This window comes from Monodelphis domestica, chromosome 1 (genome assembly GCF_027887165.1).
Source record: "Monodelphis domestica isolate mMonDom1 chromosome 1, mMonDom1.pri, whole genome shotgun sequence".
NCBI classification, from domain to species: domain Eukaryota; kingdom Metazoa; phylum Chordata; class Mammalia; order Didelphimorphia; family Didelphidae; genus Monodelphis; species Monodelphis domestica.
This window is the reverse complement of record NC_077227.1, coordinates 493,653,619-493,797,797: the sequence shown is the minus strand read 5'-3', so window position 1 is coordinate 493,797,797 and position 144,179 is coordinate 493,653,619. Positions and strand designations below refer to the sequence as shown.

Below are 144,179 nucleotides of genomic sequence, written 5' to 3'. Positions count from 1 at the left end.
GACACCCTGCCTCCCCCTTCCTCTAACCACAGGTGAAGTTTGCTCAGCTGTCAGTGTTTACAAATCAGGACAGTGTTTTACTCTGCACCTCCAGGTTCATTAACAAATTCCTGACTTCTCTGTTGTTGTTCTGTTGTATCTGACTCTTTATGACCCCATTTGGGGTTTTCCTTGGCAAAGATACTAAAGCAGTTTGCAATCTCTTTTCCAGCTCATTTTTACTGATGAGGAAACTGAGGCAAACAGGGTTAAGAGATTGGCTCAGTCATATAGATAATAAGTTTCTGAGGCCAGATTTAAACTCTTTCAGGTCTTTCTGACTACAGGTCCAGAGCTCTATCCATTGTGCCATATAGCTACCCTGTCTTCCTTACTACCAACCAAAGTAGGAAATTAAAAAAAATTGCTTTGACTGAAGTCAGACTTCTAGTCAAAATTTGACTCTTTGCATGATACTTGCCCATTTGCTTCATTAGCCTCTCTGTAGTACTCAGTAAATTTTGGCACCAAATGGCTGATTGGCCATCAGAATGGAGTCATGTAAGCACATCTGGCTTTAGTTCCTGGATCCACCTCAAGGACATGTAAAAGGAAAATTGAGAGACAGGAAGAAACTTTCAGAGGTAGTAGAGTCCAGGTACCAGGCCATGACAACAAGAGCAGAGCAGGAGCAACCTGCAGGACTCAGACATAGTCCTAGACTTGGGACCCAGCACATAGCCCAACAAGCAGCCCTATACCAGATGTTACCTGACTAGATTTGCCAAGATGGTGGAGTAAGAAACACTAGAGCCTGCCTACCACCGTCCAAATGAACACAGAAGAATTAAAAATGTCTTGAAATCAATCCTGGAGAGGTCGAACCAATAGAAGAAGAGGTGAAGCAGTGCTCTGGCCCAGAACTATGTAGAGAGACAATAAGTAGGACTTGCCAGGTTATCAGGAGAGAGGGTTGAACAAGCCTCAGTGGAACTCAGACATGCCACAGTGCAACTAGCATGAGAAAGAGAAGAGTTGGCTTAGTCCAGCCTCAACAGGGAGAAAATGGAAACTAATGCAGTACAGAACAGGCAGCAGTGGGAGGAAAGTGGCCCTACATAGTCTGGCCAAATCAGAGGCCAAGTATGACCTAGTATGGGCAGCAGTGGGAGGGAGTCAACCCAAAAATGTCTAGCCTTGGCAAGATTGGCATAACCCAATTCAGCCCAGCTGAACTGAATAGCTACAAACCTCTGCACAGCAAGCTAACCAAACCTCCTCTTCAGAGTGTTCAATCTGGAACTGAGATAGCTGAGTTGGCCCTAAGCACAAGTGTGGGACAGTACTCCCTCCACCCCACAAATGGAACTATGCTTCAGCTAATAGACAACATCAAGGGAGAAAATAACCCACAGATGAGCAAAATACAGAGAAAAAGTCTGACACTAGAAAAATATTTCAACAAGAGAGACAAAAATGTAAGAGGACAGCAATACAAAAATAAAAACATAAAGCCTCAAAGGAAAAAAATGAAAGGATATCAAGCCCAAAATGAACCCTTGGAAGAGCTCCAAAAGAGATTAGAAAAAACAAATAATCAGAGACTTAGAAGAAAAATTAGAAAAGAAAAATGACAGCCAAAGCCAACAGTTTAGAACAAAAACTTACTGGAAAAAAAGACTTCCCTAAAAAAAGGAAATACAATACTGCAAATGAAAAAATTAGTACTCTAAAAAAATATAATGTTCAAAGAAGAAAATATCTTCTTAAAAATTAAAGTTAGACAAATGTAAGCTAATGTCTTCATAAGATAGCAGGAAACAATAAAACAAATTCAAAAGGATGAAAAAAAAATAGAAGAAAATCTGAAATCCCTCGCTGGGAAAAACAACTAAACTAGAAAATAGATCTTAAAGAGATCATCTAAGTGTCACTGGATTTCCTAAAAGCCATGATCAGAAAAAGAACCTAGACAACATATTGCAAGAAATTATCAGGGAAAACTTTCTGATGTTTTGAACAGGAAGGAAAAATAGAAATGGAAAGAATCTACCAATCACCTCCTGAAAGAAATCCCAAATTTTAAAATCCCAGGACTACTATAGTACAATTCCAGAACTGCCAATTCAAGGAGAAAATACTACAAGCAACCAGAAAAAACAACAACAAAAAAAACCCACACACACACAATTTAAACATTGTGGAATCACAGTCATGATTACACAGGACCTAATAGCTTATATTAAAGGATCAGAAGGCAAAGGCAAAAGATCTAGGCCTATAACCAAAAATCATGTACTCTACGAAACTGCTCATAATATTCCTGACAAGATGGCCAGAGCTAAAAAGAAAATCTGATGATCAAATCCAACATTCAAAAGAAGCCTAAAAAAGGTAAACAGAAAATACTCAAAGGAGTCAGTGGGGTTAAAGTAATCAGATCCTTGAATTAGGAAAGGGATACCATGGACACTTATTTTCTAGAGTAGGAAAGATACCTAAAGTGCTTAATATAGTTAAGGTACCCAAAAGAAACAATGAGGTTAAAATGATTACATTACTAGTAAGAAGGTAGTAACTAAGATGCTTAAGATAATATATGATGCTACTTAGTATACTTTAGGTATTGCAGATACTTAAGAACTTTATCACTGTTAGGGCAATGAGTAGGAACATATATAGATAGAGAGCAGAGAGTAAATTGAAAATTATAGGACAGTATCAAAAAAAATCAAAGGATAAAAAAAGAGGAATTCACTAGGAAAAGAGAAAAGGAGAATAAATTGGGGGCAAATTATCTCACACGAAGAGGCATGTAGGAATCAATATAGTGGAAAGGAAGCAGAGGTAGGCAATGCTTGAACCTTACTCCCATTGAAATTCGCACAGTGGGAATAATATCTGCACTCAATTAGGTACAGAAGCCTATCTTACCTAATAAGCCAGCTAATAGGAAAGTAAGAAGGGGAGGGGAATGAAAAAAAAAAAGAGGGGTAGACAAAAGGGAAGGGGAACTTGGAGAGGTCAGGTAAACAGAAACAAAAACCTGTATATGGGAAAGACTAAATGAAGAGAAAGAAGGATAAACAGGGGAGAAATATGATAGAGTAAAATACACAGTTTGTAATCATAACTGTCTTTTTATGAGTACGAGCATCATACCCTCAATTTCGATACGATCAACTAATATATTTATTATGAAAAAAATTTTTACCAATTACTCTAGCATTATGTTTACTATTTATTTCTATTCTAATTGCATTATTAAGTATCCCTCCACATTATCAAGGGATATCAAGTATCCCTCACATAGTATGAACTCACCCATTAAAAATGGAAAAGGGTAGCAGAATAGATTAAAAGCCAGAATTTTTTTTACAGGAAAATTTGACTTTAATTAGTTCCTTTGCCCAACTAGTTGTAAGGCCCCAGACACTCCAGGGGGTTGGCTGGCCTTTCTTTCAGCTCAGCTCAGTCTCTAGCGGCAGCCTGAGCAGCTCAGCATCCCTGCTATCTGGGTCGAGACCCTGGAATACCCCAGGAGATTTTCCCCCAAGGCAAGCCCTACCTTCTTCAGGCTCTCCCACACTACATTCATTAATCATCAGCAATCAAAGATCAGTCTGGGAAGCTTCCACAAGGTGATTATTGACTCCTGATTCTCACCAGCAATGTGATATGTGGCTCTGAGTGCACACTCAACAAGAACACATGACTTGGTCCACATGACACTGATTACTCATTTAGTTCTGTAGGTGACTCAGGGCAGCAGTTTCATTTAGACCATCACACTCTATAGTGTGCCATATTGCCTCTGTCTCCAGGACAATGACTGTCCACACCTCATGGACCATGTTGTTCCAGCCAGCTTCCAGCAACAAAGCCATATAAATCTTATGCATTGTCTTTCCTTCAGCTGTAGTTTTATTGGTCTCCTCTTGCCTCATCTTGGCAATGGCTGGCCATGTAATGTCTGTAAGGTTCTTCAACTGTTTCTAAAGGTAGAGAGAAGATCATGCTTTTAAAATAGGGAGACAAATAAGGAATAAGGGTAAACGGCTGGAGCAAAATCCATTATGCTTCAGCTAAAGTTTAAAAAGCAGGGATAGCACTTATGATCTTAGGCAAAGTAAAAGTAAAAACTGACCTAACTAAAACAGATAAGGAGGAAATTACATATTGATAAAAGTAACCATAGGCAACGAAATAATATCAATATTACCTATATTGGTACCAAGTGGCAAAGCATCCAAATTCCTAAGGGAGAAATTATATGAGTTATAAGAGGAAACAGATAACAAAACTATATTATGAGGGGACATTAATGTTTGCCTCCCAGAATTAGACAACTCAAGCCAAAAAATAAACAAGAAAGAAATTAAGGCCATGAATAGAATTTTAGAAAAGTTAGACTTGATAGACTTCTGGAGAAAACTGAATGGTAATAGAAAGGAATATTTTTTTCTTAGTGGTACACAGAACCTTCACAAAAATTGATTATATAATAGGATATAAAAGCCTCAGAACCAAATATAGAAAAGCAGAAATATTAAATGTTTCTTTTTCAGATCATAATGTAATAAAAATTACATTTAGAAACATAAATTAAAATTTAATTGGAAACTAAATAATCTAATCCTAAAGAATGGTTGGGTCAAAAAACAAATCATAGAAACAATCAATAATTTCATTAAGGAGAAAGGCAATGAGAAAACAGACCAAAATTTTTGTAAGTAGCAAAGCAGTACTTAAGGGAAAATTTATATCTCTAAATGATTGCATCTATAAAACAGATGAAAAGCAGATCAATGAATTGAGTATACAACTGAAAAAAAAAAACCTAGAAAAAGAACAAATGAAAACCCCCAACTAAACACCAAGTTAGAAATTCTGAAAATCAAAGGAGAGATTAATAAAACTGAAAGTAAGAAAACCATTGAACTAATAATAAGTAAGACAAAGAGCTGGTTTTATGAAAAATAAACAACAAAATAGATAAATCACTGCTTAATTTGCTCAAAAAAAGAAATAAATAAAAATTATCAGTATTAAAAAATGAAAAGAGCAAGATTACAACCAATGAAAAGGAAATTAAAGTAATCATTAGTGGTTATCTTGCCCCATTATATACCATTAAATATGATTAAGTGAAATAGATGAGCATTTAAAGAAATATAAATTGCCCAGATTAACAAAAAAGGAAATAGATTCTTTTAAAAATCTCATCTTGGAAAAAGAATTTGAACAAGCCATCAATGAATTCCCTGAGAAAAAAGCCCAGGGCCAGATAGATTCATAGGCGAATTCCACCAAACATTTAAATAAACTATTTGGGGAAACAGCTGAAGAAGGAACTCTGCCAAATTCCCTTAAGACACAAATATGGCATTGTTACTTAAGCCAGAACGAAAAAGAGAGAGAAAGAAAACTATAGACCAATATTCTAAATGAGTATTGATGCAAAAAATTTAACAAAATACTAGTAAGGCAATTACAGCACTATACCATAAAAGTCATGCATATGACCAGGTGAGTTTTATACCAGGAATGCAGGGATGGTTCAATACTAGGAAAATTATTAGCATAATTGGCCATATCAATAACAAAAACAACAGAAACCATAATTATTTCAAGAGATGCAGTAAAAAAGATTTTGACAAAACACAACACCCATTCCTATCTATTAAAGACATGAGAGAACATTGGAATAAATGGAAAATTCCTGAGAATGATAAATAGCATCTATCTAAACCATCAAGGAACATTATCTGTTCCTTGGAGATGGAGTTGGAGGGGAAGTTAAAAGCCTTCTCATTAAGTTCAGGAGTGAAATAAGAATGCCCATTATCACTCCTATCCAATGTTAGCTATAGCAATAAGAGAAGAATAAATTAAAATTGGCAATGAGGAAACAAAACTATCACTTTTTGCAGATAATATAATGGTATACCTGGAGAATCCTAGGGAACCAACCAAAAAGTGAATCAAAACAATTCATCAGCCTCTGGTATGTGTGCATGCATGCATACATATGTGTACATACATGCCTTTGTTTCAACTTTGAACAGAGCAGTTCCTCAGCAACTGTAACAAAAGTTCCACCCCATGACCTAATAGCAGAGCAGGGTTTAGACAAATTTCTTCACACTCATTTGTTCCCAGTATTATCTCAACATTTTCACTAGACAGGGAAAAGCATTTGGGGAGATCCCTCAGCACACGATAGCCTTAGGACCTAGAAAAACAAAGGAAAGCACCCCTGCTTACTGAGGAGCTTGCCTTATGATTAAGAAGGCAAATGGATGCAGCTTGTTGTCAATAATATATTCAGAATAAAGACAGGAATGCACTTAGGCTGGAGGAAAACAATGATTTTGCTAAGCTTATTCATGTGCCTTTCCTCTTTGGCTCCTTTGTGTGGGGAAACCAAAAATATTTTGAGGTGAACACCTAGAGAGGCATGAGAGGAGTCTTACCCCCCCCCAAAAAAAAAAATCTTGGAAGTATCTAAAACTCAAATTGAGTGCATGTAATTGAGTAAAGTGTAGTGATCAAACATTAAGCAGGAAACTGCAAGGAATTTCTAATCCTAAATCAGATTGAGGCTTCAGAAAGACCCTATGGGCCTTCATTAGCTGGGATTGGTCTGTGTTCCAGAGTTTGAGAAGAATTTTCTTTTGGAGAGAAAATGCCCATTACAGACAAAGATCTGAGAACTTAAACTTGACTTTTTTCTTGCTATGGGTCTGGGTCTCTATAGGAAGCCTCAATCTTGTGTACAGTTAAAAATTCCTTGTGACTTCCTGATTAATGTCCATAGGATCATAGAATTAGCTCAGAAGCCTTCTAGTCCAACCTCTTCATTTATAGATGAAGAATGCGAGGCAGAGATATTAAGTGACTTGCCCAAAGTCACATAAATAGTAAACATCAGAGATAGGGTCTGACAAGATGTGCTCCAATGGTGTGTACCCTTCCACAGGTGTTCTTTATGTGTGTCTACTCTTTCCACTGGCGGTGTGTGTTTGCAGGAGTGTCTGCCCTAGGCTTGTGGTAGAAATGTCTTATTTACTAAGTTATTTCATGAAATAATTTTGCTATTAAAATGCCCTCTGATTGACTAGAAAAAGTAAAAACATTATGGATGGATCATGAGCTATGGTTCCTGGCAGATGCAGACATAGAGAATACTTTGAAGGAGTCTTGTCTCAAGGACTGTTGTGGCTTTATACCCTGTACGTGTACATATACAGCAGATTTTATCATGTTATACATACTAGTAGATTTGCTTATTTACATGTACTCTCCATGAATGAAAGGAATCACAGACCCTATAAATAGAAGGGACCTCAGAAATCATCTACTCTTAGTCTCTCGTTTTATAAATGGTTTTCAGGTAGTAGATAGCAGAAAGTAGCTGAGTGGCTCTGTGGATAGAATGGGTAGCCCTAGAGTCAGGAAGACCTGAGTTCAAATCTGGCAGAGGCTTACTAGTTATATGACTAGCTTACTAGTTTCTGGGCAAGACACTTAACCTCTGTTTGCCTTAATCTATTGGAGAAGGAAATGGAAAACCCCTCAAATATCTTTGCCAAGAAAACCTCACAGACAGTTCAGTCCATGGGATCACAAAGACTAAATGCCTGAACAACGTACGAGGTAGTAGTCTTTGAATTAGAAAAGACCTAGGTTCACATGATCGCTCTGATGTTTCATTATTTTGATCATCTAATTTCTTTGCAACTCAGTTTTATCTTCTATAAAACAAATATTATAATATTCTTCATACTTACCCCGTGAGATTGCTGTGAGGCTCAAATGAAATATTACATGTAAATTGTTTTACAAACATTAAAGTGCTATATAAATGTCAGCTGTCATTATTATGCCGTTATTAAGCTCCTCACTGAAATTTCCACACTGGCACAGATTAGAGGTTTACATGTTTCTTTCCTTATAATGACCTTGTGAGGTTGTTAGACCTGCCATTATTATTTCTACTTTGTAAATGAGGAAATTCAAAATTTTAGAAAGAGTAGATGACTTTACCAAAGTCACACAGGCAGGTCCTTAAACTCTTAGTGCCCTACATGCTCAACATAAGTCATAAATAGCTATAGTGAAAAGCAGAACCAGATGAGAGCAAAAGGAAGGTCCAAAATTCAAGGGAACATCATAAGAGGAAGAAATTATTTGGGAGATACAGTGGAGACTAGAGACTATTTTTAGGTAGATGGATTTTTGTTTTCAATCAACAAGTATATATTAAGCACATATTCCTTTCAGGTAGAATGCTAGGCACTAGAGAATATAAGTACAAAGAATGAAACAATACTTACTTATGATGAGCTCACCTTCCTTTATCAATTATTTCTTTTTTTAAAAAAAAGGAATCATTCTTTCACTTGACAAAAATCCATTTTCTCTCTCCCATCTCCCCTTCTACTCAATCAGAAAAAAAAAATCCAAAACAAAACCCTTGTAGCCAATATGTATAGTCAAACAAATTCCCAAAGTGTCCAGGTACAAATATAAGTCTAATCTGCTATACCCAGACTCCATCACTTCTCCATCAAGAGATGGGTAACATGGCCTCCTCATGGTTGGTCATTGTGTTGAATTGAGTTCTTGGGTCTCTCATAGCAGTGTGTCTTTACGATGCTGTTATATGAATTATTCCTTGGGAGGAGTGATTGAAGGAATTAGGGATGTTTCATTTGGAGAAAGAAGATTTAGGGGAGATATGAGGGGCTGTCATGTGGAAAACAGACTGCATTTATTTTAGGTGGCCTCAGGAAATAAGATGCATTGAGAAACACAGTGCGTGGAGAGGTAGGTAATAGTTCCCTGATGCTCTGCCTCGGTCAGGTCACAAATGGCCTGACTGTGTTCAGTTCTAAGCACCACATTTTAGGAAAGATATAGACTTGAGATTGCTGTCATTCAGTCGTCATCGGTCATATCTGACTCTTCTTGATCCCCATTTGGAGTTTTCTTGGCAAAGATACTGGATAAGTTTGCCATTTCCTTCTCCAGCTCATTTTACAAATGAGGAACTGAGGCCAACGGGGTGAAGTAACTTGTCTAGGGTCACACAGCTAGTGTATGATGTCAGGTTTGAAATCACAAAGATGAGCCTTCCTCATTTCAGGCCCAAGACTTTATCTGCCTAGCTGCCCAAGATCTAGACTAGTAAGAGTGTTTCTAGGATAGTGAAAAGAGTATAGAACAACCTAACATGAGAGAATTGGTTGTAGGGATAGTTAATCCAGAGAAGAAAAAGCTTAGGAGAAGTAAGAGAGCTAAAATAATGCATTTAATGGGCCATCACGTAGGAGAGGTTAAATTTGTTTCATTTTATCCTAATGGCAAATAGGAATTCACAGAAATTTTTTAAGCACAGGAAGTAACATGGGCAGGCCTGTGTGAGAAAAGAGATGGTGGCCATCCCCTTTCCCCACACCTTCAGGCTTTTAATTCAGAATTGAGAATTTAACTTGTTAATAAAAAGCAATTTATCTACCCGTGGGTTAGTCTACAGAACATTGAATAGAAAAAAAAAATAATAACAGGATACTGACTTGTCACAGGACCATATCTAACAACTCTACTGAAAAAGATGAGATGGTGATTATAAAAATAATTGCAGCTTGCATTCACATAGCTTTTAAGAAACTTACTAGGCACTTTGTACATATTATTTCATTTGATCTTCATAATAATTCTGTGAGGTAGCTGTTATTATCAACCTCATTTTACAGATGAGGAAATGGAGCAGACAGAAGACTTGTCCCAGATCGTGCAGCTACTAAGTGTCAGAAGTGGGATCTGAACTCTGGTTTTCCTGACTCCATGCCCAGAACTAAAGTTATATGGGTGATATACAGTGTTTAAATGGTGTGACCCTCAAAAGAGACTCTCTTCAAACTACCATAATAAAGACTCCTGCAACAAGTCAATAAGTCAGGTCAATTAAATGTATTAAGAACAATCTGGCCTCAAATACTTATTAGCCATGTGGCCCTGGGCAAGTCACTTAACCCTGTTTACCTCAGTTTCCTCATCTGTCAAATGAGTTGGAAAAAGAAATGGCAAACCATTTCATTATCTTTGCCAAGAAAACTCCAAATGGAGTCATAAAGGGTCAGACATGACTAAAATGATTGAACAGCAGCCAAAAATGTGAAGAGTATGTGCTAAGTGCTAAGGATATACATAGAAGCAAAAAATAAGGATAATCCCTGACCTCAAGGAGTTGACATTCTAAAAAGGGAATACTATACATAAAAGAGATCAGAAAGGGGGCAAGTCTGGGAGCTAGGAGGTACCTACCAGGAGCATACAGTAGCCATGCTCAGAGATTTAAGAACTTCAAGAATGAAAGATGGTTGCTCTGAATCCTTCCTCAAAATGGAGGCTGGGGTGGGAACTTGTCAGAAGAAGAAGGGGGCCATAGGAGAGAGGGGGGTCTCGAGTGAGAAAGCCACAAGATTGAGGGATTTTCCAAGATGAATATCCCAAAAGACCACAAATTACCCTAATAGAAACCTTCCAAATTTAAACCAACCAAATCAGATACCTCTGAAACAGATTTTGCTCTCCCTAAAAAGAAAGAAAAGCTCTGTTAGCCCAGGTAACAAATCAAGGTACTATTCATCTTTTCAGGATCTTAGCTAACCTGTGAAGGTTTGAGACTAGGATTCAAGGGTTGGGGAAGAAGGTCAAGTCATTCAGTGGCAGCTGGATCAGTTGCCCAGGGTTAAAGGCTTGAGCAGTTGAATCAGAGATCTTATGACCTGGCCAGAGCAGCTTTGATGCAAATATAACATCTAAGGTATGCCAGATCATGTGATTCTGATCTACATACATTATCATCCTACAGAGGTACTCAGGGAGGCAATGAAGTATGTCTTGAGTTGGGCATTTAGAGTATTAGCTCTTGCATATATGTTGCTTCAGGAAAGAACTGACATGGTGCAGTGGATAGAACACTGCACCTGGATTCAGGAAGACCTGAGTTCATATGTAGTCTCAGACACTTACTAGCTGTCTGACCCTGGGTAAATTGCTTAACCTCTGCCTGATTTCTTTCCTCATCTGTAAAATGGTTATAATAATCATAGCACCTACCTCTCAGACTTATTGTGAAGACAAAAATGAGATATAAATATTATTATTATTTTTTATGAGAGTACAAGGACTATCTGCCCTTTGATCCAGCCATAGAACTGCTGGGTTTGTACCCCAAAGAGATAATAAGGAAAAAGACATGTACAAGAATATTCATAGCTGCGCTCTTTGTGGTGGCTAAAAATTGGAAAATGAGGGGATGCCCATCAATTGGGGAATGACTGAACAAATTGTGGTATATGTTGGTGGTGGAATACGATTGTGCTAAAAGAAATAATGAATTGAAGGAATTCCATGTGAACTGGAACAACCTCCAGGAAATGATGCAGAGCAAGAGGAGCAGAACCAGGAAAACATTGTACACAGAGACTGATACACTGTGGTACGATCGAATGTAATGGACTTCTCCATTAGTGGCAATGCAATGGCCCTGAACAGAGAGTACAAGGGCTTCTTTAAAGGGTGGGGTGATAGAGATACCAGAGGCTGGTGAAATGGTTGAAAATACTTCAAGATCCTAGTCACAGCATTCTCAGTTCAACAGGAACTGAAATTTCTGGATTACAATAAAATTTCCACTCCCTGTAAATACTTTTCCTATCAATCTGCCAACCAATAAGCATTATTAGGAAAAGGGGAAATAAGCATTTTTATCTAAAATATGCCAGGCACTGTGCTAAATGTTTTTACAAATATTGTTGTGGGGATTATTTGATTTTTGGGTAAATGCTATTATTATCTCCATTTAATGAGGATAATGTAGAAACTGAGTTCAACAGTGACTTGCCCAGAGTCACAAAGCTAGCCACATTTGAACTCAGGCCTTCTTGACTCTAGGACTGGTTCTCTGTCCATCTCACCTTCTGAAGCTTGATACATTGATAGGAATTGATATATTGATAGGAATATAGAGACAAAAATGAAACAGTCTCTGGCCTCGAGGAGTTTCCATTGTACCAGAGAGACAAGTATAAAAATAAGTAGATAGAAGACATATACACATATAGGTTTCTATTGTTTATAATGTTAATGCAGAGCCAACTAGAGTCCAGTTTCTAATTTCCTAAAAGTTCCAAATTGTTTACCCAGGAACTATCATCTAGCCATGCCTCCCTTATCTTATATTTATGTAGTTGATTTTTTAATCCAAGTAGGAATTTAAATCGACCTGTTTACATTTATATTTACATTTTTCCATATTCATTTCATTGTATGAGGTTCAGACCATTGTGCTAGCCTGCCAAGAATGTTTGGGATCCTGTCACCAGTTATGGCTTTATATCACTCTTATAGACCAAGACATCAGTCACTCTCTGAGACTGAATTGGAAGGTACCTTAAAGAACATCTAATACAATCCTCTTATTTTTCAGATGAGGAAACTGAGATTCAGAGAGATTTGACTGGTCACACAGTAAGACCGTAGCCAGGTAGACTGGACCCAGGACCATATTGGTAAATGATTAAGAAGCATGTGAAGACCTACCTGGAAGAATGGGCAGATGAGAATAATTTGTTCCAATGGCCATGAAGGCAGCTGAAGCAGGCACTGTGGAGGGCTTACAGTTTAGTTAGACATCAAAGAGGCCAAAGTCATCCAATGTATCCTTGTTCATCACCAGTTGTCCTAGCTTTTGTCTTGCCACTGAACTTTAATGACTCTGGAAGAGAGTGCAGCTGACGACTTTGTACAATTCTGCTTCACTGAATTCCAATTTGTGTGCAAGTCAAAATATCACCCCTTGATGTCATTGGTCCTCTTTCGAAACAAAGGGCAAATAACAACAAATGTTAACAATGAAAATTTAACAATCATTTTTCTCATGCCTATGCGTGCTGATTTACTATAACTCTGAATGGAACCTAGGTCTCCCGAGATGCTTGCCACTATACCTACCACCTCCCTATGCATGCATATTCTGGTTACATACACACACACACACACACACACACACACACACACACACACACACACACACACACACCAAAAAAAACAAAAAACAAAACTGCAGTGACTTGAGAGCAGGAACTATTCTATATTCTCATGTGTTTCTTTATCAATGTGGGGTTTGACACAGTGAATTGAATCAGATTCATTAATGCTCACTTTGTTGCTCTTTGGAATTTGATTTTTGATTGTTATTGCTCTGCGTGATAACAGGATGGATTTGGAAAACTTGGTGAGACTTGATAACCTGGTACTCTTTCCATTTTTGACTTCTTATACTCCTTTTCCCTAATAATGCAGTGGAGATTTGGAGTCTCTCATCAGCTTCCTACTTACAAAATGAAGGTGCCTAAGGAAAGAGAAAAGATGGGAGGGTGATCTACTATATTTGGGGTCTTATAAAGATAGGTTTTAATTCATGACATTGAAAAGATTCAAATTAATCATGTCTCCTACATCATGGATTTTAATTTAGGTTAATTATTCCCCCCTTCCACTTCATTATAAAAAGTTCATGAAAGCACAGTATTTATGGTAGATATGAATCTATATCTTAATTTTGCTTTAGAGAGGTCAATTTTAGCTGAATAGAAGTGTCCCCAAGTGGAATGGATTGCCTTGGGAAAAGGGAGTGAATTCCCTTTTATTTGAAGTCTTTGAGCAATGGTCGAATGCTCATTTTCCAGGGATATCACACAAAGAATTCTTGTATGGGAACAGATTGAACTACAGACTCTCTAAGTTTTTTGCCATCTTCAAGCTTTTGTGTTTCTTAATTTTAATCTTTCTTTGATGAACTTGAGGTCAAGGATAACAGAAGTCTTTGCCAAGAGGCAAGATCCAATCCCCTTTGCCCCACCACTGTCTCTCATCCCACTGACTCTGACTATACTTGATAAATAACTTTAGCAGTAATTACATGGCTACTTTCCACCTCCCTCTCAAAAGCTGAACATGATCTCTTGCTCCTCAGATGTCTCAGGGCACTTTTCTTGGTTTCCCTCCTGTCATATGATTTCCTTCTCTGCCCCTTTTTGATTAACATGAAGAAATTCTCTCTACCAATGCAGACCAGTAACTGTTCTACAATTTATAGTCTAAGAGAATTGCCTGAGACACTGAGAGGTTTAAATGACTTACCCAGCATGTGCATGTCAGTAGTAGGATTTGAACTCACATTGTCAGCTCTCTGAATTAGGATTTCTACCCACTAAACCCTAGATACCTCTCTATCATAGCTTACTTCGTCCTTATCAATCATATCTCATTTCCTTTGCCCTCTGACTTTGACCCCTTGAGAGCAGGGACTATATAATTTTAAATCTTTCTCTTTATGTATCTCTTTATCTATGGATTACTGTAATGTAAATGTAAAAATCCCATCCATGACCAAGCACAGGACTCCAAACATAGTAGGTTTGATAAATGTTTATCAAATTGAATTGAAATGTTACAAGCTAGAAGGGTACTAAGATGGTTCCCTTTCTATGTTGAAGCTTAAATTGCTTCTTGTCTTGGAAATAATCATCTTCTTTATGGTTCATGTTTTTCTGGAAGCTATTAGAACTCTCCACCCAAACCCGATGATAATTACACGTTACTGATTGAGCATCTTAAATTTTTTTAAAAGAAAGATATTTTGATTCCAGATTGTGGTGGTGAACCCAAAGGCACTTGGCAAGCTGCCATCTATTTTCAGTTACTCCACAAGAATGTGTATTTAGGGGGTGTCTGGCTGTTCTTGAATTTCAGAGATGGGAAGTTAGGAACTCAATGTGATTAATAATCATGTGTTAGTCTTCCTGGGCAAAGATGACACTCCTGAACCCTGATTAGTCAAGAGATGACTGTGAGCTGTGACTTAGGAGTGGGATTGGGGCTGCACGAAACCATTTGGATTCTCAAGAATGAGGTATATACTTTGGAGGTGGTATGAGGTCGGACCTGGTCCATGTCACATTCCTCAATCTGACCCCATCTCCTGAATATATGTGAAATTCTCTGCCTCTGAAATTTTCTTTATATTGTTCCTTAGTTCTCTACATCTCCAACTGTTGGCATTCTATAAATCCTGTGGTTGTCATTGTTCAGTTATATGCAATTCTTCCTGACTCTTTTTATGTTTTTCTTGGCAAAAAAAAAAAAGACTGAAGTGGTTTGCTATTGTGGCTCATTTTACAGATAAGGAAACCGAGCCAAACAAGGTTAAGTGACTTGTCCAGAATCTCACAACTAGAAAGTGTCTAAGCCTGAATTTTAACTAAGGTCTTCCTGACTCCAAGCCTGGAGCTCTATTCACTATGCTACCTAGCTGCCCTCTGTACATCCTACAAAGCTCAGTTCAAATATTACCCTCATCCATGACAGCTTTCCTAATTCCCTCAAATGGAAAAAAATCCATCCTTCATCTGATCTCCTAGCATTTTGTACTCAGAGAATTGCAGAATTTCTGAGTTAGAAGAGATGTCAGTGGCCATACCTAAAAAAGAATGCCTTCTTCTCCCCTTGAGTGCAATTTAATTTATTATATTTATTTAGGACTGTATCCTATTATCACTAGTAGATCATAATGTTATGGAGGAAAGGGACTACTAGGTGTCCCTCATCTTTCTTTCCCACACGGAGCCTAGCAGAGCATTGTGTATATTTACTGAATGTTTGTTCAACGTATATGTAGCCCCATAGCGACACCTAGGGGCTACATCTGAATGAATGAAGCCCTTCATCACACATCAGTTACACAATCATTTCTGTCATTTCATGGGCTTTTAGAGCTGGAAGGGGACCTTGGACAATGGAGCCCAACCTCAGCATTGTTCAGATGATAAAATGGAAACAAAGGAGTCTGGCTGACTCCAATCTTTTAATCAAGAAGCATTTATCAAAGGCGTGCTATGTGCTCCCTTGGGTTCCATTATCATCTCTATATAGACAATTCCTAGCTCTATCTTCCATCTCCTCTGTACTTATTTTGTAGGTACTAATTCATACATTTTGTCTTCCCACTGGACTGTAATCTCTTTGAGGACAACAACTGGTTTGGGTTTTTCATAGTATTCCCAGGACTTAGCATAGTATCTTGCATAGAGTAATAAATAATAAAAGCTTATTTATTGATTTTATGTTTGATTGATGTATCTGGCACTGAACTAGGAATTAGAAATATGAAGACAACAATGAAATAGGCTCTGCCCTTATGGAGTTCTCATATATATATGAGGATAGGATGTTGATGGAATAAATCAAGGAAATAATTCCATCTCATTTAATGTCAGTGATAAGACACCCCGATACTTTAATAAAGTGAGAACAAGTATCAATCAATCATTTTCAATCATTTGCTTTAGTTTCAAGCAATCCTAAGTTCTAGACTAAATTTACAAAAAGTCTTTGGAAGTAGAATGAATAATATTTAGATTGTCTGAGGAATCTGGTCACACCCTTGGAGTAATCTATAAAATATTAACTTAATTTAGGTTTGAGCTTATTCCAGAGGTTGAAACAAATAAAATATTCCAGTAAAACCAATGAGAAAAATCTACTGGGGATAAGAGAAAGGAGATGCCATAGCTTTGACCTTGGCTTAGTTTTCTCTTTTTCCTACTCCCTTTTTTCTGGAGGAGAACATTATGAGATTCAAAGAAGACTGCAGAAAATTTGAGCTTAAGAAGTACTAGCAGGATTCCCAGATTAGGAAACAGCAATGTCTGCATTAGGAGCAAAATCAGAAGGAAGGGAGTTTCATGGTGCCATAATAAGCCCAGCAAAGAAACTACACCATGCTTAAGGAGAACTGGAGAAAAGGTCTTCCAGCAATCAGAAACTATAATTACCCCCTTTGAAAACTGTCCTCAATAAAGTTAAGCCTACTCTCCCCTGAGCTTTGCATGTTCCTATGGAAGAATATATCATAGACTTTTTTTTTGGTGGTGGATGCTTTACACCATCTAATTTTAATGTACCGTCTTAGTAAATATGCCTTTGTAAAAGCCACATGTGGTTGTCTGACTAATTGATTCTTGTAGGGAAACATACTAATGGGGGCTCATGGGCTATGGTATCAGAAAAGACCCCTCCTCCAGTTTTTAAGGGGAGAGGTGTCAAACACTCAGCTCACACAACTACCAGGTACAGTCCAGCCAGATTAAAATATAATTGGGAAATGTTTAACAAAATAAACAAAAATACAATATAACATAATGTTAGTTTGTAGTTTTCTAAGTCAATATGTGACCCACAATTTCTATTTGAATTTGGCACTACTGCCCTAGAGTACAATGGGAACATTGTAAGCCACACTGTAGGAATCTGGCTTATTAATGTGACTAGAAGTCAAAGAACGTGTGTATATGCATACATGTATGTATATATATACACATGCATATATATACATATATATGAAATAGAAATAAATTAAATACAAGGTAATTAGGTGGGAAGAGAAACACTAGCAGCTAGAGGGATCAGGAAAGGCCTCCTGTAAGAGATGGTATTTATTGTCCAGGGTCATATAGCAAATTAAGAGTAGAAATGGAATTACAACTTGGGTCTTCTAAATCAGCTCAGTACATTTGCCCATATATCAAATGAGTTCAGGGTCCCTGGATTTAATTCTATTCTATGTTATCTTTTTACTTGTTATTTTTCAATCATTTTAGTTATGTCCTCATCTTCATGATCCCATTAAGGGGTTTCTTGGCAAAGATACTTGAGTAACTTGCCATTTCCTTTTCCAACTCATTTTACAAGTGAGGAAACTGAGGTAAACAGGATGTAGTGACTTACCCAGGGCCACTCACCTAGTAAGTGTCTGAGACCAGATTTGACCTCAGGAAGAGGAGTTTTCTTGATTTCAGACCTCTATCCATTCTATCCACCATGCTACCTAGCTGCCTGAATCTTTCTGTCTTTCAAGCATTTATCTCTCTTCTTCCCCCCCCCCCATCACCTGACTAATAAAAGAAAGACAAAACCATCATAACATCTATACATAGTCCAACAAAACAAATGCCCCATGGGCCACTTCAGAAATGAATGATCCATTCTTCATTTTGAGTTACTCACTTCTCTGGCAGAACTTCATTAGGAAGCTTCATGTTTGGGAATTCTTTGGAATCATGTTTTCTCATTGCATTGATCAGAGGTCTAAATTCTTTTGTAGTTATTTTTCTTTATAACGTCATATTAATTGTTCTAAATTTGCTCACTTTGCTCAGTATCAATTCATAGAATTCATTCTAGTTTCCTCTAAAGCCATTCATTGTCTCATGGTGGCACAATAGTAATTAATCACACTTATATGCTATGATTTGATTTAGCCATTCCCCAAAAGGTGGTACCCCCTTACGGCCCAGATTTGGGTAACTACCAAAGAGTTAGAATAAATATTTTTGTACATATGGACTATTTCCCTTTATCTTTGATCTCTTTGTGGGAGAGACCTAGTATTATTGGGCCAAAGTGCCAGGATATAGGGAATCATTACAAATTGTTTTTTTGGCTTTAATTCTAAAATGAATTAAGAGAGAATAAACTAACAGACGTCCAAACTACAACTCATTCATAAGATCATAGATTTGGAGCTAGAAAGGACCATAGTTTACTGAGTTCAAGCCCTTCTTTTTATAGATGAAGAAATGGAGGTTCAGAAGACCTGCATAGGGTCATACAGGAAGGATGTGAAACAGGATTCAAACTCAAGTCTTCATGACCCCAGTCTGGTGCTCTAACCATTTTCCACTTGGCCACTTCTCGATCCTTAAGTGTCATTCAAATACTCAAACAAAGCTTGGGCACACAGTCTCTGACTGTCTTTTACAGTATAATTATATGGGATTAACAGAAGCCACTACACAGGAAATTTGATTTCATTGGGGTTTGAAGACTGGGAGCTGCTGACTCTGTGGGCTTTTTCTTGGGTTCCATTACTATGAAGGGCATTGAGGGAGCAAAGCCCTGCTCAATCTTGGGTTTTATTTGCTAGTGGTTGCTGAGTTGATGCTAGTTGTTGCTTATTGGCTACTGATTAGAATTCCTCTTCCCATCCAGGATGCCCCTCTTACTGGCCTTCTTTTCCTCTTTACACAAAAGTGTACAAAATAATACAACGCTTGCCTACATAAGTTAGAGTGCTTCTAGCTTAAAAAGGTTTTTTGCAACTTCCTCAAAGCCAAGAAACATTATCCCTTTTTGAATTAGAAAAAGAGACAATGTGGTTCAATGGAAAGAACACTGGACGATGAGACATGAGACCTACTGTAAGTTATGAAACATTAAGTAAACATATCTGCTTTGGCCTCAGTTTCCTCATCTGAAAAATGGGATAAAAGAGAACCCTGGCTTGCCTTCTTCACTTAATTTTTGGAAGTGTTTTGCAAAAAATAAATGTTTCCAGACTCCACTGGGGATAGGAGAGGACAAGTCATGCCTTTGAAGTACCCTTAGCAAAAGCCTTTACAATTCAAAGTGAGACAGAGGTTAAAACAGGCATGTGGATCATTTCCAGTTATCAGTCTAATAATAACAATCAGGGTAACAACAACTCCTTATGTTTGTAGGAGGTAAAGTACTTTCCCATCTGGTTTCAGCCTCACAGAAACCCTGTGGAATAGATGAAGGCAGGGAATAATTATTATCTGAATTTTATTCAACCAACTAATCAACAAGTATTGAAGCACTCAAGATCTGTGCTGGGTTCTGGGGATACCACAACAAAAATGGAAAATATCTTGTCTTCAAGGAGCTTATATCTTGGTGGGGTGGTGGCATGGTAGGTTATGCAAGTATAAATATAAGATTAGAGAGGATAGGTAGGTGGCTCAGTGGGTTGAGAGCCAGGTCTAGAGACAGGAGGTACTAGGTTCAAATTTGGCCTCAGATACTTCCTAGCTGTGTGACCCTGGGCAAGTCATTTAACACCCATTGCCTAGCCCTTACTGCTCTTCTGCCTTAGAACCAATACACAATATTGATTCTAAGATGGAAGGTAAGGATTCTAAATAAATAAATAAATATAAGAGTAGAATACATACAAAATAAATGCCTTTTCCCAATTAATGTAATCACAGAAGGCCAAGACATATCAACTGAATCAATTGATAGTTTAATTAGGCATTAAAGAATTTTCCTACAGCCTCAACCTGGTATATGAATAAACTTAATCAAATTAAAAGTCTCATAGTACTTTGACCTTCAAATGAAGACTGATGGTGCCACTCAGGAAAGATTCTGTGTTTTGCTGAAAGAATCAGACACCCCCCTGGGCCACTGTATAAAAATAGCAGTCAGTCTAGTGATGACTCAGTTAAGCCCTCTCCAAATAACCAAAGACTTTTGATGGGGAGTGAAGAAAGTCTCTTTCTGTCTCTCTGTCTCTCCTCCACCTCATTCCTACCTCCACCTCCTGCTTCTCTGTCCACTCATCACTCATTAACCATGTTACTAGAGACTGGACCAATAACAGACAGTATATTCAAATAGTATCGGAGAGAGTAGATCATAACAGACAACATACCTGGCCAGGAGCATAGTAACTCACTGAAGAGGAATGGTTTTGGAAAGAGTCTTCCAAGGTGGGTGATAGTTTCAAAGTTCCCACTATGCCAGGGAAGAATACTGGCTATAGACTAAAAAAGAACTTCCAGACCAGGAGTAGCGAGTTATTCAATTTGTCATACATGAGTGCCTCAGAATCATTCCTATCTAAGTTTGAGCCTATTCTTCACATGGACTTCTATGTATTTATAGGAAAATATACCCTAGACTTTTAGGGTGGACCAGGGTTTTATACCAAATATTCTTCCTATACCATCTTAGTAAATACTTTTACTAAAAACTATCTAAATCAACTGTTGATTGTTAATAGAAAGTATACCAGTGGGGGCTCATGAATAATTATATCAGGAACACAGACTCTCAGGATTACTGGTAGAATCCTGAGTAGTAGAAATAGCCACCCTATGGAGACCCCAAAGCACAACTGAAAGTACAAGTTGGGGAGTGGGTGGCTGCACAGAGTCTGCTATATTACAAAAAAAAAATTAGTATGGGGAGAGTATTAGCAACTGGATGGATCAGGGAGGCTTCACAAGGAAGGTAGATCTTGAGCTGAATTTTGAAGGAAGCAAGAAAATCTTTGAGGTTGAGGATAGGAGGGAGTATATTAATGGCATGGAGGACAGCCAGCTCAAAGGCATAGAGATAGGAGTTAGAGAATCAGAGTTGAGGTCAGTTCAACTGGCCATAAAGTAAAGGAAAAGGAGTAATATATAATGAAGCTGGAAGGGTAGGTTGGTGCTAGATTACAAAGGCCTTGAAAAACCATATGGAGGACTTTGTTTTATTTTAGAGGCAATAGGGAGCCACCCACTGGAGTTTGCTGAGTAGGGAGATGACATGCTCAGGCCTGCTTAAGGAAAATCTCTTTAACATCTTTGTCATCCCATTTCTTGGACTTTTAGAAATATTTTGTCCTACGTACAAGTATTGTGGAAGATGAAAAATTATTTTATCAATAAATTAGTGTTTATAAAAAGTGCCTACTACATACAAGGCACAATGTTAAGTGCAGGGAATCTAAAGACTAAATAAAACAGTTCCTTCCCTCTAGGAAGAAGAAAGCATGGTTCACAGAATTACAGTCTAAAGATTTACAATAGAAAGGGAGGTGGAGGTAGTCGAAAAGAAAGCTTGCTTAGTAAGTCTTCTAATGTATGGGCACCCTAATATCTTAGACTTCTTTCCAGAAATACAAAATGCTTCTATCTTCCCTTTTAAAAATGGAAATCTATACCAACATTTGTAAATCATTCTTTCATCATGGTAAGTCATTAACTGGAACCTGCCCAATAGGGTCCTTCTTCTACAAAGAAGAAGGAGAACAGTTCAATTACAAATCCTATTTCTAGCTTTCTAGCTATAGGTTGTGAATATTCACTGCAGGTGGAAACTTAGTAGACAGAACTCAGCATGGGAGGAAGTTATTTCTACCAGTTTTGCTAAACAAATAAGTTTTGCCAGCTTTGTGCTTGGTACCTAGGAAACCCAGGAAAGAGGTCTGGCTCTAGGGCTGTGTTTTTTTTTAATGGGGAACAGCAAGTAGTAATAAAAATAGCTCCCATTTTAAAGCGCTTTAAGTTTTTTGAAGTCCTTTAGGTACAATCTCTCCTCTGAGCCTTATAACAAAATGGTGAGCCAGGGAGTAAGGGTATCATTATCTTCATTTTATAGATGGGCCTCTGAAAGGGAAAATAATGATTGCCCAAGGTCACACAGATAGTAAATGACAGAGCTCGAATTATAGCCTAAGTCACAAGACCTTAGATTTTGATCTGAAAGTGGCCCCAGAAGCCTTGAAATCCAATCTTTTCCTTTTACTGCCAAAAAACAAACCCAGAAAGGATAAACGACTCATCCAGGGTCATATAGCTAGTGAGTTGGGGCAGCATTTGAAACTCGGGTTTTTCTAACTCCCTGCCCTAACCTCTGCTTTACCTCCCAAGGTAGGTCACCTATTGTTACATGTTGATTGGAATCCTTTGAAGATGGAGCTAAAACATCAATGTCTGGAGACTACAATAGGATAGAAGTCATAAAGGCACTGGGCTGTGAGTTTGAGAAAACTGGGGCCCAGAACAGTTAAGTCTTGTACCAAGACAGATCAGTGATTGTTCTGAAATTTATAGTTTTAGAGAATTGCCGAGAGTATTGATGAGGTTAAGTGATTTGCAAAAGGTTACACTGCTATTAAGTGCAGAGCTGGAAATCAAACCCCATGTCTCTGTCCAGTTTAAATGAGTTGGAAAGCTGGTGTAGTGTGAAAGACCCTAGATTTAGGGCTCAAAAATTGGTTCTGCTACATACTATACATGTAATTTTGGGCAACTGATTTAACTTCAGAACTTGATTTCCTCATTAGTAAAATGGAGACAAGGAGATTGGATTAGAAGATAGTGTATAAGGGTTCTCCATTCTATGACCTCAAGATCAAGATCATGATGGACACCAAAGGAAGCTGAGTTGAAGGAATAGGTGGCTAAAGTAGGGAGGAAATCTTCAAAGGGCAGCTTGAAGTAAAGAAAAGGGAATATTAGCTCCATTTGATTTATCTAGATGGGTGAGGGCAATTTATGTACTGATTTGGTGTGTTCCTGAGCATAAGGGCTTGGGGGAGTGGTGAGGAAGGTCCCAGTTTTGGCAGCCTTCCTGAGTCCCTCCCTAAGTGACTAAGTCACTTCCTGAATCACTGTGGCTGCTGTCCCAGATGTTGTTATAGGTTACTTGAGCAGCTAGGTGAAGACAATGTCTAATCATCTCAACTTGACTGGTTGCCTCTGAAGAGTTCATGAGACTGAGTCCAGGTATCCTGAGCTGTGAGATCTATTTCAAGGTCAGTTTGGAACCTGTAATGATGTTAGTAGTCTCCCCACCCCACAAAATGAAGTTGTTCAGGAGAAATTCAAAACCCCTGAATTATCCTGTCAAATTAATTTTTAAAAATATTTCCCCCTATTACATGTAAAAATGATTTTTTTAACATTCAGATTTTTTTAAGTTTTAAGTTCCAAATTCTCTCCCTTCTTCTGACCCTTACTCCCTCATACCTTTCCTGTCCTTCTCCCTCCCCAAGATATTAAGCAATCAGATATAGATTCTAAATGTGTGATCATGTAAAATATTTTACCATATTAATTTTATGTAAGAATTTTCAAATAAAAAAGAATAAAGAAAATGAAATATAGTATGTTTCAGTCTGCATTCAGATTCCAGTTCTTTCTCAGAGGGCAGATGGCATTTTTCATCATGAGTCTCTGGGATTGTTACCCGGAGGGTTACTGTATTACTGAGAATAAATAGGTCATTCACAGTTGTTCATCAAGAAATAAAGCTGTCATTGTGCACACTGTTCTTCTGGTTCTACCCACTTCACTTTGCAACAGTTCATGTAAGTCTTTCCAGATTTTTCTGAAATCATTCTGCTTGCCATTTCTTATAGCACAATAGTATTCCATAACTAACATGTACCATAACTTGTTCGGCCATTTCTCCAATCAATGGACAAACCCTCGATTTCCAGTTCTTTGCTACCACAAAAAGAGCCGCGACAAATACTTTTTTACAAATAGGTCCTTTTCCTCCTTTTTGGGGGGACTTTTGGGGATACAGATCTAGTAATAGTATTGATGGATCAAAGGGTATGCACAGTTAAAGAGTCCTTTAAAAGTAGTTCCAAATTGCTCCCCAGAATGGTTGGATCTGATCACAACTCCATCAACAGTGTATTAGTGTCCCAATTCTCCCTCACTGCTTCCAACATTTATCATTTTTCTTTTTGGTCAACATTTAGCCAAACTGATAGTTATGAGGTGAAAACTCAGAGTTGTTTTAATTTGTAATTTTGTAATCAAGAGTGGCTTAGAGCACTTTTTTAATGACTAGAGAGTCTTGATTTCTTCATTTGAAAACTGTCTGTTATAGCCTCTGATCATTTATCAATTGGAGAGTAACTTTTCCTTTTATGTATTTGACTTAGTTCTCCATATATTTGAGAAATTAATTCCTTATCACAGCTACTTGCTGCAAAATACTCCGTCAAATTTAAACCAGCATAAGGCCAAAAGCTCCTTTCTTGCAAAAGAGTGTGATTATCAGCTAGTAGCCAGTTCCCTGGGAGTTTTTCAGGTCCCGTTCACTCAGCACCAGTCCCTAGGTCAGAGCTCCCTTTTTCCAGTGCCTAATCCTGCTCAAGACCTAGATAAGAACCCTTCAAAAATCAACCAGACTTACTTGCTTTGGGGTGTCTGATTCCACTGGGGGCCCCAGCAAACCTGACCTATTTTCATCCTTCCTGACTGCTTTTATTGTGAGTATGCCCTCTCAATAAAGCTGGTTTCATTTACAGTCTTATGTTTTCTGTGTTTATTCTGAACCTTAGAAAAAAAAAACACCATTTGAGACAGCTTCAACATGGAGTTCTGGCAGCATGATAAATAAAGTAGCAATAACATTAGAGTTGGCATTAGGAGATCTAGATAGAAAGTCTGACTCTACTTACCAGGTTTTTGAAGATGGACAAACCATCTTTAAATCTCTCTAAGCCTCAGGTTTCTTCATCTGTAAAATAATAAGAATAGCTGGCATTTTATATAATGCTTTCAAGTTTGCAAATCACTTTACATAAGATAGCTGATTTTGTCCTTACCACAACCTGGAAGATAGGAGCTATTGTTATCACCCTCGTTTTACAGATGAGGAAACTAAGGCTGGTTAAGTGATTTTTCCCATGGTCACACCAATAGTTACTGTTAATAATACACTCTCTAATTCCCTATATTGTGATGAGGAAGATACCTTAAAACCCACAAAGTGCAATAAAAATGTGTTATTAATATTTCTGATTCTTGTCATCAGTTCCTTCTCTCTCTCCTCCTCTACTCCCCAGAGTATTCAGCGGTTCAATAAGAACACTGGTTCTGGAATCAGAGAATCTGGGTTCAAATTTAGCCTCCAACACTTAATATCTTTTTGTTGTTATTGAATCATCTTCAGTCAAATCTGATTCTCCATGACCATATTTGGGGTTTTCTTGGAAGAGATACTGAAATGGTTTGCCATTTCTTTCATTTTACAGATGAGAAAACTAAGGCAAATAGGGTTAAGTGACTTGCCCTGAATCCCAAAGTTAGGCAGTGCCTGAGGCCAGTTTTGAACTTATGAAAATGAGTCTTCCAGATTCCAAGTCCAGAGTTCTATCTACCATGCCACCTAGATGCCCATGAAGGCATTGTATGACCATGGACAAATCATCACTTCCTTGGCCCTTAGTTCCTTCAATTGTAAAATGAGGGGTGGGACTCGAAGATCTCTGTGAACCTAAGGTCTAAGCTAATAGATTGAGGGGGGGCTTGTGTATGAAGAAAGGTCTATTTGGTATACTATGTCCTCCTAATGGATACATGATGGCCTCCAGGCTCACTCCTCTTCCTCAGCAGAACTCTGGCTGCTTTAGCCTCATTTCTCTTAGGTTAGTAGAGCCTGCTGGGATGACCTACTTCCCCAATTTAGAGATTCAGAGTAATTTGTCTTCTTCCTGGTAATTTCAAGCAATGTATCACTTCCCTGGCAAGGTGGATTTCCTTCCAAGATGCTTATAGAACAGACAGCCCATTTGTTGGCAAGTCCCAGTGCCCGCCTGGGCATGGGGAAACCATCTCTGGGAGGTGTGTCTTCCCTTAAAGACTGGGATGGGGAGCCAACTTGTGGGGGTGTGAGGAAATTATCATATAGTTCTGTTTCCAAACCTGTAGCAATTAGAAATTCATGATTGTTAGTGTTTATTCCTACTGCTTTAGAAAATGACAGAAAACAGGGGCTGGATTTGGGATGTCTAGCATAAAGAACTCTCAGGTGAGGAGAGCCATCTACCCATGAAGGCTGGCCTCTCTTCTGCAACTTCTAGTCTTAGAGAGGGGTTGAGCCCCAACAGATAAAGTGACTTGCCCAGGGTCATGTCATCCAATGTCTCTCCCTGCTCTCCCAGTAAACTCTGGTGACTTCTTATTGCCTCTAGGGTCAAATACAAAAATGATGTTTGGCATTCAAAATCCTCCATAACCTAGCCTCTTCCTATGTTCTTATACCTTACTCAACAACACATATTCTTCAATCTAGTGACACTGGTCTCTTGGATGTTCCTGGAACAAGACACTATCTTTTGGCCTTAGGAATTTTTCTGTCTGTCCTCCACACCTGGAATGCTCTCCCTGCTTCACTCCCTTGACTACTAACCTTCCTGGCTTCCTTCAAATTCCATTTAAAACCTTAACTTCTACAGGAAGCCTTCCCCAATCCCTCTTAATTCCAGTGCTTTCCCTTTTAGAATTATTTCCTATTTATCTTGGGTATAGGTTGCTTTGTATATATTGATGGCATGTTTCTCTCCCCCATTAAACTGCAAGTTCTTTGAGGGCAGGGACTGTCTTTTGCTACTTTTTGTATCTCCAGCACTTAGTAGTACCTGGCACAGGAGTAGGCACATAATATATGTTTAATGAATTGAAAGGATCCAAGATGTATCAGAAACAAGATATGAGTTTAGGTTTTCTAGATTAGCTCCAATTGCTACACAATGATGCCTCTCCTTATAGAGAGAATAATTAGCTGGATTAGTAGCTATGATTTCTGATTCAGTTGACCACCATCTTTGAAAGTTAGTACTATTTGTATCATAAGGTCACAACCAAAGGACGTTTGTGAATCTGGATGAAATAACTAACCCAGAATCATTTGCCTTTTTCAGTTCATTTGATAAACATTTTGGAAGTGTTTTGATGGATACAGATCTGGAGTCAGGAGGACCTCAGTTCAAATCCTGTCACTGATCCATACTGGTTGCATAACCCTAAGCAGTTATGTCTCTGAGTTGCAGAGGTGCTAAATTGCATTTGTAGAGGGAGTTTCCTCTTCTGGAAGTTCTCTATATCAAGAAAATGTCAGGTTTAGTCCTTTATCCCTAATAAACATTTATTTAAAGCCTATTGCTAAAGGATTCCCTGCTATCAGGGAGGTAAAGAGTCTTTTAGTTCTAGTATCTACCAATCTATTAGCAGAGGGTTGGACATATACAGAATAGAAGTAATAAACAGTGTGGGTCCAGAAAAATAAGTTCATCCTTTCTCTGTGCCAAGGACCTCCTCCAGGTTTATTATAGCCTGTGATTCCCAGACAATTATCAAAAGCTAGAAAAAACAACAAGGTTAGAATTTGGTTTGGGAATCTCAGAATTTTCAAGTTGGGAGGGACTTCGGTCTCCTTCCAAGATTCTTATAAAACACCTCTTTTGCTGGCAAATCTCAATGCTTGGAAATCAAGGGAGTCTTCTCTGGGAAGTGTATCTTCTGTTAATGCCTGAGATGGGGAGCCAGCATATGGGGAGTGTTTGGAAATTATCATAGAGCTGTGTTTTCAAATCTATAGTATTTGGCAGTTTTTGTGGCTTCATTTGCCCTCTGGTCCAAACTCTTCTGTATAAAATAATCCCCTCTGGTAACCAAGGAAAAATATTCTAAATTGACTAATTAAATAAAATTTTTAAAAAGACAATTTCCAACATTTAAAAAATAAAATAATCCCCTCTAAGGTTTATAAAGCAAGTAATTGTCTGACCTCTGCTTGAATTTTGAGGGAAAACCCAGCATCTCTGGGGCAGCCCATTCCACGTTGGGGCAGTCCTCTCTTTTGTCATCCTACACATAAATGGGTATCATGTTGAGGAGTCTCCTGACGCTGGTAAGGGGAGAAGACGAGCTCCATGGAGATGGCATGCTCTGTGTAAAGGGGACAGTTTCAGTAGGGAGATTTGCTACAATGGTATGTTAAAGCTTGAGGCTCCTGAGAATGAGTGGAGGGAATGTAGGCTGAGACTGGTGCACCGAGAGGTTCAGTGCACGATGGCGCCGGGAACACTGGAACTCCTGGGGACTGGTTCCCTACGGTCTTGGTTTTAGAGGGTCTGACATATTCATGGTGTCTGTGTTGTGACCGCTTCTGGTTCCGAGCCTGGACAATATACCTCAGAGTAGGGGGAGGGAGCACTATTAAAACTGTTCATTCTTGAGCCCATTGTAGATTTACAGAGCCTCATTGAGGGTTTGAACAGACTTTAGAGTTTGCCTAAGTTATCTTGTTCCTGAGTAAAAAAGACCTTGACAATATCCCCAACAGGTGGTTATTTAGCCTCAAATTGAAGACCTTCATGGATGGGGACTGGACTGTCCCAGCTGAAGTTCCTCCATCCTCAGAGAAGAGATGACTGGTGACAGGCAGTAGGGTGTGATAGTGGACCTCTTCTCTCTCCTCCATGGATCCATTTTTTCTCCAACTTCATACAATGAGAGGTTTTTGGATAATAGTCAAAGAATTCTCCAACCAACCCAACCCGCCTCACCTAAGGCAGCTAGAAGAGCTTAAGGACAAATAAATGATTAAAAGAACTACTTGACTGTGTTGGTTTTTCCCCCAGGTTAGGGTGGGGAGGGTAAAACAATTTCTTTGGAGGGCTTTTGGAGATTGTCACCAGCAGGCTGAGCAGCTGAAGAATCTTGAAAGAGAGCAAAACTCCAGGGAAGAGTTATTCTGCCCAGGAAATAGTGGAAAGGGAGGAAAGAGAGAGAGAAGGAATATAGGAAGGAAAAAAGGAAGGAACACAGGAAAAAGAATGGCATTTGGGAGGAGTCAGGGAAGAGACAATTTGCCTCAAAAGGAACATGTTTCCATGGAAGCCGTGAGAAATACAATTTACTAGATCAGGTGTGGCCAAATTTTGGAAGGCCTTGAATGCCAGGGAATAGTAGAACAAATAGGCCTCTCTGCTTAGGAAAATTGTTCTGCATCTGAGTCATCTCATGTAATTAAGTCCTTTTTGAAACTCAGAAAAAGGACAAAGCTAAGTCAAGCTACAAATCAGGAATTTAAAAAATGATACCAGAAGTTAGGCCAGAGTCAGAAACCCCAACCATGCCTGTGATTCTTTTGGTCTGAGGTCTATGTATGTGCCTAGGAGAGATAGCTAAGCAAGTACATTTTCACCAGTGCTGACAGTTTTTGAGCCCAGAACTCCTGACTCTCTAGATTGAGGGAGAGGAACCCATTTTTAGACCCTGAGGCAGCAAGAGAATGCTTCCTTCTAAAATAAAATATAACAAAATTAAATTTAAAAAGTACCGCCCCTCCCAGTAGTACCAGGCAGGATGGAAATCCTTCAAGTAAATACGCCTGCAGTGGCACACGGTCCATTTTCTCCTGAAACCACCTCCCCTCCGGTTGTATACTTTGGCTTGTCACGTTATCCCATCTGAGAAGCACAGGAAATGGAAATAATAAGTCACAGCTGAGAAAAAAGGATTCCTTCGGCAGATTCAAGAAAGCTGGTTTGAAATGAACAATTTGAGTTCTGATCCTGGGCACTTCAGAGCTTATCTCACAGGCCTTACTAAATATCAGATTCACAGAGGTAGCAATCGTTTGTGCCATTTGCATAGATAAATAAGCTTTGTAAAGCACTGATTATTACATGAGTCTCTCAGATATGCTCTTCGAGTAATAGGGTGGAGTGTCAGGAAAAAAAGTCAACATATAAGAAAGTCAGGGCAACCTCTCATGCCTTTATTATCATATATTTGCCTATACTGGAAAACGAAACACCTGCCCCTAGGGATGGTCCCAAGAATTGCTGTGGCTCACAGGATGCCCAGGAAGGAGAAATACAGATGCAACACTTTCTTCGGTGGCTGCTTGGGGTACAAAGAGATTGCTCAATATACAGCTAGCTCTTCCCTTCCTGAATTATTCCCTTCCTGGGCTTGAGTCTCACTCTTCAAACAACTGCAATTACCTAAAACAGGGCAATCTGTTCTTGACCTAGGGGCCCCAAACCCCCAAGGGTCTCTCCTATAGGTTTCAGGGATCCATAAGCATTAAATTTTATTATGTAGTTTGTTGTTTAGTTGTTTCCATCATGTCTGACTCTTCATGACCCCATTGGAGGTTTTCTTGGCAAAGATATGGGAGTGATTCGCCATTTCCATCTCTGGATCATTTTACATTTAAGGAAACTGAGGCAAACTAACTTAAGTGGTGTGCCCAGGGTCATATGGTTAGTATCTGGTCACATTTGAACTCGAGTCTTCCTCAGGCTCAGTGATCAAACTCCTGCACCACCTAGCCGTAGCTACATATCACTATACTTCAATATAATTGGTTTCTTTTGTAATTATGTGCATTTCATATTATGCCTTTAAAGACATTATTCTGATAAGAGATCTAAAGGGTTCACCCTGCCACATGGGGTTCATGACACACAAAAAGTTAAGAATCCCTAGCCTGGAGGTAATAATTTTGTGGAATATCTTAATTATCTACCTGCACCTAGCAACTACTCTTCCTCACCCTCAAAAATCTCAACTATCATCACCTCTACATCCTCTAGCCAACTCAGTTGCTAAAAATGCTTTTTAGGCTTCTGAGCTCTGCTGGACCCAAATAGGAGTGCCATCAACAAGGAGCAGCTAGGAGGCACAGTGAGTGGATAGGGCATCAAGCTTAGAGTCCAGAGACACTGAGTTCAAATCTGGCCTCAAGATGCTTCCTAAGGTGGCCTTGCAGTCCCAGATCTCAAACTATACTATAAAGCAGTGGTTATCAAAACAATAAGGTACTGGCTAAGAGACAGAAAGGAGGATGAGTGGAATAGACCTCATGACCTCAGCAAGACAGTCTATGACAAGCCCAAAGACCCCAGCTTTGGGGACCAAAATCCACTATTTGATAAAAAAAACTGCTGGGAAAATTGGAAGACAGTGTGGGAGAGATTAGATTTGGATCAACATCTCATACCCTACACCAAGATAAACTCAGAATGGGTGAATGACCTGAATATAAAGAAGGAAACTCCAGAAGTAAATTAGATGAACACAGAATAGTATTCATGTCAGATCTTTGGGAAAGGAAAGAGTTCAAGATACTTCCTAGCTGTGTGACCCTGGGCAAGTCACTTAACCCCCATTGCCCAGCCTTTGCAGCTCTTCTGTCTTAGAACTGATACTGACAGTAGGTAAGAATTTTAAAAAAGAAAAAAAAAGAAGCAGAAAGAAGTTAACAACAGTCACAGTCAGCAGAGTATCCCAGGACCTCCTTATATACCTGATCGAATCTCTTATCCCTTCCTGGAATTAGTTTGACATCAATGAATCTGAGTAAGAGTCAAAAGAAGAGCATCACTCCAAAGAATTGTAAAATTTATTGTATAAGTAGTGCAGTGTTTTTGAATGTCGCCACTGCTGCTATTGATTACTGTTACACAATAAGCGTTTACAACAGATTTTTGTAAATTGGCATCAGAGTACATATTTATACTAAAACAGCAAAATATAGATTAGGTACTGCATTGAATGTGCTGCCAATAGTTTACAGAAGTTTACCTCGAACAGAACTCAGGATACAGGTCTGCCTAGAGCTGAAGCAACATAATTGGAAGTTTCAGAAAATATTAATACAGTGAAATGTGATTATAAGGCAGGCAAATGAGGACTGTAATGCTGTCCTTCTGAGCTCTATAGTACAGCAAAGTCTGAAGCGCGGTTTCTGGAAAACATGGTTTGGTTTGGTTTTTTTAAAATTTTTGTATCTGAGCTGCACGTATAAAAATCTCCGAAATATACAATTCACAGGGAGTAGAAATGAATTCGGTTCTTGCCTAGCACTGTTTACGCTACACACCTGGAGTCTGTCAATTTTAACCCTTTGTGGAAATGGTGGGCATTCAAAAAAAAAATATGGTGATTAGTGCAATTTCATTATGTCCATCCAACATACAAAAAGGGGTTTGCTGAGGAAACCTACCCCTTGCCCTTCCTTCCACTTCAATGTGATGATGGACTTGGAAGGAAGTCATTTACTGGGTTAGGAAAATGGTCTACCTGTCCTTGAACTCATCAAGAAACAGGTGGGCTTCACCAGTCTCCACCCCCAAGGGAATGACCCAGACCGCCGTCCTCCTTGGATACCACAAGGCTTGGGTGACACCATCATCCTTATTTGGTCTAAGATAGGAGCCCTCCCCATTTTCACCTTCCCTAAAGCCAGATGAAGGGGAGAGCCTGCTGAGAACTGTCTGGGAATATCTGCTTTCAAAGAAAGGGTGCCCAAGATCCAAGACTATATTGGATATGTTTGCAAGAATATCCCGATAGTCGCTCTGTCCTCTGTTGGATGGGGTGGGAACGGGAGAGATGGGCTAAAGGAAACAAGGGCTAGGACACACTGTGATTTGTGGGCAAAGCCCTCTCCTGGGGATATTGTGATCCTGGCTGTTAGCATTTTGATTTCAAGTGCCCCATGCATGACTGCCCTGCTGTTTACCAAGGCCAAGAGTAAGTACCAGCAGCATTTGGGTGGTGTCTGTCTTCCGTTCAACTGGGAGAAGGAAAAAAAAAGAAAAAGAAACTTTCCCTCTGTCATTTCACAAGCTTTATCAGAAGGGCGCCGGGTGGGCAGATGGAAGCCAGCTTCCTGGGGGCGATTCTAGAGACAGGTGCCCGCTTTCGGTCAGTGTCCTCACTCTCCGTCAGCTTGCTTTCCTAGTCACGTTCCCCTCCCCCACGCTGAGCTCCTAGGAGTGGCCAGACCCCATTCAGAATAAATGACCCCTATTTCTGCCGCCAACCTGCAAAGGTAACCATTTTTCTTTCTTTTTATCTCGTGGCAAAGAAACCACTTTGACTGCAGAATGAAATCCCATTAGTCAAGCGTTTCAGCTCAAGAGGGCAGTGAATCTATGTCAGTCTTTTGGTTGGTGTCACCGAGGCAATCTCCACCGTGGCTTTTCGGCAGCACAGCACCTGACAGACAGCCCAAGAACGTGGATGACAGAAGGGCGAACCTCCCAGGGCCAGGCACATCGCACAGGGGCTAGTGGGTGAAGGGGATGGTTTTAAAGAAGCAGTAGCCCTTGCCATGGAGGACAACAAACGCCAGTTCCCTTTGGTGCTTGTAACAGGAGTTTTACTTCCTTGCCCCCCTTTGCAACAGAGGGTTACTGTTTCTTTAATAAGGCACTAGATAGACATGTCACATAAAAGGAAAGATACATTTTTGTAAAACTTCTACAAATGCGTCCGTGTACCTTTCAGAACAAATTGGATTGGTTTCTCTACGCGATTTTTTTTTTTTTTGGAAGAGAGAAAGAGAGAGAGGGAGGCAGGGAGAGGGAAGCAAAATTTAGGTGATGGGACTAAAGTCCTGGGGAATTGAGGACACCATAGAGGGGCAGGTTCCAATATTGTAAAGGTAAAGGACGATCGCCAGGCAAACAAGCCAAACGGTGAAACTTCAAGTTTGTCTATTCGTCATCTTCTTAAAATATATACGTTTTTAATATATATATGTATATATATAAATAGTGTTCAAATGGTCAGAACTTCAAAACTGTTCTCAAGTTTTTCAAGTAATAGAAAAAAGTTGCTTAAAAACAATAGTTATTGCCTTTTATATCTTTCATTTATGTTATTCTACTAGTTAGCAGAAAATGAAACACACCTCCATGGGAATAGAACTCTTCAACCTTGGAGTTCACCCAGCTAACACCACCTCCCAGTTCGGGGAAGTCCGGTCCTCAGCAGTCGGGAAAGTGTGGCCAGGTTAGTTATACCTGCCCATCAAAGAGCAAGGAGCCAGGGCTCCGCCCTTCCCGCTTTCTGGTCTCTCTTCTCCTCATCCTCTCCCTCTGGCTCCCACTCGCTCTCTCTCTGACATACAAGTACACCACAAGGGTATCACATCTATCTGAAATAACACAATATAAAAATGTAAACAATAGCATAGTAAGACAAAAATGCGTATGTAACACATAAATAAACACATCAAAACGATTGTTGTGGGGAAAGGCAGGGGAGTGGGGGATGATGCTGCCTAGTGAAAACATCTCAGAAGAGGTAAAGAGTTTTGCTTCTTAAGCATCGAGCATGACTTTGTTTTTTTTTCAAGCCTTAAACGAATCACAGGAGCCAACCTGGGTTCTTTATTTTCATCTGTAGTCTTTTTTCATTTGTTGTTTTAGCTAGAATCCATTCACAGGGATGCGATTAGCTCCCGAACATTTTCACTGCACTAAACCTTCATGGAAGTTTTGGAATTCACTCTGAAGACGTTTTGCACAATGACAAACACCGTCACTTGTGTCTTCAAAGAAACACTGAAACTCTCAAAGGCAGACTAGCTATATTGCAATTGACTCCCGTGGACTTTTGAAACATTCCCAACAGGGACCTTCATCATTCTGATTTGAGAAGAAAAAAGGGGGAAAAAACCCAAAACAACAAAACAAAAAAACAAAACAAAAACAAAAAAACCCCTAGATTCCTTCAGTAACAGAAGTTTATTCTTATCATGGAAAAAGGTATAGCTCACAACAGGTAATCTGGATTTCTGATAACTTTCTGGGTTTCCTTATAATTCAGAAGCATCTGAATTTTGTTTACTCCAATGATCATAACTGGCCCAGAGGAGAATTTCCGTGCTCAGTACGGAATGTAAAGAACAGTAATTGTCTATCACTAAAGTATGCCTTAGTAAGTTGGGATATCCTAGGTCCAGCTTGGGGACCTTGGACATGACTGTTTTGCCTGGAATGCAGTCTCTTGGACTGTGCTCTTATAGAGGGGTGCGGTTTTTCAAAGTTTGGATATTCTACCCCTTTGGCTAGTTTAATCTGGTTGAAAATTTACCCCCTACGGTCTGTGGTAGATGGGACAGAGGCTGCCATAAACACAAGCACTGACATATTTATATTAAAAAATAGTGCAAAATTTCAATATTTATATAAATAACTCTAAACCCCTGCTTTGTAGGTTTTTTTTACAATGTAATTAATACACACTTTTTGAGTTGGCACTCAAAAAAATTGCCATTTTTTTCTAGTCAGAAAACAACAAAACTTTTTTTAATAGGCCTCTTCTAATACAAAAATACTCCTGCCGCCGCACATACAGTTTCTCATATTTTATATATATTTATATATATATTGCAGATCTTTAAACAAATGTTTTTGTGCAAATATGTCTTTAAAGTTAAGTGAAATCATCATAAACAAAAAAAAAGCATTCACGCACACAGCTCAACTAGAAACAAAAACAAAGACTACTGTCAATTTTTTTTTCTTTTGACTTCAAGACACAGCTAACAAAGAAACGTTTTTGCAAGCTTTCTTGGCTTGAGCATTCAGACCAGACATAACAAGTAAATATTTATACACATAGAGGTGGAGACGGGTTGGTTTTACTCTCACTTCCCCCATCCCCCCATCTTCATCCTCGTCCCTACCCCCCACCCCCACCCCCTGTCCATCTCTTGCTTTTTCTTTTAAGAAGTGCAGAGTGTTTAATTTACTTTTTTTTCTGTATGTGTGTGTGTGTATTTCCTTATTTTGGATTTTAAAAGGGGTGTCCTTTTTGCTTCTCTTTCTCTTTGTTCCATGCAATTGTGCTCTCGAGGCTACTGATTTGTGACTGGTGAAGTCTGTTGTTCTCCAGTATGGAGGGCGTCCCATTGTTCTGCTGGTGTTGGTAAAATGTTGAGCCAGGATAGTGCCCGATCACTTCGTTGTACGTCGGCGGCGGCCCTTCCATCCTCCCGTTGCTCCCGTAGCACGTGGCACTGATGCCAGAGTTACTGCTCGGAGGGCAGGGCCCCCCATACATGGAATTGTCTATTAAGTCGCTGTCAAAGATGGTTCTGTTAGGGGGGGCCCGGACAGACTCACGGTTGAGTTCCATCTGCTGCTCTGGGTCCCGGAGCTGAAGTGTGCATGGGCCCTGGTAAGGGGGTGGCTCCTCGCCATCCGAGAGGGAGATGGTGGGTGGGAGGTCGATCTCGTGCTGCAAATAAGGATAGGTGGGCTGAAAGCGGTTGAATCGGTCCCTCTGGAGGAAGGATGGTACCGTCAGGCGGTCTGCTGAGCGGGATGGTGCGTAGATCTGCTGCTGAAGGGAAACAAAGCCATTAGGGAGGCTGGCAGAGGAAGGTCGGACGCGCTGGGGACCGAGGGGAGGACAGGGGCCGGACGGGGGGCTGAGCACACGGGGTTCTGCCCTTACCTCTGTGAGTCCGTTGCCTGAGACGGTGCTCTCTGAAGGCCACAGACTTCCTTCCTAAACGGGGGAAACAAAAAGAGAGCCATCACTCACGGGGGCTGCTGGCTTATTTCTGCTCCTCCTCCTGGGAATCAGGCAGGAGTTTGTCCTAGGACCCTCCATAAACCACTTTCCCTTTCTGGGTCTGTTTTCTCATCTAGAAAATGAGAGGGTTGACATGAATAAACTCCAAGGCCCCGGAGAGCCCTGACAGAAGATCATTCGTAGGTTCTGTGGATTTAGAGATGGGATTTTTACTGAGTCTCTTCTGGTTCTGATAGCCTATACTCTGTTTTAAAAGACCTTGTCAATCCTTACAGTCCATCTGGTGAACAATTAATAAAGCATGAGGACTTCTGGGAAACCTTACAGAGCGGCTACCTTCACTGGTCCCCAAGATCCAAGGGGGAGGCAAGCGGCCCCCAGATCACCCTCCCTGCTGGCCGCCAAACCCAGCCCTGGGAGGCTTTGGGGGTAGAGGGAGGAGAGCAGCTGCCTCCTTTTCAGAGGAGATAGTCCCAGCGCACCCCGTGGAGCGTCCAAACCGCACAAACCACTCTCACTCAGCACAGCCAAGCAAGGTTGAGACATTCCAAACCAGATTTCATTAGGGCCCCGGGACTGCCAGAAGCAGGCCCACCCAGCCAGGTCTCTGTGGCCCGAGAGGGCGGTGCTCTTTCCTGCCGAGGCCCCCCATCTCCACTGATTCCCTGGGGAACCAGCCCCCTCGTAAGAGTTAATAAGGAGCAAAACCGTCGCCAGTTCTGTAGTAACTGCATGTCCCAGCCACCCCCATTCTAGATGAACTAAAGCAAATGTTAAACCCTCTTCCACCCCAATCAACTCCCTTCCCCAGCCATTAGCTGATCTCTCTACACAGAATACAAACTCATTCTAATGTCGATCCAACCTCATTAGGCTTTCTTCTCCCAAACCAAATAATACAAGGCACCCTAAGCCAAATTGAAATGGGTTTTGGATCATTTGTTGTTTGGAGGAGGTGAGTTGTGCCACTATTTCCCTCTCCTTCCCTCACCTCCTATTCCCCTAGAATATATATAATTTTAAATAGATTTTATTCATTTTTTTGTTTTTATGTCACCTAGATATCTCCCTGGCCCCTTTCTCTCCCCCTCCCCCCAAAGTCAGGCTTTATAATAAAAAATTCAGAATGCATGTAATTGAGTCACTGTAACTGATTGTAAGCCTACTCAGCCTGGGAAGCAACATAAGTGTAGATAGGGGCAAAGAAGGGTTATTGGGCCCCATTGAGTTCTCAGAGGAAAAAGATTGCTTTTAGACTCTTCGAGATCTTGTACTTATTCACCAGCTCACCTACGGGCAGACACTTCCATGCTCTGAACCTCATTTTACAAATTTGAAAAAAGAAGAATTTGGACCAAATGATCTTCAAAGGCCTCTCTAGCTCTATGGACTTTTGGAAGAACAGGAAAGGTCTCTGGGTGCCAGGGGGATAATCCTTTTAGTAGGGGGGCCCTGTTTCCTAAAAAGTAGCTTCTTCAACCTGGGCCCTAATTCTTTCAACTGTTTTCACCTGGTGACAAAGCCTTGAGAGCTGAAACTTGAAATTTTGCATTTGCATTCCCTCGGTCCATTACTCATAAGGATATAAATGAAGGATCTCAGAATCCTTCCTAAAACCAGATTTTCAGAGGGGTTGGAAGTATCGAGTATGTAAGTGCAAAAATAGCGACAAAGGGAAGCTGGAGGACCTCGGGGGTAGACGTCACCTTTCTTTGTTGTTGTTCAGTCATTTCAGGTGTGTCTGATTCTTTGTGACCCATCTGGAGTTTTCTTGGCAAAGATACTGGAGTGGTTTACCATATCCTTCTCCAGCTCACTTGATGGATGAGAAAAGTGACGCACATGGGACTAAGTAACTTGCCCAGGATTACACAACTACTAAGTGTCTGAGGCTAGATTTGAACCCGGGAAGAGGAGTCTTCTAGACTTTAGGCCCAGCTCTATCAATTGCCCCTCCTCACCACCTACTTCATGGTTCACATCAGCTTTAGGAGGAAAGGAGGACATGTTATCATCTCCCCTTTGCAAATCAGAAAATAAACAGTGCTATTTCAAAGAGTCGTATGAATTTTTATTTTGGCAAAATCATTGAAAAACAAAGATGCAAATGGAGCCATGGAAAAATATTTCTCCAAATATTCTTATTTATTTAAAATTATAATATAGAATCTCCAGTGAACATGCAAATTCACTAAATGTGAACAGCTTTGCTTTTCAAATGGTTAAGACCCTCTACCCAAGTTTAGAAGCTTTTTAGGTACTGTGACGTTTCATTATCTCCATCAAGTACGCCAAACTTGACAAACATGCCAGCGAGGACAATGTCGCTCATCCCTTTTTAAATCTAGATAGGATGCATGTTTCACAGTACTCCAGATGACTCTTAATCACATTTGGTAAAGCATAAAACAAAACAAAAAATTGAGAAGGTGAAAGGCTTGCCCAAAGTCTAGGAAGGCTTAACTCATTGCTGGAAGGAGAGCCTCAGAATATAGAAAAAGTGGCTTTGGTTACTCATGGACCGCACATGGGAAAGTCAGCAAACCAGAAAGCAGAAGCCTAGAAAACTGTTCAAAGACTGTCCAGACAGATGTCCGATGGCTGTCATTCCCTGCTGACCCACTAGAGGGGACATTCAGGTCTCCTAATCCAACTTGGGGCAGTTCAGGCTTTGAGCTAAAAGGTATATAACTGGACCAATCACTGCTCTTTTCCCAAAGGATGCCCAGAGTTTCACCAGGGCACCGGTCCAGCCATCGGTAGCCCTTTGATTGGGCCTACGTGCTGTATGCTATGTCCCCTGGCAGCTGGGCTCACAGACATGGAGGTGGAAGGAAAGCAGGAAGTCAGGAGTTCCTGTCCTCAGCTTGCTCCCAGCAAAAAGGAAAGGGGGGAGTTCTTCCTCTCCACAGCATCCTGTGTGATTCCTGAATAGACATTCCTGAGGGATTCCTGGGAATTCAGAATTCCCTCCATCTGGATTCAGCCTTCTGAGCTCCCTCCTGAATCTGGAGAAGAGGCCATTCATTCCTCGCCTCCCAAGGGTCACCCCTGGAAATGCATAGCATAGTGGGACTTAGAATCAGAAGCTCTGGGTTCAAATTCTGACTCTACTACTTTATATCTGTTTGACTTTTGGGTCAGTTCCTTAACTCTCTGGGCTTTAGTGTTTCCTGCATAATCAGAGAGCTGGCCTTGCTGATCTCTCTCTGGCTCTTGATTTCATGATCCCAAGCTAACCTGGAATGGAGATTCCTCTTAATATTGGACAATGTCCTGAGTCTGATATATTAGAAAGTATTGAACTGAGAGTCAGAAGATAGCTTTCACAGACTTGTTAAGTAACCCAACTTAAGCATAAGTCACTTAACCTTGCTGGTCCTCACCTTCCTCATCTTTAAAATGGGACTAATTAGCCCTCCCCTGTCAGCTTCTGTAGGGTTGCAATGAACAAGTGAGGATGGATGGAGTGTTCAGTTCTTTTCACTCTTATTACTGGGGCTCAGTTTGCTTATCTCTACAGTGGGAGGGTTGGACTAGATGGCCTTTGCAGTCCTTTCCAGCTCCTGTGCCTTGTCCTTCAATGAGGGACCCTGAGTGGTCAAGAAAAAGAGGGAAATGGGAGGATCTGACTTCGTTTAGACTTTGCCTGGGGTTCAGTCTAGAAGAATGTAAGCTCCTTGAGGGCAAGAAGAATTCCTTTCTATCTCTGTATCCATCTCCAGTGCCTAACATAGTCCCTGCCATGTAGTAAGTACGTAATATCAATGCTAATCAAATGGAACGGAATTGGTTCTTCCTTGACGGATGTTATCCTACTCTGTCCCGACGTTCTTGTCTGTCTGGGAAGGAATGTGGGGAGAACACTTCACTCCCCAGGGGATTAGTCTTCCTATCTGGAAAATGGGAAAAGTTATTAGCCTCATGCACAGTTTGAGCTTAGAAGGGTAAGGGAGTTCATAAACAGAACTGTCCACGGCAGTCAAACTCCACTGGGTGGGACATCTAGAGAGAACAGATCAGAGGGTTGTAGAATTAGAGCTGGACGGGACGCTGAAAGTCCTTTAGCACAACCTGTCATTCTGCAGCTGAAGAAGGCTTCGGAGAGTTTGGGTGACTTGCCCAGGACCTCACAGATCATGTTACAGGCAGGATTTGAACTAAAGCCTTCTGACTTCTGAGCCAGGACTTTTAACACATTGCCTCCCTAGGACTGTGTGCTAAATAAAATAAACCTTTGTTGAAATGAATTTTTTTAAAAAGGGTAAGTGATTTCAGAGCCGGGCAATGGCGGTGGCAGCTGTCTTGACTCAGGACGGTGCTCTCTGATTCTGGCTTCTGACTAAAAGTGGGCTATGTCAGAGGCCAGAGCTTAACCTCTGGGCCCCAGATTCCCAATATCGACTGACAGGCAGGACCAAGTTCTGCTTGGAGGCAGAAGGCGGCTTTCTCCCGACGGCACAGGTCTCATCAAAAACACAGTGTATTCTGGGGGAGCCTCTGATGAAGTGGCTATCATCATTCAAGATGCATAAACATTTGGAAAAATAATTAAAGGTTGCATAAGGAGAGGAAATTAAAAATAGGAATGATTTGGCTAAATTGTTTTATGAAAGCAAAGCGCAGAGCCCCAGCAATAGCACCAAAACAAGCAGGGGGCTTCCCTGGCAGAATATCCCCAAGCTGTGCTAGGCTGACCGGCCTTCTCTGGGCCCCCGCACAAGCCTGTGAAAAAGGGTACCCCCTCGTTCTCCTTGGCTCCCTTGAATTCTCATCACCCGTTAAGACCCATCCCATCTCATCTTCCATGAAGCCTTCCCCTATTCCTGAGCCCACACCACCTGCTGTGTCTATTTCCCATTTAATCTATAGTTTCTTTGGACTATTAGTTGACTGTTTCTGGCTGGACAGGGGCTAGAAGGGGTGGGTCTGTATTCTGGTTCTATTACTAGCTGTGGGACATTGGGCAAACCATTTAAACCTTCCGGGGACTCGTCTCCTCCTCTGTAAAATGGGGGATGGGACTAGCTGGCTTCTAAGGTCCCATTTTCCTTTAAAATCTGGTGATCCTTTCTTTGTAGCTTGTCTTTTGTCTCTTTACTTAAAGATCCAGACCTTAATTTATAATTGAGTAACAAGTATTTATTTAGCATTTGTCATGTTAAGGGAGTGTGAGGTAGTGGTTAGGGGTTGGGGTCATGCATCAAGAGGATCAGAGTTTAAATTCCAATGTCTTTTCTTAAAAAACCCTTTCTTGGGGGCTGCTAGGTAGCTCAGTGGATTGAGAGCCAGGCCTGGGGACGGGAGGTCCTAGGATCAAATCTGGCCTCAGCCACTTCCCAGCTGTGTGACCCTGGGCAAGTCACGTGACCCCCATTGCCTAGCCCTTCCCACTCTTCTGCCTTGGAGCCAATACACAGGATTGACTCCAAGACAGAAGGTAAGGGTTTCTAAACAAAACAAAACAAAACAAAACAAAAACAAACTGTTTCTGTTTTAGAATCAATACTAAGAAGAATAGTAAAGGCTGGGCAATGGGGGCTAAGTGACTTGCCCAGGGTCCCGAAGCTACGAAGTATCTGAAATTTGAGCCCAGGTCCTCGAACTCTAAGCCTGGCTCTATATCCATGACTTAACGTCACCATGTTTGTTTTCATATCTGGAAAATGAAAGGATTAGGACTTGATGGCCTCTAACATCCCTTCCAGTTCTAAATCTATGATTCTATGTACCTGATCCCTTGGGTCAAGGTTGTGGGGGAAATAGAATAAGTATAAAAAGCCCTCAAAGAGTTCAGAGTCTGACAGACAAATTAAGACAGAATTAGGTGCTAAATTATGTGGAGATTCTAAATAATATCCATTGATTAAGTGACTAGTATGCACTGTGCTCTGCTGGGGTGCAAAAAGAGCCAAAGATGGTCCCTGCCCTCAGAAAGCTCACAATCAAAACCAAATACATACAAACAGGAAAAACCGGAAATAATGAAGCGAGGAAGGGCCGCCGATTCTGGCAGGGTGCACGCAATTACTTGGAGGAGCCGGGAGAGCAGGCAAGAGATTCCCGAAGACTAGGAGGTCCTAGCCCTCACCGCTCCCCTGCCCTGCAACGGATACACAGGCCTGATTCTAGGATGGAAGGTAATCAAAAAGTAAAAGAAGAAGACCAGAGGCAAAGGGTAGGAAATGGAGAGGAGGAGGACCCGAGAGCTATTCTGCGGGGGAATGGACAGGACCTGGTGACCGACTTAGCTATGGAGAAGAGTAAAAGAGGAAGGAAAATGCCTTCAGGATTTTGGCTGCTCTGCGGTAACCCAAGAAACAAGGGGAGGTGATGAGGGCCAGGCCTCACTCGGGAAGTGACCGTGGGAATCAGATAAAGAAGCACATGTGAGAGGAGGCCCCGGTGACTAAGCGGATATGGGGGGGTGGAAGAGAAGTCCAGGCTGTGAGGCTGGGTTCAAGTTGGGATGCTTTCTGGTGGCTACCTCCTCTTGGGAAGAGGCACAGGGCATCCTCCCCACCCTTCTCCTCAGGCCAGAGGCCCCATTTAATGAGGCTTCATATTTACACAATGGTGGCCTTCCCCAGGGGCAAGGGGGCTGGCTTAGTTTTGGTAGGAACCCTGGTCAAGGGACTCCTAAACTGACTTATAAATAATAATGATAAGGAAGAAGGGCAAGTAGAAGGCACAGGAGAAGGGGGCCCTTCACGGACTAGTCAAGAGGATCACAAAAGCATCTGGAAGGGGAACCTTAGAAATCATCTAGCACAACCCATGTATTTTGCAAATGAGGAAACTGAGACTCAGAAGGAAGAAGTAATTTACTCAAGGTCCTATTTAGCTAGAAAATAGCTCAGCCAGAAGGAGAACCAGGTCTTTTGACTCCCAATATAGCATTCCTTTTCTTCTTTAAAAATATGTATAATATATATGTATATATATATATACATATATATATAAACATTCATTTTTCTTTTTATTATGAGCTAAAAAGTCATCAATAAAACATTTAATTTCACAGAGAATAACAAATAGGATTGCAAGTGAAATTGTGAATGGTTTAAATAGTTTGCTTTTTATATTAAATTTAACAACAGTTAACAAGAATGCCCTGTTTGGGTCTCTTTGTGAACTTTGTTTCCATCTGTGCATATTTTTAATGTTTTATCGATGCTTTTCTCTTCCTTGCTTGTTCTGTATCTTTCTCACTACCCTCTAGTACTCTTCCTAGCACACCAACCCGCTTTCGGTTTGTTCCCTATCTTCCCACTTCTGTACTCTGCCAAGTTAGGGGGAGGCGATACTTTGGGTTTCTCTCCTGGTGGCAGACAGGAGCCGGGCTGAGTGTCTGCAGCCTTCTTTCTGCATTTGGAAAACCCTGGCCAGATCTCTTACTCTTGCCCTGCCTTGTTTTCCTCGTCCATTAAATGGGAAGGATTCTATGAAAAAGGGCAGGCCTGTTGGGCTCTCCAATGGTGAGTGGGGCTTCCCTTTTCTTCCCTCTCATCCGAATGAGATAAGGCATAATATGAAAGAAAATCATTTTGGTCAGAAAGACGCAGGATACATAACCACGTGTGCCAGCTGCAACTTCTCCTGAAGAATTATCCCTTCGTGGGAGGTACAGGCAAAGGAAAAACAAAACACCCGACGCCCGGGGACTTCCAAGGGGAACGTGGCTTTTCCCTCAGTGGCATGAAAAGCGGATTCTGCATTCCAGGAGAAGGACAGGAGCCGAGATTTCAAAGGGTCCTTTGCTCTCCTGACGAGTAGCAGCTACGCCCATCGCCAGCGAGGGCACCTTCCTCCCTGCCAGTCTAAGCCTGGCCCCTCGGTGCTGACGTGCTAGCCTCCAGGGTCTGGGCGGCTAGAGGTGCCCCAACCTGCCAGCAGAAAGCCTGTTTGCTCAGTGCCCTTTGCCAAATGAACCTTATCCCCGCTGCTACCGAGTCCTCTCCTGCCTGGGGCCCCGGCGTGTGCCGACCTCCCCGAGAAGGGGCCTTCCTTGAAGCATTCCATTTAGAAATGTGTGAGGCCCCTCCATGGAAGGGCCCTTCCGAGCAAGGTAGCAGAGGCGGCTCTTTCCTCCACACTCCTGCATGGGCCGTGTGTGCTGGAGGGGCGGGGGCGAAAGGCTCTGCCTTCCTGGACTCTAAGCGCCCTGAAAGCAAGGACTGCACTTCCTCCATCCCCAGTCCAGCGCCCTCCACACAGCAGCTGTTGGGTTTGTTGAATAATAATAGCTCATAATTATACGGTGCCTAAAGGTTTATAAAATGTTTTCCTCACACAGCCTTGAGAGGAGACCTATAGAAGTATTATTATCTCCACTTTACAGATAAAGAAACTGAGGTTGAGAGTGATTAAGTGATTTGTCTGGGGAGTTGAGAATCCCTTCTAAACCCAGGACTCCCGTTCCCTCTACCATCCCTCCTGCCAGGCTTTGACGGACTGACCGACCTGATGAATGAATGAATGAATGACCTGGTATCAATGTTTGTCATTCCAGCTGGGCTCCTGTATGATTAGCTGACGAATACCTGGCCGTGTGTGCTTCACCATGGTGCTCAGCTCAGGCAAGGACACGGCTCCTGCCCTGAGGACGTACAGCCCTTCTCAATTCTCCTTTGTAATTTCAATTAGACACATTATACGGCAGCACTTCCTGCCTTAAATTATTAAATTATAGATCACAGAGACTTAAGAGGAAAAGATCTAGGAATTCGTCTGGTCACACCCTCTTTTCTTTGCAGCCTCCCCACCAAGCAACAACAGGCAGGTGGAGCAAAGACTCAGGCCTGGGATACAGCAATGGAGACTTTGTTTTTCAAAGAAGCTAAGGGCATCCCATCCCACCTTCCAGAAAGTGCTTTCTGAAGCACTTAGGGAGTGCAGCATGAACGGAGCAGAGTGAAGCACCACTCTGCCCCCCAGGGAGTGTGTCTAAAGAAGCCAATATCCCGCCCCGTCCTGGAGGAAATGCTTCCTGAAGAAGCTAAGAGCATCCTGTCCTCTGGGTGGGGAGAGATGTCTAGCACTAGGGACAAGTTATCCATCCTGCTTTACTTGAGCTCAAATCACTCTGGGGGGCATTTTAAGAAAGTGCAAAAGGGGCAGCTGGGTGGCTCAGTGGATGGAGCCAGGCCTAGAGAGGGACGGGAGGTCCTGGGTTCAAATCTGGCCTCAGACACTTCCCAGCTGGGTGACCCTGGGCAAGTCACTTGACCCCCATGGCCTAGCCCTTACCACTCTTCTATCTAGGAATCAACACACAGTATTGATTCTAAGATGGAAGGTAAAAGTTTAAAGATAAATAAATAATCTTCATTTAAAAATAGTTGCTGAGGGAGCAGCTAGGTGGTTCAGTGGATTAAGAGTCAGATCTAGAAGCAGGAAGTTCTGGGCTCAGATCAGGTCTCAGACTGACCCTGGGCAAGTCACGTAACCCCCATTGCCTAGCCCTTACTACTCTTCTGCCTTGGAGCCAATACACAGTATTGACTCCAAGATGGAAGGTAAGGGTTTAAAAAAAAAGTGCAAAGAATACATAAAAAACACTGTAAGAATCCCTTGTGTCTGGATGTCCCTTTGATCCTTCCAACATGTTTTCCTGTTCTCACTGGGCCCACCCCAGGGGTGGGTAGACAGTCCCACTTTCTAGGAGGCCCAGACAGAGAAAGTGACTTGTGCCCCAAGCCCCAAAGGCTGAGGATGAGGGAGACAAATCCACAAGGTATACAGAGAGATGGATAGAGAGAATGGCTTACCGAAGAGAGGTTCTCTTCTCTTCTTCGCCCTTGGCTGTGCCGGTGGATGAAGGAGCGGGCAGAGAGCTTATAATGATTCAACAGGCACGTGATCACCACCACCATCACCATCATGACCACCACGATGATGATTATCTGCACAAACTCCAATTCCGCTGTCAAGACAGAAATAAAAGAGGGTCTGAGACCTCGGGGACACAAAAGATGGCTCTCAACCCAGTGCAAAACATAGTGAAGCTGAAATGAGAGGGTCTGAGTTTGAATCCTGGCATTGACATTGATACAAATATGAACGCATTTAAGTAGAGCTTCATGGTTAAAAATGCTTTACGCATGATCTTATTTAGTCCTCACAACAAAGGGAGGGGGCATTCCAGGTATCTTACAAATAAAGCAAGTCAGATGGGTGAGATGGAGACACGGGACCGAGGCAGGCAGCGATTTAGGGTGCAACAAGCAATGGCAAGCTTTCTGGAGAAGATCAAGCAGTACTTGTGACTGGCAAGCTCAATATGAGCCCCCATATCCGTTGTGACTTGGGGCAGCTAGGTGGCTCCGGGGATAGAGAGCCAGACCTGGAGACAGGAGGGTCTAGGTTCAAATCTGGCTTCAGATACTTCCTAACATCCGAGGAAGCCATTTAACTCCTGGTTAAATTGCCTAGGCTTTCCTGCTCTTCTGCCTTAGAACCCACATGTAGTATTGCTTCTAAGACAGAAGGTAAGGGTTTACTAACTAACGAATGAAAAACCAGGTCAAGATTGGGAAGAAAGTACGCTGGAGAAGATGGGGCACTGGACTTGGAGTCAAGGAGACCTGTGTTCAAATTCTGCTGTGAATTCTTTCTGTGTGATGTCAGAGAAGCCACTTCACCTCTCTCAGCCTCCACTTCCTCCCATATAAAAAGAGTGGTTAGACAGGATGGTCTCTTCTAGCCTGATGTCTATGAATCCTCTGACTATGGATGTCAACCCTGGTTCAAGACCACTGTGCTAAATGGTACTTTTGAGGAAACTCAGTCTCCCAGAGGTAAATGGATTTCCCCAATTTCATGCAGAGGGTAAAGTGACAGAGGTGGGATTTGAACTCAGGCCCTCTGTATCATGCTGCTTCAAGTCATATGTGACAATCGGTTGGGTAGTTTACACAGGGGCACAATTGACAACTTCAAGGATGGGTATGGGGTTCAATTGTCAAAAATCTGAGCTAGGTCACACAAATAACTTGCCCTGATTAAGTGTCAAATGGCCAGAAAGTGGCGTGACTAGAATGTGACCTTGGGCCCAAGGGACTCCCAGCATGCTGTGCTACACGGTGGCAGACCATCTTCTCTCCAAGAAGATAATGGGTTCTTTGAAGGCTGATACGTTGTCTTATGCTCCTTGGGAATGTCTCACCACCCCCCATTCTTAAGATACAGAAGAGTTGCTCAGAAAATAAACATTTGATGAATGAAATAAGTGTTTGGAAATAAGAGTCGTGGATTAATCTACCAGGCCTTCTAAGGTAATTTCCTCCTCAGGGATTCTATCATTCCTTGAGTAACATCAGGGTAGAAGGAGAATTTTCTAAAAATCCTCATCTTCTGCCTTAGAATCAAACTGTGTATCAGTTCCAAGGCAAAAGAGGGGTGAGGTTTAGGCAATCAGGGTGAAGGAGCTTGCCTAGAGCCACACAGCTGAAAAGTGTCTGAGACAGGATTTGAACCCGGACCTCCTGCCTTCAGGTCTGCTCCTCTCTCCACTGAGTCACCTAGCTGCCCCTAAAAGGGGCATTTTTAATTTTTGCCATCAGAGTGGTAAAAGACGAAGTCCCCTGGCCTCATTGACAAATGTGTATATATGTTCATATTTGTATTTTTGTGTTTTTTTTTCCCTAAGACTCAGGACCCTTAAAAAAGGAACTTGGAAAAAGGGATGAGTCAGCACCATTTTAAATAGACTCAGCTGGATGGATGGGTTGGAGAGTTACTAGAGGGCAGGCAGAGATCCAAATGGGAGAAGACTATTTCCTGGCTGCTACCCAGGCAAACCTGCCTTAATCAGAAAAGGAAGAAATGAGCCTTATAACCTTGGCCTGAAATGTTTAGGATCACTAAACTAAAGAATGGAACCACCTACTCATAGGCAAATGCTGCGGTCACTTTCCCCTGTATAATCCCCCTGGTCAGCCTAATTCAACAAATGTTTACTGAGATAAACCTGTCCTTCAATGCCCACCCCAAGTGGCATCCTCCTATGAGGCCTCCTCCCTGCCCACAGTGATCCCTCGTTTCTCACATCTCTTCTACAGAAGCTCCCCCAGGGCAGGAACCATAATGCACCAGTCCAGCCACATCCAGAGTCTGAGGTGTCCATTACTGAATGTTACGTGTTAGAAGAGAAACTGAAAAGTATGCGCATCTGCAGAAGAAAGCGATCCGGATGGTGAGGTGTCATTAAATGCTCTCAGAGGGTCAGGTGAAGGAAGTAATTGAGCCTGGACCAAAGAAGGCTGAGTGGAGACATCATCCTCGAGTACTTATCTGGCTCTTTAAGCCTGGACGATGCTCTATATATGTGAAATCATTTGGTCCTCGTGATAATTCTGAGAAGGAGAACGTTTGTCCTCCCCATTTTATAGATGAGAGAAGTCAGAGAGAACCTGGAGAGAAGAGAAGGGATTTCCACAAGGGCGCCTAGCTAGTATGTATCTGGGTGGGATTTGAATGGAGATCTCCCTGCCTGTAAGCCTAGCACTCTTGAACCCCCCAGACTGCCTCTCTATTCCCAGATTTCCCGATTCCCACAGTGGTTTTTCCATTCCGTTATGTTATATTCTGCTTCTTTTGTGAGTGGCCCCTCTACCTGGAGCCTCAGACTTGCCTTTAAACCAGAGCCAGAATATTAGTTGTAAGGGACCTCAAAGGTAAGTTGGCCTAACCTCTCCCTTCTACAAAATACCCGACGAGTAGTCATCTAGCCTCTACTTGACCCATCCACCCCCATCCCCAGCCTCCAAGATGAAAATCCTCACATTTGGACAATTGTTAGGGATCTGTTTTCCTTACAATGAGCCAAAATCTGCCGCTGCAACCCATTATTCCTCATTGTGTCCTCTGGGGCCAAGAAAAACAAAACTCATCCCTAATTCCAGATGATCATCATTCAAATGGTTGTCTTTTAAGTCTTCTCTAGGCTGACCATCCCTAGTTCCTTCAACTAGTCTTCCTTCAACACCACCATTATAGAAGCCATAGCTAGCCAAAGTCCTTTCTAAAATGTGATACAGTGGGCAGCTCAGTGGATTGAGAGCCAGGCCTAGAGACAGGAGGTCCTAGGTTCAAATCTGGCCTCAGACACTTCCCAGCTGTGTGACCCTGGGCAAGTCACTTGACTCCCCTTGCCTAGCCCTTACCAGTCTTCTGCCTTGGAACCAATCAATACACAGTATTGACTCCAAGATGGAAGGTAAGGGCTTAAAAAAATAAATAAAATGTGATACAGATGTAAATACTATAGATCTGATCTACAGGAAGCACCCCCTGCCTCATTCTAGACCCTCTGACTCTCTAAATGCAGCCCACAATTGCATTACCATGTTTGGGTGCCAGGCCACATTTTAAAAATTCATAATGATCTTGACCTTGTACTCTACTGAGATCTCAAGGTCACATGATGTAACTGTTTTGCCACCCCTCCCCTAGTTTGCCATTTATTCCTATTAAATTTAATCTTAAATGTGCACCATCGTTCTAGACTGTAAAAGTCTGTTTGGATATTTATTCTGCCATCCAAGAACGTGGCTACCCTATCCAGATCTACAAATCTGATATGCATGCCTTTATCTGTCATTGATAAAAATGTTAGATGAAACAGAGCCTGCAGAAATCCTTGGAGCACTTCACTGGAGACCTCCTACCAAGATCAATGCTACTCCATTCACTAATCAGCACTCTTTGGAATTGGTTGTTCAGGTCATTTTGAATCTACCTAACGGTATCATTATATGGCCTACACAAGAGTGTGTTGGAACTAGCTCCAACTGGCTCAGAGGGGCTAATTGTTCAATTTTCAAATTTTCATTGTGAACATTCGCACCTTAGAAACGGACAAATACTATGAACCGAGCTTTGAGTAATCACATAAGAATGTGATGAGGCAAAATTAAATATATTTTTTAAAAAGAAAGTGATTGGGAAAATAATAATGCAGATTAAACTTAAAAGCTGGTCATGCTCACTTCTGGGTCATATTAGAAAGACTAGAGTTTTTCCTTGATCCTTATGACTCCTTGAGCCTCCCCAAAATAGAAATTATGCACTAAAGATAAAGCAACTTCAACAATCTCCATGTTCTAGTAGTGCCAGAATCAAAAGGATTAAAGATATAGAACCTGAACTGAAAAACAAAAACACAAAACAAAACAGAGAAAGCATGAACCAATTCCTGCCCCGAGCTCATTTAGTACCCCTCTCCAGTGGCTGGCAGCAAGGCTTCACTAACTGATCCAAGGACTTAATACACTAGCCCCCTCTTACAGTGTAGTGGAGACCCTGACTCCAGACTACAAAAGTTTGCTCCATTCTTTAAGAACAAAATTATTCTGGGAGACACGACCCATAGCCAGTGCTTTGGTAGATTATCAACCCAGTCCCATGATATTAGCTCTGCAGAGCTCTGAACTGCCAGTGATAAGATAGGCAATCCACAGCACCAGCCCTGCAAGTCTCTGCACTACTGGTGCCAGCTCAGAGAACTGAGGAGCAAAGGGAACATCCAGCTAGGGCCAGTTCTGTCCACTCAAAAGTCACTAGGGGTAGAGACCCAGGCTGATGAATTGCCTAGTGTGGGAGGAGGTTAAGATGCTTGGAGAATCAGTTCTCAAGGAAATTACCATCTGAGAAGACAGTCAGAAAGTGAACAATCGTTTCCACCATACAGGAATATAAGGTGGAGGAAGAGACTGAAATTATTAAAGATCCCAGGAAGAAGAAAACTATAAGACCTTGAACATAAGCAGATAAAACAGGAAGGAAATCATTAATAACAGAAGGAAATATGGCCTCCAGATCCAAAAATTGAATTCAGGCATCTATGAATAAATACTGTAAAGGAAAGGAAAATAATCCAACACTGATAAGAAAAAGGACCCTGTGGAATGAGGAGAGCATGGAACGTCAACATATTATTCTTGAGTAGTTCAAAAGAGAATTATGAAAGAATTTATGGCTTGTGCCACAAAAATAATGGGCAGAATGAAAAAAAGCTAGAATTTATGATGGCAAGTCTCTTCAAAGAAACAAAAGAAAAAAACAATAGATTCAGATGCAAATATACAGAAGTGGAGGGTATTTTATATGAGAAGTAAAAATAATAGCATTAAAAGAAAATTGCACACTATTCAAGCAAAACATACTGATCTCAAAGACAAAATGTGTAGAGGTTTGTAAGGATCATAGGTTTCCCAAATGACAAGAATGACAAGAAGAAAGATCTGAACACCATAATGCGAAAAATAATACAAGAGAAACACCTAGAATATAACATAGAAAATTAAATGTCAATCAAAAGAATGCATAGGTCTCTTCCAGAAAAAAACCTAAGGCTGCAAACTCCAAGACACATAGTGGTTAAATTTAAAAATTCAATTCAGAAACAAAAGTTCTATAAGCAAGCAGGAGAAAGACTTTCAAATACAAAGGAAAGGAAATTATATCACAAGACTATTCTCCACCCACCAAAAAATGTAAGAGAGAATAGAATAATATGTTCCAAAGAGCAATGGAGCACAGAATTCAGCCCAGGGTGACCAACCCTGCAAAACTGAGCTTAATCATAAATGGGGGGAGAAAAAGTGGGACGCACAATAATAAAGAAACCTTTGAAACGTTTTTGGAAAGAAAACCAGAACTGAAAAGATTATTTGATTCTTGAAATGTGGGTTATGCATATGTTCTCCCCTCTTCCTGCTCGAAGAACTGGTTGTTAAATATTTACTAGTATACCACTGAACCCACAACTCTCTACCTCGCCCAAGTGGGTACCTTGAGAGACTTAAGTCAAAGGCTTTGCTGAAAACTAGTTATACTATAGCTCTAGCATTCCCCTGACCTACCAGTCCAGGGACCCTGTTAACAGAAGGAAATGGAACAAGGAAATGAGGTTAGGTGTCTCCAAACATCTGAAGGGTTCTGTCATGTGGAAGACAGATGAGATTTGTTTTGCTTAACTTCAGTTTAAAACTAAGACCAGTGGGTGAGACAGTTGGGTATAATAGAAAAGACTACTGAATCTGGAGTCAGAAAACCTGGGTTCAAACACAACTCTATTCCTTAAAAACGCTGGGGTCTTGGACTTCTTTAGGTCTTGATTTCCTCCTCTGTAAAATGAGGGGTGAATGAAAAGTATTTATGAAGCAATATTCTAAACACTGTGTTATATGCTGGGTATACAAATGGAAAAAGCAAGATTGTCCCTATCCTCAAGAATATTATAATGAGGGAGAAAATACATGGAAGAAGGGAATTTTAGGTCTGGAAGTCACAGGGTGAAGAGAACGAAAGGCCAATTGATTGCAAAAGTACTGGCATTATTGTAGAGTGAGATACACGTTTCAGCAGAGTGGATGGCAGAAAGATGGCAGAAGTTGCTTTCTGGGTGGGATGTAAAGTATAGCCTGGTCCGGGACTGGCTGGATATAGTGAGTGGGCTTTATGAATTTGGGCTCACTCACTGCCACAGAATGGGGCAGAGCATTGAGGGGAGGGAAGGGGAGAGGCAAAGGCCAGCCTCTCTAAGCATAAATTCACATAGCCTACCATATCTAACCAGATTTGGACCAGGACATGCTTTGCATCTCATCAAGCCACTGGCTGCCTGTCCAGCATCTCTTGTGCCTCTTCTAGCTCTACAACTATGATTCTCTCCTCTACTCTAGGGCCTGACACTAGGTCTGGCACATAGTAAGCCCTCAATAAAGACTTGGGAATTGAAAGAAGTTTCTTTAAGAAATCCTAGATCGGTCTCATAAACCCAGGGTTTATTCAGGATCATTTAAGAAACTGTCCAGATTTCCGGAACCACAGACATGTCCCAATTGGTGCAAAAAATATCAAAGGCTAAAAAAAAAAAAGAGGGAAAATCGACCCAGTTAAACATTAGGTTGGCGTCAAAAGACAAATTAGGTGAACGCTTGTGAGAAATGTGAACTAAACTCCAAGGAAGGGTGCTCCTTCTCCTCTTGCCCAGCTCTGACCACAGCTGGCACGAGATGAATGGAATTTCACACTGGAGACGGCACATCATAGTTTGATAAATATTTCTGCGTGTTCTCCAGGCTCAGGGATGTCTTCAGCATTCAGGAAGAAACTGGAAGCCACCCCCTTCTGCCTGGGCTTCCTGTCAGCTGGCCAAGAAACTGCTGTGTAATTTGTCTGTGAGGAGAGGCAGAAGGCTCGCTCACCTGTCTGGGTAGGACTGAGCAAGGAGGGGCAGCGGGGAGAAAGGAAACAATTCCTTTGTGTGTGAGAGGAGATACTGGTGGAAGGAAAAGGGGAAGGGCCGGTGGCTGGGGAGATCTGGTGGGGTTTGTGGTGTCTCCGGTTCTGTCAAAAGAGACTCAAAAATTGGGAGCTTTCCAAGAGAAAAAAAGAGGGGTGTGTGTGTGTGTGTGTGTACACACACACACACACACACACACACACACACACACACGGCAGGTTGGTGATTTATAAGTAACCTGCTTTCCAATGAGGAAGCCACAGAAACCACGTTCGGAGAGGCCGGCTTCTCAAATAACGCAGATGCTGCAATTTCCATTAAAAAAAAAAGAAAAGAAAAATTAAAAAAACTATATATCCAGGAGGGGGGAAAAGGAAGAATGTTATTTTGATCCTGCATGAGATGGGACAGTTTTTGCTGACTAAGTTGGGTTCTCAACAGCTAGATCTCCTGACAGCTGGCAGTTGTTAAGTGCCAGTAAATGCATAAGACAGTTCCGGATGGCAGTTCCTGCCAGTTACCTTGGAGTTAATTCTGCTAAACAGCCACCACCCTGCAAAGACCCAAAGGGGAAACGTCAAGGTCTCTAAAGCTCCATTCTTAGAGCCAATGTATCAAAAAATAAGGGAAAGCTCTCGAACAGATCTTGCAGAACATGTACCCACCCTGTTCTCCCCCAACTCCCAAGGAAGGAGGATGTCTGGTCAAGCTTTCCTGTTTAGATTCCGTGTAAAGGGGTTGGCTCATGTGATCTGGGAGGCATGGGGCTCTGAGACTCCCCAGTGTCACAAGTTCAAGTCCCAGCTCTATTGACTCAGCTCCTCATTCTCCCAAGATGGATAAACCCAATAAGAAGCAGGAAGTTTTCAGGTAGGAACTTGAAAAGCAAGGAATCTGGGTAGAACATGGGATTATCAAAAAAAAGTGAAAAAGACCTTGAGAGGTCATCTCAGCTGGTTCAAAATTTCTGAAGCAAAATAGCACTCAGAGTAGACTACTGGCTAGGCTTTTTAAAAAAACAAAGTAACACTTTGGACAAATTCTTGTCCTTCCTTGATGCTGTTTGGTTGTTTTCAGTCACATTCAACTCTTCCTGACCCCTGTTGGGGTCTTCTTGGCAAAGATACTAGAGCAGTTTGCCATTTCCTTCTCCAACTCATTTTACAGATGAAGAAATTGAGGCAAACAGGGTTAAGTGACTTTCCTAAGGTCACACAGCTAGTATAGTTCTGAGGCCAGATTTGAACTTGGGTTTCCTGGCACTGAGCCTGTCCACTGAGCTACCAAACTGCACTTCTTTCTTGTTTTCTCATATGTAAATTAAAGGGGATAGACTAGATAATCTCTAAGTGAAAAGTCCCTTTCCATTTCTAATTATTCTAATCACCTCAGAAGACTATATCCTTCTGAAAGTAGTATTTTCTATACTATTAGAATCTTAATTAGGAAGTTCTTCAGAGTGTCTCACTTGAATCCCTACAAAGACACTCTTATCCTATTTAAAAAAAAATAGAAACAAAATGCTGGTTCAACATAACAAGGTTAATAATAGTCCCATGCATGCATAAATGCTTAATAATCTTAAAGGTGACGTAGTAGCTCCCCCTCCCGCCCCCAATAATCCTACAAAGTAGTCAGGATGTTCTTTATTTTACAGATGAAAAGATTTTCCTCAGGGTTGAAATGAGGTCCAGGACTAAGGGGCCCCCATTATCTACTCTCTAGACAGGGGGTTGGCAACTTTTCTGAAATAGCATGTCAAGTGCTCTTGCTGTGTAGGAGTCACCCCCACCATCATCAAAGCTCACAGTTACAGAGCGCTTCCTATGTGTTAGGAACCACGCTAAGTGTTTAGCAGTTATTATATTCTCATTTGATCTTCAAGACAACCCTAGAAAGTAGATTCTGTCTAGGGTTAGAATCCTAAAATCCATCTACCAAATCCCCATTTTATAGAGGAGGAAACTGAGGGAAAACAGAGGTTTTAGCTTGCAAAGTGTCTGAAGCACAATCTGAATTCAGGTCTTCCTGACTCCAAGCTCAGTGATCTGTCCTCTACTCTACTTGACAGCAATATGCCTAATATGAAATTTGCTCACCTTGGTCTAAAGCATGCTTGTGCATAGCCAGAATTACAGCAAGGGAACTCAGGGTGTCAACATTTTTAGAAAGGACATGCAGAGCACTTTAAGTTCTTCAGCGGCGGCACAGAAGCAATCCATCCTAAAACCCCATGAGTGTCAGGAACTATGCTTGCATACTCCTAGGTATGGGGCACTCCCAGCTGAGGCAGCTCCCTTTACCAATCAGGTTGCCACCTCCTCTCCAAATTAGTCTACAGCACCGAGAGGTCATGACTTGTGGGGAGACCCGCAGCCAGTAAGGATTAGGGGTAAGACTCAAGTGGGGGCCACCCTGGTTCCTTCTCTAGGTCGTGCTGCCTCTCTGCCAAGAAGGAGTTGGACTCCATTGAGTGGAGGGAATATTTCATGCATTCTCTCCTCTTGGGGGCTCTCCTGATCCCATAGGTCAAGCCAGCTGGGGAAGACCATCCCAACCACCCATAGGGCGACAGCTGAGTATTGGCACTTCAACACGATCCATTGCAGACTTTCTTTTATCTTGTCCTTTGCCAGCCTTTTACTCTTCTACGGGCTTTAGTCATGACTCCCAAAGGAGAGTCTAAGTTTCTTGAGGTCAGGGATCTCTGCATGTTCTGTAGAGCATTGGTGCAAGCAGGAGAGCGTAGGAGATCATCTCATTAACTGCTACATTTTATGGTGCAGGAAGCTGATGCTTGGAAGAGTCAGAATCCTGAGTCTGGGGTCCTGGCTCAGAAATTTTTTGCAGGTGTGACATTGAACAAGTCACTTCTTCCTCTGTAAGACTGTGGATTGACCCTAGAGGATCTCTAAGGCTTCTTCTAGTTCTAAATCCCATGATCTCGAGCTTGAAAATCATTATGCTGGGAGTTAATAGCTGAGCCAGGGCTACGAGGCACATCTCTTGACTCCCAATTTGATTATCTTCCCCACTAGCCCATGCTGACCCTTTGATGGATAACATTAATAATGATAATGATGGCTGACTTCCTGTGCTTTATACACCTTATTTCACCTGATCTTTACCAGTCTCTGAAGCAAGAGTTACAGGCTTTGTCTCCATTTTATAGATAAGGAAACAAGTTTAAAAAGTTCAGATGTGGGCAGCTAGGTAGCATGGTGGATAAAACACCAGGCCTGGAGGTCCTGGGTTCAAATGGGATCTCAGATACTTGCTAGCTGTGTGACCCTGGGCAAGTCACTTAACCCTATTTACTTAGCCCTTGTCACTCTTAGGTCCCAAAAGTGATTCTAAAAGAACAACACTTTCAAATGACTTTCCCAAGGTTATACTTGCAAGAACTAGATGGGGATTCTGGCTAGACCTCTTGGAACTCCAAATCTAAAGCTCTTTCCATGACGCCATGCTCAGCAATGGGTGTTTCGAAAGATTTGTGGAACTGAACAGGAGGAAGTACAGTCTAGGGCCCTTCATCCTTCCCTTCTCTACCATCGATCCCAGGACCTCAGGCTTGAAACTGTACCTCAATTCCCTCCCTTTTCAACAAATCTTTCCCCCTTGGGAGTGGGGGCTACTTTAATCAGGAATGGTAAAGGGCTTAGAAATGATTAATTGCATTAATGTTCCTGTTATGATTATTCAGGGAGGATTCCGTAAAAAGCCTCCAAGGGAACGACTCCACCCCACTGTAAAACACTATTTATTTTCTTTTGAAACTACCTGGGAAACGGTTCTGGCAGAGGCCGATGCCAAGGATAAAAGCTTGCTCCTGCAAGGGCCCGAGATCCGGGTCACAGACAAGATACCAGTGGCTTTGTCCTTATTTACCGAGGCCCACGGGGCTCCAGAGCTGCGGGTGTAGGCGCTGGGATGGGGAACCAGACGCACTCAACTTGCCCAGCAACAGCAAGGTGGGGGGCTCATTTCTGGCCCCCGGACGACTCTTTTCAAACATCTCAAATAATATACTCCATTCAGTGGGTGTCGTACAGTATGTATATTGTTCCTAACACCCACAGCCTGTGTCTCAGACGGTCTCAGGGGAGGGGGTGCCCTCCCTAAACAGGGGCCTTTAAACCGACTTGGAAAAAAAGGGAGGGGAGGCGGAGGGCGATGTGGGCGAGGGTGCACTTTTCACCTCAATGAGAAGGGACAGAAGCCCTCAGACATTCACAGGCTTTGGCCCTCATTTAAATGGATGTGTGCATGTGTTTCTCCATTCCATTTGGGACTCAAAGCTCTTTGTGGAAAGTTTTTGCTGTGGTGACCAAAAGGACGAGCTTTGAACCCATTGCTAAGGCCTGAGAGTGGAATGGGTGGTGGGTGGGTCTGTTTTTCTCCCTTTCCCCAGGCCAGGGAGGTTAAAGGTAGCAGGAGCTGGACCATGCTTGGCTGCTTCCCTAGATGGCTCGTTTGGGCCAGGCTATGGCTAGGCAGCTGAGGGTATGGGGGGAGTCTGGGAGGACTGGGAATTTGGCAGTCCCCTCACGGACGCCACAAGCCTCAACCTTGGGCTGGGCTGGGGGGAGCAGATGAGGGATGCGGGCTGGAATGGAGGCGAGGGAGGGGAACCAAGAACACAGGAAGACAGAGATTTTACTAGTTGAATTTCCAGCTAGCTCTGTGCCCTGGGAGGCCCCGGCCCTCTAGCCTCTTATCCGCAGCAAGAATGACTGGATTTCAGGGGGCGTATGTGTGTGTGCGTGTGCGTGTGTGTGTGTGTGTGTGTGTGCATGCGTGTGTGTGTGTGTGACACACACATATAGAGAAAGAGACAGAAAGACAGAGATAAATAGAGACAGAAAGTCAGACAGACAGACAGACAAGAAGATAGACACACACACAGAGAAATAGAGACAGAGAGAAGTCAGACAAACAGACAAGCAGGCAGACAGACAGAGAGAGAGAAAGAGAGAAAGTCAGACAGACAAGCAGGCAGGCAGACAGAGAGAGAGAAAGAGAGAAAGACAGAGAAAAACAGACAGATAGAGACAGAGAGACAGAAAGTCAGACAGGCAGCAGAGAGAGAGATACAGAGACAGGGAGACACACACAGAGACAGAGAAAGGGGGCAGGGGGAGGGGATGGACAGGCAGACAGTGGTGAAGCTGCCTAAGATGTGAAGCTGACAAGGTCTTTGAGACCCTCTAGTTCATCCCCCTCATATCCCAGATGAGGAAAGGGCACCTTAAAGAGGTTAAGTGACTTACCCAAAGTCATACAGCTAGGAAATAGCAGATCTGGGATGTGAATGGGAGCTAGATGATGGTAAATGGGATATGAATGTAATACTTCATAGTGTTACATAAATGTGAGCTATTATTATTATTATTATATATCTTATTCACTGGGAAACTGACCCCATTAAGAAACCACCCTGAGAAATTTAGATTAGGGGAGACAGGCAGGAGGAGAGAAAGGAAGAGTGAATTAGTAAATCATTGACTTAAGAGAATTAGTCCTGATTCTTTCCTGAAAGCTGTTGGATGCTTTTTGCCAGGCTCTCCCAACACACCGAATGGTATGTATGAGAAGTCAGGAGATCTGGGTTCTAGGTCCTAGTTCTGCCTATCTAGCTGGGTGACCTTAAGCAAAGGTGACTTTTCCCTCTCTTGGCCTCAGTTTCCTCTTCTGTAAAATTAGAGGGTAAAACTAGATGCTTCTTGACAGGTCTAACAAGCTCTGCTTTAGCTTCTAATGTTCCTCCTTGTTCCATTGTTCTAGGATCCTCTGAATCCTTTTACCCCACCATATGATCTCCAGTACAGTTATTCCTTCAAAAGCTCTTTCTCCAATTCCATCACCCCCTATTGTTTGTAATCTAGAAGAAAGCCCCTCCTGTGGCCTAATACTGAGAGCAGGTCACCCAGGATCCCCGGATGTTACTGTGACATTTACAGCACACGTGGGTAATGTTAAAGGTTGTCCTACTTCTCTGGGTTTGATGGCATCAGCCCAAAAGGGAATTATAGCATTGGAGGCTTAGCTACAGCAAAGCTTTCTCTGCCGGAGGCAGGGTGAGACCCCAGCCCGCATTTTACAATACAGTCTGGAATTACTTTCCAAGGTTGCATTGAACTTTCCCTATAGTCCCCCCTTGTCTCCCCTGACCCCTCCCCCTTCCCCAAATACGATTGAGCATAAACAGTTAAGTGTTTATTCTGTAACTAAAACTTGGCATGGGCTGACTGGTGCACTGATGAAGTACATTCCAGTTCTAATTACTCTGCCCTTGTCAAGATGCCCAAATTACTCAATGATTCCATTTTGGCAGATCCAATGAACAGCTCTTTAAAACATGGCGCAGGGATCTCTGGTTTTTTAATAATGTCTCTTCTAAAACACATGCACTCAAAATTCCCAGTCCAATCCTTTTAAGTAAGCATTTATTAAGTGCCTACTGTGTGTGTGGTACCTCCAAACCCTCGTCCTCCAAGACATTATAAAGTAGCATATGCTAGGTTCTGAACAAGGACAGTCCTCTGGGGTAATGAACTGACTATGGAGAAAAGGACAATTTCCAAGAAAGTACCAGACTCTGGTTTCCTCATCTACCAAATGAGGTGGTGTGGACCAGATGCTCTCTCAGGTTCTCTGTAGCTCTAATTAATATCTTGCGGTCATCTGCCGTACTGAGACCTCTAATGTATCACAGACCCGTGTTAGATGGGAGTGTGGGGAATACAAGAAATGGTAGCCAATCGTGTGCCCCAATTTGCTTAGTTTTTAGTTGGGGGGGAACAATCATAAGTGAAATACAGAACAATAAGACAGGTTAGCATAAGGGAATAGACTACATACAGTAGAAGGCCAGAGGGACAGGTGGGTATGGATACAGACAGAATGACCCCTGCAAGAAATCTCAAACATGGGTGAAGAAAGGGAGGGGATGTGACTCTTCCCTTCACCTATGTACCATTGGCTCTAATGAGACACTTCTCTGTCCAAGAACCTTCAACCCTGCATATGAGAGAATCAGGGGTTTGAGAAAGAGAAAAAAAAATCATCTAAGGATTCCAAAGTCAACTTTATTGACCCAAAGGTACTCTAGAGGATTTGGTCAAATTGGTTATGTTTCCTATCTTTAAGAGATGTTCATTCTTGAGTACAGATAACCAGATTCCCTCCAGACTAATATTTAGGAGACAGCGTGATTGAACTTGGATTCAGAGGAGAGCTGGGTTCAAATTCATAATATTTGTGTGACATTCGGCAAATTCCTTCACCTTGTTTTCAAGTCTTTAAAACAGGAAAAGGGTAGCTAGGCTAGGTCTGGAGATGGGAGGTCTGGCCTCAGACACTTCTTAGCTGCATGTAAGCCTGATTGCCCAGTCTTTACTGTTTTTTTCTGCCTTGGAACTGATATTTAGTTTTAATTGCAGGACAGAAGGTAAGGGTTTCCAAAAAAACAAGAATAATAATACCCGTGGAAACCCTCACTCCTATCACCAAGAGCTGTTATAAAGATCGCATGAAATCATGTATGTAAAGCACTCTGCAAAACTCAAAAGTGCTAAATAAAAGTCAGATATTATCCTTTGGTAATCCGTGATCTCAACCATGTGGACCATCCTTCCGCTAGTCCAGATTGCTATTCATCTCATCCTCTTATTTTCTGTGATTCTTAATCCAAGTCTTTCCATGAATTCTCTGTAGAGAGGACCTAGACTACTGTGCATGGGAATTACTGCAGCTGATCTAAGCTATTAAATAAGAATAACAAATGCTCTCCTGGAAATAAGCTTCCCTACAATCTTGTTGCTGGCCCGTGTGTTGAGGGAATGGTATGCACTGGGCCAGGCAAGTGTGTCCAAATCAGAACAGCATCCACCAGCCAATAGTGCAAACTATGGAGCTCTCGGTCCCAAGGCCCATCTGTGCAAACAGGAATCTTTTGGAAAATGAAGTTTCATTTTCACATTTGGGTATTTGGCTTCAGATACTTGTCACTTTTAAATTGGGTAGTAAGTGGTGGGCAGGAAGGGAAAAAAATCCTCATTCAATTTTCCCCAAAGGAATTTGGTTTTTATGAGATGGCCAAGCTCCCTTTTCAAAATACAAAGTAAGGTCATACTAATTTAATTTAGTGTCATTTTTACTCATGAATAATTTCAAATTAACAGGTTCACATGTCACATTTGGGTAGTCTAATACCGCCTCCCCACCTTCACTGTTGCATTTTTCTCCTGAAATAAACACTTAGTTCCAGATGTATGGTCATCTCACTGTTCATTCCCAAGATGCATTTGGAATAAATTCACCAAAGACTGCCCACTGTACTTATTATCTAATGACTTAGTGCTATGGAAAAAGGGCTGGATTTGAAAGCAGAGGTTCTGAGCTCTACCACTTACTATATGTGTGAACTTGGACAAGTCACCTTAAAAGCTCTGGGCCTCGGTTTCCTCATCTGTAAAATGAGGAGCCTAGCTGAGATGGCCTCTATGATTTCTGCTAGAACTGAATCTAATGACTCAAAACTACCTGAAGCAGTTTCAGGGACTGGCACTAGTTCTGAATTCTTTGTGGATCAAGGAAGGGTTTAATACGTAACCAAAATGAGAGTTGGGTTTAATAAGAGATGCTCCAAACGTTCCCACAGGCCATTTGCTTTTTGTCTGGAATACATGCTCACCCTGCAAGCGCAATCACTTCCTCACTAACAGTTTTCTCATCTGTAAAACAAGGCAGGCGGGGGGGGGGGGGGGGGGGGGGGGGGGGGCTTGGGAGGGGGTGCAGTGGCTGAAATATTCTTTAATGCCCTTTCCATCTCTAAATCAGCTAATGCAGTAAAAACAGATGACTGGGAATGGCCTGTGGAGATAAATGAATTGAAGGCAATTCCTGGTTACCAACCTAGGCAAGGACCAAGGAGTCACCAATGGGCTATTTTTTTTCACATATAATTTTATTTTTCAAACCATGCCAAGTATGTGGCCAAGTTGGCCACTGCCACCTGGCTCTTGTAAACTAATCAAGACCCGAGGGGCCCCGGAATTTCCCTCCCAACTCCTTTTGTGTCTCCCTTGTCCAACAGAGCCCAAACTGCAAAACTGGCCTCCCTCAGTGGAAATTAGAGGGAGCCAGAGAGGAGCAAAGCGAGTGCTTTCTGGTTAACAAGCAACACGCACGCATTTAGCCTTGTCTGGACCTCAGGCTGCCCACTAAGGTATTAGGAATTGGAACTGTCTGAAATTTATGAAAATCTAATCTTGTTAGCTGCTGTTGGGATGTGACAAGGCAGGGGGAAGACTCATTGTCATTCCAACTAGCCAGGCCCCTTGTGAGTGACTTTCAACTTGCTTGCCATTTCATTTATCTGGATTGGGGAAAGCAGCGGAGCTGCTAGGCCCCTCATTTGAATGAGAACCTGGCTCTTTAGAATTTTAAATCAAATTGAACCAGACATTCAAGGAATAACTTCTTGATAGCTCCAACAGCAATTTCAAATGCTCTGCCTTTGGAGCATTTATTTCCTTCGGTAAAAACTTGCCAGGCTAAGAAGTTGGTGTAGATGTCCCTCTAGGCTTGTATTTTTTGGGGGGAGGGGGGAAGGGGGGGCAAGGTATTGGGAGGGGGAAGGGTGGTAAGCAAATCCTTGACAGCTTCCCTCTGAGGACATTACCCATTTCAAACAGATGCTACAAGCTTTTCAGCCTGAGAAATCATTCAGCTAGAAAACCTAGGAGCTGGAAAAAAATTGCTGAAAGGAGAGCTCCCCCATCTTTACTCTTTAGTAGTCATCACATAAAGGGCTCTCCATTTGGGGCATTGGCTTGCTGTCCATTACCCTGACCCCTTTGTAAGTGTAGCCCAGGCCTTATAGTTAAGATTCTAGAATTATGGGGACCTCTAAGGGAGGGAGGGAAGGAGGGAGGAAGGGAAGGAAGGAAGGAAGGAAGGAAGGAAGGAAGGAAGGAAGGAAGGAAGGAAGGAAGGAAGGAAGGAAGGAAGGAAGGAAGGGACAGATGGACAAACAAAAGAACAAACGAACAAACAAATGAATGAACTACATTAAAGAGTTAGTGAAGTAGCAAGATTCTTTCCCTATACCACAGCTTCTATGTTTTTAGAGGGTTCTTCATTTTCTGTATCTTTATATCATACAGAGGATACTGGGCAGTAAGCACAACTAGGTTCAGGCAAGACCCTGATATTTATACCTGGAAAAGTATGTGAAATAAGGCCACTTTTTCTCTCTGCCCTGGCCTCATTCTTAAGCAAGTAGTGGGCTGTGGAGAGAGCTTTCAAGGTATGGCTTATGAAATCACTCTTCAGGTCATAAAAAGAGCTTAAACCATCCAAAGAGCCCATACCTTGGTTATTGCCACAGCTTCATTTTTTGTACATTTATTCACCACCTAACTTTCCTTTTTCTTCCCTTTGGTGGCAACCAGAAGCCAAGGGGCCAGGCTGTTCTGTTACTGTCAACTACTGTCTTTAATCATGACCCAGAATGAAATTACATTGATAGAAGAGGAGAAAATGACAGTGGCAAGCAGATTACTCAGAGAGATAATGATGTCATTAGATTTGATTCTACTGTCATTTAGTTCCCAATTGGAAATACAGAGACAGTTTCAATTGGAGTGTGTGTACCAGTACACTAATCTACTGCTATCCTTCAAAGAGTGCCGGATTTAGATCAGAGAGATAGCCTTGCTCCTCACTCCCTGTATGGCCTAGGGATGGGTCCCTAAATTCTCTGGACACCAACTTCTCCTATAAAATAAGGGGATTGGAACAGATGGTATTCTGTAGCATCCCTTCTCGTTCTATATCCTATGAAGGTGGGGGGTTACTATATGTGTGAACTTGGACAAGTCATCTTAAAAGCTCTGGGCCTCAGTTTCCTGATGGGATTAAGAATTATTTTTATATCCCTTATTTAGGAAGGCAACAAATATAATAATGTTCTGAGTCTGTGGTCTCCATGATATTTGAGTTGAAGACCCTTTGCCATACTGCTTTATCATAAGTTTTCAAGTGAGGCAATGATGGAGAGAAAGGAGATCTGGAATTAGTTTCCTCTTTTAAGTATGATATATGATATCATACAATATTAGAGTTGGAAAGTCTTTACTGACTGCTGAACCCAATCATCTCATGTTATGGATGAGAAAATGGATGTCCCAAGTACAAACGACTCACCCAAGATGACAGCTAATAAGCAACAGAGATGGAATTTGAACCCAGGGCTTCTGACTTCAAACTCCATGCTCTTTTCTACCAGGCAACCTGCTTCTCCAAGTCTCTAATTCTTTATTAATAAACTGGAAATAATAATATTGACATTCACTCTGTTAACTATTTCCTGTAATTCTGTATACAGCTTATTTGTATATATTTGTTTGCTTGTTCTCTCTATTAGATTACCAACTCCTCAAGGGCTTGTCTTTTGGCTCTTTTTGTATTCTTAGTATTTAGCACAGTACCTGGCACCTAGTAGATGCCTAATAAATGTTTACTGACTGACAAATGAGGTCAGGAATGTAAAAGCACAGCTACACACAAACATAAGGGGTTTACTAGCATATCACATAATGTTTCTCTACTTTTGCAATGTCTCATGCCTGGGGATTGACAAAACGGTATCTCCACTACCCAGCCCAGGATTTTAAGTTCTCCTGGTACATCCACCTGCAGGCTGAACTTGTATATGACTCCAAAGCAGTTTGGTCTTCCACCAGTTAGTAAAAATACAGTTGGATACCTCTTACAAAGAAAATGTTGACAAAATATACAAACTCCAGGGGAAAGCAAAGGGTGGGCATAATTGGGTCAGACACTAATGATTAAATGTTCCTTCAATAAAGAAAGACAAAAAAGGAGCTTTTATCTTTCCCACTATTATCCAAATGGAGAGGAGTAATGTTTTTTGGCGTGTTTTTTTCTTCCCTCTGTCACCAGCAGCGAACATCTTTAAATACACCCTGGCGGCAAAATATCAATCTTCACTCAATAGCTATTGGCAGAATGGAGTGAATTCTCGGTATGAAATCAGCTAGCTTGTGGTCAATGGGCAGCTAGACCAGTCACAGGAAATGATTGAAAAGAATAAAATGCATTTTGTTAATTGAGGAAAGTAATAGGCAAGCTAAGTTTGGGGCTTTGATTTTGCTTTATACTAACACAGTATTGAAAGTTTGACTTTAAAAAGATAATTTTCATGGGAGCTCCCCCCCTTCAATTTATATAGGAGGAGGCTTTGTGCCCTTTCCCAATAGCTGAGTGACATGTCTTTATGTAAAAGAATTTTTAAGAGGTGATATTCCTTGAGAGAGAACAGAACTGGATCTCTCTTGGGGGAATAGCACAAGGTTATATTTCTAAGACATGGAGAAATCTCTTCAGGTGAGGAAGATGAGATCTGTATAACAAAGGCAGCCTTTAGGCCAGTCAATTTAGTATTTATCAAATGCCTACTGCTTAGTTAGGATCATGTTTGAAGCTTTTAAAAACTCATTAGCTGCTGGATAGGTGGTACGCTGGATGGAATGCCAGACCTGGCATCTGGAGGACCTGGGATCAAATCTGGCCTCTGGGACTTCCTAACTGTGATCCTGGGCAAGTCACTTAGTTGCACTGGCCTAGCCCTCGCCCTCTGCCTTCGAGTTGTTACTAAGACAGAAAGTAAAGGTTTAAAACCAACCAACCAACCAAAAAAGGGCAGACTTGAAAAGCCCAGGAAGCCCTGATTCCAGTCTTCAAACATTGACACATACTGGCTTGTGTGATCCCTGGCAAATCTCTTAACTTCTCAGTTCTCTAATCAACATTCTGAATCTAATTAGGGGCAGAGAAGGTGTCAATCTGCACTAGTAAAGGGAATTTCCTCACCTGCGAGTTCCCTCTCCCAATGCACCCACAGGTCCAATCCTATTTCCTAGGTTGCCAGGCATCGATTTCCCTTAGATTTCATCCACACTCAGTCCAAACAGCCACAACAGTCTTTCTGAATGCCTGATCTAAGACCCAGACACTTAATAGTTATTCTCATAATTGGACTCAAGAGCAAACAAACAAGCAAACCAACCTCTGGACCTGTATTTGCAACCATAACTCCTAATCCCATATTGATTTTTCTCATTCTTTTTTTCTGCTTTCTGCTCAGTCAAGCCTCTTACCAAGGATAACTGACCACTAAAGGGAACGGTTGTCTGGGGGGGAAAAGTCAGGCAGAAGTGGTTCTCCCATTTATAAAAAGCACTCGATTTGTTTCAGATCCGGGCTCCAGCAACTGTGTATCTGAATGAATCTGTGTCAGGCAGAAGTGGTTTTGTTCAGGGCACAGGCGATAATCAGGTTTACATATTACTTTGGACCAAATCCTGAAGAACAGGATTGTTATGTATATTAGGCATTTCTTGCTGCTGAGTTTGTTTTGTAATCTCTAAAGAAGGGCAATTCAGAATGAAGAACAAGTGACACATTTGCATTCGTCTCCAAAATTGGGCCCCACAAAAAGAGGCTAAGAGGCAGAAGATGTTTAGTCAGGGCAAAGGGGAGGCCCAGGTGGCCTCCTAAAGATGATATCATTACCGTTATTGTCTTGAAGAGCTTCTCGACCCTAAGCTGGTCATGAGAGCTAATTTCTAGCTACTTCTCTCTTCCTGGCAGTGTTCAAACTGGGTCCCATTCATCCTTCCTACCACGGCCAGGATAATCTTCTTTACACACAAGTTCATTCACTCCTCTCCTCCTCCCAAACAAATTCAGTGACTCTGAATTCAGACTCCTTTTCCTGATGTTCAAGGGCCTCTTGTCTTTCTCGTGTGTTCCTTCCCTGCATTATAGGCTACAGCCAAACCAGAGGCCCATGGCAAAGAGAAGAGAATGATGAATTTGGAATCAGTCATGGGCTCACATCTCAGGGCTGCTGCTTTCTCCCTGAGGGACCTTGGGCAAGTCACCTCACCTCTCTGTGCCTCAGTTTCCTCATTTGTAAAGCCTGGGGGTTGGACTAGAGGTTGTCTAATATCCCTTTCAGCTCTAAGCATATTATCTTATGGACTATCCTCTTTCACCCAAATATCCCCTGTAGTTTCATACCTCATAGTATTCCCTATCTGAGAATATCATCTTTCTCCTTCTTTGCTTATTGACTTTTTTAGCCATCCATCTTTTGACTATTCAAACTAAACATTATGACTTCTACTTCCACTCGGAAGCCTCCCTTAGCTGTTAATCAATCATTCTACTCCCTCACGTAGCACTTTGCCCTTCTCTAGACTTATAGAACATGATATATCATAGTTATCTGTTTGTGTCTTGTTACCCTACAAGATTATAAATTCAGATAAAGCTTGTGTCTTATCCAAACTTTAGCTCTCCTCCAGAGCCTAGGAAAAGTATGGGTTTAAGATTAAGTTTCTAAATAAATCATCAAGGGGTCATAGCTTTTGAGCTGGAGAGGACCTTAGAAGTCTGAGACTAATCACCTCCTTTTACAGTAAGGGGAAACTGAGACTTGCCCAAGGTCATACAACTAGTAAATGTCAGAGTCAGAATTTGAACCTAGGTCTTCACAAACTCTAAGTCTAGCCCCTTATATAAATGAAGTTGTCAGATTCCAAGGATTTAGCTACCTTCCAAAATGGCATCTCCCTAGCCCAGAAGTTTTCTTCCCCCCCCCCAACCCCCCCCAGACATTAATGGATCCAGAAAGAAAAGCCATTTATGTACCTTAATCAAAGTTTGAAAACTATGCCAACTCTTGTGTTACATGTTGACCCAGATGTTCTATGGGTAGGTCACTAAAAGCCTTCATTCTAACACATACAATCTGACTGATTTCTCATGAAATAAAAAATAAATACCTGCCATTAACAGTGGAATTTTCTAGAATCCTGCACATTTGTAAAAAAAACAAAAAGTATGTTTAAGGTTGTCTCTCATTATACTTTGCTCCTCCCAAATGTTGTGCCATAAGCAATTGCTTACATTGCCTATCCATAGTTTCAGTTTGGAGCTTTCATATTATTTATTTTTTGAAATAGCTCTTCTTTAGGCACATCATGGGGTAAAAACCCCATATGGGGCACACACACAAAAAAGAGACTAAATGGCACAGAACGATAAAGGGCCACTGAGAAAGCCAAGAACTAGATGGGATAAGCCAGTATTTTGGCTATTTGGACTAAGATGGAAATGGTGATGATTGGATCATTGCTTTTCATGTGCATTGGCACTTCATGGACACCACCTTGAAAGCCAAACATTTCAGATATAGATTAGTAAAGAGCTATACCTAAATAACTGAGGCTTTGATATAGAAAGAACATCAATATGTGGTGATACCAGGGCTCTGTGAGCCCTAGACTACCCCTCAAAGGTAAAGGAGAGAAAAAGAAATGGGTATGGTGGGCTCACAATCACATATTAGATATAGGCACCCCTCATTCTCAGGGCTATCTGCTCTAGAGTGGGTGGGAGAGAGATGGGGGAGTCAATGGGAAGGCCATGGGGACTAGAAATAGACACTGGTTCCATACTTATTAATGGCCTAAAATAGGAGGCACTAAGAAGGTAAATTTAATTTTCATAATACCAAATGGCATGACAAGAAGAAGGATCAGAGGAAATCAGAGATTGAAAAAGTGGACAAAAGTCTGAAAAATATAATTAAAAAAAATTAATGTTAAGTATCTGCATAGGAAACGAAAAGAAGATTTGATGGGGGAAAGTGTGACTTATCACACATCTCAGAAAAATAAAATCAGCAGAGAGAAGTGAAAAAGTAGGTGTAAAAAATGGAAAGGTAACAATGGATGAAGTTTGAACAGGGGCTCAATTTGTGCTTTGGCAGCATATAAAAACTTACACACATCAAATCATTGGTGTGACTTTTGTTTTCGTATAATAAGAGACACCCTTGGACTTTGTAGGCTACAGGTGTGTGGTGAAGTTGATGAGAAACCTTAACCCATGGGAATGGAGAAGCTGATGGAGAAAAGGAGTCTGAGAGGCAGCATGATGTCCAGGAAGATCAGGCCTCAGACATTTATTAGCTGTGTGACCCTGGACACTGAGGAGGGACATTCCTTGGCTACTCTTTCATTTTTCCTCATTTGTAAAATGAGGGGTTGGACTCCATGGCCTTCTAACGTGGGTCCTAAATCTGAGATCCTAGGATTGGTTAGCCATAAAATGATGAAGCCTCAGGGACATCAAGAAATATGAAAAAGAGGTAACGTAATGAGTTCTCTGTCACTTGAGGTCATGAAGCATGGGTTACATTGCCGCCAGGGTCTCTCAGGACCCAGAGGGGAAAAGAACATCATATATGGAAGGCGAGGTCTACAGGGACAAAACCAACGAAAGGAGGAAGGTTCTACAGGAGAGGTTCTAATGGCTTAGGTTTAAAATCTGAGTTCTAAAGAAAAAGAAATTCAGAGAGTCTCAACTCCTATTTCCCAGCATCCACAAGTATTAGGACTTTTAATGATACTCTTCAACAGATACCTCCTCCATGGCACTTTGAAGTTTACAAAGTCCTTCATATGCTATTGATTCTTTGATATTGCATTTGATTCTTAAAACAATCTTGTGAAGTAGGTATTATTATCTCCATATTATAGGTGATAAACTGAGGCGCAGAGAGGTTAGCTGACTTGCCAATACAACTAAATTCTGATTAGTACAAATAATGAATTTCCCCTCTCAGAAATTACATCATTAAAATTCACACTGCATATTTCCATTGGGCTGGAATCCATTATCATATTTTACATGATTATAACTTTAAATGATATGAACTTGAATGCATGCAAAGATAGGATTTCAATTCAATTCTCCTGACTTCAACTCCCAAATTCTTTTCACTACACCCCATGGCCTCAGTCATTTCATCCTTAAAGTGCTCTATACATTTCAAGATGCTTGATGCCTTTTATTTCATCTGATCTGAGTTAAGTAGGACAAGTGTTGTTGTACCCATTTTATAGATGATAAAACCGAGTCTTGGTAATGGTGAAGTGATTTCCCTCAGAACAAACAAAAAGGCAAAGACTGGGAACCACATGTTCTGCCTCCCAAAACAACACCCCATACACAGCTACATACATATAGGATTCAATGACTTATTGGTGTGAACTGCTATAAAGGACTGAGAATGTCTTCACACCCACTTTCTTCATAAATTCCTCCAGCTCCCAAAGGACCCAGTTTAATCCTACCTGTCCCTGACACTGACTATTGATCCTGTCTCTTGATGTTTAAACGTTGATAGTGCTTGTGAGAATTGACTGGCTAGGAGTCCCTTTCGGTGGTGCCCAAGGTTACAGTCTCTCTCCTGTGCTGCTTATACCCTCCAAGCTGGTGCCCTATGAAGTCTGCCCAGGGGGTGTAACTGGGTGGGGAAGAGAGAAAAGAAGCAAAGATTGAGGAAGGAGTAGAAGCAGAGATAAGGAGAGAAACAGAGGCAAAGAGGAAGTCATGCGGGAAGAAGGGAGGAAGAGTACATGTGTAAGGAGCTGAGGTCACTGCTTACTCCTCTTCTTCCTGAGATAACCTTTACTGCTTCCAGAAAGGCCACCCTACTTGGGGCTAAGAGAAGGTTCTTCCTAGGGAAGATTCTTTAGCATGGCTTCATAGCACAAGGAAAAGGAGAAGTGAGGGAAGGGGAAAGTCATTCCCTTTCTCTCTCCTTTCCCTCATTCTCTTTGCATCTACCATCTGGCTATCAACACCAGCCAAAAAAATTAGTCACTCTTTCTGATGTCATCTTTCATCTTTCATGGCAGCTCACTCTACACACAATTTAGGGTTTGGGTAACTAAATTTTAAACAGCCCCTTTGAAAAAAAGAAGAAGAATCAAATGCCTTCAGAATGGACTCCACTACATTCTCTCCCCTCTTCACCTCCCCACCATCATGCTACCCAAAGAAAACCAGGCCCTTTTCTAAAGAGCTGTACAAGATGGGGATGTACAAAGAACCTGGTTTGACAACTCCCAATCTCCAACTGAAGAGGCAATTCTAAGTCACAGGAAAAGCCGAAGTACTTCAGGGATAACTTTGAACAACATACAGCTCTCTTCAAACTCTGGAGGCTTGTGGGAGTCAGAGGGTTGGGTTCTGTCTCCCTCTGCCCCTCCGCAGGGTGGAGGAGCTAAGGCAGACATTTATGCACTAGGTTTTGCAAAGTTTGAAGAGTTTAACAAAACCCTGAGCTCCTTTGGGGGACAATTCTCCTCATTTTCCAACCGACCACATTCTTCGGGACTCAGTTATCTTGTCTCTAAGGCTAGGTACTTCTTCTCCCCCCACCCCACTTTTTAGCTTCCTTTTGGGTGGAGCATTTATTTCTTCATTAAAATGTAAGCTTAGGAATTGTCTTTTCCTCTCTCCCTTCTTCCTTCTCTTTCCTTCTTGCCATTCCTTCCTTCCTCCTTCCTTATCAGACTAAACAATAGCTGGTTTTCCAACTGCATAGTAGCAACATAGGCATCTTCTAGCCTGCAAGATACCTGACAGGGAAGCAGAGTCCATGAAAAAACTGCAGGATTTGCCACTGGAAAACCTGGGCTTGAATCCCATTTGTTATTTATGAGCTGTGTGATCTTGGATAAATCACCAAAATTCTTTAGGTCTCAGTTTCTTCATCTCTACAATGGGAAGAATGGAGTAGCTCATTTCTAAGGTTCCTTCTCACTTCAGATCTATATTCCTATGAATCACTGAGTTAGAAGACATCTTAAAGTGTCTTTTGTTGGTCATTTATATTGTAGTCATGTCTGACTCTGTGACATCATTTGGGGTTTTCTTGTCAAAGATACTGGAGTGGTTTGCCATTTCCATCTCCAGATCATTTTACAGATGAGGAACCGAGGCCAACAGGGTGAAGTGACTTGTCCAGGGTCACATAGCTAAGATGTGACCAAATCAGAACCCAGGTCTAGCACTCCATCCACTATGCTACCTAACTGCCCCTTTCAAAATATTATTTAAAACCCAAGTTCACAGATTCCAGGTTAAGAATCCCTAGGCTAGATGATCAATAAGTTTTGAATTAAAGACAAAATGTTTTGCTAAAACTTCCTGGGGATGCCCCACTGAACCGAGCCCAAGGCTGGACTCCCAGGACAAATCTGCTTTGGCCCAGACATGATTTCAAAAATGCTAATTAAAATGAAATTTGGTCTCCAATGCCCAAGCATCCAGCCTTATGCTGCATACCCCCTCCCTCTTCCACATCTCTCACATGCATCAATTTGGGTTGGGTCACAGGTCTCTCAGCCAAGTGGTCTTTTTCTCTGTTGGTTACTATGAAACATGACAAGTCCAACCCTCAGGTGTCAACAGTCCAGACAACCAACCAATCAACCTGTCACATCAGACAAAATCCTCCGGCCAAAAGAGGGAAGTCAGTGGAGAGAAAAGAAATAATAATTGTTAAAAAAAACCTCTCACCATATTCTCAACAGAACAGATCCCCTAAAAACTAGTCAAGGCGACTGCAGTGTCCTTGCTAGCAGTGAGTGAACTAGGACAATGAGACTTTAAAACAATTACTGACCCCCAAATCACCTGAAAACAGTAAAAGAGTCTGGCTCTTTTTAAGAGCCAACCAGGAGCAGGGAGGGAGGCTGCCGCAGCCAGGTATTCTGTCCTGGGCACAGGGTGAAAGAAGGAATGAAAGCTCCTCTATGAAGTGCTTAGTATGTGCCAGGCACTATGCCAGTGTAAAGGATATTCCTGCGAGGTTAGCGATCAGAAGACAGAACGTGGAGATGCAGTACTTTTCAAGTTTCCAAAATGCTTTTCTGACAACTCTAGGAGGGGAGCACGCTCTAAAATGTAAGTAGCTCCATTTTACAGCTTAGGAAATGAAATGACTTGCTCATGGCCACAGTCAATCAACAATCATTTATTATTAAGCATCTATATAACATGTCAGTATCAAGGAGCTCACATTTTTCATAGCACAGAGCTACTAAGTGTCCAAACCGGAGTTAAAATGAAAATTATTCAAGAGTCTGGTTTTGGGGTAAGAATATCAATTTATTCATCAGGCTAGCATATAACCAATAAATTAATAAGTCAATGGCCCTCTTGATGACCACAGACCCTATAGGTCTTTTCCGTAGATCTATAAATACACTTTGGGAGCTCATTATTCAGCCCTTCCCCAGGATATCCCAAGACATCTCTGATTGGTGGACAGTTACTAAGGAGGTTGTTCATTAAGACTCTCAACTCTTCCCTTACCCCATTGGTTAGGGAGTCAGGAAGAGCCTTTATCAATTAACCAGGGTGTTGTTGTTGTTGTTTTTTGGAGCTTCCTAGGAAATGCAAAAGTCAACAGACAGGTTGGAGTCTCTTTAATTCAGAAACTTGACAAAGGAATAACAGTATATAAAAAATAAATTCTCACACTGGGACTAGCATCCATATTTCCTATTTCCATGGTTACTTTTTTTCTGCTACACTAATCAATCATGTTATATTAATCAATCAATCAATAATTGTTAAGCACCTACTATGTGCCAGCAATGTGCTAAATGCTGGGGATCTACAAAGAGGCCAAAGATAAGTCCCCTACCCTCAAGGAGCTTACTATCTATCAAGTATAAATCTATTTGGAATATCTCAGAGGAACAAGCAAATAAATTGGGGGGGGGGGTGATGATTCATAGTATAAAGAAATTCTTTTCCAAAAAGGATTCCTCATGGTCTAGAACCAGAAGAGATCTTAGTCTGTCTGGTTCAACTCTAATTTTGTAAAAGGGAAAAACTCAATCCCTCGGGGGTTAAATGATTTGCTGGAGGCCTCACAAAGAGTACAAGTAGCTGAGCCATGTCCCCGGCTAAATTTAGTATTCCTTCTATTGTAATGTACTGTCAGAGTCAACAAAAAAACTCCAAAGTCATCATGGAAACCAAGGAGAAAATATAATTTATCTATAACTTTCACAAAAATGTCTAATTTAGCACCAGAGCCTGGCAGAGGAGCACTTTCATATTACAATCATTTATTAAGCACCCATTGTATGGTGTACTGGGCTAACTATACTCAGCCTTCCCTCCATTGGCTTCAGGAATTTTCACTGATGGTGTCCCAATCCTAGAATGCCCTCCCCATTTGCACTTCTCCCTCTTGGTTTTTCTGACTTCCTTTATGTGCCAAAGCTCTGAGTTCAAATCTCAGCTCTTTAACAAGTCCTTTAACCTTTTTTGGCCTCAATTTCCTTATCTGTAAAAGGAGGAATTTGGGCTAGATGGACGAAGGTCCCTTCCAGATCAAGATCAGTGATGGTGATCCTATGATTCCCCAAGAGGCTCTGTGATCAGGTAAGAGCAACCTATTTAACTTCCCCAGGCTCAGTCACATCCTTGAATTTAAGTCAAAAGAAAGGACACATAAGACTCCCACTTCTGACTACATGCTGGATAAAAGATGAAATAAATGGATGTGACTTCCCCTCATCCCACCCTTCTGCCCCCACCCAAATCTCGATCTCCTAACCTATATATTGGCACCAACAAGGCATGTACAGTGTGTGCTTTATTCCTCCTAACTAGCCTTTAGGCCCCAGTGAGAAGGGACTGGGTTTTATTCATCTTTGTAGTATACCTTTGCACCTGGCCCCAAGTTCAGCTTACAAAAGGCACTTAAAAAAAGTTTATTCAATTGAATGGAATTAAGCAAATACACAACTTCTAGAGGCAGGTCCCCAAAGACTCAGTACAATCCACAACCAGGAAGGTGAAAAACATCTGCTTTTCCTGCCCAGATAATGGGGCAAGGGCTTTGTTTGGCCACAAAGACTTTTTCCGTTTCTATTTTTAAAACAGTCCAGTCTACCCTCCAACAACTCTCCATAAACAAAGCCTCTGTATTCTGAGCCTTTTCCCACCAGCAGAAACCAACTCATGAGAGAAGAAAACATGTTCAACTGAGGAGCTATAAATATTTTTTGCTAAATGCTGTTTTGGAGTTTACTTTCTGCATGAACAGGCCCTGCTGAAAAGAAGGCACTAACCAAATTTGTTTCGAATTATGAAAATAGATGTTGTTGCTGCCCACATCTGCTTTGCCTGACAAATGATCAGCTTTTCGCCTCCTAAATAAGGCAGCACTGAAAAGTAAACTTCTTCAAATTCCAGCTTCTCCAACTTCTCAAGAAAAAAAAAAGGGGGGGGAGAGAAAGGAAAAAAAGACTCAAAGCAGAGCCAAGATCTGAGGTTTCCGAAAGACTGCTTTTCAGCCTCCTCTCTCAGCTGCCTGACTCTAGAAGGGTTTGTGCTGTGAAGCTCCCTAAGTTGAATTTGGAAAGCTCAGATCACCCCATGTAAGTGAAAACTGTTCACATTGTAGGGGAAAAAACCAAAATAAAACAAAGGTCTCCTGCTGCTACTAAGAAATAAAATTAAAAAACCAAAACAAAACAGAAGTCTGATCAATTACAAGCAATGCAAAAATTTCTGTTCAGGATGTCTTGATGTGCTGAAAATTTCCATTTTCTAAGGAAAAGGCAAAGAAGTTACTGATATCACCTCTGTGCACACTGGTCTGGACACCGTATTAATGTAATTATTTTCCTTTAATTACTTTAGTTCAGAGCCAATTACCAGGCAGCCATATCTGCCAGCTTGAAAATCCAATGTTTAATAGTCCATCAAGGATTCATCTTAAAGACTATCACCCCTTCATAAGCTGGCAATGTAGTGCTACCAATGAGACACACAGATTTCTGGGGCCCAAGTATTAGGAAAATTTTGCAAAGTTTCTGACCTCAGAACAAGAAATTTGTTTTTTTTTTTAATCAACTCTGTTGATTACTACTCATTTCCTCAAGCATATTAATCTTTTTCTACCCCTCCCCAAAACTGTACTGAAACCTTAAGTAGTTCCTGATTGTTCCGTTTCCTGTTCTATTTGATATCTCTTCCTATAAAGAGGGGCTCAGAGTTATTTCACAGAAAAACCATCAATTACTGGATCACCTTAAATGTTGCAAAATAAATTACCTTAACCCCTCCCCCCTGGATCACCATAAATTCAGAGAATTACAACTTCTCTTAAGACCCCTGGTTCAGTGATCTTGCCACTTCTATTATGGTGCCTGTTCATTACTCTCCTTATCTGAAAAAATAGGGCTAATTACATTTGCACTACCCACCTACCAAGGCAGCTTTAAGTAAAGCAAGTTGTAAGCTCTTAAGTGCTAGAGAAATGAGTTAGTATTATTATTAAGTGAACAACATCTTGACATTAAAAATAAAAACCGGTCTGTAAACCTGGAGGCAATCTTACAACCATCCTAAACATCCCCAAATTGCTTTCAATCCCAGCAACCCATACAATCCCAATAGCTTTTAAAACACTGGTAATAAAATATATTTCCATTACAATTGGGAGAAGCAGTTTAACAGGTCAACTCTTGCTTGTAGATTTAGGTGGGTGGGGGCAGTGGGGTGGGAGGAATCTGCACAGGAAACCTGGAGCTTTCTGCTATATCCATTTCCTTTCTATACTCCAGCAGTTGGAGAAATTTCAAATTACTTAGGGAAAAAAAAGGAAAGTGGATTTATATTTAGTATCGTCTTCCCTGGCACAATAAGATATGGGAAGGATTTCAGAAACCCCCAAGAGACATCTGCTGTGTGCCCCCTGCTTTCCCCTTTATCCCCCCCCCCTCCAAGGGGACGCTTCCCTCCCCCCACCCCTCCTCAGGTCTCTCACCCCCAGCATGTAAAAACCAGAAGGCAGATTGATGACTGTGCTGAGGTTGAAAATTTATGGCTTTTCAGTAAGGTCAACAGCGGTGACAATAGTTTTAAAGGGAGGGGGGCGTATAGGGTAGGAATAGGGGGAGAGCGGTGGGGAGGGCTAGGCAAGTCCCTTTCTAGGTTTAGATCCTATTCTCCCTAGAAGAGAGCTAAGGCTGGCTCTTCACTTCTCACTGGCTTTGAAGAAACCTTACAACCACGGCTTATTTGCAAACTCATTTTTCTAAGTTCACCGGGGTTTTAGGGGGTTGAATACTCGTCCCCTCCAACTTCCCCCACCCCCACCCCCCATATCCCCCCTCCCGTCTCCGTCTCCGGTCACACTGCAGCAGAGCCTAGCAAAAACCTGGACGGCTGAGCCTGCGGCGGAGGGTCATTTTTAGGGCTTTGAGAGTGGGGCCGGGAAATATTTGACTTCACAGTTCACCTCCCAAGGGGGCTGGAGAGGGGGTATGTGTGGAGGGGAGGGGGCCTGGGGAGATTATCCACAAACACAGCTTGTCCCCTTTTCACTCTGTTTAACAATCACCCAGTAGCTATGGCAACGGGGTTAATTAATGCATCTAATTCGCATAACTAAAAACCCCCGGACCCATTCAAATCAGGGTGATATTTTCATTCTTAAACCCAACCTAAGGTGCAAGTATTAATTTATTCTTATCCCAAAAGAAATTGGAGCGGGCGGAGGGAGAGAATCTTGCTCCCCGGCAGCTTTCCCCCATCCCCCAACAACAACAAAAAAAGAGGGGGAGGGAGAGAAACCCCCAACGAAGAACTTTGTGTATTCGAGATAAAATCAGCAGCCAAGCAAATGTGTTACAAACACAAAGGCGACAACAACAACAAACAAGCAACACACCTTTGTTTTTCATTTTCATTGAAAAAAAATATCGAGGGACAGTCTGAGGGCATAGCCAAGACCAATGGGTGTGTGTGTATGTGTGTGTGTGTGTGTGTGTGTGTGTGAGTGTGAAGGGAGGCTGTGAGGCTGAAACCATTCCATTTACTCTCCTATAACCAGAGGGAAAGTCATTTCACCACAAACATGCATCTGCAGGATGTCTAGACAGTCGTAAAAGGAGCAGTTAAAGAACTTCGAGCCGCAATAAGCTCCTGTCTCCCCTTTCCCCCACATAAGCAGCTTAAAGCGTGGTACCAGCTTGCTCTCCAAGAACTAGGGGGATGGTCCGGGGAGAGAGTAGAAGACAGTTCAGGAGAAAATGACCCCCTCCCCCTCCTTTTTTTTTTTTTTTACAAAGCTGGTAAATGAATTCAACCTTGTCAAATCTCTCCCTTCTACATACCAAATATTCCGCCAGCGTCCTGTCTAGACAGAGATAACAAAGGACTTTTACAGCGCCCAGAGACGCACTGACAAAGTGCCCATTTAAAGATGCAGTATTGCTTTCTCAGTCTAAAACGATTTGTCAGATGGAGTTAAATGAAAATGATAAGTTATCGGTCTGGTTCTTGATTCACAAGGAAGAGGGAGGTATGGGGGAGGGGGAAATAGGGGAGGGCCATTTGAAAGAAATATAAAATAGGTAATCGTTCTGATTGGCCTTCGTTCCGGGTAGCTCTTTAAAAAAAAAAAAAGGAATGCAGATCGCTGTCCAGCAAGAGACTGTCTCCAAGAAGCTCATCACACATTTTCCTAGCACCTGCCTAAGAACCCTCAAGGTTTCAAGATCTGGGCTTCGAGGTCCCTGGATGACCATTTGTAGTAGTTTTGTTTCGAAAGCCCGATTAAAAAGACGAAAGCCAAAAAGGAAAGGGGCTTCGCGTCACATTCTCACATACCCTTGAAGGATAAAGCTAAATGAAATTTGAGTATCATCTCTAACTTTTTCCCCTCGTTACCAAGCTTGCCCTGGATAATAACGACCTGTCTCTCCTTCAGTGAAATGAAAGTTGAAATTTATCAGCCAGCGTCTAGCCCAGACTGGATAACAAAGGGAGTTTCTCTGGGACATTCACAAGGTGGCTTCAAAGCACAACCAACACCAGAAACGGATTTTTTTCGCCCCTTTACAGCCTGATCAGGTGTTTTAAGGGAGATGAAATATTTATAAAGTGGATGTGAGCGATAGAATCTTGCCTCCTCGAACTTGAGGACTTAAAGGAGGACCAGATGCAAATAAAGGAAATTTAGGTCACACAAATTAAAGGAATGTGGATTTACCCTCCCCTCCCCATTTTAAACCACAGAAATTCAAGGAATAGGCTGAAGACATTCAGAGCATTTTGTGGAAAGAGTACCATCAGAATGGAAGCAGGAGATCCAGGTTCTAGGTCTAGATCTAGGTCTAGGTGTACCACTAATTTGCTCCTCTCCCTCACCCCCCACCTCTGGACTTCAGTTTTCCCTCATATACAAAATAAGGAAAGTTGAACTAGATTACTTCTAAGATTTCTTTCTTCAGCTCTTCTTTTTCTATAGTTCTAGGAAGGCTTTAATATTTAGGAGAGTGCCAGTTCCCCGAGGACAGGTACTGAGTGGTTCCCCCCCCATTCTGTATCCCTAAAACAAGCAAGGAATAAGCACTCAGTTAAGTAAAGAGTTAATGTTTGTTGATCTGACCTTAATATCAGATATCCAAACATACAACACAGGCACTACCAGCTCCGCTGATGGCTCAAATTGCTCATTTATTAGTGGCAAAAGAGTATGTTGATACAACTCTTAGGACTGCCTACACTTCTGATTACACCAGCCTACCTTTTTATTTTGTTTCCCTCCTTTTTTCCATGATGATTTTAATAACACTGCTCCCAACTTCACTGTTTCATACTGCCATCACCCAGGGGCTACAACTGTTCATTAGACAGAATTTCTGTTTTAATTGCAGTGACACAGATGTATAGGTTATTTGGAAGAAATTGCTAAAATGGGCAATAAAAAAATAGAGTTGGATGATTTTCTCCCTTTATAAAGATTTTCATTTAGGATATATTCTCTGGCTGCAAGAGCATCAGGCTACAGACTTCTCCCTCAAGTTGTAATGAACCAATACCTGTTTCCTCTGTCAACCCCAATTCAAGGTCTCTGAGTCCTTTTCAGGGGGAAAAAAAAAGTAATGAGCTCTTTGGAGTAAATGGATGATTGAGCAAATGGCCCAAAAGTAATAACAATCACAAAATACCAGAGAAGCAACAGGGAAATCTAGACAGTCTACTAACCAAGGTCCTTATCACCTCCAACCCCACCCAAATGTACCATTTCTGCAGACACCACTGGGGTACTAGACTAGATGACCTCTAAGTTCCTTCCAATGATAATTTTATGACTACGGTCCTCATCCAGGAGGAAGCCAGTCTCTATTCCTCCCATCCTTCAAGGGGGAGGGACTGGATGGTGATTTCACTGCTAAGGTAAAACTCCCAGGTAAGAAAATTCTCTCTACTAATGCAAGTCAACATTTTCCTTACAACAGGAGAATCTAGAGATATCCTAGAGCAGCCTTTAGAGTCAGTATGTATGTCTCAGAGGAAGGATCTGACTCCCATTCTTCCTGGTTTGGAGTCTGGTTCTCAATCCACTATATCCTACTGCCCCTCTCCTCCAAGGATCTGTTTAAACCCCATTTCCTGCAGGGAGCATTCACTGACTGTGAGGTTTCCTTCCTCTCTTAACTCTTACTTACATGCCTGTATTTATTTCTTTGTTATTTTAGTTTCCTTTTCGTACATTTAAATCTAATAATGTGGAGGCAGCATGGTATCTGGGATAGGCTGCTTGCTCTGTCATATACTGGCTGTGTGACTCTGGGCAATTCCCTTAATCTTTCAGAGCAAAGCATTAAGACCACCCATCAAAGGCAGGAGAGTTGTACTTAAGGTCCCCAAAACTGCAGATCTAGACCTAATAGATCTAACAACAATATATCATATAAATACTATATCTATTATGCTAATTATCACTAATATATAATTTTATTATATATACAATTATTGTATTATCTATAATAATTATTATACTACATATATATTACATCTAATAATAATAACAATGCTTCCAGGAGGCCTACAGAAGATGAGCTGCCATCCCAACACTTTTATGCAATGGCAAAAAGCAATTGTTTTATCCATCTGTGACCAATGAATATTAAACCTGTAAAGTAAGGGACGCCCTGCAGTCCTAAAAGAACAATAGTAGGATAGCATCTTATCCTGTGACATTTTTATCTGAAAACCATCAACTAAGGTAAGAATTATAATGAAAACAATGATGATGAAGGCTACAATGATGGTAGTTGGCACTTATATAATATTTCAAGTTTACATACATTATCTCCATCTATATTTGTGAATTCCTTGAGAACAGACTCAACTCTACAGTTCTTTGTATTCCACCTTTTCCCCACCTTCCCAGCCCTACAGTGGGGGAACAAATTCAGCAATATAACAAGCATTTCTCAAGCAACCTACAGTACAGTAGATATCATTATAAGAGAATATTGGGGGGGGGAACCCCACATAATCAAGGAATCCCAGAAATGAAAAATACCTCAGAAGTCATCTAGTCCAATCCTGACTAAAGGCTGATTTAGACATTCTCAATTAAATATTCTCCCAGATTCTATTTAAAGATGGCAGTGATGGCGAATTCAAATACCCACTGAAGCAACCCATGTCATTTTTACTGATTGGAACCTTATACTAAACAGAAATCTGCCTCTCTATGGTTTTTTCAACTGGTCCCAGGTGTGCTTTCTGGAGTCAAACAGAAAAATGTTTTGATTCTCTTAAAATGCTTCCTCCATCATGTCCCACATCTACCTGAGTCTTTTCTTCAAGGTAAAAGTCCTCTGCAACTGACCCTAGTATGTTATGATTTCTGAATGTTCCTCCATTCCCCACTCCATCCTGAAAGTCATCCTCCTCTGGCCATGCTCCATTCTGTCAGTGTGCCAACCAACAGGAGATACCCAGAACTGATTCACCATACTTCAAAGGTAATCTGGCCAAGGCCATCAGAAAGGTCTGTACTCTGGGCAGCCTAAGGTTGCATGAGCTAAAGTTGTGTTCAAGGAACTGATGGTCTTGTAGAGATATCAGATGAGCAAAAAAATAAAATAAAATAGATTTTTAAAAATAATTATAACAATAAAAAATGGAATTCAAAAGTGAATAAGGTAAGTATAAAGCAAGTGTTATACATTAGAGGGAGGCAGCTAGGTAGCACAGTAGATCGGAATATTAGACCTGGAGTTGGGAGGACCTGAGTTCAAATCTGTCCTTAGATACTTCCTAGCTGTGTCAAGTCACTAAACCTCAATTACCTAGTCCTTGCTACTCTTCTGCCTTAGAATACTGGTACTAAGAAAGAAGATTAGATTTTTTTTTTAATGACAGTTTGGAGGATGGACAAGCCACTTTCAGCTGGAGGGATCATATGGCAAGTGCCCAATAAACATTTCTAGATAATTGAGTTTGTTTAAACCAAGAAGTGAAAGAGCAGAGAAAAGAAACCTCTGGTTTTCTTCTAACATAATATAACTTATTCTAAAAGCTACTAATCATAGTATAATTTGGGAAGGTAAGATGAAAATCTAAAACATTCAGAGAATATAACAAATAAGTGCTATAGTTAAATACTATATATTATAATCAACATGATTAAAAATAACTGACATAATTAAAATATCTGTACAGACAACTAATGCTATATGGATTGTAAGAGAAGTGAATTCTCAGGGAATACTACATGGAGGGGCAACCATTGAAATGGGCCAGGATGGCTATTAATTGGTTAATTCATTCAGTGAATAAAGCATCCACTCTGGGAAGAACTTGGATAAATGAACTTCCAAGAAGGCCTTAATGATAGAATTGATTTCTTTTAACTTTAGTCTGCATTAATAGAAGCACAATACCTAGAATGGGGGAAGTGACTGTCCCATTGTAATCTGTGCTGGTCAGAACACATTTGCATGATTTTGCTCAGTCCTCCGTGTCACATTTTAAGAATCACATTGACAAGTTGGCAGAAACTCTAAACCACATCTGGTTCTTCCACGTGGAAGAACTGGGAGGTGTTTCAGCTAGAAAATAAACTTAAGGGACTTTGGATATCTTTGGATAGTCTGAGAACTGTTCCTTGGAAGAAAGAGACCTCACAGCATTAGGATTAACTGTAGGGTCTAACACAACAATAGACTTTTGGCTCAATATAAAAATTCACTAATAATCATAGCTACTCCACAATGGAGGATTCTTTGGTTATGTAGTGAGTTCCTTGTCACTCTTGGCAGAGAGACTGGAGAATCACGTGTTAGGGACACTGTAGAGGGTTTTTCTCTAGAGGTTAGAGGATTGGACTGGACAAGATTGTTTCTATGATCCCTTCCAACCCTGAGGAGTCTATGATTTGACGATTCCAAGACCTGAAATTACCAGATTGATAGAGGATATCGCTGGAAGAACCTCAACGTCAGGGATAAATCCTTCTATGCCCAAGGTATCTAAGCTGATTATAAGGTAGTTATTGTGGATGATCATGGTAAAGGGATGCCCTGGCTTGACAATGTCCGGGGCTTGGGCTCTGGGTTTTGTTTTTAAAAAGACAGCTGCTTGATTCAACATAGAAAGTATCACCATTTCTGTGGGAGACTGCCAATGAGCTCCAACTCTTTTTGCCAAGCCCTTCCCACAAAGGAAGCCAGCTGGGTATATGTATGCCCCAGACCTAAAGTGACGTTGCTGTAGTAACGATCATAGGCTGGGGGGAGGGGGGGGGAAGGCAGTAGTCATTCATTTCAGCTTTATTTTCTGCCATGTTAATTTTAGATTTTTGGGCCCAAGGTGGAGGAGCTGACCTGTGCCTAAAGATTTCAGTGGTAGAAATGTGGTGGTAGGAGAGTGCCAACATCAAAGTGCTGGAACGTGGAGATATATTTTTTTTTAATTAGGAGATATTCATGTTAAAATGGAACCACAGGAGCAGCTAGTGGCTCAAAGAACAAGGGCTGGAACTGGGAGGTCCTGGATTCAAATTTGGACTCAGATACTTCCCTACCTGTATGACCCTGGGCAAGTCATTTAACCTCCATTGCCTAGTCTTTATCACTCATCTACCTTCAAACTTTGTATCAGTTTGAAAATAGGAGATTAGGGTTTGTTTGTTTGTTTTAATTGGAGCCCTGGAGGCTGCAGTTGTCAGTGTAGGCTAAAAAATTTTAGAGTAGCCATGTGACACAGATACAAAACTTTTATACTCTAGAGATATCTCCATGAAGAACAACTGTGGCATTTGCTTGCAAAATCTAGGATTTGGGGTATTACCAAGTAAATGGAGGAAATGGGCTGATAGTCTAATTCCAGGTAGATCCTTCACTCTACCCCTCCCACTGTAAATCACTCATCATAGCAGGTTCAAAATAAGCCCACCCCCTTTAAAAATTAAACATCAGGAAGGCTTCCAACTATACTTCTATAAGAAAATGACACAGTATCAGAGGCCACATAATCACTGAACTGTAAAGGTAGAAGAGACCTTACAACATGGAACATTGGGGCTGGAAAGGACCTTAGAATACATTAAATCAGACCTGGAAGAGATTTTATAGCATTGAAGTTTAGAGCTGGAAGGGCTCTTAGACTATAGTAGACTCTGTACATTTTTACTGGCTATTCTCCATACCTGGAATGCTCTCCTTCCTCATCTCTGCTTCCTCCAAGTCCCAGCTAAGATTCCACCTTGTAAAGAAAACCTTTCTCAACCCCTCTTAATTCTAGCGCTTTCCCTCTATTGATTATTTCCAATGTATCCTGCTTATAGCTTGTTTATACCTAGTTGTTTACATGTTTTCTCCCCACATGAGACTATGAGCTCCTGTAGAGCAAGGATACGTCTTCTGCCCTTCTTTGTATTCTTAGAGATTATCTAGTCCAATCCTCATTTTTTCAGTGAGGAAACTGGAGCTTAACTGGGGAGATGGGTTATTATCCCTGGTCACCCAGCTGATAAGGGAACCCTAACTCGAATCCAGGCCTCTCCTTGACTCTCCAGTCTACTGTTCTTTCCACTACCTGACAGGATTCCTCCGATTTCCTCTCCAAGTCACTCTGGCAAAGGCTAGAGCTCTGATTGCTTGAGCTATGTGCACAAATACCTGAGACTGGTATTTCTATTTATAATGTTCAGTTGCAGTTTTACAACTGCCTCTTGCCCTCTCTGGGACACACTTCAGCCTGGCATATTGGAATGGTTCTGAATTAAGTATGGTAGTGGGTCTGAGCTCTCTTTTTCTATGTATGTATGTTTGTTTGGGGTATTTTATTCTAAAGAGTTATAGGTTTTCTTGTCAAAGAGAGACAACAAATTTACTTTCGATGCAGCTTAGAGAAGTGATGACTCTGGAGATCCTGTTTAAAGCCCAAACCCCAGTGCCCATGCTAAATGACAGTATTTTAAAGCCACGGAAAGTGTCTGGCACCGGCGTTTGGCGCTACGTGCCTGCAGAAAGAAGAGAGGACATATCCCAGTTGACTCTGCCAGTGTCTTTTGTTCCTATTACAATCTACAAATTGCTCTTTGTCACAAAAATCTGTAGTTAAAACTCTGCTCGAGAGCAGAGAATGTGTATTCCTTTTGCATCCACTGAGAACATTTCTACTCAGCTCCAGCCCTTCTCTTTGCTCCTAAATATTGTGAGTCTCTTCTCGTGTGGAGGCAAAGCCTGGGAGGGAGAAGTATGTCAGTGGTAGCTCTCTACACACCAGTCCTCTGCTCAGCCCTGGCTGGGTTTGGTCTTGTAGCTCGGTCTTGGCTTCTTCTTGGCAGTCGGCTCTAGACTTATTGGCATGGACCGCCGGGGTTTTATTTAGATGCTGTCAGCTGAGCATCTGTGCATGTGAGAACTGGAGTGGGAGTCAACTTGAGTGTGTTTCAAAGGCACAGTACTGTTTGAGAGCCTCCTCGGTCGGCAAGGCTGAATCCAAGCATGTTTAAATAGTGGGGTTACTCACCATGCGGGGAGTGCCCCAAAGAAAAGGCACCTCCCCCTTAGCGCCCCACCACCTCCGCCTTTCTGGAAAGTCCTTCCTTGCTCAGGCTAAAACCCCACAGGCTGGGAACACTTCCCAACCTATGACCCTGGTGAACAAAAGGTAGAAAAAGTGTCTAGACCTTCCGTCTGAACGTGAGAAGACATGCATTGTGTTGCTGAGATGTGAGGGTCGGCTGGCAACAAGGGGAGAGGCCAGGGTGCGTGCTGGGAGGGGCCGCCCAGCAAGCCCAATATTTTGGCAAAGTGAGAAAGGCTGCTGGCTTGGTCTCAATCTGCTCTGTCCTTGTTCCTTCCCCCTTCCCTGCCCCCCTCTGCTGTCTGCACCAGCATTGCTAAGAGGCAGAGAGGGAGGATGACAAAAGCTGTCTGTCACTGGGTAAGTTCATCCTCTTGGTCGGGCAGGTGCTGCCAGAGCCAGCAAGCAGACCGGAGATGCAGGCCAGAACGCAGGCAGGCAGCAGGGCTAGGACCTGGGCTGCTGCCAAAGTTGGGAAGCCCCGTTTCGGTGTCTGACATGAAGATTAACTGTAGAAAGCCTGACACCCTACCTAAAGGACCTGAATGCGCATCACCAGTTGCGGGGCCCCTGGTATGTGTGGGACACACATGCAGCCTTATGACACGAGAGACACGGGAAAGGGCACTGGCAGGGGAGAAGATACTGAACTAAGATCTAGCTGGAGTCACAACATTTTCCCTGACTCCTGATTAAGCCCAGTACATTAGCCAGTTTCCCCTCAAAGACAATTGTCACAAAACAGTGCAAAGTATATTGCAAAGGGGCAGGGAGATAGCATAGTGGATAGCATGCCAGGCCTGGAATGGGGAGGATCTGGGTTCAAATCTAGGCTCAGATGCTTGCTAGCTGTGTGATCCTGGGCAAGACACAACACCAATTGCCTAGTCGTTACCGCTCTTCTGTCTTAGACTTCCTACTAAAGTAAGGGCAAAAACAAAACAAAACTGAATAAGGAATCCAAAGACCTGGATTGATCATTAGATCTGCTGTTTATATGGAGCTGGGTGACCTTAGGTAAATCAAAGAAAAGGGTTGGACAACATGATGATGATCTCTAAGAATACATCTAACATTCTGTTTCCTGGGAATCTGCTGGTGCCAGTAAGAAAAGACAACAAAAGTTTGATCTAATAGGCCCAGAGTAGGTTTAAGGATAGGGTGGAGGATTTGAGCTCTCCTTTGGGTCAGTTACATTAGAAAGAGAAAAATTCTGCTTTCTGGAAATGGATTATATACCTAACCTCTGACAGATATAGACCAATGATTCCAAGGAAGATGTGTAGGAAGCGTAGGAGGTTCTATTCAACTCATGACACTCTTAATGGGGGAGAGGGGGAAGGTCAAAGAACATGCATTCCCATTGATGGGTCTGAGTCTATAAAGAAAAGATAGCTCCTGTTCCCACTTCTTCCTGCCTCCTCAACCCCCACCTCCCTCAACTTCACTGTCTGAGGAGTGGGTCTTGGGTGTTTGACTGTCACCACTCATCTCCTTCCATCCAGTCTAGCCACAGGGGAATGACCCCCAGGTCCTTCTGCAAAGAGCTAAGGGAGCTCAACATTCTCATTCTGCAGCTGATCTCCAGAGGAAAGAAGAGAAAGGGGTCAGAAATGAAATAATAACCCAGCAGAAGCCAGAGGATAAAATAATCTCAGGAACTACAATTTCTGTAATGCATGGTCACAAGCTGCTGGGGCAGATAGGGGCCCAGGCACAAAAGCCCCAGGGATAGCATCTGATAGGAGGATTTCTGTCTGGCAGGATGCAGCTTTTAAATCTCCCAGAGAAGTCGACTCTTCTTTATTTTCTGCTGTCAAATACAGCCTCTTCCTGCACCCCCTACCCCGAACGACCAACATCAGACAAAACCTTTTTAAATACATAGGGAAATGTGAGCAAAGAGCTGCCTCTTGCCTGCAAGTCTGAAAACTCCAAAAAAGAACCTAAATTTTAATGGTCTGAGCATTTACTCTACCTCAAGAAGGAAGTGACCATATACAACATCTCCCTGAAGCAAAGAGAGAAAGAGAGAATTTTGATGAGCCCCTAGTTTCATCTGGTTTTGCCAACAGGAAAGCTGGAAGTCTTATAAACATACTTCTAGGAAGAGGAAGGGAGTGGGCCAAAGAGGAAGCCAGAGAGGAGATGAAGTGCATTTTCTTAACCACAGGAGGAAAATAATGATTATGAGTGTTACAAAATGAAAGAACCACATGTGTCTGCCCTCTCAGTGGAATGGCTTGGTGTTAACAGTATCCCAGATTCTTCCCCAGGTTTGAACTTCATTCTCTAGGCTACTCAGAAGGCTCTCTCCCACCCCTTATCCCCCCTCCCCCCATCATCTTTTACCAAAAGTAAAAACAGGTACCATAGAAAATAGCTAGGTGGCTCAGTGGCCCAGAAATAGGAGGTCCTGGCTTCAAACCTGGCCTCAGACACGTAGCTGTGTGAACCAGGCAAGTCACTTAAACTCAATTGCCTAGCCCTTTGCCACTCTTCTGTCTTAGAACTGATACTAGGTAAGGGTTTAAAAAATTAAAATAAAGTCCTAATAAAATATTCATGCCCATTTTTTCAATCTTCTTATTACTACATCTACCTCTACCTCCTGCCCTATGTACTCTTTAATCTGGTGACACTGGCCTCCTTGCCATTCCACCAACAATGCTCCCAACTGTGGAACTGCCACAATTTCGCCAGTTGTCCCCCATCCCTGAAATGCTCTTCCTCCTGGCTTCCTCCAAGTCCCAGGTAAAATCCCACCTTCCACAAGAGTCTTTCCCAACCCTTCTCAAGGAGGAAAATCCCTTCCTCTTATTTGTTTTTCGCTTATTTCAATATATTTGTTTCCTTCTTGTCTCCCCCATTAGACCATGAGCTCTCTGAGAGCACAGACTCTTTTGCCTCTCTTTGTAGCCCCAGCACTTAACACAGTGCCTGGCACAGAAAAAATACTTAATAAATTATTAATGACTGACTGATTTTATGGTTTAAAAAGCACTTTTCTCACAATATCCCTGTGAGTTTAAACGAGGAAGAAATGGAATTTGAGATAAATTAAGTTAATTGTGAATGAGTGCCAGGGTCAAAACTCAAACCCAGGTCTTCTGACCCTCAGAAGGATGGCTAAGGACCACATGCAGGCAGCTCTCCAAAGGGCTTCCTGCTTAGGCATAGCAGGGAATAGTTAGATCAGATCTACAGCCTAGTTTTCTCCAAGGGTGTGGCCCATCAAGGGCAGAATTGCCCTCTTGGGGCAGGTGAGTAAGAAGTATAGAAGAACACCCAAGAGGGCGGAACTTTGGACGTTTTATCAATGTATGCAACATGCTGTCTGGGCAGTCCAGAAAACTGCTTTTGGAACATCTTGAAGACAGAGACAGGGTCCTTTTTCTCCTAGAGAAAGAGAGGTCAGAGGCAACAGTGTGGCAGAGCCTTGGGCTTGGGAGAAGAATTGTTACTTACTAACTGCATGTAAGTATATGTTTGGTAATGTCTATGAAAGTTGTTACTTCATCTCTGTGCATCAGCCTCCTCATCTGAGAAACAGGCACACCAGTCATTACTAGGTTCTTGTTAAGAGAAGCACTTCATAATCCTCAAAGCACTATAAAAACTCAAGTTATTGTCCCAGCACATTGCTATCCAGGTTTGATCTCTCCATGATTTTTTAAAAAAACTGTTACTTTCTGTCTTAGGATCATGCTAACTTGAATGTACTCACTGGTCAGTTCCCCTTTTCTCCCAAATCCTACATTTGCCAATTCCCAGACAAGATGCATAATTAACTCATTTATTTATTTAAACCCTCACCTTCTATCTTGGAATCAATACTATGTTTTGGTTCCAAGGCAGAAGAATGGTTAGGGTTAGGCAATGGGGGTTAAGTGATCTTATCCAGGATCACACAATTAGGAAATGTCTGAGACCAGATTTGAACCCAGTTTCTTCCAACTCTAGGTCTGGCTTTCCATCCACTGTAGCTGTCCCTCAGGATTATTTTTAAGGTGTCCTATTTGGCAGAAACAACTCAAGCAAGGATGCCAGACTAATATTGAAGTAGGGAAATAATCAGAATTCTCAAGTGTCTGGAGTTACAAAGAGAAGCAAAAGACAGTCTGTGCTCTCAGAGCTCATGGTCCAATGGGAGAGACAAGAAGGAAACAAATATATAGAAATAAGCTATAAACAAATAGAGGAAGGGATTTTCCTCTTTGAGAAGGGCTGAGAAATCTCCTCTTTCTATAGAGGAGGAAACTGAGACTCAGTGAGAATAAGAGAACTGCCCAAGGTCCTTCAGAGAGTTAGAGTCCAGGCTGGGAAAAGAACTCTAATTTCACGATTTGCAGTTTGGCAGGCTTTCCTTCAAAGGAAGAGAGTCTTAAAGAAGCAATGATCATTATACTTTTTTCTTTTTATGGGGGAAGTGAGTTGAAGAAAAAATTGATTATCCCTGAATCCTGCTCACTTGTGTTCCTGTGATTGAATGTCATTTAACAATTCACACCATTAATGAATATATCTTGGATATTCCTGCAGTGGGCCTTTTAGTCAGAGAATCCCATACTACCTTGTACTCACTCCAGGTGAACACTCAGCCCATTTGGGGAGGAGGAGAATGGGAGAGCCCTACTGACCTCAGTTTCACAAACTCCCCAATCCAAACAGCTCCACATGGAAGCCAGCATCCCTCATATCAATAGACACACAGAGCTTCAGGAGCTCATGGTACTCTGATGATGCAGAGTTTGGCTGCAAACAGAGCATGGCATGCTGCCTGCAAACCCTGAACACCGTGGAGCTGTCTTTATGTCATTATTTGAAGGGTGCCACCCGCAAAAAGGGTTGCCTGCTCCTAAATATATCCCTTGGCCAAGTACCTCCTTCACTTCCTGCCTCAACTAAGGTTCTCACCATTGGGGCACTCCTTTGGGTCAATCTGAAGGTTATAATTAAAACATACACCTTATGAGGCAGCGAGAAGACCCAGAGAGGAGGTCCTGGGTTCAAATTTGATCTCAGACACTTCTTAGCTGTGTGACCTTGGACAAGTTACTTAAACTCCATTGTCTAGTCTTTAGCATGTCTCTGCCTTGGAACCAATACTTAGTGTTGGTTTTAAGATGGAAGGTAAGAGTTTTTTAAAATGTAATAAATAAAATATGGCTTATCTGGGAGTTGGCAAGTATGGAAGTTAGGGGAAAGGCAAATGAATAAAGTACATCAAAGTCAGCAGGGCATAGTGGGAAGAGCCCTCCATCTGGAATTAGGGAGAGACTTTGGAAGTCCTTTCCATAGATCTTATGATTCCTAAAATCCCTTCAACTTCTAACTCTGATTCTGTGAGAGTTCTATAAGACATAGGCGCTACCACAAGAATCCCACCCCTACTGGTGCTCTCTTTCTCTAGAAAAAAAAACTTAACCCTTACTTTCTGTCTTAGAATCACACACACATACACACAAACACACAACACAACAGAACAGAACAACAACAAAAAAAACCCAAACCACTGGGAAGTCCTGAAAAGGGAGGGGAGTGGCAGAGCAAGATAAATCTGTATCAGGACTGTGCTTCACAGTGTAGAAGGAGAGTACAACTTGCAGAGGAAGTTGGTAGTCAGTAATGGCAATCCATGGAGGAGTATTTAGGAGCACCGAGGAGAGGAGAAAGAAAGAAGGCTGGTCTTTTAGGTGTGGATGGAGGAGATAAGCCATGATTCTGACAAAGAATGAATAAGCGGTGCTGAGAGTGAGATTTGGCACTTCCCACATACTTCTGGGCATTATTATTTTCATTTGTATGTGTTCCACATTTCTTTTAAAATTTTAAAGTTCTTTTAAATGCACCTTGAAATTATTTGATGGTGGGGATTGTGTTTTACATAAAGCACTGTGTCTTATAATGGTGGGGAGGGACTCAATAAATCCTAAAGCTAGTCGTAGCATCTTAGCACTGACAGGTGAATTTAGGTCTCAGTTTCCCTACTTATGAAATGAAGGTTAGACGAGGACAATGGTTCTCAGACTTTTCTAGGTGTGAAGAATGGGGCTCCAAGAGCATCACATAGGTTCTAAGGATTGCCAATCTGATTTCTTAATATAGGTATAAATTCCCTTATTTTTGTTGTGGTTTTCTAGTTGTGTCTAATTCTTCAAAATCTCATTTGGGGTTTTCTTGGCAAAAACACTGGACTAGTCTGTCATTTTCTTCTCCAGCTCATTTTTCAGATGAGGAAACTGAAGCAAAGTGTCTGAGGCCAAAATTGAGACCTCCTGACTAGGCCCAGCACTCTATATCTACTGTGCCACCCAGTTGCCCCTAAAATACTGAACAAATAAATGAATGAACAATTAGTAAAACTAAATTCCCCAATAGTAGGTATTTAGATGATGGGTTTCAGAGTTGTCTAAGTAAGCCAAATTTGGCAATTGTTCATACTTAACTCCAAATTCAAAGTGTGATAAAAAAAATACCATGTAACCAGTACTACCCTTGGGCAACAGTTTTCAAGTTTCCTAGGGACAGACTTTTACTCTCTGTGGATAAGTCTTATTTGGGCTGGTAGTGATGGCCAGCCAGCCTTGGCTTTTTCCTCCCAAAGGAAAGTAATAAAGGGATTTTTACCATCAATTGAGAAGGTCCCAATGATACTCCCTGGAACATGCACCAAGTGTGGGCATGTTTGAAGTTGAAATTTACTTATAGCAAATATGGGGAAAAATGAAGTAGAAATGACATATTCTATAGGCTGGACTTAGAGAAATGGGGCTTAAGCCTGGAGGCATGACATATGATGGTAGCTGGAAATGGACTAAAGCACATTGCTACTCAGAACAGGGAACAAACTTGGTTACCAGTTGGATTAGCGAAAATCAAAGTAAACCCACTGAGAGTAAGTAAGGTGGTATATTTACTAGTCAAATTGAGGAATAATATGGTGCACACGCCATTGATCCCTGACCTGCAGTAAGTAACTTAACATTCAATAAATCTTATTTCCTCATCTATAAAAGGGGGGAATAATAATATACTATTTATATGTCACAAGGTTGTTGGGGGAAAGTGCTTTGTAAACCTTAAAGAGCTCCAGAAATGAGTTATCATCATTTTTGCAGATCAGTTCCCTTTTTAATTTTGCTGAAAAAGTAATTGTCTAGAAATTTCTTCCTTCCTCCTTATAGTCATTCATTTACTCACTGGTTCTTTCAAACACTATGGGATGGTTTATGTTGATTCTGTATCAGGCTGTGACTGAGGAATAACAAAGGACAGAGAAAAAAGGGTCCCTGACCTTAAGGGGCTGGGAAAATCTATACTGGAGCTCCATTTTAACATGATCAGTGTCTGAAAAACAAATGGGCCACTTAAACATGTGTCCTTCCTTCCCTCTACCCCCACCCCCACTCCTGGAACACATTCTGGTGGAACACACTTTTTTGGGGGAAAAAAATCTAGCCTTGGATGCTAAAATGAAGGGTTTTTTTATTTAAGTGGAAAAAAACCTTAAAGGTAATGTCAGAGTATCAGAGTCTTCAACTGTCTGTGCAAGAGGGAATTCAACAAGTGTTTATTAATTATTATGCCTTGCTCTGTGGCCTATGTTGGGACAAATAAACACAAAAGGTCATTCTCCTCAAGGACTTGACATTTGACTGATATTTTGCAGGTGTATACAGCCTGGATATTATTAAGTATATTAGAAGAAAAACTGCAAAAGAAGTAAGGACTAACAAATAGGGGACCAGAAAAGACCAACAGAAGAGACAGCATTTAAGCTGGGCCTTTAGGGAACTCAAGAATTCTGCAAGACAGAGATGAGAAGAGTTATGGGGAGTTAGAGGACAGTTTGTCCAAATGTATAGATGCAGGGGATGGAAAGTAGAGTTCAAGGAATAGCTAGTCAACCCAATTTGGCTGGGAAATAGAGCTTAGAAAGGGGATTAGTGGGAAATAAGGCTAGAAAGACTGGTAGGAGTCTAATGGAGGAAGGACTGAAGATTGACAAACTAAGTAAGGAATTAATATTTTATCCTTTAAGCTATGGGAGCTATTGAAGGTTTTACTGCAAGGAAATGACAGTCAGAGTAGGAATTCTGTGTGGCTTCCAGAGTACAAAAGTAGGTTCAATCAATAGAAGCAGGGGTGTGATGTTAAATATTTAACAGCTAAATCTCCAGAAGGAAAAATGTACCCACTTTTCAGTTTTCATCTGCATTATTAACATTTTCTCCATCACTTTAAGTCTAGATAGTCAACAAAGCATTAAAATCATACCCTAATCTATAATGTTTGCCAATTTCTGAAGGGCAACTGGTCCCATTAAAATTTTAAACATTCGGGGGCAGCTGGGTAGTTCAGTGGATTGAGAGCCAGGCCTAGAGACAGAAGGTCCTAGGTTCAAATCTGACCTCAGACACTTCCCAGCTGTGTGACCCTGGGCAAGTCACTTAACCCCCATTGCCCAGCCCGTACCACTCTTCTGCATTGATTCCAAGACAGAAGGTAAGGGTTTAAAAAAAAAAATTTAACCATTAGCTTTGCTCTGTTGAAATCCTGGATAGAAGATATGAGGAAGATGATTTCAGCTGAAACTAGACAAGGGCTTCCTAACAAGAAGGGTTGCCCAAGAGGAGTAAAGTGGGAAGACATGGAACTATTAGTTAATTCCCTGATACTAGATTTGGAGGGGGAGACGTTCTAGATGAGAATTCCCCTTGAATGGAATGAAATGAAATAAACTGACTAGAGGCAAAGAAGTAGAAACCATGTAGATGCCTGTTAACTAGGGAATGGCTAACCACACTGTGGTATATGAATGTCCTGTTTTAATCTGCTCTAAGAAATGTTGAATATAGATTTGTGTGAGATGACTTCTGTGAAGTGATGCAAAGTGAAATGAGCAGAATCAGGAAAACAATGTAGATGGAAAAAACTAGAAGAGAAAAAAAGATCAGAGTAATGATAATGACCAAAAAGCAGAGTTGAGAAAATGTACCTCTTTCCCTTTTTTTCAGAGAGGGAGGGATTGTGGGTGTCAGACATCACGGATATATTAGGTTTCCCTAAACTGCCTTTTTTCCTTTTCCATTTTTATCTTTCCTTAAAAGACATGGCTCAATTTGGTGCGGGAGGGAAGATAGGTATATTTGGCATGAAGGATAGCAATAAAATTTTGACTTCACGTCCTCAGGGTGGGGCAGCCCCTTCCCATTGTTGGTTATCTCCAACTGTTAAGAGGTCCTTCCCTATGTAGGAGGAACTGAAATCAGCCTCCTTAAGCCAATCTGTACTTAGGCAATGTTCCTGCCTGTGGGCCACTGGTATCTTCCAAGACTTACCATCTATCTACTCCCATGCTTAGAATTTTCAGCATTTCCATTGATCTTGCAGAGAGTGTATGCAAGTCATAAAAATTCCTAGACAGGTAATCAGGGAAGAGATAGGGGCGGAGGTGGGGTTTGGAGTGGAATGAAGAGGTAGATTGTTAGAGATAAGCTGAGAAGAGAGACCTAGACAGAGACAAAGACAGAGATAGAGACTGAAAGGGAGAAGGAGAACGAAAAAAAGAGAAAACTTGGGAGGTAGGAAGGGAGAAAAAGAAGCAGAGCCACAGAAACAAAGAAAAAGTAGAAAAAAGGAGGAGGAGGAGGAGGAGAGACAGAAACTGAGAGAGACAGAGAGAGACAGGAGAGAGAGAGACAGAGACAGAGAGAGAGAGACAGAAAGAGACAGAAGAGAGAGAGACAGAGAGAGAGAGACAGAAAGAGACAGAAGAGAGAGAGAGACAGAGAGAGGGAGAGGAGGGGAGATAGAAAAAGAGACAACAAAATATGATAATTCGAAAGAAAGAATGAGAGACCCAAGAGACCAAGAGTCAGAGGGACAGTACACATACAGAATCAGAGAAAGACACAGTGTGGGAGTGTCTAAAAGAGAACATGAGTCAGAGACAGAGAAGTGAGAAGATAGAGACAGAGAATGACATTAAGACTTAATAGAAAGCAACTTGGCTCTTACTTGCTTCATCAGCAAAAAAGGATAGTTGGATGCTGGCAGGTAGGTTTCCTCCCTCTCTAGCAGATCCCAGTTCACTCATGACCCAGACACCCATGTGGGCTGGTGGGCCTGGGGTCCTGGGAACACCCCAGAGCTTTGATACATGCCTTGATCTCAATGTGACCCCTTCTTTCCATTGTTCCACATTCCCCTCATCTTCTCAGGGCTCATTTCTCTTCTACTTGCCAGAAATTTAACATCGTTAAAGAGCTTTCATTCCCAGCCATAATTACAGAGTCTTCAGAGGAAAAAAAAAAGCTTTTTCTTCTTTTTTTTCCCCCCTGTCTCCAACAGAACTGGTTTAAAAATAGCAAAAATAAGCGTGGCTCTATCCAAAGCCCTGCCAGCCAGCATGCCCAATTGGCCACACGGAATGTATGCCCAATGATTTCTCCTTTTTAACTTTTCCCAGCAAATCACCAAATAATGGGGAGCGCTGGTCATTGTGAGTTCCTGGTTAGGATGAAAGAGCACAGAAGAGGACTGGAGAATTGCAGAAACCCCAAATATGGTGTTCCTAGGCACAAGATGACATTTGTGTCTGCTATAATTTTCCAACTGTCTTTGTCTTTATAGGGCTAAAAAGTTGCTATTGCTTCATAAAGATCCATTTGAACAAAGAGAAAAAGTTCCCATTGCTCTGGCTAACAGGCTTACAAAGTGCTTTCTATTTAAGAATATTGGGGAGCAGACAGGGGTGAGAGCATATGAAGTGTTAAATAAGAAGTCTCAGAGATCTGAATGATCTGTCTGGAGTCACTTATTCAATATAGAGCACAGGTTGGTCTAGGAATCAGGGGTTTAATTTCCACTCTGACATTTACTAGTGATGTTTCTTCAAAAGTAAGGCAGGGATGATAACACTTGCAATACCTACTTCAGAGAATTCCCAGTACTTAGCATAGTGCCTGGAACATAGTGGTGCTTAATAAATATTTACTGATTTGGCTCAACAGAGCTGTTGTGAGGAAAGCGTTTGGCCAACCTTAAAATCATTTACAGAAATCGGAGTAATTACTATTATCAAACCAACTGTTTGAGGTGGGGGGATTGAATATTTAAATTTTGAAGTTAAAAAAAATTTAGCTCAATTTACATGAAGATGCTACTAATGCACCAAGAGAAAGACCTGTGTTTTTTCCAGGGAGTAGAGGTAGATTGCACCGAACCATCCACACTCTTGGCTAGTCCCAGCTGTGAAAAGCAAATGTAAGGGTCAGACAATTAGCCCTGGGTACAAATCTGTGGGAAAGGGTTTCCTTTTTTTCATTTCTGTGTCCCAGATGAGCCATAAGCTCAAGACCTCGACCTCATTAGCACAGTGCTCACTCTGACCTAAAAAGCCTGGGTGATCTGAGAAGTATAAACTGCTAAATACTTTCTTGAACTCAGCATGAGGGACAGGATCTGTAATTATTTATTAAAGCACACATGCAGAGAAGAGATACTGCATGCCTGCCTATTTAGGATCTGGGCAGAAAGAGAAATAAACAAGTTAAAAGAAATCAAAGATTAAAAGGGGGATTTGGATGGTAACCACAAGAATAGTTTATCAGGATTAGGTGATAATGTGTGCTCATTTTCCCAAATACATATGAACATATTACAAGGAATCCAAGAATGATAAATGATCGAAGCCATAAAGGACTTTAGTTAAGAAATTCTGAAACTTGGGGAGCTGTGAACTTAAAAAAATTTCATTGGTTTCCTTTATAATTCTATATGTTTTCTTGTTTTATGCATTTAATAAGAGCATTCTGAGGAGTCCATAGACTCGCAGAGGGCCAAAGGGTTCCATAACAGAAAAAAAGGCAAAGAACTTCCAATCTATCCAACCTGCCCACTGTCTAGGTAAAACACTTTTGCTTCACACCCCTCTGATGTACTTCTCATGTATACTACATGTGAAATCCAATAGAGTGTGAGCTCCTGGAGGACAGGGGATCACTTCCTTTTTGTATTGGTATCTCTACTGCCTGGTACCCAAGAGGTACCCAGAGCCAGCTTTACCCAGCTCATGAGAGCTAGTTGTTAAACTTCTATTGTGAGCATCTACAGCTCAGAAATCAGAACCTATAAGTCAGCAGGGCTTGAGTTTATCATCTTGTTCTTAGTCTACACTTAAGAAAGTAGTGAAGAGAATGTTAATAATACAGATTCAGGCGAGGTGTAGAGTGTGTCCATTTTTTTGAGAGCTAGTTGTTAAACATTTACCACCACACACTGCAGATGCTTAATAAATGTCTACTGCATCAAATTATAGTTATCTATGCTTGTATCTCATCCTTACGTCAGACCCTGAGGTAGTTAAGGGCAAAGATGGTGTCTCATCTCAATTCTGTCTGTCTTTCTCATAACCTAGTGTATACAGTGAACAGACAGACCTTAAAAATATTTGCCAGAAAGGAGAAACGGAGACAATATTAGACCCAGGGCCATTTATGCTTTTTCTTTTTGCTGATAGCAGTGTGCCTCCCAAAGTGTTACGGTATTTATGTGTGTGTTAAAATGACAACTTATGTGGTCTACCAGGAGTCAGAAACTACAGTCACACAGCTGCAGATCTCTAATGGATTTTGAATATTTTAAGTTTAAGCGAATACTTCAGCGTGGGATTCTGGGCTGTCGATCACAAGGAATGTACAACACTGAGCTAACTGTTCCTGAATGACTAACTCCATGAGACATTATTCATACCTGTCTGGGATCACCCACATCCTCATCGCTTGTGAAAGAAAGAATGCAGACCAGGTGGAGATGTACAGTGAACCCCAAAGGGGTGAAGCATGAGTAGGCTCCTTGGTGCACTCAGAAATGTCTCAGAAGGCTGGGATCTGGCTAATCTGGAATGTTTGGCTGCAGAGCCAGAAGGGGGAGTAAGTAACATGGCCATGAGTTGGCACTCTAATGGGTTCATTGGCTTCCCTGATGCACAGACACTTCTGAGTCCCCAGTTGAAGTTAAGACATAGTCTTGGAGCTGTATTTGACTTTGGGAAAAGTTAAGAGCCTTAGGCACAAAGATGATCTCTAGTTCAAGAGCAAGTCCTACTTTTTGAGGAGCTACACTGGGTATCACTACACCATGTTTTTCAGGGCACGGGGAAGGCCTCTCATCATATCACAAACATTTATTCAGCACTTTCTCTTACAAAACTAAATGCTAGGTACCTGGGATATGACACAGATCTTTTCCAAGAAAGTTAAAGCCCAATATGGTAAAAATAACATGGTGTAAACCTTAAAATTCCTTAGACTTATAAATGTTGGAAATTGAAATTTCCAACATTTATAAGTCTAAGGAATTTTAAGGTTTACAATGGACACAAATAATTGTGATGCAACAAAAAAGAGTTAAATACAAAGGTGAGATCTGGGGAAATCACTCTAAGAAATTGGAGGGGAGGTAAAGTGTTCTCTAAGCTGAATCTTGAAGGAATCAGAGAATTCAAGAGATAAGAGATTGTGAAGGTCTGTTCTAGTGATGGGAAAGGCACATACTAATCAAGAAGAAAGAAACAGGTAGAGAAAGGATAAGAATGCTAGATGGATGTTAGTCTAGTCTGATGGGAAAATAGAAAATGTAAAGGGTAGTGACCTGATATATGGTTAAAAAAGGTAGGTTGGAGCCTGACTAGGGAAGACCTTGAATGCCAGAATTGCATGGAAACCACTGAAGGGAGTTTGAAGCAAAGCCAAGTGGCTTGATGCAGAGTTCTGCCTTAGGAAGATTATTGAAGAAATCATATGAAACCCAGATAGGGTAGGGGATAGAGTGGAACCCAGGAGACGAGTTTGGAAACTAACATGTTTGGAAGGTCTAAGTGAGAAGCAATGAGGGCTGAAACATTAGGTTCAAAGGTGACCCAAATTTGAGATTCTTCTGAATTAAGCACTGCTTTCTCTATTCTCAGTAAACACACTTCTGATTAAGGGGGGGGGGGGGAACCCAAGCATGTCAAGCTACTAACAAGAATACATTTGATTCTAGGATAATAGTTCCTTAAGGTTCCAGGGCCTAATAGATACTGAAAGGGTAGGGAGATGGAGGGAAAGGCATTGGAAAAAACGGTGAAGGGCACTGAGAAAACTTCCTCAACTTTACTATTTTGCCAAGAGCCTGCCCTGTTTAGGAGGTGGTGGCAAGTTCAGGCTGGCTGGTAAAGAGAGAAGACCCCACCTGAGTTAGAGTCTGATCAGAAGAAAGCACAGTGTGAGAAATACCTGAAAGCTTTAGCCTTAAGCATCCTGGAGAATTCCTGGGAGCTCCTGGGAAGGGAGCCTCAGCCAGAGGGAACAGGCCAGTAAGACCTTCCTAGAACCCTGGAAGCCTTCCCCTCATCCATGTGAAAACTGGGCTTGGCAGACCAGCATCATCACGCTGGTATACTTTTAATGAACATAGTCAATTGAGAATGCTTGGCTGTGACTCCCCTAGGCAGATACCCCAGTGCAGGCCTGAAATAGTATTCTAAAGAGCCAAAGTTATTTCAGCAAGCATACCACTTTAAAAAATAAGTCCCCTACAAGCTAGAAGACAAAATAAAAAGGGAAACAGGCAAGTCAATGACCAACCTACGAGTAATAAACATCCTGTCTCACAAAAGAGTAGTGCTTGGATTGTAGTTTATTGTTACTGGGCAGAAAGGTATATTCATTTTAAAAGGCTTGCACATGGCTAAGTGTTTACATGCCAACAACCTGGCACATAGTAGGTGCTTTGTGAAGGCTTATTGCCTGAAGGACTAAGAACCAGGGGCTGACAAAATTAAGCCTTCCTTTATTTTATTATTTCTCTTCTTGGACAGCAGAGAAGCCAAGAGCTTCTGACAATGCCTCTAACCCCAGCGAGGGCACTCTCTCCAAGGCTTGCCCGTAGGTCGTGGGCAAAAGCAGGGAGAGTCCAGGCCTCTGGATTGGTCTTCCCCAAGCTGGCTCTCATACTGTGACAGTAGAGTCGAAAGTCTTCCCAGGAGAGAGAAAAGAGTCAGCCACATAGCCATGAAGCTCCAGGGAGTCTGGTTACCTGGGTGGCTTTCCCAGCGTCTCTGCATCTCTGCTCCCCCGTGCCTTGTCGGTCCCTGGCAGAAGTCTCATGCTTCGGCTGTGCCTGGATGTCTGCGGCACAGAGAGCACCCAAGGGGCTGGGTGGTAATGTGAGGCTGTGTCATAAAGTCAGTTTACAGCCACATCCCGGACCACACCAGAGGTAGCATGGGCTAGATATGGAGTTATGGGATCTGAATTCAAATCTTTGCTCTGCTACCAAGTAGTAGCTTGACCTAAAAGAAATCATTTCATCTTTCTCAGATTGTTTCCTCATCAGGGAAAAGGAGGGAGATGGGACAGAGGATGTGGACGAGTGGCTCTCTGATTGTACACTGATGAGCCCAATCAATAGCGTCTCCTCCATAGAGGTTGCTAGATTGTGAGCTCCTCCAGGGCAAGGGCTTTTTTGCCTTTCCTGGTATCCCCAGGTCTTAGCTCAGTGCCTGCGAGGCACTTAATAAATCTTACTGCCTGACCCTAATATGCTGGTGATTGTGGTACACTGCCAACACAGCCCCTTGTCAATACCTGCAAAATGAGGTAAGGAATGGGGGCCGTGATCCATTTCATTCTGCCCCTAAACAGCTTCACCTGTGACATAAAGGAAATGGGGTGATGTGACTTACCAGACTAATTGCCTCAATAAGCAACAGAGAAGTGGCCTTGGTATAAACCTTTGACCTGTAAAAACTGGCAGAAGCAGAGGCTGGATCCAGCCCACAAAGGAATGCAAATGCTAGCAACTTGTCTGGTTCATTTCTTGATTTGTAACTCTAAATTCCCTCTCAAGAAGGGGAATAAAGGGCTGGAACAAATATTTATTAAGCACCTACTATGTGCCAAGGACTGCACTAAGCGCTTTACAATTATCATCTCATTTGATCCTTACAACAACCCTGGGAGGCTTGAGTGCTGTTATTATCCCTGTTTTACAGTTGAGGAAACTGAGGACAACAGAAGTTAAGAGACTTGCCTGGGGTCACGCAGCTAGTAAATGTTTGAGGTTGATTTTGAGTTCTTCCTCTTTCTACTTTATCCCTTAGTGATTCAATTAGAATACCAGTCTTTAAGCAGGTATCCCTTCTACATACGATTTTGCCCATTGGGGTTCACCATATGGTGTGTCGGCAAAACAAATTAAATGGGAATTGGGGGAAAGTTTTGAGGAAGCTGCAGATGACGCATGAAGGCCAGTATTCCACATAGAAAAACTCATTTTTACTTAACATGGATCTACATATGGCCTGTGACCAAATGCTTCATTCAAATTTTACAACAAGGTACTATAAACATTCCATAAAGGAAATGGAAAAAATGCTGACTTCTCTGGCATGAAGGGAGGGCCAAAAATTTTTTACTAGCATTTTCAAGATTGCAGGGGCTTCATGGCCCCAACCCCAGTGATGTGAAAAAGAAAGTGCTTTAAGATTTGTAAAGTGCTCTGTGTGTGTGTGATATCTTACTTGATCCTCACAGCAAACCTGTAAGATGGGTTCTATTATTATTATTATTATCTACATTTTACAAATTAGGAAACAAACTAAAAGAGATCAAGTGACTTGCCCGGAGTTACACAGCTAGTAAATATCCTGGGATAGAATTTGAGTTGGGGTCTTCATAACTTCACATTTAATTACTCCACCTAGCTATCTCTTAGAGGACAGCCAAACAGCTTTTACACAGAAAGAACCATGAAGGAGGAATGAAAAGTCCTAGATTTTATTCTGGGCCTTGACATTAATTAGCTGAGCAACCTTAATCAACTCATTTCCATTCTCCGGGCTTCCATTTTCTCACATTTAGATGATGAAAAGAAAAGCCTAGAGGATTTCTGAGGTCACTCCCAGCTCTGACATTCAATATTCTATGTTTTAAGGTTCCTTCCAAGTTTGACATTCTGTGGCCTAACGTTCTTCTGAATTCTGACATTCAATGTCTCATAATCTAAAGTTCCTCCCAAGTTTGACATTCTGGGTTCTAAAGTTCCTTCCAACACTGACATTCAATGTTCTATGTCCTATGATTTCTCTCAGTTCTACCATTAACTTTATGTTCAGTTTTGCTTACAGATTATCTACTCGACTTTTCTCTTAACCTTATAGTTCTGCTCTCCCAGCCCCCTTAACAAGATCACTTCATGCCCAGAGCTTGTCTGCTCATCTATTTTTCTCTTTCATAATAACTGATGTTTGAATCCTGTGATATTCTAAAAATTCCTTCTTCTCCATGATGTGGCCATCAATGCATCTGAAATCCTTCCAGAAGAGTTTTAACCACTGTATAAGGGGTTTTTTTTCCTGCCTATTGAAAGATGGTAGCCCCCGTTCAGAAATTTCCTTCAGCTTTAAGCTGAATTATGTTTACAAAGTGCTTTGAGGCTTACACGATGCTTACATGTATTAGCTCATTTAATTCTAGGGACACTAGGCGGTAGATAGGACAAGCATTGTCCCCTCCACTTCGACAGATGAGGAAATGGCTTGTTCAGATGACTGATTCCAAGGCTGCATGTCTAGGAAGTAACAGAGCTGCAATCTGAACCTGGCTCTTCCCACTCTGGTTCCAGGGCTTTTTTCCATCAGACCACACTGCCCTTAAAAAGGCCAAAAGCACCAGATGTATCAGCAGAGACTAGAAAGTTAATCAAGGGATTGGATTCTGGGCCTTAGACTCATTATTAGGTGCATCTAAATATGGCAAAAATTTAGGGGCTGGTAAAGTCATCAGGGCCAGCCTGTGGCAAAAGTGTGAAAAGACAGAATTTGGCTTTGGTTTGACACTTGGCTCCCCCCAACTCTGGGCTTTTTCTCTGCCAAACCCAGGACTCTAATGTCCTCTCCTCCATCAGAACCTGCCTTTGTTAAATAATTTCAAACTCATTTGCAGTGAGGAATGATAACAGCTAAAGAATTATTCCTTCCTGGGATATTTACCCTTCTAAGCTAAGGGTATGAGGTCATTGTGGCCAAAAATTTCAGGTACCAACCAAGAATTCCTGGAGGCACTTTGAGGGGAGAGGGGATGGCAGGCTTTTTTGCCTGGCTCCAAAACTCATTTTAAGGAAGGGTCCTGTGACAGACCTAGAAGGTACCTTACAGATTGTCTAGTCCAACTTTCCCATTTTACAAATGAGCAAATGGAAGCCTAGATGAGGAAATGACTTACCCAAAGTCCAATAAGTGGTAAGAGGAGGGGAGGTTTGAATTCAGGGCTTCTCATTTAAGATTGAGTTCCCTTTCCATGACACAAGGCCCAAAAGTCACAGAATAAAGGGACTCGGCATATGAAGATTTGCTATGCCATAAGAAGAGTTATGGGCTCTATCACAGAGCTTTCCAAGTCTCTGGAAAAGAGCCAGTACTACTATTATTTCAAAGGGTTTTGCTTTATAAAACATTCTAGGGAGTGTTTTCCACACTAACAATTCCTGAATTGAGTTAGAGCTTGTCAGGTTCTGGTTTGGTTCTGCTAAACCTGACATAAAGTGGGATTGATGATGACTTAGCAGAGAGGGCCAGGAAGAACGTCCTGCCAAGGGGTCAAAAGGGGCTACCTCCCCCGAAGAACAGTGTTGGACAATGGAAAGATCCCTGGATCTAGAGACAGAAAACACAAGTCCTCTGTTCCTTGTTAGTGGTGTGACCTTGGGCAAGTCAATTCAACTCTCTGGGCTTCAGTTTCCTCATCCATAAAACAAAAGGAGTTGGACTAGATCAGGGATTCTAATGAACTCTTATGTCATGGACCCCTTTTGGAAGGTTGGTGAAGTCTCTGGACTCCTTTTCGGAATCATGCTTAAAAATGCATAAAATAAAATACATCTGGTCACAAAGGAAATCAATTCTATTGAAATATAGCTCTCAAACTTTTTTTTTGGTTCACAGAACCCTTGAACTAGACTAAGGACCTTCCACATCTACATTCTCTATTCTAAGTTTCTAACATTCATAGGGATGTATTTCTAGGGAAAGGCTTTGTGTTTGAAGGGGAAACTCTCATCTTCAAGGGAAGGTACTGTAACAGGGTGTTTGCCTGATGCTGCTTCACCCACACTCTCTAATGGGGGTCAGAGGAGGGGAAGGCATGGGATGACAGGCTGCAGCTAGGTGTACCTTCTGTCTGTGGAATCCAACAAAACCAGCCTGCATGGATGGAAGCTGTCTGCCCTGCTCACTTTCACTGGTTAAAACTCCCAAAGCACCACAGGGTCATATAGTATAGTGGATAGAATATCAGATTTGGAGTGAGAGTACTGGGGTTCCAATTCTGACTCTCCTACTTACTCGCTATGTAACGTTTTTTTTTTCTTCCTTCTGTTTTAGTATAGATACTAAGTACCAGTTTCAAGGCAGAAGAGGGGTAATGGCTAGGTAATGGGGGTTAAGTGACTTGCTCAGAGTCACACAGCTAGGAAGTGTCTGATATCAGATTTGAACCTAGGACCTCTAAGCCTGGCTCTCAATCCACTGAGACACCAGGCTGGCCCCTCTTAAGTAATTTTCTTGTATCACACTGGGAAATGAATACTAACTCATTAAATCCTTGTTAAATTGTTAAATGATTGCAAATTGTCCATCCTAGATAGGGTTCAACACTAACACCCACCCTCAAGGTATTTAGGGAGTACAATGGATTTTAATATTAGATTACATGAAGCATTAGAAGTAAGGTGACTGTAGCAAAGATAATAAATAGATGTCAGTCCTTATTTTGGTTCAACTTATTTCAACAAGCAATTACTAAGCACCTACTATGCATCCACTCTGTGACTGACCAGGGAATACAAAGTCAGAAATGAAAGCATCCCTCCCCTTGTAGGCAGCTGGGGGTCAGTGGTTAGGAATCAGGAAGACAACAGTTCAAATCCAGACTCAGTTCATCCTCCCTGTGTGACGTTGGGCAAATCACCTAACCTCTCTATGCCCAGGACACAGCAGTTAAGTGGTTCAGTGGACAGAGGGCTACTGGGCTTGGAGTCAGAAAGACCTGCCTTTGGACCCTGGGCACATCTCTTAACCTCTGATTGCCTGACCAATGGATCCACTGGAGAAGGCAATGGCAAACCCTTCGGGTATCTTTGCTAAGAATACTCCATGGATAGCTACGGTCCACGGAATCACAAAGAGTCAGGTATGACTGAACAACAAAAACCCTAGAAGAAGTTGTATTGTAATGTGTGAGAAATGTCCTGTGGTCAGTGGTGGGTCTGTTGATAAGCATATTTTAAGTACCTACGTTGTGCCCAGCACTATGCTAAGGGTCATGTTAAAAGGTATCAACTGAAAGTTGACTGAAATTTTATGGGCAGCATAAAGAACATTGGACCTGGAGTCAGGAGGTCTGGGTTAAAAATTCTGTCTTTCTGGGTACTTATGTTGTTTAGTTGTATCCAACTCTTGGTGACCCTATTTGAGTTCATTTGGGGGGGGGGGGCAAAGATGCTGGCATTGTTTGCCATTTCTTTCCCCTAGGTCTGCAGACAAAGAAACTGAGGCATAGAGTAAAATGGCTTGTCCAGGGTTACAAGCTTAGCAAGTGTCTTACTGATTTGAATCTACTGAGCAACTTTGCCTATGTGATCCTGGGCAAATCATCTCATCTCGTTTGAGTGTCCCTTTCTGAGTGGTGAGTATAATGATACTTGCAATCTCTACCCTAAAGAATTGTTAAGAAAGTGCTTTGTAAACTTTAAAGTGTCAGAAAAATGTGAAGTATTATCAGCATCATCAATCTTCATCATCATAATCACCATCATCATCATCCATCATCACCCTCTCAGGATAAAGAGGAAATCAACTCTTATCCCTCCAAAGCCAAGGAAGTCAGCAGTCAGAGCAGAAACTGACTATTATAATTAAATTAAATCAGCACCACTATGTGAGTTTATGCTGCTTTGCAGTATTATGCAAATAGCTAATAATTGCCATTGTTAGTGAAATGGGTGGAAAATGAGGAGTCTTTCTTGGAGACAAATGCCTGGGCCTGAAAAGTCTTGCAAACCTCACTGCAACTGTTTTCCTCAAGTATCCTCCAGAGATATGCTTGATATGTTTAAAAAAACAAAAACAAAAACAAAAATGGAAGCTCTTGCCTCTATCAGTCAGCAGACCCGATTGGCAAAGGCAACTTGGTGCTGGCTTCTGGGTCTTGTGGGGACAACAAGTTCCCCAGGATCATGTCTGTACGATGAAGAAACCACCATCCATAAACACACGGGACTGATACACTAAGCAGATATGAGCGCATTTAGCTGTGATCTATTGGAACGATCGCCAGCAGTGGACAGAAAGCGGTTTTTAAGTGATGGTTAGTGTTACTTAATCGGTTCTATGCACCGATGTAATTGACACCTATTCCATCATCCTTAATACACCCACTTCTTTCTCCCATACCATAAATAGATTAGAAAAGTTTCTGCAGATGGCCGTGACCCCATTTGCTCGTATGCTTAGCCATGTATGAATCACCCTTGGCTTGCCGAGGTACTCTGGAACTACTGAATGATAACTAGGCGGCACAGACACCAATAAATGAATCATGCTTTCCACAAGACCAAACCTTCCGGGCTTCTACAGACACCAATTACAAAGTAAAAAAGAAAAGAACAAAGAAATTACTCAGGGTGTTTTGCGCAAAGTTGATTCATCGGTTTACAGAATTATTACTGACTAAATTGTTTTAGGCGATAGAGTAACGAACCTGCTACGACAGATCAGCCAGCAAGAAGAAAATGAGAGCAAAAAAAATGAGGCACAAGATTCTTTCCAATGATTTGAATGCATCATTTCATTTTCTCCATCTTTGGAAAATATAGTTTTTGAGGCTTTATTTTCCAAGGCCTCGATTACATGGGATAGACATTGTTAATGAGGTGTGCACTTGTGTGTTCTCTGAAAATGGAGAGTAAATATTCACCTAGTGTTAGCCAATGTCTAAGTAGTTACAAATTCTTATTGAATCAGCCAGCACATTTCCTCCCCTTACCCCAAACCAACAACTTGAAACCAAGAAAGAAATAACCAGCTCTACAGCAGAACAGTAACAAAGAAAGATTTCCTTCTGTTCAGAGGATTATGATGCATATCAAAAAAAAAAAAGTTTCCCACAGTCTTTTAACTTCCGTCTAGTAGATCTATTTGAGATCAAAAAGCTTTCTATCCTACAAAAATGTATACAAACTCAAAAGTGGCAAGAGCTCCTATATAGAATCCAAAGGGGGGGGGGATAGTGTCCTCCAAATTAGGCCAATAAGTCTGGGTTGCCCCCCCTCCTAGCCTAAGTAAATCCATTTTGAATGCCTGCCACCTGGCTCAGGTGGGGCCCTCGGAGGACATATGGCCCTTAAAGAGTCGATGTTTGGAGCAGTTTCTATTGTGCCTAATGTTCTTCAGTTGTCTGTCAGTTGAACCCTTATTATATTAAAAGCACTTGGGGGTGGAGGTGGGGTTTAAAGCCAGGGTTCACCTCCACTATTGGGCTATGTTTCCACAGGCCAGGTGATGGGAGAGGGAGGATTATGCAATACACCTGGGAATTTAATCAACGCGGGCAAGTCATCTTCTTGATCATTTGGGCTGAAAATCCTTCTGCCTAAAGGGCAGACTGGTTTGACAAAATAAGATTGGGGGGCGGGGGGCAAACAAAACACACCATAGCTGTCTTTGCTTGCAAGGATTTCCCCCTGAGAGAACCAATTCAAAAAGCCTGTTGGTTCCCAACGTGTAAGAAGGTTCATAGGTTTTAGTCTGATTCCTAAGCTGGCACACCTGTCTGAACTGCCACGTCACCGAATATTGATACAGACAGTCCTTTCTCAAGGGAGCTCCCCAGCAAGGAGGGTGAGAGGTCCCTCGGTGAACTGGGAAGCCTCAGTCAGGACAGGCAGTACAACCATTACTCAGGATACACCCAGACCTTTGCCTGAAGTTGTCACATTCTGGAGTGGTTTTGTAGCTTTGTAGAGGCTGGTTATATTGGCTTTAAGTTTTGAAGATGCACATGGGAGGGTCAGGATTATGCTGGTTAAAGATCTTTTCTTGCCATGGCAAACATCTACTTGAAAATTCTACACCAGAGAGCAAAGAAATGTCATCAATCAAAAGCGAAGTAAACTTCCTAATAATGTCCTAGAAAATTAACTTTAACAACAAAAAACCACTTGTAAGGACCTGTGCTTTAAATGGAAAAAACAAATTCTTCTTATCCTTGGTATCTAGTTCCTTCTGCCCTTCAGAAATGAAACAAAAATCTGCAAGGACTTGGTTAGCCCTATCAGGGCTCAATACATCTGACTAGGTCTTATGTTATTCAATTTATAAGATAACCTTTTTAATCTTTCCTTGATCTAGTCAGGGTGTGGTAAAAAAAATTCTGACTAGATCTTATATTATTCAGTTAATAGGATAACCTTTTGTCTTTTCCCTGATATATTCAGGGTGTGGTTAAGTCTGGGGTAAAAACAGTATCTAAAATCAGCTGTCAGAGTGAACTTTTATACTTCAGATGCAGACAAACAGCATTTTAGGAAAGCAATGGAAATCATCCAGGGAAGGGAAGAAATTTCTGCCCCAACTCTAGGACAGTGTTTGTGTTTGCCATTAAAATCACCAAGAAAATCTCCACTGGCTATGGTAGGAATGTGCTAATAGAAGGAGACTGATTTCAAATCCCAGCCAGAAGGGGCTGCAGGAAGGATTTGCGGCAGAGACATTGCTTAACACAATTTGTCAAAACCTAAAGGAAATTGAGGCTGGTAGAAATGGAGCCTGCTTGCACAAAATATTCAACCTTCCTGATTACTATGTCCTAGGTGGCCATCCTTGACTTTGGAGAATCTGACAATTTGTCCAAAGTATGAAAGATTTTTCTGGGTTCCATCTAGATGAGGGTAAGTCTTCTAAAGAGAAAAGAATTAGTACAACACTGGCTTGAGGAGGCTTTAAAAAAAAGGAACAAAAAATACCACAAAAAACTCTGCTTCAGAGAACATGCAAAAAAAAAACAAAAAAAACCCAACCCTATCACAAAGTTGTCTGTCTGGGGGTTATGCCTGTTACCAATAATTAAAGCCTTTTTTCTTAGTAAAAAGTAGTTCCCCAAGCTCACTGATATATAATAATGATAAATGATTGCTGCTGAAATATGTCTGGAAAGAAAGTCTTCCTCTTTGAATTACCCAATATGTCTGAAATCTGCAGCAGTTCATTTGAAACACTTTGTGGGATTCTAAGTCAACCCCCCCCCTTCTGCCCCACCCCACTTTACCACTCCTTGCCCCCTCCAAAAAAAAAAAAAAGTCTGCAAATCTTTTAAAGGAGCAAGACACTGAACAGACTGATATGTGCTTAAGACCGCAGGCCCTTCAAATGTGTCGGTTTTAGTCTGGTAACTGTGAAAACAAGCTAAAATTCATTCAAATAATGTGTGTCACACATTAACTCCTTGAAAGCCTCAGGATATTATAGGCTGGAGTGTCCTTTTCAAGTCTATGCGCTACACCCTAGATAGAGAAGAGATAAGATTAATAGAAATGTATCCAAGTTATTTTTAAAAGGAACAACTGTACACAGGGGAGAATTTTCATTTGGTGAAGTCAAAGCCTACAGTCATATCATCTACATCCTGTTGCTTCTTGCAGCAAGGTAGGTTTTCTTGTCACCATAAATAAAGTTTGCAAGTCCAGTGCCAAGAAATTAGCTGTAATGGATTGGTGGGTGCTTGCACATGTAGAGAACTGAAGCCCTTAGTAGTGTCAAAAGGAACAGAGTTTTCCTGCCGAAAGACCACTTTCGATTGATTTCTGTTACCCAGACGGCCATAAAATAAATGCTAACTTCTCCCAAATACCTAATCCTACCCATTCTGGCAAAGGACAAGAACCAATGGGGAAAGGAGGAAATGTGCTTGTCCTCAAAAGGAATGTTTAATTGGGACCAGAACCATGTAAACTCCAGTCACTGCTCCCCATTCCCATTCCCCACCACCCACAGCTTAATGCTTGATGTTGGAATTTTTTTCATTAGTTTCATTTTCACATCTCCCTCAACAGTCACAAATATGAGAGCCTACAGATTCAAATCTAGGCTGTTCCTGAACAATCAGAGCAACTCCGTGGAAAGAATATAAGAGATTAAGCTAGAGGACCCTTGAGTTCCAAATCTAGTTTTTCGACTTGCAACCCAAAAGATTTTGCTTCCCAGGGCCTCAGTGTCCTCATTCTAAAGAGGGACTTTGGACTGGTGGGTCTCTAAAATGCCTTGAAGCTCTAAATCTACAAACGAAAGGAAAGGCCAATTCAAATAGTTTTGTCAACAATTAAGCATGTATTGAGTACCTCTTATCTAAGTCTCTATATTTATAATAACTCCCCAAGAAGTTCATTACCTAGACCTTCAAAATCAGCTTCTGGTTTCTCAAAGAAAATTTTTACCTGGCTGTGGAAATAAGACCCATAGGCAAATGCCAGCTGAGTGGAAAGTCTATCAACTGATTTTTTTTTTTAAATGTCTAGGGCTTTCTCTCCTCTTCCCTCTGCCTCTCCCTCCAGATTATGTATTGGAATGGATAGTGTTGGATTTGGAGTCAGAGAATTTAGGTTCCAGTCATGGCTTCACTAACTTATTACTCCTTTCTGAGCCTCAGTTTCCCCATCTATAAAAAAAAAGAAGCCTTGGGCTAGATAATCTCCATATTTGTTCCCTACATCTGTAATCTAAATGGCAGGTAGTTTTAGGATAAAAAAAAGAAAAAAAAATTAAAGATCAGAAAATGAAGAAGTGTCTAAAAATATCTTCAGAGTAACTGGAAAACCAGCTGAGCTCTACCTCCGAACATCCCCAAATCTTACATTCAAACACACAAGGGGTTCATTTTCAGCATCGCCCCATGTTGGCAAACTAACTCCAGAGCTTTCACAATAACCCATGGAAACTTTTCCAAAATGATATGTTCTGGCTGGTAACAAACACCTCTGTGCTACAGGCTGATGAGAAATGAGGTGTCAAAAAATCTGCTTATTAATGTCACCTTAACTCCTCACTGAAGGGAAGAGTTAGCTAGAAGCCGTCAAGTGGTTTGCACTGAAAATCACTTCAGGCACTGGCACAGCAATATAGTTTTAGTCCATGAGTCAAGATTTGGGATGCAGTACAGAAAACTACACAGTAACAATGCATGTAGGAGAGGGTGAGCCTAAGTCGGCCAGTAACAATATCTGACATCCACATAGAGCATTAAGGTTTGCAAAAACCACTTTATGCTCCCCATCATATTGGAGCGTCATAACTCTTGAGTGCTAGATGCTACCAACAATAGCTATAGACCCCCTGTGACCGATCAGGAAACCAAGGACCTGGCACGCAGTCATGCACCTAGAAAAGTGCCAAAGAGAAGATATAAACCAGGTCTTCCTGACTCCAAGTCCAGCCTTCTATCTTCTATGCCAGAGTCCGTCAAAGAAAGCGCCAGCTCCCTATCATCCTGGGCATGGAGGTTTGAAAGCTTTCTTCCTTTTTAAGCCAGGGTTGATTGTCAGATGGGACACCTGCTCATTTTCCTGTCGTTATCTCTGGCCATCTATAGGACAAGCCTCGAGTTAGAGGAATAAATTGAGCATCAGGAGCTATCCTTTAGCCCTGTGTATTTCTACCCTCTGTTTCCAACAACTTTATGGTCAAATTAAGTGAAAAAATCCTTAGAAACAATGATACTGATATCCTCTTGTGGGGCTTAGCCAAACATATGTCAAGCAAATTCTCCAGTGTGGACACTTCAGTTTGTGCCAATTAACTGAACGGTGAGAGTGTGGCACTAAGAAAGCCAGAGATCCCAGCCCCCATAGGAAATGGGTAGCTGTTTCCTTCCTTGGCCCCAAATTCTATTTCTAACCACTCATCACCAGCAGCTGCAATGACTGGGTACCTGACTTGTATGGGCACTAGACTCACACATAGATGGCTTGTCACAAGAGAGACCAGAGAGTCTGATGGGGTCACTATAACCCATATCAACTACTGGGGAACCCCCCCCCCAACAATCCTAATTGATGGCAGGTGGAGAGTGTCACCATCATTCATGTGCACAAGTAAGCACAGCAACTGACTTGACAACACTAAAAATGGCCTGTCAATTCAGCCTCATTCTTCCCATGAGAGGCTGGCAAGGGACTGGAATTGAGAAATCTATTTGTAAGAGTGTCTTTCTTTGGCATGACCCTAGACTTGGAACCATCTGTAAGCTTTATTTTTTTTCCTGGAGGATTAAATACTACTGTACCTGAAAAAGGACAGAAATGAAAAACCTTCCTATGCAGAAACCACCCAGGCAAGAGTGAATTCTCTGAGGGCTGAAAATCAGTAACCTTCAACAACAACAACAAAAAATACTCCAAAGCCTCCTTCAGCTGCAAAAGAACACAGGATGTCTTGTTTTCCATCAGTAAAAGAACTTGGAATTATAGATCATTCTAAATGTTTAGGAGTGTTATTCTGAAAAAGACCTAATACAGTGTATTTCATTTTGGTGTCCAGAGATCTGGGCTCTGTTAGCCTCCACATTCAGGGCCTTGAAGAAGAGAACAGCTTAGTCCTCCTCCTCCTAGGTACCCTCCCCTCACTGCTTGGTGCCCCCCTGCCCCAAGCAGCTTGGCACAAGAGAAGCCTTACTCCAGGAACAACTTAGCAAGACTCTTTTTCATTTGAAAAAGCTATTGCATAAATTTACACAACTCACCCAGGGGCCATTTGTTGTGGGATTTTTTTTTCTTCTCTTCCCTTCATCAAAAAGAGGTTTTAACCATTTCCAGAGAACTGGGAAGCTGGCCACCAAAGTGAGAAGTGTGTAGCATGACTGTGTTTGTTGAGAGGAATAATTAGTTATTTAGAGACTCGGCAAACATTGAGCTTACCCCTGACCTGTTAACCCTGAACTCTTTAACTGGCTTAACCAGGACATGGGGGTGGGAGGGAATGGTGGCTGGAGAGACTGGTATGGTTACAGGAAGATTCATCCCTTGAGTCACCTAGAAAGCCAGACTTGAGCCTGGAATAATTCAACGTTTGCTTTTGCATCCATAAGTCTAATTCCTTCACAGAAACCAATTGCCTTATTTACCCAGAATTGAAAGCCATTGGAAAACAAGATGGCCTCAGAATATCTGGGCCAATCCCACCTCCCTTCAGAATATATTAGTATGTGTACTGGGGGAGGGATTCCCTGGCATGATTTTTTTAAACTTTAATACTTAAAATCACAGATCCTTTCTCATCAATGCCAGTGTTCCCTCAAGGTAGATGGCAAACCCTCCAAGTCGACTTGTGTGTGTGCCTGTGTGTTTGTGGTGTATGAATTTGATGCGGCACAGAGCCCTGTCGTCAACCATGCAGTGGTGAGTGCTGGATATTATACTTCATCTTTTTAATGAACACCATTACTGAACAAACAAAATCCCAAATTCTGAGTTACCAGCTTTTTTAAAAAAAAGATAAAAGCACAAATCATTTAATAGGTCTTCCATTTTCTCCTCTATCCAATCAAGAGAACCCTTTCAAAAAATACTTTGTAATCCATCACCTGGGGTAGGAAGATGTGACTTAATCTGAATGTTTTATGAAGGGGAATCTTTCTTTCTTTTTTTTTTAAACCCTTACCTTCTGTCTTCATATCAGTTCTCAGACAGAAGAGCCAGAAGGACTAGGCAACAGGGTTAAGTGACTTGCTCAGGGTTATATAGCTAGGAAGTGTCTTGAGGCCAGATTTGAACCTAGACCCTTCCAATGCCAAAACTATCTATTGTGCAGCCTCACTGCCCCATATAAAAGGAATCTAACCAGACATTTTTAATAGCAAAATGGAAACTATATACCCTTTATACTGTCAAGAAAGAACATGTTTCATTTTATGGGGGTCAGCAAATTGTAGCTGACTGGCAGGATTTGGTATATAAGCCATAGTTTGCCTGGATTAGTGTTAAAAGTCAGCTACAATGGAAAGAGTTCCAGATTAACTGCCAGACCTGAGTTCAAATCCTAGTTCTGCCACTGAATTTGAAGTCAGAAGCCATGAGCTTAAATTACAGTTTTATTATTTTCATTACTTATTTTATTTTTTTATTACTTATTTAATTGTGTGACTCTTGATGATCTCTAAGATCCCTTACAGTTTTAAATCTATGATTTTATAGAACTATGATCCAATTGAATCACTGACAACAGTCATTTAATTCTAGTTTGGAAAGAGAATCCATGATGATAGGATTCTGGCCAGTGGATAATTTTTTGAAGAATCAGATTTATATACCTGACATTTATATAGTAATTCAAATGCAAAGTGAAGTGACCTGCATAAGTAGGTAACAGAGCCAAGATTCAAATTCCCCAATCTTCTGATTACAAATTTTTAAAGAGATTTTTCTGCTACATTCTAGCTGCCTCTCAGCAAGCCAAGCTCACATTCAAGCAAAAGCTTAGCTCACATCTATTCTGTGCCTACCAGATGACCAACCCACATAGGAGGTGTCCAAGAAATACTTGTTGAATAAATGGATGTAGATAACAAAATACTCCCTGGGATCCACAGTCCTCCAGTTTTTCTTGGCATCTCTCTAATCAGAAACTTCAATAAAAAGCCAATGGGCTCATTTTCTAGGAGGCACACAGAAGAAGTCAATCAGAGTCCCCCTCACCACCCAATCTGAAACAAAACAAAACAAAAGCTTGCCAGGAGAACAGTTCTTTCCTCAAAAGTAGGCAGTTTAAACATCTGTCCTTTGATCCGAAGTCTGTTAGCACTTGGCAGCTTTTAATCCCAGTGACCACCCCCCATTTCCTAAAAAAGAGATGTGTTCCATTGCAATCTGTTTTCTGGGTAGCAAACTATTTAAATGAATATCTGCCTTTTCTGACTCTCAAACCATCCCCTACTGGCTAGTGAAAGTCAAAGGGGCCTAATGGCCTACCTGGGCCCTTTAGAGTTACATGATCAAGCCAATCCAGGTTAGTTTTTGTCTGAAAGGGAGCCAAATGAAATCTACATATGTTGCAAAGGACATTTTCAAAGCTAAAATTATATGCTTTTTAGTATTCCCTATAAAGGGCCAGTCTGATTTTTCTAAACTTGTGGAAAGATAACACAGCACAAAGAACCACAGAGTGAACCTCAGGGAATCAGGCTTATGGATCTGGTTCTCTAAGCAGCTTGGGGGACAGTACCTTACTTCTCTAGGGCTCAGATTCCTCATTTCATTATCTCTAAAGTCCTTTCCAGGTCTAACATTCTGTAATTCTATGATCCCAACTGAAGTATGCCAATAGTACCAGTAAGGCTGAATGTAGCTGGGTGCTCATCTCCAAGGTAAGAGTAAGGCTTGACCCTATCATGTATGAAGTCAGCTTCTTCCTAACGGTATCAACTCGATATGGGCAAGATGGTTCACAGGTAGAGTATAAAATCATCTGGAGAGAAGGGACCTAAAAACATTGAATGACTATAGAATGGCAGGGCTGGAAGAGATTTTAAAAGATAGACTGTTACAAGGCAGAATTTAAGTTCCTTGAGGTCAGGAACTGTTTTATATTTGTATACCTAGGATTTAGCACACTGATAGATATTCTACTGGATACTAGATTAATTATTGTTGATTGATTGATTTTAAGAGATCATCTGGCCCAACATTTTTATCTTATTAAAACCAGAATGGGAAAGTAACCTAGTCAAGGTCACACAGTCTAGCTAAAATGGCTCGTCTAGTACCTCTGTCTTCCACATTACTTGTAAATGAAAATTTCAAGCCTGACCCATTTTTAAGTGCCTTGTTCTTAAATCTAACAGCAGTAAAGTAGTACTTGAAAATATATCTGATTGCTTACCATCTCAAGGGGGGGGGGGCTCAGGGGGGGAAGGAGAAGGAAGGATGGGAAGGAAGGAGAGAATTTGTAACAAAAGAAGAATAAATGTTGAAATTTGTTTTTACATGTAACTGGAGAAAAAATAAAATATTAAAAAAGAAAAATACATCTGAAATAAGTTTTTTCTTATATAAAATATAGGTTTCAATTCAGACTCTGTCCAAGTCATCTTCCTCTCAGCAAGATCTGAACACAGGATATTTGAATTTCCTAATGCCTAACACAACCTTTAGAAAAACCTGATTAGTTTTAGTAATAGATAAATATTTTCAAGATGTGTCCTTGCCTTCCCAGCCTTCTCTCCTCAAATAATTAAGGGCTGTGTTTAAAAAATATATTGAATGTGGGAACTAATTAGAACACCTAAAAGACAGGGGAAAGTGTGAGCCATGCTAACCTTGTAGGTCAGCCTCCCCAGAGCCTCACTTCATCAGAAGTGAGAAATGAAGTCTATTTGGAAGAGCAGACAGTTAGGGCAGACAACTAAATTAACAAGACTGTCTCTGTGTCAGCCAAAACATCATTATGGCTGATTAGTTGAGAGGAAGGGACAGAAATAAAAATGATGAATTTTTTTAAAAGTAAGATGCAAGACCCTGAGAGGAATTCAAGGAAAAGGAAGATGATAAAGTTCTGGAGCACAACATCACAGGGTTGACATATCATTTAATGCTAACAACAACTTGGTGGCCCTCTAGCATAATGTTTTATTTTTGGGAAAAAGAAATAAAATGCAGCTAGCCCTTTAAATTTGGTGAGATTTTTGTTTCCAAACACATGTGAACATATTTTAATAACATCCATAGGCATTTAATTATGTCTCAAGAGTTTATAAAGGCCCCTTGGAGAACTAAGTGGGATATTTTGCCACTTCAACTGCCCTGACATTGAAAAAAATATTTTAAAGGCTAAGGGAAGAAAGGACTCTGCCCAGAGCCCTTAGTAAGGGCTTTAATTATTTGGAGGGAATGGAGTGGGATGTCTGGACTCTCGTAACCAAAGCAAACCAACATCTCTGACAGCAGCTCCACTTTCTCTTCTGTCTGGGAAGGCAGGCAAGGCCCCTTGTTATTTTTACCTTTTGCATAGTACTGTACAGTGAGTGAGGTTGCAATCTTGGCCAAGCATTCTGTCTAATATGTAGCAACACCATGTGGCCCTGGCTAATGAATGTGGTACTCCCATGACCCTGCAAGCACCACTTGGATCTGGATACCAAAGCAGGTCCCTGACCAGTAAGTGGGGACACAACAGCAGAGATAAAACTTCCACCTTCCTTCCCCCAGCTTTTTACACAGCCTTCCCCAAACAAAAATTCCACCTGGAATTAGAGGATACTGATAAGCAAATGAAGGGATTGGAAAGACATTCTGATGTAGTGATAAGAGAGGACAGGACCTGGTGTCAGGAGACCTAAGTTTAAACGGCTCCTTAGGATGAGTGGCTTGGAGAGTCAAGATCTCTTACAATCTTCTTTTAAAATGGAGATAATACCAATCCTTTCTACTTCACAACAAGGTTGTTCTGAGGCAAAGAGGAGTTTAGGAGAAACAGAAGAATACATATTAGCAGAAAACCTGAGTTGAAATATTAGCCTTACTACTTACTATCTTGACTTTTATCAAGTTATTTTAAACTCCATGCCTCAGTTTCCTCATTTGTAAAACGAGGGTATAAGGTGAAATGATCTCTAAGGTTTCTCTCAGCCCTAATTCAATGACATTAAGATGCTATAAAAATGGTAGTTACCATCCTTAGGAGAATCAAATGTGAATATGCTGGTGTGAAGTAGTCTTCCCTGACTAACCTTCAGGAAAATAAAAAAAAATGTGTGTGTGTGTGTGTGCATACACATGCTCATATGTATTTCAGTACTATAGGCAGGAATTTGTACAAATAAAGCACCCAGAATATTGATGGGTCTCATAAAAATACAAGTACCTGGGGAAGGGAAAGCGATTATCTGCTGCGTGTCTAGGGGTTCCCATGAGGGGGAAGGGATTCTTAGTCCCTGTTTGATGGATATTTTCCAATTGTCTTGAGTTCTTTTCTGACATTTCAATTGCAAGTAGAAACAGACAGAACAGCTTGGCTCCAATCCTTCCCCTAAAGGGCACTACCAGTATTAACAAAAGGTGCCCTAAACTTGGGCTCGTGTAGCCATTGTCCTGGCTAGACATTGCCAATATGCCCAGACCTGGGCTATTTATAGAAGCGCACCGGCAGGGCACACACACGCGCGCGCACGCACACACATACACATACACACACAGTCTCCCTCTCAAACGTCTGTCTGGAAGGACATTTTTACCAGCTAAGTTGATAAGGAGGCCGTTTAATTGCTCCATCATTATTGCCCCTTAGGGAAGTAAAATGGAAACTTCATTGATTCCCGCCCCCCCTCCCCAAGATACACAGAGCTCCCCAGGGCACCCACAGCTGTAGGAGACTCCCCCTCACCCAGGCGGCATGGGTAAGGGGGTGGAGGGTGATGACAAAGGGGAGCCGCAGTGACCCAGACAGTCCCAGGGGACGGGAGGAAAGGGACACTTTTCTAAAATGAAACAAACCCTCCTCCAGGCTGATTCATAAAGTCTCTTAGGCTCAAGGTGCGATACCTGTGGAGGGGAGCTATTGGGGTTAGGGGAGGGGGGTAGTGGCCGACTGCTCACGCTAGAGACTGGGGCTTTAACTGGCTCTAAGGCCTGGCCATCACCGCCCCTCTCCCACTTCTACTCACACCCCGCTGGGTTAGCTAAGGGACCGTAGGGACAAAGCCGGGAATCGCGCCAGCTGGAGACCTGCGGCGGCGGCGGCAGCGCGCGCCTTCCCGCCGAGCCTCCCTCACTCCCCAAGGCGGCCCCGGGGGGCTAGAGCTTCCAAAGTCAGGATACCCCAACCCCTCGCCGACCCCATTCAGGGGCCCAGTTGGAGGTGACAATTTCGGGAGAGCTAGGGACTAGAAGCAGCGAGGCCAAACGGGGTAAAAGCTGCCCCCGGGGCTGAAGAACTGGGCTGAATGGGGCAGGCGGGTAGTGAGAGACACAGGGGGCTAGGGATGAGCCCTCTCCAGGGCTCCCAGTTCCGAAGTGGTTCTGGGGAGGGGAAGCACCCGGGAGAGCAACTCGTCCACAGGGACATCCCACCCCACCACCCCACCTGCCCCATAGCCCTTCTTCCTCCACACCTCCCCAAAAGTCTGAGACTTCGGAGCTCTAGCCGGAGCTGCAAGGCGAGGAAGCCGGAACAGAAAACACTTTCGGGCTCGGAAAACATCCCAAGCAGACACAGATCTATAGGACAGACAGGCTGAACTGACAGAGAGATTCCGCACCTCCGGTGAGAAAGAGGAGTCTGAAGCAAGAGGAAAGAGGACTGCCGTGGGAGACCTTAGGGGAGAAGAGAGGTGAGAAGAGAAATGAGGCAAGAAGAACAGGGAGGTGTGAAGAGGTAAGAAAAGGAGACGTTAGGATAAGAGAGTAAAGGTGAGAAGAGAGTGAAACGAGGAGAAAAGTGAGATGAGCTGAAAAAAGAAGAGACAGAAAAGAGAGCAAAGGAAAGAGGTGAGAGGGAATTAGAGAGGCGAGAGAAAAGCTTAGGGGAGAAGAGAGGGAGCGCAGCAAGACGGCTACAAGACAAGGGTCCCTCAGGAAAGGGGCCAGGGAGGCTGCTGTGGAGCCAGGACCGAGGGAAACTCGAGCGAGAAGCGAAGGAAGATAGGATACTCACTGATCTCCATGCTCTGGAACAAAGACCTTTTGCAGTTGCATGTGCAGGACACATTGGGCTGCCCGGCGGCCGCGGTGCTGTTGAGACCCATTAAGTTATACATTTAAAAAGGAGGGAGAGGAAAACGGGGGACTTGGAGAAGAGCGAGGGGGGCTCCGGGAGGCACCACATAAAGGAAGATCCTGCGGCTGCCGCTGCTTCAGCCCGGAGAGGGAAGAGAAGGCAATGCGCTTTTCTCGTTTAAAAAAAAAAATCAATTCTGGAGAAATTAAGTTATAAAACAAAACACCCCCCCCCCCCAAAAAAAAACAGTGGAGGGAAGAAACAGTCAAACTGGGGGAGGACCTAACTGCTCTTTCTTCCCTCCCCTCGGTTTCCCTTCTCTCCAGTCTCTCGGTAAGTTTCCCTTGCCCCAGCGCCGGCGGAAAGCGCCTAGCTACTACTCTGTTTCTGCGCTGGCCGGACGGAGCGACGGACTCCCGGCGGCGGCTTTCCCAGCCACTCCGCCTCCTCCGCCTCCTCCTTCAAGTCCAAGGAGATTGGGTTTCATATGGAGATACGGTACTGAGGCAGGCAGACGGCCTGACGTCAGCGCTAGACGGAACTGCCCTTTTCCACCGCACTGGCGGAGGGGGGGAGCGGGGGGAGTCTAGGAAGGAGGAGAGGAGCCCCCCTCTAGCCTTGGCGGCTGCACCAATCCCTACCGAGGTTCCCCCGCACCCCCCCCTTTCTCCCTCCCAGCGCTAGGAAGGGTGGGGGGGGGAATGAATGAGGGGGGTGAAACTGACTCTTAAAGGGACAGAGTGCATTCGCGAATGCAGCAAAGCCACCGCCACACGCCATCCGCAGACTTCAGACACACACAGAGACACAGACGTGCACACAGACTCGGAAGGGAAAATACATACGGTGGCGGTGGTGGTGACTCCATTAACTTATATAGTAGTTGCTTAATGAATGTCATTCTGAGTTATGGAATTCCCAAGCGTCCCTATTCCTGCCTTTTTGAAGGGGGTGGCGAAGATGGTGGAGAATGGGGAAAGGAGAGTTGGTTTTGTCAATGGCAAGCTTTTTCATATCTGGCACATTCCCCTCAGACTTATCCTATTTGGAAACTTCCTCCGCAGTGGGGTACAGCCTAGGATCCAGGCTTTGGGGGGGAGGTGTGTGTGTGGTGTATTTGTGTTTGTCTGTTTGTGTCTCTCTGCCTGTCTGTGTCTGTGTGTCTGTGTCTCTGTGTGTTTTGCAGGAGGGGTGTGGGGCGCTGCGTAACTCTGGGAGACCTTAGAGGGCGCAAGGGGAGTGAAAAGAATGCCCCTCACCCTTTGGGCAGATGTCTCCAGGCCTTCGTGGAGGGAAACACAGAGGAATACCGCCCCGCCCCAGGACATACACACACGCACAAGCATTCCAAGATTCCAAGTATCAATTTGTAATAGAGGAAGCACTTCTTGTCTCTGTCAAGCAGTGCTTTTAGCCATTCTCTCAAATGTAACATACAGTGAAACTCAAATTTTAGCTGCTGGCTCTTGACACCGACTGACTGACCTCCAGGTCAGTGTGAGGTAAAAGAAGGACTTTGTCCTTCACTTGTTCTTTGTAGGAACAAAAGGAATGAAGCCCAAGGAAGCCACATTTTGGAAGACATTATTTTTATTTATGAGTTTAAGCAATTTTATGAGGTGCAGAAACCCTGCAGAAGTCTATTGGCGTGTAAATATGTTTTAGAGACTGTGACCTGGACCTCCCCTCAATCTTTCTACTTAAGTTTTATTCAAGAGCTTTAGTCTTGTGTTCAGAAAGACAAAGAATTAAAAAAAAAATTCTGAGACAAGGAAAGATAAGAAACTGATATGGTTTCCAGAAGATGATTGTTCTGTTAGCTCCCTGTAGATATCAGGGCTGTAGATGGGTGAATTGAGGGGAAAAAAGAGGTGGTTATTGGAGAGAAGAGGTAGTGAAAAGATAAGGAAATGGACATTTAGAAATGGAAAAGTAGGAATTGGTGCTGTAAAGATTCAGGGACAATGAACTTTGTGCTCATTTTTGATCAAGTACATTACTATGGATTTATTATAATACCACCCCTAATTTTAGTACAGAAAAAGACTTCTCCCCCAAAAGTTATTGTTTAAAGAAGGATTTAAATTTGGCTCTAATGAAATTAAGTGAACCCCAAAAGATATAAAGCTTGGAATAGGAAATAAATTTTAAAATAGCATACTAAGCACATGTATGTGTGTAGAAATGATTACTGTCTCTTTAAGAAGGAGAGAAGCCAAGAGGATGACAATTCTAACTGTCATTCTATGAGAATCTTCTCCCTATGGAGTCTGGGAGAGTGTGTGTGAGAAATAGTTTAACTTTCATCTGAGATAAACTATGGGGAAAACAGAAAGAAGGTGAGGAGACACTTCTTTCTTGTTAGAACTGTCTTAACTAAAGAAAATTTTATTAGGAGTAAATCTGGAGGGAGACTATTAAGAGTGAAAGATTGAAAGAAGATGAGATTATTTTTCAGTCATGACTGGATATAAGTTGGAAAAGACAGAAAGGAGAAACAAGAAGACCTTATTTGTTATCTTGAATAAACTAAATGGTGTAGAACTGTGTGTTCTCAGAAGTTGAGAAATCATCTTCAGTTACAGTGAGGATTTGAGGTGATAACCATCTGTGCTCTTTCTCCCAGATAAAATAATGTAAAGAATTATCTATTTTTATTTTATTGTTAAACTAAATGTGTAGCAACTTTAATATCTAATCTTTAGAGATTAGGTTTTTATAAATATAGAGATTAGGGTAGCTACTCTTACTAAAGGCGGTTTTTCCAGTTTCTTAAATTAATATTAAGTTGATGAACTAGAGTAGATATTCTGAGCTTAATTGATTAATTTAGAAATATGCAAAAATCTTATTAACTAATAAGTAAATATATAAACACACTTGGATTATTCTAGAGTTTGGAACAAAAATGAATTATGAAAATTAGTCAAGTATCAGATTGAGGGGTGAGAAATAAATGAGTTTGAAGGCAACTGATACCTCAGTGAACAGAATGCTGAGCATAGAATCAGGAAGATCTGAGTTCAAATGTAATCTTAGACATGTGTGGCCCTGGGAAAGTCACTTAATTGCTTTTTGCCTCAGTTTTCTCAACTGTAAAATAGGGATAATAACAAAATAATTTCCCCAGGTTGTCATGAGGATCAAATGAGATCATATTTGTAAAAAATGCTTAGCACAATGCCTGGCACAAAATTGACACTATAGAAATGATTATTCCCTTCCCCCTTTCCATGTGACCCAATTATATTCAGTAAATTGTCCTTCCTAATCTTGTTAAACACACATATATTATATATATATACATATATATAATATGTGTGTGTGACACACACACAAGGCTTAATATGCAACACTCAATTCCTACTTTGAAGCTTATTTTGGCAAGAAAGTGGCAAAGGCAGAACTAGTACAATACAATCTCTAACAAGTACTGTCAAGTGGGAAAGGTTTGTAGTACTTACTCAGAAATGGATTATATGCAGGGGTGTGCTAGAGCCAGCTCCTACAGAACTGATTGTTAAATTGTATGAGCATTTTCACTCAGAAATTGGCAATCCCTACAAGCCAAGGCTTGATTGTTTTGTTGATTGTCTAGATTTAAGAAAGAAATGGGAGAAAATGTTCATAATACAGATGCAGATTAAAGTGCCTTATGTACACATTTACTTGATTTTTCCCTTAGAGAGCTGGTTGTTAAACATTTATTGGCATATCCCTCAATTATATGTCTTTTCATCAAAGGCCAATAGAGCAAAATTTGGAGAAAATCAATACCAAGAGACTGGCCAAGAACTCTGTTGCTTACATTTCTAAATTTTTTGTTGGTGGTGGTGAGGTAAGCAGTACATTTTACCAAGGGGAAACTAAGGCTCAGAGATAAAGTGATTTAATATGTCACACAGCTACAAAGTAATAAAACAGGAATCCAAACCCAAATTTTCTGAAACTAAATCTGGAGTTCTTTCCATTATACCAGGTTGAACATAGAGGGAGTTGGCTTCTACATTAGTGGAGGGAGCAAGGAAATGATTGATCATTGGAGTATTGTCACTTTTTTTGGAAAGACAACCAATCAATAGACAAAACTTTTTTAGTTCATTCAGTATTCCAAACTAGAACAATTTCTTCCTTTCTTTTCTTCTCCTCTCCTCTGTTCTCTCCTTTCCTTTTCTTTCTTTTCCTCTTTTTCTTCTTCCTATCTCCTAAGAAGGTATTGCATCCCTCTCTTATTACTAAGAGTTAAAGGTCTGTATTAGGTTTTTATTTTTTGGTGATGCTACCATGAATACAGAGCTTCTACCAAAGCTACTCTTGTGCCTAATACGGAAACAGCTTGCTTGGCCTTGGGAGTTACAGTATAGGAAGCTCTGCATAAGCTAGGAATGCTGCTACTTTATCAGTGGTAACTCCAATTCCTTTTGATTCACACTGAGGTATTTGGGACATAGACTAAATTGAGATGGGGACTGTGGACTACTCTATGTTATGCCAAAACAGCTAATCAACTTAGTAAAGAAGAAAAAATCATTCTCATTTTTATAGCATTGTAAAATTTACATGAAAGCTTCATTATTCTTAGGAAATGATAGGAAGTGAAGGCAATGGAAGACTTTCAGTTTCACAGTTGATCATTTATTTGCTAATATAAGAATTGGGGGAAAGCAAATGTAAAGAATTACAGAACTTGAGTGGAAGGGACCTTAGAACCTGGGCTATCAGAGCTAAAAGAATTAGATAAAATGCTCTTTTCTTCTAGATATTTAAATAAAACATTTCTGCCAGCATTGACTCTGAAGAATTAAAAGTTCAAATATTCCTTCCTTTACCTTGAAATTAAGAGTAGCCCCATATCATAATCCAATTCTAAGAAGTACTGGATAAATAATTCACAGATCAAAGATAAATCCTTTAGATTTCCTCACTGAGGCCTTGATAAGGACCTTGAGAATTATTTTCCAATAGGGTTTCAGCCAGACACAATTGTGAAACTCATTTCTGTCCCGATTCAACAACTTGGTTAGCAAGTGGTTCTCAGAACCTCAGGGTAGAAAACCCAGCTTCAACATACATTGTGTATGTGTTGTCAGTGGGTATCATCTATAGCAAAGTGATTTTAAAGAGAAAAGGCCCTGTTCAAGCTGACAGGGAAACTGTGCTACCAACTGCACAACTGATTTGGATCAGCCTTGCCAAGCATGGTTTTGACAGCCAGTTTTGAACACGATGGAAGCCAACAGGGCTTTTGGCTACAGCTGAGTGGCTGCATCATCATCCCTTCTAGTGGGCGCTGAGCCTTGTGGGAAAGACTGGCTGACTGTCTATAAGGATGGAATTCTTTGATGAATGGTGGTAGTCTGAAATACTAGGGAAGGCCTACTGTTTGTTTTTTTAATGGCAGTCACTGTAACCTCCTATTATCCCTCCCCTTAACCCCTCCCACTAAAAAAGTATTGCTGAGCTTTGTTGAAAAAATAAAATTGACTTTTTCAGTAGCAGCCTCTTACAAGTTTGCACATTTTTATCTACCCACTTGGGAAAAAAAATACTGCTATTTGAAAAATGATTCTACTTAAATAAATAACAACAACAAAAATTTTATTAGTAGTGAACCAAAGAGCCCTGAATGAGGAATCAGGAGATATAAGTTCTAATTTAGAGCCAATTACCAATAACTCATTGTGTCAATCTTACCTCCCCTTTGGGAGCCTCAGAGTCCTCAGCTATAGAATCAGAAGCTTTTGGATTAGAGATTATTAACATTCTCTCTAATCTTCAAGATTTTTATTAAAAATATCAGCCATTTCATGTAGATTTCAGAACTTATTTCTTCAAGACCAAGTTTAATATAATTTCATCTTTTGTCTTTTTATCTAATTGATTAAAATCAATCAATTAAGAAGTATTTAATAAGTACCTACTAACTGCCAAGGGGGCAGCTAAGTGGTGAAGTGGATAGAGCACCCTTCCTACAATCAGGTAGATCTCAGTTCAAATCCAAACTCTTACTAGCTATGAGACCCTAGATATGTCATTTAACCCCTTGTGCCTCAGTCCTTCATCTTTAAAATGGGACTGCACTAGAGAAGAAAATGGTAAACTATTACAGTATTCTTGCCAAGAAAACCCCCATGGTCAGGAAGAACTGAACACATCTGAACAATAAGTGCTAGGCACTGTTCTCGGTATTGGGGATACAAGAACAGAATCAAATGATCCTTTTTTGCAATGGGAAGCGCAGAATGTTAGAGTGAGAAGGAGCCTTAGAACATAGAATGGAGAATGTTGGAGCTGAAAGGGAAATTAGAGATAATTCAGTTGGATTCCTTCATTTCACAGACTGAAGACTAAGACCCTCATTAGGAAAATTACTTTCTTAATGCCACATAGCAAGCTACTGGTTGAGTTGGATGAAACTAAAAATCCAAAAAACAAGAATAAAGATATTTATCAGGGATCTTATTTCTTGGTATTTATTATACTGTATTCGCTATACCACAGGCCTATTGAGTTCATATGTAGGAAGTGAAAGGAAGAAGGAATAATACTTTTATAGTTTGCATTTTTAAAGGGGGATCAAACACTTTCCGCAGGAGTCCCAGAAGTCTTTATGCATTCGTGCATTTTGAAGGGATGGAGTCTAGAGGAAGAAACCATTCCAGTTATTGTATGGATGCAAGGGCACTCAGTGAGGCAACTCCCTATATTCATGCATGCCCACACCTACAATTCAACTTGTAGCTGAGTTGCCTGGGGTTCTGAGGCTTTAAGAGACTCCCCTCGGGTTATACAGTCAGTATTTGCTAAAGGCTTGTTCGAACCCAAATCTTCCTGTCTGGGAGACTGCTATCTGCTAAATCAAGCTGCTCCTTGTGCAGGTGTTACTGACTCCAATTTAGAAATGAAGAAATTGAGGTTCAGGGTTGAAATGTTGTGCCTGTAGCCACACAGCTAGTCTTTTTCAGCTACTACACCTCATCGTAGGAATGTGGAAACGCAGGGCACTTTTGTGAGTCTCGGGCTATCAGCAAATTCCCTTATTTCTTACGCTCGCTGAAATGGCCCAATACTCTCTCTTCAAGACCAGGATAGTATGGATTCTTTATCTTCCATCCGAGTGTCTCAGACCTGAATATGTCATATCTGACATTTCTTTCCTTCCTAAGCAGTAGCGACTGCTGCATAATGGCACTAAGCCACACTAGTTAAAGGTCTATGGAAATGAATTTTAAAACAAGTCCTTGAAGCTGCTGCTTCATCATTGCTAAGCTTCAGCAATAAATCAAACCGGTCCCTTTAAATGTGTCTAGACCAACCTCCGCCTCCAACCCCTACGGGAAGGGGGGGCGTTCCAGACATATGGTACGTCATAGGCATCATATTCCCTCCCCCCGCGACTACAGTTTGAAATGACATGTCAGAGTAACCAATCCTAAGTTAAGATTCTGGAAAAACCAAGTTTGATTGGCTCTTAGTGGTCGCAGCGGAGGCCAATGGCAGCAGAAGAGGTAGGAACTCTGTGCTACATGTGGGTTTTAAATCCACGTGGTGGCGGGAGGGCGGAGCTGGCGGGCGTTGTTGTCTGGAGCCTCAGACAATTCATTACCCGGGCAATTAGGGCCGCGGAGGAAGGGGGTTCACCTCGGCCTGACCCGGGGCTATCACCCAGGCACAAACAGCGTCTCCTCCGCCTGCCGCCAGACGTGTTAAAGGCACAGAGCCCTCCTTGTTGCGGTCTCCAGCTGGGCTGAGACAGATGGCAGGGGAAACTGGGCTGGGGGCCGCCGTATCCAGAGCGGCGGAGTCGGCGTCTCCGCGTTGGAGTGAGCAAGCGTGCGAGTCAGGCACAGCATCCTCTGTTGCTGGGCGGGGGCGGGGGAGAGCTGGCGAGACGGTCAATTCGAGCTCGGGTCCGCAGATGGTGGGAAGTATCCGCCCAGGCACAAGTTCAGCTTGGCTGTTGAGGGACCCTGCATACACTCTGCAGTCCGGCTTGGGGACGCTCCGGCGGCGCCACCTGGGAGTCCCAGCGCTCGCCCGCACAGCCAGCCCTCTCTGCTGCATCCAGATGCTGGCCCAGAAGAGCGCTTTTGCTCCCTTATTGTCTGCCTCTCCGAAACCGTTCCTTAGAAACCATTCACATCCGAGGTCACATCCCTCCTTTATCCTCTTCATTTATTCATTCATTCATTCACTCAAATCTTTAACAAATTCTTTAAAATATATAAAATATTTACTGTGTACGGAGCATACGAGAAGAGATAGGGATTTTAATAAGATACAGCTTCTACTCAAGAACTTTGGCGTTTAGAAGAGATGACAGGCACACATGCCTAACACCAACAAAATTTACAATGTGATAAGGAAGAATAAGAGAAATGCTAGATAAAATGAAAAGAACGCTGGATTGAAGGGTAAAAAGACCTGGGCTTGAATTGTATCTTTGTGACTTAGTATTTGTGCTTTTGGACTAGTCACTCAAAACTCTGGACCTCAGTTTCCCTTTCAGTAAAATGAAACAGTTGAACTAAACGACCTCCAAATAGCATTGTGGTTTTGTAAAAAAAAACAAAACTGGACTTGAAGTCTGGAGAAATCTTTACTTAAATCCTGTCTTTGACCATGAGCTACTCACTTAAGTGTCTTGGAGCCTCAGTTTCCTCATCTGTAAATGGGATAATAACTCTACTAAAAACCTCATAAGGTTGTTAGGATCCATCAAGGTAGCACATCAAAGGATAATGTATGTAAAGTGGTTTGTAAACCTTAAAGCTATGTAAATGTAAGCTATTATTACTCTAAACTTTTTCTTTTAAACTTCTAACCTGGGTGAAAGAGCTTGATACTATCTTCAAATAGTTGTCCTCTGGAAAGGGATCAAATTTTTTCTCCTTGCTTCCAGAGAATAGAATTAGGAACACTAGGTAGAATTAGGAGGTAAGAAGTTGATCTAGACAGCAACAATCAATCAACATCTTTTTTAATCAGGGTGATATAATTACAAATGATAAGGAGTACACAACTGAGGCAATGAAATGGTGGTGTTCAAAAGAAAAAATGTAAAGGGACTCAGTGGATTGAGAGCCAGACCTGGAAACTGGAGTTCCTGGGTTCAAATTTGGTCTCAAGACACTTTCTAGATATGTGATCCTTGGTAAGTCACAACCCCTATTGCTTAGCCCTTACCACTCTGCTTTTTTTAATATGGAAGATCAGGATTTAAAAAAAAGAAAATGTAAAAAAGGGTTTATACTTCTGTTACTACTTTTATTAGTTGTGGGGAAAATTCTGTGGTAGAATTAGAAAGCAGCCAATTGAATGGGCAAGGATCAGCCATGCTCTTTTGTTTTCTGTCTGTCCAATTCTTCATGATCTCTTTGGGGTCTTATAGAATTCTAGAGAGGTGGGGCAGCTGGGTAGCTCATTGGATTGAGAACCAGGCCTAGAGATGGGAGGTCCTAGGTTCAAATCTGGCCTCAGCCACTTCCCAGCTGTGTGACCCTGGGCAAGTCACTTAACCCCCAGGGTCTAGCCCTTACCACTCTTCTGCCTTGGAACCAATACACAGTATTGATTCAAAGATGGAAGGTAAGGGTTTTAAAAAAAATTACTAGAGTTGTTTGCCATATCCTTCTCTAGCTCATTTTACAGGAAACTGAGACAAACAGTTAATTGACTGCTCAGGGTCACATACCTTGTAAGTGAATTGGAACTCAGGTCTTCTTGATTCCAGGCCCAGCACTCTAAACACTTGCTGTCCCTAGCCCTGCCCTTAAAAACATTCTCTTAAGATAATAGTCAAGATAAAGAAAAGCTATGGAAGAACCTAGATCTTGAGAGAGATCCTCACAGGGGGTTGGAATAGGGAGAGGTTGTCTCTTTTTTCCACTCCTGATACCCCTCTTGCCTAAGGCATTTGCTGTAGAGCTCTCCCCCAGTAGGAAATGCCAAACTTAGCAGGGAGCAGACTTGGTTAACTGAGGCAGGAGACAACTCTGAGGAGGGTGATCTCTAGCAGTCAAAAAGACAGCCAGACTTGACTATCAGGATTGGGCTAAAGAGAGGAACAGACTGGGGAGCCCAGCTGAGTAATCTTGTGAGCAAAGATGCTGGAAAGCCTACTCTTCTCCCTCCTATGTATAGCTCTGAAAGTGTTTTTATAGAGGGAGGGAGATGTTTTGTCACTATTGCTCTTGAGATTCCATCTCAGTAATGTCTTTGCTTTGAGTTAATTATAATTCTTAAAGACGAACATGTCCAAAACTGAACTTATCATCTTTTCCCCCTACACCCTCCTCCACTCCAAAATTCTCTATTAACTAAAGAGGGCAATGATGTACTTTCAGTTCCTTAGGATCACAATCTGTCATCCCCAGCTCCTTACAATTTCTCACCCCCTATATCCAATCCATCGCCAAGGATTATCAATTTCACCTTTGCAACATCTCTCAAATATACCCCCTTTTCTCCTCTGATGCTGCTCCTGCTATGGTACATACCCTCATCACCTCATGCCTGGGCTATTGAAATATCTTGTTAGTTGATTCCCACTCCAAACTATCTTCCATTCAGCTCTCAAAATAATTTTCCTGAAGTGAAAATCTGATCAATAGTCATCCCTCTACTCAGTAACCTCCAGTGACTTTTTATCATCTTCAGAAATAAATGCAAAATTCTGTTTGGCATTCAAAGCCTTTCATAACCTACTTCATTCCTACTTTTCTAGACTACTTTCACTGTACTCCCCAACATGTACTCTTCAATCCTTTAACTGTGACTGCTCCATTGACAAGACATTTTATCTCTCAGCTCAGGGCATTTTCTCTGGCTGTGCCTCCATGCCTGCAATATTCTCCTTCCTCATCTCTGACTCATGGCTTCTTCAAGTCCCAACCCAAACTTCATCTACAGGAAACTTTTCCCAACCTCTCTAAATTCTAGTCCCTTACCTCTTTTCATTAATTACTATTTATTCTGTATATAGCTTGCCTAAACATATTTGCATGTTGTCTCTCCCATTAGATTATGAGTTCCTTGAGGTCAAGGGTTATCTTTTGCCTCTTTTTATGTCCCCAGCACTTAGCAATGTGCCTATAATGTAGGAGGTGCTCAAAAAATGTTTACTGTCTGACTGGTTGGGACTTATGTTTTAAGAATAGGAAACCCCAGAGTACCTTGAACTTAGAGACTAAAGCAAAGAGTGTAAACGGGGTGGGGTAGCATTGGTAGGACTGTTACACTGAGAAACATAGTGAAGCTTGTTGTAAGGAAAAACTTTTTTGTAATTGAAGTTACCTAAAAGTAGGATGGGACAGTTTAGCAGGTCATGTGTTCCTTTTACCTTTGAGATCTTCAAGTCCCCTACTTATCAAAAATTCTGTCAAGGACATTCCTGCATAGGGACAGAATAGATAACCTCTGAGAATGTGTGACTGTGAATTGTGCCTTTAAGGAATGGTAAGATGTCAGTAGGCAGAGACTGGAAAAGAGACAGCATTGTAAACTTAGGGAAGAGCTTGAACAAGAGCACAGAAAATGACAGAAAATGCAGAATATATTTTAAAATTCATCAGTTATCTAAAATTTGGTTGGAGCTTAGCATAGGTAGAGAAGAGTAATATAATACAAGAATCATAGAATTTAGAGGTAGAGTTTAGTTCAACACCCTCATTTTGTATTGGATAAAACTGTTGACTAGAGAAGGAAAGTGGATGACCCAGAGTAACAACACTGGTAGTCTGCTAGTGGTAGCAGAGCTAGGATTTGAATACAAGTCTTCCCACAGCAAATATAATGTTGTTGTTTGATTACATATTACATTGATAAGTATAGTTAAAATCATAATTATTAAAAATAATAATTATTATATATTACCCCCAGTTTGGAGTCTTATTGTAGGGTCCTTCAGTGCTATGTAGACATTGGGGAAGAATCCTAAATTTTTGAGCAGTACATACAAAATCATCTATTGATAACTGCCTGAGTGTAAGGCACTGTACCAAGAGCCAAAGTGATTTGAAAACCTGTTCAGGGCCAAAGCTAATAAAGGATGAATCCATGAAGTAGGAATCAGGATATATATATTCTCATTTTAGCTCTACCTCTGACTATGTGTGAATTTAAAGGTTCCTTGAACATCTTGCAAAAAGATATTTTGATAACTGTGGGTTAGTATAATTGGTTTCCTTTGTAATTCTGTGTAGTTTATATATTTAAAAGGAGTGTTTTGAGAAGGGCTCTAGAGGCTTTACCAGATTACTAAAAAGGCTAATGATACAAACAAAAAACTAAGATCCACTTGTTTAAAAGTAGAGTAGCTCAGAGCCTGGCATTTTGTTGCTAGTCATATTTGCATGTAAATGGCAGGACTTTATAATAAAGGATTTTAGGTAGAGTATATAACTTCATAGCAGCTTCACCTCATCCTTTTGGTCTTGCTTCCACTTATCTGTTCATCTACATGGCAGACCTGGAGGATTTCAAGGGTAGAAGGCAATAATCGGCACTTGGATCCACATAACCATTTGAAGAGTTTTAGGATAAAGTTCTCTAAGACATTTTTGAGAAGGGAATAAAGTTGGTAATCAGAAACCACCTAAAGTTAAAGAAGGCTTTCTAACCCTGTCGTGAGACAGTATCTTCAATTATGCTAGCAGGAATTAGTTCAAAATACAGACTTGAATTAATTGGCTGTGTTCCCAAATAGCTTACTTCCTGGCAGACCTTGGTCTCACAGCTAATAGTTTCCCCTAGTACAATGACTGGGTATGAGAAGGTCTCTCTTTCTCAATAGAGAACTAAATCTTAGCTTCTGGTCTACAAATTTACCAAAAAAATCTATAATCAATAAATAAAAATAGAGATTTGGAAGAGCCAAACCACCCTTTGTGGTGAAGAGGTAGCACCTTAGCTGAAGATTACAACTGAGGTTCGGTAGGTGGCAGCAGTGAAAAGAACACAATAGAGAGAGAGGAGAGAGCCCTGGGTAGCAGCAGAGATGTGATGTAGTACCTGGTGGTGGCAAGCCTAGATAAACCAACACAATGACATCACCGGAAGGCACCAGCAGTTTGGCAGCATAGAGGCTTGGGCTATGCCTTTGTGTGTGTGTGTGTGTGTGTGTGTGTGTGTGTGTGTGTGTGTGTCTGGGTGGGGGGGGACCATAGGTGTTTCCTACATGTGTGTGCCCTGGACACATTTCTTTTATGTGTGATCCCCAACATGGGATCCTGATGTGTATCTGCTCCTCCTACTGATGTTATGTGTATTTGTGGGAGAGTGTGCCCCTGCCTTATGGAAATTCTATAGATTTCTTACTCTGTTATTTCATTAAATGCTTTTGCTTTGAACTAATTGTATCTTCTGACTGACTAGTAAAGTAAACCAAGTGGAAGGCTTGTGAGCTTTGGTTTTTGAGGGGACCTACATAGTTCCTGGAGTGGTTTTTCTAGGTGAGACAGAGGTTCCTTGGAACTACATAGAGATAGAAAGAAATTAAAGATCATTAAGTTCAATCTCATCCTTTTAGAAATGAGGTTATAAGTTATAGAGACAGAAGAATTGGAATTAATATCCAGGTCTCCCATCACCAAATATAATGCTCCTTCCTCTGTTTCACTGTCTCATCTATAAAATGACTGGATAACCTCTAAAACCTCTTCCATGGTAAGAAATCCATAATTATAATAGTACACACTAATATTGTGCTTTAAAATGTATCCTAAGATTATTTTTTCTTTAAAAAATTTTTGCTCCATTTTGTTTGGATGCAAAAATACTTTGGTTATAGGTCTAAAGCTAGAAAAACAATAGGCCATCTAGTTCTACCAAACCATTTTACAGAATATAATCTCTGGGAAAGAGTTTATTGACTGGAGAGACAACATGGTGTAGTAGATAGGGCACTGGACTTGGAATCAGAAAAATTCACATTACAATTAGTCTTCAGGAACTTACTTGCTGGTGGCCTTGGACAAGCCACTTAATTTCTCTTTGTCTCAGTTTCCCCTCATCTGTAAAATGAGGGCTCTAGACTCAGTAGTCTCCAATGTCCCTTGTAGTTCTAAATCTATTAAGTTATGGCTATTAGCAGGAGGAAGGATGTGTTATTTAACTTCATTGTTATTTAAAAAGAAATTATTATTTTTACAGCAATGTATTTTTGCCCTGTATTTCCAAACAAACAGCTGCCCCAGTAACAAAGAAAAGATTAAGCAAAACCAATTGATTCAGTGACCACCTCTGGCAGTGTATACAATGGTTCTCCAACTTTCCAATGAAATGAGGATGGTAATTTATTCATCTCTTTTCTGGTGCCAAGACTGGCCATCATAATTATATAGCATCCAGTCTTACTATTGTTCTTTTTGTTTACATTTTTCTTGTCATTGTGTGTATTGTTCTCTTGGTAATGCTTCATTTTTCCTCTGTTTACATAAATCTTCCTATGTTTCTCTGAATTCTTCATAATTATAATTTCTTACTGTGTTCTTTAATTTTAATAGCATGACAATGCTATTCTTTTTTAGTTTTTAATTGATATTTTTTATGTATATTTCCCAATATATACTCCATTCTTATATTTTCCCTCTCCCAAGGAGTCATTATTACATAATCAAGAAAAAGGAAAAAAAGTTTAGCAAAACTAGGAAACACATAAAAAAATAATCTAACACTATTTTTAGTGTTCCATACCCATAGTCCCTTACTTTCTTTATTACAAATACATTTTTATTTTCTTCCAGATTACATGTCAATACAATTTTTAATATTCATTTTCTGATATTTTATAATCTGTGTTCTCTCTTTCCTATCTTCCCTCCCCATGAAGGAAGATAATATGATATCAGTTGTACATGTATTATCATATAATACATATTTCCATTTTCATCATGTTGTAAAACAATTCACATATTGCTTATGCTAAAGAAAAATTCATAGAGGAAATAAAGAATGGTAAGTTTCAATTTGCATTCAGACTGTCTCTTCCTTCTATAGTGATAGATATCCTTTTTTTTTTGTCATAAGTCTCTTGGAGTTGTCCTGGATCTTTGCCTTGTTGATAATAGGTCATTTACAGTTGATCATCATACATTATTGTTGTTACTATGTAGACTGTTTTCTTAGTTCTGCGTACTTCACTTTGTATCACTTCATATAAGCCTTTTCAGGGTCCCCCCCCATCATCTTATTTAACTTGCCTTATGGCACAGTAGCATTCCATTACAAGCATCTATCACAACTTGTTCAGCCATTTCCCAATTGATGGACATCCCTTTACTTTCCAATTCTTTTCTACCACAAAAAGAGTTGCTATACATATTTTTGCACAGATAGGTTCTTTCCCCTTATCTTTAATCTCTTTGGGATATAGACTTAGTGGTATTGCTGAGTCAAAGGGTATTCACAGTTCTATTGGCCTTTGGGCACAGTCCCAGATTGCTTATATTGGTTTGCAGCTTTATTAGCAGTGTATTAGTGTCCCAATTTTTCCACCTCTCCTCCAATATTTATTTCCCTTTTTTGTCATATTAGCCAGTATGGTGGGTATGAAGTGGTACTTCAGATTATTTTAATTTGTATTTCTCAAATCAGTAGTGATTTGGAGCATTTTTTATACGACTAAAGATAGTTTTAATTTCTTCATCTGATAATTGCTCATTCTTATCCTTTCACCATTTGCCAATTGGGGAATGCTTTGTATTTCTATAATTATGACTCAGTTCTCTCTATATTTGAGAAATTAGGCATTAGTCAGAGAGACTTGCTATAAAGATTTTTTCCTAGTTTGTTGTTTACCTCTTAAACTTGGTTGCATTGCTTTTGTTTGTGCAGAAACCTTTTAATTTAATTTAGTCAAAGTTATCTATTTTATATTTCATAATGTTCTCTGTCTTATTTTGATCTAAATTCTTCCCTTATCCATGATTCTGACAGGTAAATTATTTTGTGCTCACCTAATTTGTTTATGGTACCGCCCTTTATTTCTAAATCATATATCCATTTTGACTTTATCTTAGTGTGAAGTTTTGGTTTATTCCTAATTTCTGCTATTCTGCTTTCTAGTTTTCCCAACAGTTTTTGTCAACTAGTGAGTTCTACGAAAACCTTGAAACTTTGGATTTATTAAACACTAGAATACTATAGTCTTTTACTTCTGTGTATTTCATACTTAATTTATTCCACTGATCCATCACCCTTTCTTAATCAGTACCAGATTGTTTTAAATTTTTGTTTGTTTGTTTGTTTGAAATCTGATACTGCTAGGCCACCTTCCTTCACATTTTTTTCATTGTTTTCCTTAATATTCTTGATCTTTTGTTCTTACAGATTAATTTTGATGTTTTTTCTAGCTCTTGAAAATAATTCTTTGATAGTTTGATTGGTAAGGTACTGAGTAAGTAAATTAATGTAGGTTAAATTGTCATTTTTATTATATTGATGTGGTCTATCCATGAGTAATTAATATTTCTTCAATTGTTTAGATTTGTCTTTATGTGAAAAGTATTTTGTAGCCGTTTTCATTTAGTCCCTAAGTTTGTCTTGGTAGGTAGACTCCCAAGTATTTTATATTGTCTGCAGTTATTTTAAATGGAATATCTCTGTCTGCCTCTTCCTGCTAAGCTTTGTAGAAATGCTGGTGATTTTGTGGACTTATTTTATGTCCTGTAACTTTGCAAAAGTTGTTCATTGTTTCAACTAGTTTTTTGGTTGATTCTTTTGCATTCTCTAAGTATTCCATCATATCTTCTGCAAAGAATGATAATTTTGTTTCCCTATTGCCAGTTCTAATTCCCTCAATTTCTTATTCTTTTCTGATTGTTATAGCTAGCATTTCTAGTATAGTATTGAATAAAAGTGGTGATAATGGACATCCTTGCTTCACCTGTAATCTGACTGGGAAGGTTTCTAACTCATCTCCATCACAGATGTTTGCTAATGGTTTTTTAATAGATACTACTGGGGGTAGCTGGGTGGCTCAGTGGATTGAGAGTCAGGCCCAGAGACAGGGAGGTCCTGGGTACAAATCTGGCCTCAGACATGTCCTAGCTGTGTGACCCTGGACAAGTCGTTTGACCCCCATTGCCTAGCCCTTACCCCTCTTCTGCCTTAGAACCAATACACAGTATTGATTCTAAGATGGAAGGTAAAGTTTTTTTTTTTTAAATTAGATATAATTTTAAGGAAAGCTCCATTTATTCTAATACTTTCTAATGTTTATAATAAGAATGAATATTATATTTTGTCAAAAGCTTTTTCTGTATCTGTTGAGGTAATCATACAATTTCTATTGCTTTTGTTATCAATATGGTCAATTTTGCTGATAGTTTTCCTATTATTGAACCAGTTCTGCATTCTTGACATAAATTCCACCTGGTTATTGTATTTGAGTTTTGTGATATATTATTGCAATCTCTTTGCTTGTGTTTTATTTTTAAAAATTTGCATCAATATTAATCTGGGAAATTGGTCTATTATTTTCTTTGCTTTTGTTCTTGCTGGTTTAGGCATTGGTACCACATTTATATCATAAAAGGAATTTGGTAGGAATTTTCCTTTGCCTATTTAAAATACTTTATTTTATATAGTTTTAGAATTAATTGTTCTTTAAATATGTGGTAATATTGTGAATCCAACTAGTCTGGGGATTTTTTCTAGGGGAGCTCATGGATGATTTGTTCAATTCCTTTTTCTAAAATAGTGCTCTATTTCCTCTTCTGTTAATCTGGGTAATTTATATTTTTGCAAATATTCTTCTATTACATTTAGATTATCTGATTTATTGGCATACAATCAGACAAAATAGCTCCTAATAATTGCTTTATGTGAGATTTTTCCCATTCTTTCTCTCCCTTACTTTTTCTCCCAGTGTATCCCTCTTTCTCACCCCCACCTTTTTTTGAGATAATTCCTTCATAGTCAATTCACACTCATGATCTCTGTCTATGTGTATTTCTTCTATCTTTCCTAATAATGATAAAGTTCTTAGGAGTTACAAGTATCATCTTCCCATATAGGAATGTAACCATTATAATTATACTAAGCCCCTTATTTTTCTTTCATAGTTGCCTTTTTTATGCATCTCTTGAGGCTTGTGTTTGGATGTCAAATTTTCTACTTATATCTGAACTTTTCATTAGGAATAATTGAAAGTTCTGTGTTTCATTAAATATCCATTCCCTCAAGTCCCCAAAGGATGGTAAGTAGTTTCATTGGGTTGGTTATTTTTCATTGTAATCTTAACTACTCTGCTTTCCAGAAGAATACCATATTATAAGGTCTCTGCTCCATGGAAGCTGCTAAATCTTGTGTGATCCTGATTGTGGCTCCATTATATTTGAATTGTTTCTTTCTGGCTTCTTGCAATGTTTTCTCCTTGACCTGGTAGTTCTAGAATTTGGTTATAATAATCCTGAGAATTTTCATTTAGGGACCTCTTTCAGGAGATGATGATGAATTGTTTTAATTTCTGTATCTAATCTATCACATCAGTTTTCCTTGATAATTTCTTGAAATATGATGTTGAGGGTTTTTTAAAAAAATCATAGGTTTCTGATAGTCCTGTAATTTTCAAAATATCTCTCTTACTATATTTTCTAAGGCAGTTGTTTTTCCAATGAGTTATTTCACTTTTTATTCTATTTTTTCCATTCTTTTGGCTTTATTTTGTTTCTTGTTATCTCAGGGAGTCATTAGCTTCCCCTTTTTCTCAATTCCAATTTCTCCTTCTTCTCCTCCGCCTCCTCCTTCAGGAATCAAATCTGGTCTCAGACACTTATTAGTTGTGTGTGACCCTGGCAAGTCATTTCATCCTGTTTCCCCAGTTTTCTATAAACTAGAGTAGGAAATGGCAAACCACTCTAGAATCTTTGCCAACAAAACCCTAAAAAGGTCACAAAGAATTGGATACAACTGAAACAATTGAACAACTCTTTTTTGTGGAGTTCTTTTCTTCAGGGAAGTTTTGTACCTCTTTTTTCATTTGACTAATTCTAATTTATAAGAAGTTCTCTCATTCAGTGAATTTTTTTGCTCCTTTTACTATTTGGCCAGTTCTGTTTTTAAGATATTTCTTCAGGTTTTTTGTGCCTTTTTTTTTTACCAAGCTGTTAAATCTCTTTTCATAGTTTTCTTGTATTATTCTTATTTCTTTTTCCAATTCCCCCCCCCCCTTTTATTTGATTTTTAAAAATCCTTTTGAGATCTTCCAAAAATTCTTGTTGGGCTTGAGTCTGATTCACATTTTTTTTCCTCTTTGAGATTTTGTTTGTATTTGTTTTGACATTTATGTCTTTTTCTGAATGTCTTCATTGTCCCTGTCACCAAAGTAAATTTTTTTTGATGGAAGCATATATTTTTTAATATATAACATAAAAATAATATAATATAAATGATTGGTTATAATAATGTAGTTAATTATAATAGATATGCTTATCCAAGAGAAACAAATTTTCACATTAGCTATGTTCATAAATCCATATCTCATTCTTTATCCCCTCCTTTCCTACTTCTCCTCAAGAAGGCAGGAAATGTGATAGAGATTGTACATATATTATCACATAATATATATTTCCCTGTTCATCATGTTGTAAAACAAGGAACATATTGCTTATACTAGAGAAAAATTCATGGAGGAAATAAGGCAAAGAATAGTGTGTTTTAAACTGCATTTGGATTCTGTGTGTTCCTTCTATGGTTGGGGATAGCCTTTTTCATCATGAATCCCTTGGAGTTGTCCTGGATTCTTGCCTGGTTGAAAATAGTTAAGTTATTCACAGCTGATCATCATGCATTATTGTTGTTAATGTGTACAATGTTTTCTTGGTTCTGCTCACTTCACTTGGCATCATCTCATATAAGTCTTTTCAGGTTTTTTTTTTTTTTAAATGATCATCTTGTCATTTCTTATGGCATAATCATATTCCATTACAGTCATATACTACAACTTGTTCAAATGAGCTCTTTATGGTCATGTTCATTTCCTGTTTGCTCATTTTCCTACCCTATTCCTTTCCTTTTAACTTCATGTTAAAGTTGGATTCTGCTCCTGAGGTGGAGGGGGCACTTTCCCAAGCTTCAGTTTTTTTGTGCTGCTGTTTTCAGAGCTAATTCTGAAGGTCTTCAAGTTTTTGGTACTTCCAAAGTAGTATGATCCAATATGAAGTGTGATCACTACTCTCCTGATCTATGCTCTGGTCTTTACCCAAGGAGAAACTTTTGTTCCCCTTTAGTTCTCTTTGCCATGGAACTGGGACTTGTTCCCCTGTGACAGATAAGAAGTATTCCTCTTTGCCTTGAAACTTCTACCTGGAACTGTGTATGGATAATGCAACAGGGTCCTGTACCCAGTGCAAGCAAAGGGTCCCCCATTATCTCATTATGACCAGTCACCCACTCCCCTTACTCTTTCTGGGTTGAGAACTCTTAAAACTGCCACAACTACTGGTGTAACTGCCTCCTAGGACTGCTGCTGGTATTGATACTGCATGTTTTCCAGGCTAGTCCCCCACCTTGATGTGATAGACCTAATGAGTTTGAAGATACCCTAAGTTGTCTTGGGCAGGAAAAATATCTCACCCCAACCTTTTGCTATCTCTGCCACCCTATAATTCAATTTGAGGCATTATTTTAGGGTTGCTTGGAGGGGAACATTGGGAGGCTTCCAACAAGTTGCTTCTGGTTCTCCACCATCTTGACTTTGCTCTGAGATAATCACTTTCAAGAATACTTTCAAAACAGCCACTTTTAAGAATTTTTAAGTGGTAGGTATAGGATTTGAACCCAAGTCTTCTGACTCCAAAACACACTAAACCAGTGTTTCTTATACACTATCAAAAAGGTTTCATGAATTAAAAATAAAATTTGATATTTATATTCACACATACATGCAGTAGGACCCTATTTTGCATGAATTCATTAGATGCAAATTTAAGTATACATGACTGGCAATTGAAAAAAAATAAAAGCAGAAAAATAGGTAAAATATAAGTTTTTAATCACACAGTAAGTCCACATCATTTTCCCAAGCAGCATAAAGTCTAGCAAGATTTTTCCCAGTCACATTCATTCTCACTCTGAGAAGCATTACTGTGTTATTACATTGTTTTGCACCAAACATTAGTTCATGTATTAGTCTTTGTCCAGAATTTTTGCTTGTAACAAATCTTGTCCATATTAGAGCAGTGTTTCTTTTTGTTTCATTAATGTTATTTAGTTATTAATAATGGCTTCAAAGTACAAGAGTAGTGATTGTTGGTAGCTCTGATAAGGCTAGGAAAAGTTGTAAAGTGTCTAGGTATGCTCATTAAAGAATGGGGTTTGCTATTATGTTTAATTTTCAACTTATGTAAATGGTCTTGGAACATACTAGCTATGTAAAACAATGTTCTTTTGTATATGTATATATTTGAGCTATCATCACTTCATCCAGACAGCTGGAAAGAGGACCAGTCAGAATTCTGTGGGCAGGAGCTGAGTTGGAGCCTCTTCCACCAACCCTTTATATTTCAAAGAAAATCTGGGGTTTGGGAAATGGTTTTGTTGCCATGAGACCCTGTCTCCTCCCCAAATGCCCTGTCTGGAATGTATTATGGGACCTGGACCTATGGTGTAACATTGACACTCCATGTTTATAGAGTCATTTCCCTCTCACCCATTTGGTAGCATCTCCAGGTTTAAAGCAAGCAGCAGCTGCTGAGATCCACGGGCTGGGGAAGCTATTGATCATGGTAGTGAGGTTGGGAGAGTCAGCCCCTCTGTCAGGCTAGATGTCTGTGTGAAACTAGCCTTGACTTTTAAAAGAGCATGACTTAAATTCTGGGGTATATGTAGTATCTTCTGTTGCATTTGGGGTTCTCTGAAATTTAGTTAGAGTTAGAAAAAATGTACTCTCCTCAAGAAATATTGAAGGGGAAGGTCCCCCCTGCTTTTTTTGGTGGGGGAAGAATAGTTATGGTATACAATGAGAGAGGCCAAGGTCATTGTTCAGACCCTGCCTCTGTTCATTAGTTTTTCCCTCCTCTATGGATTTAGCACATCTTTAAGATTTGTCCCCCAGTGGCTTCTCAGTTTTAATTTAAATCAACAGCACTATCTTATAGTGATATAGCATTGCAAGATTTCATAACATTTCCCTATCTTACTCTCTCCATGTCCTTGTTGTAGATGAAAGATCACTGGATTTAAAGTCAGAAGGCTTGGGTTTAATTTTCCTAGCTGTGTGACCCTTGGCAAGTCATTTAACTTTTTCTGAAGCCCAGGATTTTAATCTACAAAATGAGAGGATTGGACTTGATGAGCAGTTCCAGCTCTAAATATTAGAAAGCTTGAGAGGCGAAAATACCTTGAGGAGGTAAAATCAGATATATGTGGTGGTTAAAGAGATTTCACAGAATTTCATGGGATCATAAAGTTAAAGATGGAAGGGACCTTAGAACCTACTGAATTCAACCCCTTTGTTTTATAAATGAGGAAATAGAGGCTCAGAGAGGGAAGTAATTTGCTCAGCATCACACCG

The 144,179-nt window shown here is 41.2% G+C and overlaps 1 protein-coding gene across 2 annotated transcripts; it reads right to left on the bottom strand.

Annotated features, from left to right (window-relative positions):
• Positions 1–31,830: 31,830 nt before the first annotated feature.
• On the bottom strand, positions 31,831–122,229 carry PMEPA1 (prostate transmembrane protein, androgen induced 1). 2 transcript variants are annotated; one of them, XM_001377706.3, is made up of 4 exons: positions 121,601–122,229; positions 46,553–46,707; positions 36,702–36,755; positions 31,831–36,587 (listed from the first exon to the last, which is right to left on the bottom strand). In XM_001377706.3, exons 1-4 carry the CDS (start codon positions 121,701–121,703, stop codon positions 36,039–36,041), a joined length of 861 nt encoding a protein of 286 aa, XP_001377743.1. In that variant the 5' UTR covers positions 121,704–122,229; the 3' UTR covers positions 31,831–36,038. The 2 variants fall into 2 exon arrangements, with proteins under 2 accessions (XP_001377743.1, XP_007475735.1); XM_007475673.3 differs by having other exon boundaries at positions 31,831–36,584; positions 121,601–122,211.
• Positions 122,230–144,179: the final 21,950 nt, after the last annotated feature.

Excerpts from the sequence above, each read along its gene's own strand:
- PMEPA1 (XM_001377706.3), bottom strand. The coding sequence starts at position 121,703 with ATGTATAACTTAATGGGTCTCAACAGCACCGCGGCCGCCGGGCAGCCC. Across the intron at positions 46,708-121,600 it reads GTTCCAGAGCATGGAGATCA|CGGAATTGGAGTTTGTGCAG; the intron begins GTGAGTATCCTA and ends CTGTCTTGACAG. Across the intron at positions 36,756-46,552 it reads GAGAAGAGAACCTCTCTTCG|GAAGGAAGTCTGTGGCCTTC; the intron begins GTAAGCCATTCT and ends TCCCCCGTTTAG.